A 121,205-nucleotide genomic window follows, 5' to 3' on the forward strand; every position below is an offset into this window, starting at 1 on the left:
TGGTATCTTTTTTAAACAGTGTAAAGAAGCGTATTTTAGTTTGTTTATTTATTTATATAGTGCTGGCAATCAGTAATTAGTTATAATGTAGTAGCGTGTGATGTCCAGATATAGACAGGCTTCTATCTATTTTTATTTCGTTTAAGTTTCGTGCATTTTTTTTTTTCGTTTAGGCTACATTTCATGTACTTGATGCAATGCTGTAGTGCACCGAATGACCCCTATGTGATAACTGAAATAAATAAACTGTTGAAGTATCCATATGTCCAGCGCTGCCACGAGGGAAAGATGAAACGTTCGGCATTAACCACATGGGGGCGGTGATGTACAGTGTCAGTGACTATAACAGTGATTTACAGTGATTTACAATTTTTAACAAACTACAGTGACATAAAATATGGACATGAAATTCACATTCCCTTCGCTTTTGATGTCGAATAGCCAAATTATACTGCAGTTGTAGCATAAAGGCTATACTAATAGCTACTGCCAAGTTGAGTGTTATCAAAATACTGCCAAAGCAGTATAATTGTGTTTGAAATAGGATACTGTTCTTATCTTATTTAAACTGAGGTTATAGCTGTTTCTCTCTAATTTTATTTACAGCTTAAAAACAGAACCACGTTTGTTTAGGCATCTCCAACTATATTTTGCTAATAGGAGAAACACCAAAATTATTGGTTTGGAAAACCATGTAAAAGCTTAAACTCTGAGCTAGAATACATCATATATTTTCAGATGAGCTGAAGTTTGCAAGATTAAAATGACCCTAATATGATGAACCAGACATTGCATCCAATCCTAAACTTATTTGTAATCCAAGAAGTACATTCAAACATGTGAACTGAAGATTTCAGATCTTTATATATTAAATAGTTACACATTAATATTGGAACTGGGATTCCCATAGTTACTTTAAGTTCAATTATTACATTTTAGTTAATTTACCAAATAGTTCATTGTCCCAATTTAGCCACATAGGCTATGAATTGCACACACTGACTTGTTTATGTGTTATTTACTGTAGAAATTTGAAGTTGTTGTTCATTTTGTATAAAATAGTGCAATTATAATAGAAAATCACTATAACAGACCCTGAATGTCATTTGAAGTTTCTTTCCATTGTAAAATATTTTATGTCCCATTTTAGACCATGCCAGGATAATCACAATAAAAAGTGATATCTAAGACCTTTTATAGTCACGTCAGAAACAGATTTAAGATGATGATAATATATTGCATAAATGGCAAATCTGTCTGTCATTCAGGGTTTCTATTTTTTTTCATATAATCCACGCTGCTGATGTATGACTGACGCACATGTTCACAATATACAAGAAATTTCCAGGGTTAATCTTACGATAAAACTGGATTTTTGACATACTTTTCTTTTTTCCTCTGATTGAAAAACCAAACAGGAATGCAAACAGTTTCATGTTTTTAAGTATTATTTATCAAAATGATCATAATTCTTTATTATTTCCTTATACGAAAAAAAGCAAAAGCTTTGCAACAAATCTGGAAATCATGAGCGTCAACAAGGCAACATTTTCACAGTCATATAAGGAAATCGATATATCCAGATCTGCCAGAGTCCAGTGTTTTCTGTGGTGTACATGCAGAGAAGCTTCTAGTTTGTGTGTCCCTGTAGACTGGCTCTGAGCACTACACGATGATGAAGGATTATTGTAGGTTAATCTGCTTGCCTGCCATCTGCCTGCTCCAAACAAATTAAACCTGAAAGCAAAGCCACATTCACAAATGTAGATGAAGGTAAATTGGCAGGTGTTTCTGATCTGCACAGCTGCTCATCTGAGCAAAAAGTAATACGAAAACAGTTTTCATTCTATATGGCAACTGGATTTTTAATTAGAATTTGCAGTCTGATCGATTTTGAAGTCAGTAATACATTTTCATCCATCCTTATTTGTTTAATAGAATTTTTTTACTTAAATTTTTGAACGCTATATTTATATGCATTTAAATATTTTTTCTTCATTTTTATGTTTTCTACTAAATCATCTACATTAGCTTTTGACCTAAAAAAAACTATAACCTGTTGAGCATTTAACTTCAATTTAATGTTAAAAATCTCTAATGATAAAGGTCGTGAAAGAGTGAGATCGAGGTATTTGCTAATGCTGATGATTATGAGATTACATAACTTTGTTTTAAATGTTACTTGAATGTGCTCTGTAATATAAACTGGACTGTCAAAGAGATTAAGACAATTCATCTGCTAAAAGACCTGTAAAATGTCTAATGAATGCTTACAAATGTGCTATTTATTTATTTATGTATTCATTCACAAAAAAAATAATTTTTTACTCTAAAAATTAGGTGACTATTTTCATACTATTCCTTCAGTAATCATTAGTGATTGTTCCTTTGTGACAGAGCTCCAACATTTTGAATGTGGGATTTCAGTAATACTAAGAAGAGTCTCTAACCTGTCATATCAGGTCAGGTGTGCTACAGTACATATGAACCCCTCTAGTGGCCATCAGTTGGTGTGCTGCAAAGATGGGCTTCTAAATATGTGCTCAAGGGTTAAGGCGTGTCATTGGATTAGGCTCTTAGTACCTGCCTTAGCTCTCCTCAATCTGAAATAAACACCAAGGACTCTGATGAAGATGTAACCACATCGAAACGTTAGTCATTTATTTTTTGTTATGCACCTTTAATAAATAATTTAATCAGTAGACATCTGTGCTGCACCGGCGATTCCTTTTGTTTGAAATAAACACCCTCAGAAGGACACTGCCGTAGCTCTCTTCACTAGTGCGCTGTCTGGTCTGCTGTAACTGCTTTGCTTTATTAGGATGAAGAATGATTTGGAAATGCAGTTTTCATCAGTTCTTCTGCTAGCACATTTCTGCTTTGGTATGTATTCATCAGCATCTTTGAATACGGATGTGGCTCAGGCGATTAAACAGTCCTTTACTTCAAGGGTGGGAAACGTTGATCCTGGAGGGCCACTGTCCTGCAGAGTTTAGCTTCAACCTTGAAAATAAAAACCTACCTGTATCCTGAAGACCTTGATTAGCGTGTTCAGGTGTGTTTGATTAGGGTTGGAGGTAAACTCTGCAGGGACACCGGACCTCCAGGATCAACGCTCCCCACCCCTGCGTTACCTGTTTTTGTTACACTGTTGACTAATGTAAATAATCTAGAAATCTACTTCTTTAGCCTTTCTGTCTCATTTGCATCACCTTTATTTCTGATTGACAGTAGGATGTGAGCAAATAGAGACTTCCCTGAAAGAAAACTAACTCTAAATCTACATTTAAATACAAATTCATTTAATAAATGAATTTATATAGTGACATACCTTTGCTAAACCAGGAGATATTGAAACATGTATGACGTAAGACAACTGTAATCCTAGTAGATAGAGACAGTCATTAGTATTATTACATTATGCCATGTGTGTTCAACCTTGTGACAGAAAAATGACAAATATTGTAATAGGTACCGTTGTTGAAGGCACATGATGTCTTGTCCTTATAAGTCTGGTTATGTTACACTGTTAATTGCAGAATTTTATTGTGATATCTCATTGTTGTTTACAGCACAGGCTGACTACGCACCCTATTTCTATGATAATGGGCCTAACAGTAACAACGGTAATATGGCACTCTTAAATCTCTCAGAGGATACACCAAAAGGTACGGTAACATTTTTGTACCATCTGATTATATTAATATCACTCTGGCTAGGTGTAAACCTCATTAACTGTGCTGTTTTCCAAAGAGATTGATGCGGGGTGGTGATTTTGCCCTTTGGTTGTTGATTGTGGTATTTTCAAAGGCCCAATGACCATCCAATAGTTTAAGGTTGTTTTAGATTATTTTACATCTTCCTGAGGCCTCTAATTGAGAACCACTGCTGTAGAGGTCGTTTTGACTGGTATGAATTATAAAAGCACATAAATATCTACTTACTGTACAAATGTTTATTACAGGAACACAGATATATGTTCTTAATGGAACCGACTCAGAAGGCCAGCCAGTAAAGTATGGAATGATCTTTGAACCTGGATCCAAAGAATATTTTCGTGTTCATCCCAAATCTGGAACAGTAACTCTAATAGAGGAACTCGACAGAGAGGTAAATTTCAAAATGTTTAATCTTTTAAATGTGCTGAGAATAATACAGTGATGTTACTGTATAGTACATCTTTTTTATTTTCACAGGCACAAGATGAGATTGAAGTCTTTGTCAGTATCTCAGATGGCCTTAATAAAGTAAGCATTGATGATTTATGAGTCTTATCCGGTGTATGTTATGAGTTTTGAATAGATCATTCTAATGCTCTTATGTGATGTCAGGTAACTGAAAAGGTTTCAGTTTTTGTCATGGACGCCAATGATGAGAGACCACAGTTTCAGAACATGCCTTCCATTTTAGATGTGCCAGAGGTGAGCAATTATGTCTCCTTTTTTTTTATTTTTCAGCTATACTTTATTGCATCATTTAGGTTCCATAAAATATGTTTTCGAAACTACCTGGCCATCAGAAATGGTTTTGATTTGAATGTGATCTTTGTTGAAAACTGTATATGTCTGTGTGCACAGAACACTACATCTGGGAGTAGCATCTATAAAGTGCAGGCAGTGGACAGAGACACCGGCTCAGGAGGATCAGTCACTTACTTCCTCCAGGTAACATCTGGCATCAGGGTGAGAAATCAAATCTGAAAAATATTTTTTCTTTTCCCTCTCTTATGCAGAGGTTCATTAGAATCTCTTTTTGTTCTTAAATCCAGAGCAGTGAACCAATCACAAAATTTTCCATTGACCACCATAGTGGCGTGCTGCGGATAAAACCAGGTGAAACCCTCGATTATGAGAAATCCCGCACACACTTCATCACTGTGGTGGCAAAGGTGAGACAGAGTGATGTTGTTCTGCTTATTTTACCAGTTTAAGCTTAGTTTTTCATTTACATTGCACCTTTCCAACTGATCTTCATTTTAATGCATAGGCTATTATTATTTCTTGTCTCCTAATGATATAGGAAATAATGGTAACTTTTGTTTTCAGGATGGAGGTGGCATTTACAAGGGCAAGCAACAAGTGATGTCATCATCTGCCACTTTAACAATAAATGTGATTGACATTCAAGACACCCCCCCTGTGTTTGTTGGGACTCTTTACTTTGGTTATGTCTATGAGGTCTCCTCACCTGTGAGTATCCATCATAACACACTTCAGAATGATTTAACGTGTTTAACTACTCAATCCTAAATGTTAATCTATGTGTCATTTACAAATACTGTAAAACAGGAATATTGTGTATTAAAATATCTATTTTAATATATTTTTAAATGTAATTTAATTTTGTTATGCAAAGCTGAATTTTAAGCAGCCATTACTCCATTCTTCAGAATTCTATATCTATGTCTTAATATTATTTGACAGGCTTTTATTTGAAATATAAATCTTATGTAACAAGTGTATTTACTGTCAGTTTTGATCAAATCTTGCTGAATAAAAGAAGAAGTAGAGGTTGTCCACATTACAGTTTGCTAACTTGCTAATATATTTGTGGAGCAGCACATGCATCTTAAATCAGCTGGAAAAGACTATTCTGAACTATTGCACACATGCTGTAAGAACATGATAGCTTATCCCCTACCAAATATCAAGAAGAATTACATATGTTTTCTAGAATACATGTTACCCTATCACTTCAGGTTTTACCAAAAATCAAACTATGCAAATGTTACTTCTCCTTGTCTAAGATTTCATTTTGTCTACAGGGATCTGAGATATTTACAGTTTTTGCCAAAGATGGAGACATGGATAATCCAAATCCAATCATATATTCAATAGAATCTGGTATGTATTATTGGTTTATATGAAAATGCATTTGTTTTGCACACTCTATGATGGCTGGAATTAAATTACAATTTGATGTTTCAATTCCACACCACTGGCCAAAATGTCAGCAAATTCTCAACCTATTTATGCAGGAGCAGATGGGGTTTTTGCCATCAATAAATCCAGTGGATGTATCACTCTGAAGGTGTACCCCACAGAATTGAGGAGAGAAATCTTTAATATTAAAGTCAAGGTAATATCTCCAGCTTCTGTTTTTATCTGGCATCAGATGTTTGTTACTAGACATTGCTGCCCCTCTGATCTCTGACTTGAGTCAGAGCGTAAGCCAGTTTCAGGAATAAGCCAATTACTAGAATCTATCTACAGTAAAACAGGCATCCTCATTACAAGAGTATGTCAAGCCAATTAATATAACAAGGCTTTTTGAAACTGCTGGATAGTATAAATGAATTTAGTATTATTATGTAATCAACAATGTCTTAATTTTTCAGGCTTTAGAGGTCAGTCCAGAAGGAAAACTCTTGGACTTTGCAGTCACCACAGTGACTATTCGGGTAGTGGATCTGAACAACCATCCACCCACATTCTTTGGAGAAAATGGACCACAGAACGTGTTTGAGTTAACTATGTATGAACATCCTCCAGTGGGAGAGTTCCTGAGGGGCTTGAAAATTACAGTTAATGACTCCGACCAGGTGTGTAGCATTTTTTTTCAGCAGTAGGTTACAGGCTTGTCATAGCTAAAATTAGTGCGTGCAGATTTATAAACTTCAGAAAGAAAATCTGGCTATCTGTTCCTTGTTTTAAAAGAATTTAATGAAAGGTTGATTGAGTTGCAGTAATTTTGTAGTACAGATCAACCATTATTTAAAAATCAACAAGGCGTCATTACTTTATTGTACTACTTTAATGAGTAGGGTTCAGTTGCAATAAACATTGTCATTTATGTTACATAAACGACATGATGGCACCCAAACAAGCAGTTGATCCCTTTTAATCTTTTGTCATATTATGCAATATTTTTAGTTATTCAGCATTTAGTCACATTGAGATGCAGAATTCATTACTCACAATTGCCGAAATGATGATGTTATCCCGATCATCCTTACAGTCATTGTTTGCCATTCATTTAAAATAGTTTTGACCCATGCCAACTCAGTATTCTTTACAGTTCTCTATATAAGCCCTGCATGAGAGTTTTGTGTTTATATTGTACGTTTTCAGGGATCAAATGCAAAATTTCACCTCAGACTGGTGGGCCCGGGTCACATGTTGCGAGTTGTCCCTCAAACCGTCCTGAATGAAGCCCAAGTCACCGTCCTGGTAGAGGATTCTGCTGCAATGGATTTTGAGAAATCACAGTTCTTGACATTTAAGGTAAATATAATTTTGAGTAGAATAGTACATGGACAAATAGTACACGGACAAATAATGAACTGAGAAATGTGTTTTATATTCTAGGTAACACAGACATACATATGTTTCATAAGAATTTCATAATGTCTTAGAAATCTTCTGCATCTACAAGTACATCTTATCTCTTTTTTTTTTTTTTTTTTTAAATGTAATGGTGGTATGAACATGAAAATTTGACTTAAATGATAACTGAAGTTTACCAAAATTAAATATTTCAATTAATTTCCTTAATCATGTATAGGGACACAGATAAGACGAAAATGGCCTGAGAATTACCCTAGACAGTTATAATACATTTAGAAGTACATTTAACCAGTGTTCAGTAATATGTTACCAGTAGCAGAAATGTATTATGCTTATTGTTTCCAGCTCCTCGCTGTAGAGATTGACACCCCTGAGAGATTCAGTGCCACGGCAGACATAATCATTCATCTTCTAGACACCAATGATAATGCTCCCAAATTCTCCTCTGATTTTTACATCGCCCGGATTCCAGAAAATTCACCCGGAGGATCCAGTGTTGTGTCTGTGACAGTGAGTACAGAACACTCTAGACAATATACGTGCAAAAAGCTTAAGCTTAACATGTTTGTCATCCTCTCCAGACTGTTTTCTGTTACGGAAAAAAGACCCATTATTAATCTAAATACAACATTTGAGGGGTTGGATCAGAATCCAAAATCATGCTCAGTATGTAAGTGCCTGCTAAACAGTCTATTACGTAGTAAGCTGCCAGATGGCTATCATTTTCATTCAGTTGTGTAACACTAAAATCCCAGATTTGAGCTTTAATAGACAAAAATATCATGATGTGGTCATATCATTATAGCATTCAGGTGGCAATAACATCACATCTCTTTTTGTGTCAAAATACTGAACAAAATTATAATAGTTCTTAAATTACTGTATGATACTTTTCATGCTCAAATGTCTTTTTTATTTTCATTTTATGTAAACCATCACATTAGTGAATGTATTTTTATCATCTATCTAAAAACAATAGGCCTTAATGGATAAAAAGCACTATGCTAAGCACTACACTAAGATTTAAGAAAAGATTAGTAAATTATATAAATTATTATACATTTATATTATTTTATACATATATCAAATTTATAATCATTTATATAATTTACTAATCTTTTCTTAAATCTTAGTATGTGTGTGTGTGTGTGTGTGTGTGTATACGTATATATATAAAATGGATGCTGTTCTTTTTTTATAATAAGAATAATAAACAACTGATAAAATTATCCACCCCTTTACTATAGAAAAGTTTTAACAAATTTTGATTCAATAAATAGGGTATGATTTAAGAATTATCATCCCTCCAAAACAGAGAAAACATCTTTCACAAACATCTACACATCTGTCACTTTTAAAGTGTTTATAGTGATAATGAGTTGTATTTGTAGGGGTTATTATAGCACAATTCTTTAACACCCCCACCCCACACCTCACTATTTTTCAAAGCCTGGCAATGGCAATGGTCAGATTAACAAATCCCACATTGCTCCTAATGTTCTGCCTTTTGGCTCAAAATGTCATCTGTTCTGTTACGTAGATGTTGGCATTACAGTTATATGTGGGAACAGATGCCAGTGGATGATGTTTGCTCTTTATTCTCTCTGCAGGCCACAGATCCTGATTCTGGTCTTTGGGGAGTGGTCAAATACTCCATCTATGGCTCAGGAGCGGATCTGTGAGTACCCTGCCCTCCTTTCACATTTACTTCCCTTTTGTTTTCAGAGTGTGTGTGGTCTTTTGGAAGGCTAGTATGCTGTAGAGACCCTACCGATGTAATTCCAGTAGACAGGAATAAACCACATAAAAAAAACAGTCTTTTATGCAACATCATTAACGCAAAAACTCTGCAAAGACCGTTTAGTGAGAGGGAGAACAGGAGGGATGTAAGCTCACCCCAATTCATCACACACAGCCTAAAGATACTAAAGCTAGACAGAATTCAACCTCCAATAACTTTTCATGTTGTTGTAAGACTAGCTGTAAGGACTTGCTGTACCCAAGAGGATCCCATTTTCTTTTCTTTTATTAGAGTCCATAGTCGCCGCACAAATACTGTAGTTAAAATAGTCTTGTCGTCTTAGAAGAGGGTTCAGTCCTCCTGCTGTTCTAGATTTCTAATTTAATAAACCCATTTCAAGCTTCCTAAACCCAGAGACAGATTAATAATCTCTGATAGTAGCATTCTTCTTGTTTTGTATAAACACATAAATACAAACCAAATGAATGTATAAATGATGGTTTGTTGGCACAACAGAAATGTCAAATGTTTCTCCTGCTGTTTGAATGTAATGTCTTGCACTCTTAAATAATGTCTTAATTGTCTCATTGGAAAGGCTGAATGAGTGTGGGATCTTTTCTGTTTGGGTTCTCACAGAAAGACCACACAGTCTGTTAATACCAGCTTGTGTTTCATTTTATTTAACTGACCCCTCACCCTCCCACACACACATGATTGTAAAGTGCTTTTGGTGTACAACAATACACAATCAAGTGCTATATAAATGCATAATTCATTCATTCATTCATTCTATTCATTCTAGTTTCTTTCAACCAATTTTATCTCATCTTCAGTATTTAAATAATATATAATAAACTTCAGCAAATGACACCAACATTTATCTATTCAGAATCAGCAGAAGAGCAACAAAACTAAATTTCTAAAGCACTGCAAACAAAGAGTTAACTGGCCCTCCATCTTGGTTAATCCTCTAATGGGATTTGTGCAGGAAATAGACTGTTCTCCTGCTCATGTAACAGCCTCACTTAAAGGTGCAGCATATTTTTTTGCCACCAAAATTAATTAAATATGAATGTAATACAAATTTTAACTAGACAGATCTTCCAAAAACTTTCATTTTGACAAAAAGGTAGTCCAAACTATTTTTGTCTAAGCTAATATTAGTTTCCATAATTGCGGTGTTGGGCTGGTGAAACAGAGCAGTATGTACATACACTATATATTGTTTGGGGTCAGTAAAATTCTATTCTATTCATTAATTCATTAATTCACTCACTCCCTCATTCACTTACTCACTCATTCACATATTCGCTCACTCACTCACTCACTCACTCACTCACTCACTCACTCACTCACTCACTCACTCACTCATGCACTCACTCTCATTCACTCTCACTCACTCACTCACTCACTCACTCATTCACTCACTCTCATTTACTTACTCACTCACTCACTCAGTCACTCTCTCACTCTCTCACTCAGTCACTCACTCACTCACTCTCTCATTCATTCACTCACTCACTCACTCACTCACTCACTCACTCACTCACTCACTCACTCACTCACTCACCCTCTCATTCACTCACTCTCATTTACTTACTCATTCACTCACTCAATCTCTCATTCACTCACTCACTCACTCACTCACTCACTCTCTCATTCATTCACTCACTCACTCACTCACTCACTCACTCACTCTTTCACTCACTCACCCTCTCATTCACTCACTCTCATTTACTTACTCATTCACTCACTCAATCTCTCATTCACTCACTCACTCACTCTCTCACTCACTCACTCACTCTCTCACTCACTCACTCACTCACTCACTCACTCACTCTCTCATTCACTCACTCACTCAATCACTCACTCACTCTTTCACTCACTCACCCTCTCATTCACTCACTCTCATTTACTTACTCATTCACTCACTCAATCTCTCATTCACTCACTCAATCTCTCATTCACTCACTCACTCACTCTCTCACTCACTCACTCTCTCACTCACTCACTCTCTCACTCACTCACTCACTCACTCACTCACTCACTCACTCACTCACTCACTTATTCACTCATTTACTCACTCATTCACTCATTCACTAATTTACTCATTGCATTGATGATTTTATTTAGCAAGGTTGCATTAAATTGATTAAAAGTTATTTACATTGTTAACAAAATATTTTTATTTAAAATAAATGCTGTTTTTTTTACAAAACTGATAATAAGAAATGTTTCTTGAGCACCAAATCAGTATATTAGAAGAATTTCTGAAGGATCATTTGATACTGAACACTAGCTGAAAATTCAGCCTTGACATTGCAAGAATAAATTACATTTAAAATAAATTCATATAGGAAATAGCTGTTTAAAATTACATGTTTCACAACAGTAGTTTTTACTGTACTTTTTTATCAAATAAATTCAGCCTTTCAAACACACATACAGTCTTACCATGTTTGAACAGTAGTGTATAAACAATTTCATTCCGTTGACAATAAGTATAAATTACAGTTTTCAAATAGAGAGAGTAACAGTGACTCATTTGTATTGTGTTCCGAAAGCTTTAAATCATGTTAACATCTCCCTGAACAACAAGCTCTGTGTAATCCTGGTTTTCCCTATAGAGCTCATTTCCTGTTTCATATTTTTCCACAGGTTTCTCATTCAGACTGATTCTGGAATCATCTACACTCAGCCCTGGGCCAGTCTGGATGCAGAGGTCAAATCCAAGTATAATTTTTATGTAAAAGCCGAAGACACTGACGGAAAATACAGCCTTGCAGAATTCTTTGTCACCATTATGGACCTCAATGACCATTCACCATCATTTAATGAAAACTCTTTAGAGAAGACAATGGTGATTGGTGCACCAGTGAAAATAGAGGTCAGATATATTTGTTGTATTGCATGTTCTGTTTGCTTTTCTAATAGAACACTTGTCAGTTGACTGTGTTTGATTATTTGTAGGCGATTGATGAAGATGCAGAAGAGCCCAATAATGTCATTGAATACTCCATCATGAAGTCTGACCCAGATGACATATTTGACATTGATGCAGACACAGGAGAAATAAAGTTGAAGCCGTACATAAAGTCAATGGACATAGTCCAGAATATCAGCAATCACAAAGACTGTACCTGGTCTGTGGTTGTTCAGGCCAAAGACAGAGGCTCACCATCCTTCAGCACCACCACGGTTGTAAAGATTGACATCACAGAAGCGGTAAGTGGGTCTTCATAAATGCTTTTTTTTCTCTGAATCCTATTAATTTCAAATATTAATGTATATATTGTTTATAAGAAAATATGATTGAGAGACCTTCTCATTTATGCATTTTGACAGTCACGTAATTGCACATGAAAACCAGAAAAGATACCAGATTCTAAATCTCTTAAATGCATACAAGAAAAATACAACTGAATCATGCTTGTATGCCAACCTCTTATCAAATCTAGTGTGCGTTTTGTGTTATTCTGTGCTTTACAGATCAAATCCAGAATGATTTCATACTTCTTGAGTCTGAGAACTCGGCCCTGGACTGTTTTCGGGATTTGTTTGAGCACTGTAGTCCTCGCCATCTGTCTGACCATTTTCATATCCACCATAATTTTCTGGAAATCTGTGAAAAAGTCCCGGGTCCAGGCAAGGGGCAAGATCAGAAAGATTAATAGGAGGCCCTGACCATCAGACAATTTGACACCGACACCAATACTTAGCGTTCTTCTTTATATTTTCCGTCCTTACATGATTTTACTGTTGTTTAAAATCAAGTAAAAAGTCTGTAAAAGAGTACACAAGCACAGTTAAAGCATTTTTCAGAATAATAGCTTTTACTTTGTTTTTATGTGGCTGCAAAACAAAATTCAGTCTACATCTTACAGGTGTTTTTTTTTTTTTTTTTTTTAGATGATAAAAATGAGGCTGCATGGTCGTAATTCTGGGTGCCTCATTCAACCCTTCTGATCTTGTCTTACTGTGCAACCAGACTCTGTTTTAACATTCAAATCCATTTAGTCTTTAACAGAATTTGTTATCAATCTGTTACAGCTACTGAGATGCCATGCAGTGCTTTCTAACCCATACAGTGTACTGAGTCTACGTACATTTGACTCAAGTATGCTGTGCTGATTGCTGTTGGCCTCTCTGGGAGTTGAGATGTTTATTTGCCTCACTTTTGCCATGTGTCTCTGACCAAACAGCAAGAAGCCTATAGTACATCATCCTTGGGTCCTATGGACTTGATTTCTTTTTGTGCTCTTTTACAGACTCAACTCAAGGGACCTTTGACGTCCTTTTTATTGAGAAGTAGGGGAAATCCCATGCAATTCCTAGGCTTGGTCAGTGGTGTAATTATAATCATGGTTTTTGTGACAGTCTTCATCTCTACTGTTATATACATGAGAAATGTCAAGTCCAATAAGATCCTACCCTCCCATCGCATCATACGAAGGAAGCGTAAACCCCGGAGACAAGACAACTTCCAGCAACCATTCAGAGAGGAATGTTGTGGAGGTAAGTTTAGAAATGAGGATCTGGAGATCCCTACAGGAGACAATATCAACTGTAACAATAATGTCAAAGGATGTTTTCATCAAGCCCCTCCGTCGCCTCCTAACGCCCCTGTCATGCCCCCGCCATTGCCAAGTCACTATAGACACGGTGACCGGGAGTGGACGGTGCCTACAGTTTCTGCCTCAGTGGCCTCCAAGACAAAGAAAAGATCCCATAGGGGTAAAGACAATCCTGTCAACACAGCACTGGTTTCTGAACTCAAACTTAGACTGGAGCAGAAAAACATGGCAAACCGATACTGATAGAATGCATGAAATACCAGTGTTCAATGGAGAGAAGTTGTGTCCCTCTGCCAATTCTCTGTCATGTTTCTTCTGACAAATGAGATTTCAGGCGAGATTTAAACAAGACCAGATCTGGTAGCTTCAAACTACAGTATCTTGTCTTATGCATGAAGAGTTTAGCTGGGATTGCAGGTTGAACCTAGTGGACTTGAGGGAAAGTGTCACTAGCCAAGACTAAAACCCTGCTAATACTATGACACTGTGTTCTGCCCTCTTCTGGATGTAAAATAATTGTTAAACATTTACTCTGGTTCTGATTTTTTTTTTTACTGTGGATAACTGGCAAGGAGTTTGAGTTTTCATTCTTCAAAATCGTGTAGTATGCGCTAAATGTTTTTATTTAAAAAAAAGGGAATAGTTTATTTTTTCTTTCAAAAATACATGTCACTGAGGCCAGTAAATATATGCATTCTAGGTCTCATATAATATCTTTTGGACCTTGAACGAACAATAACAATGCCAAATTCTATTGATTTCTATTGATTTCCTGGTTTATTTAGTAAATGATTTTGACTGATGGACCCCTGAAAATCACAAATGGTTGCAATATTATATAATGATTTGAGTAAATAGTCATCTTCCTGTCCTTCAGTATGGAAAAGCAGTGTTATGTTATCAGTTTGTGCAATGTTTCATCAATTTAATGTACCTTGTCAGTGTTCATGCAGTTCAGTATTAAATGTCAAATAATTGTTGGAGTGATCTCTGTTTATATTCATCCTTTTGTAAATAAACTGATATTTAATTCAAATGTGTTGTTTTATTGGTATTTATTTGTAGCTGTGTCTGTGATATGAAACTGCTTTGAATGTCATCTTACAGCTTTGTGTTTGTTGCATTTTCAGTGTAATATACGACTGAGAAAAATTATATTTTACTTTAATGCTGCATTTTGACATATGGGCTGATGGTGCAGTAACTGCAGTTGGTGACCTTAATCTTTTTTTCTCTTTATTTAAAACAGATCTTAAAACCCAGATGTTATTTTAGATACTTTTTTGTTTTGTTTTTAACAAATAATTTTTTTATGAGTAATGTGACTCAAACATTCCAGAAACTTACCATGTGCAGCTGTGGTTTGATGTGCTTGTTCTTTTTCAGATTTGGATACATTATTATTTAAAAGACATATTATGAGTTTTCATTTTTTGGCTTTCTGTGGCAAAACTGCTGTGATGAGGAAAGTCTGTTCTCAGATAGTAAAAGCAGCACTGGGGGTAAAAGCACAAATGACATGGAATTATACCATGTAGGAAGCAAGTAGGATTACTGGGTTTTTTAGAGAGGATTACAAACTTGCAAAGTGCGCTGATGGACTAGGATAAAAGAAAAATAGAACATTCCAACCAAGATGTGTATATTCTGACTAGCTGATTTTGGAGCTCTCTCTGGTTAAGGTCACACATACCTTTAAAGTGATGTAAAGTCAGAACACTCAAGTTTAACACTGAAATACATAACAAAGATCTGTTTTCTTGAAGCACTCTTCCAGTACCAAAAGCATATCAATTAAAACCATTTTCAAAAAGTTCCTCGCATACATCTATGAGCATGGGCATAAGTATACCATATGCAAAGAACTGTGCTCTGCTTTAGTGATGCAGCGAGTCTGATGACTCATGATTGGTCACGTACTGTATGTTTTAATCCTGGTTTAGCAGCAGCACAATGGAAAAAACTAAGCGTAACTGTCAACCATGCGCAGCCTGGATTGGTGCAGAGTGGTACGCTTCAGCAGCGCTAAACCTATGGCCTGATAGTTATTTCATGCATCTTAACAAATCTCTTGAATTAAATTTAAAGCCTTCAGTTGCACTGTCCACAATCTATCATACAAAAGCAACTACAAAAACACAAGTTCAGAAATATACTTTTTTTTTACATTTACTGACGGACAAATATTGCACCTATTACAAATTTTTTAAAAAGAAAAAAAATATAATACTTTAGGAGAAAAAACATTATTTTCCAAAACAGCAACTTGGAGTTACAGTATGTTCAAATTAAAATCAGTTTTAGTTCCTTTAAAGGTCATTGTATTTCAGTCATTGTTCAGTTTTCATTGTCTGTATATGACATTTTCAGTGTGCTCGTCAAAGTGCTTGCTGGCTGATGCCTGTGTCTATTTTAAGATAAGTATTTGGTCCACTGTTGGATCGAACTGACATGGAACAGGCATAAAAAATCCTAATCTGCTTTTTTACTCCTGTGTTCGCATTATGTGCATTAAAATAAATCTGTTACATAAAACATGCCAATGAATTTAACAATCATACAATTGTACATATAACAAACTGAAATTTTATATACAGTAATTGTATTATGAACGTTGTCTATGTTTTGAGCACTACTAATTGTCACGAGCTGTCAAAGTGCATTTGTTCTCTTCTGATAATAATTGTAATAGAGATTCAGTGTTTTAATGGTCTTTGCTTTTATTCTGTAGATTTTACCAGTTTGTTTGGAAAACCCTGTCCAGCAGCAGTTGATCCATGAGTTCATGACCAGTTGAGACTCTCTTCTGAAGACTGTTGCATCCATAATAAGCATATTAACTTTACTCGGATCTCCACTTAAGCTGGATAAATGTCACAATGTAATTAAAATGGAGGCTTGTCTGAATCCTTTCATGCGTATTAATGAGTCTATAGCTGTCTTTGAATGTGTGGTGTCAGTAAAGCTCAGCTGTTGGTCTTCGTTCATTCTTTAGTTTCTGTATCTTTTCAGCAGACCTTCGTCTGGCTTTCCGCTCTTTGCTGGACTCCTTGCAGAGGCCCTCATCACTGGCAGCTTGGAGACTGTCAAATGTGCCCTGTCTCTCGTCAGATGTGTGAGAGCGTTCAGATTGTCTCCTGTTTCTCCACATCTCCGTGCAACGCTCAAAGCAGTTGAACTTGGCATCGGTGGTGCAGGCGTACATTCCCGCGGGCACAGCCAGCACCATGGCAAGTACAATGATGATAATATGAATGAGCTTCTCTCTCTGTTCCATTTCATTGAAATCACTGCCTGTCACAAATACAATGCACTGGCCATTCCGAGGAGCCTGGTTTTTCAGAGTAACACAGATTTCATATTTAGTGGCTGGTAGCAGGTCTGTGACAGAGTATGTGTTGATACCTGGCCCAATATATATCTGCTCCTTCTTTGGTGTGTCATATCGGCCAAAATGGATGGTGAACCAGGTTTCAGCTGGATTGTCTGTCACTGCATGCCACTCGATTGTGATGCCATAGACTGTCTGCTTGGCAATACGGATATCAATGTAAACATTTTCCTCAGCGATGGCAGCAGGAAAGCCTGAGGAATGAGACACTGAGCCTTCCGGAGACTTCACATCCAGTAAAACACTGATGGAGGAATTGCCAATGAAGTTGTTGGCTGTGCAGGTGTAAAGCCCTCGATCGGCCGGATGGAGCGAAGGAATGATCAGCTGAGACTTGATGGTGTCCTCATCCACACGGCTCTGAATCTCTGAACACACATAATAAACTGTTTTTGAAACTAAGGACAATTTAACAACAACAACATTTTGTTTTTATTATAAAGAAATATATTTAAAATATATTGCTAATTATTTTATCAAATAAATATACAAAATATATTAATAATTTATAAAAAAAAATCATGTATTTATAATGTATTATTACTATTTATGATGATTGTTATATTGATAATTTATAAATGTATGATAAATATATGTGTGTGTGTGTGTTAATATTTGAATACAGTATAAAAAATATATATTAATATAAAAAAAATTTATTCATTACTACATCTCTGACATTGTCACAATGGAAGGTTGGATTTTTTTTGTTTATAATTTTGTTTATTAACAATAAATGCTACGAAAAACTATTTTGACACACTTTTTGAGTGATTTTTAGAAACTTAAAATTAAAAACAGTACACGTAGCAAGGGCTTTTAAATATTATAACAAATAAAAAGAAAACAGATAGAATAGAAAAAGAATAGAGCAAGTTAGTGTTAGAGGTCTTTTTTATAATTGTATAATAAATTAAAAGAAAATAGATTAGAAAGGTAGTTAGATTTTTTTTTTTAAGAATAGAATTAGAATAGTGAGTGATGAAGATGAGGTTCAAACATACAGTATATGTAATTTTGTAACATACAAAGTGTGTTTTATTTACACTTATCGCAAGTGTTATAATATCTGTGTGCACCAAGTGAGGGTTAAGCACCTAATTTTTAAATAAAGATATCTATTTAAGTGAAGATAAACGTGTAACTATGTAAACATGTTTTACGGGAATATCTCTTACCACGAAATCCTCTTAGTATCTTAAGACCATATATCCACCGAACAGCAGGTTCAGGTCTGGCCGTGGCAAAGCATGTTAGCGTGATGTTCCGTCCTAATGGCGCGGTGATGTTGGTGTCTGGGGAACTGACCTCAGGCTTCACACACGTCTTTAGATCGACCTCATGGAAAAATTTCCCTGCCTTGAATTCGGGGTTAGAGCATGTCAAATATGAGTTCATTAGAATGAATGGTGGACTCAGAGATTTGATGAACTCAATGAAGCCTCCCAGGCGACAGTCGCATAGCCACGGGTTGTCGTGAAGCGCCAGAACAACGTTGGACGCTATAGGTCGCTCGTGCTTGTTTTCTGTGTGATAGAGAGGCCAGTTCAGGAAGACGTCTTTAGAAATGACTGAGAGTTGATTGGAGGACAGATCTAAGTAGGTCAGGCCTGGTAGAAACTTTAGCGCGTGCTCCGGGAGGGCGTCGATGCGGTTGTGCTTCAGGTCCAGGATCTTGAGGTTGGGGGTTTCCTCAAACGCTGTCCATGGTACTGAACGCAGTTTGTTACCCTGCAACCGGAGCTCCGTCAAGTTGCCCAAACCTTCCAGACTTTTGATATTTATGATGGCGATGTCATTGAAGTTCAGCCAGAGATGCTTTAGCAACTTAATATGGGAAAACGCTGCCTTTGGTAGCTCACTTAGCAGTGATTTCTCTATTCGGATTTTAGTTAAATCTCCCGGTATATCCTTAGGAATGCCGGATAATGGCGCTTCCATACACGTGAGTGACCTAGAAAAAAAACATTCCATTCTTTCAATTGGATTTTTTTTTTTTAAGTTTGAATAACCCATAATTTTGGATTTATTAAAAATAATAATAAAAAAAATATTTCTAATTTCAAGCTGTCTAGGAGAGGTATTCCCTATGCTGGGCATGACAGTAATGGCAGTACTATCAGGCACAATAATTCTAAATAAGTAAATAAAATATAAAAGCATATATATATATATATATATAAACCATTATTTATTCCTTTCTTTAACAAAAGGGGCAAAAAAGTTCCTCTAATCATACATATATTCATATTTACAGACTATAACACATATATACTATAGTTCTCAACACAACAACAAGCATCTTTGCTCAATCCCACTGCTGACGTCTGTTAATACTGTGTGCTCGGAAAGGAGCTGCAACTAACCTCCCATAACGGTCAGTCCCACAGGAGCATCCTGGAAAACACTCTGAGCTGATAGCACTTAATAAAAGAAAGAAAACAATCAAACGAAATATAATTGAGGCATCCATAGTCTCCTTTAAACATACATCTGCTCCGTGTCTGCTCATGACATGACTGCAGGTAGAGTTGACTGCAGGTAGAGTTGAGCAAAGCCTATTATCAGTAATCCTTGACGTACCCCGTGAGAGACTGGTTGGAACTTAGATCTGACCTACTATTGTTGTTAATAAAAGAGAGTAAATGTAACACTTTATTGAAATATATATATATACAAAATGTATTTTGAAGCATAAATGGGTACTAAGCAACCTGGGACACAAAAAGTTCTGAATGGTTCAGGTGGCACAAGTTTCACATGGTAAACAGAAATAATGTCACATACACAATGATGACAATGTAGGTGCATACACTGTAAAACAAATTAGATATGAGAACATTTTATTTTTGTCTTTCTATCCCAAAATGTAATGTTCAATTCTATATGCTACTAGCTGCTTTAGAAACGTACTTACAATTTCTAAGTGAAAACTGTTTCTACACCGTGTTTTTTTTTTCTCCAGTGTATGAAAATCCCAACTGATATTTTTCCATTACAATGTTACACTAATGTGTAATATGAACAAACTGTGGAAATGAATCCCCAATTCTTTACATAATAATAGCATTGTTACATATTATTATATTTTTTCTACATATACAAATAAACAAGTCATATGAACATTTCCCGTAGAAACAGTTCCTCCTAGCGCTGTCTGAATGGGTAAAAGTCCATATATACATCTTCCTGGGATTGCTCAGCCACAACCCCACCACCAGCCAAAGGCTTAGTTTAGAACCAAGTCCAAAAGCACAGTAACAAAGAGAAAAGTCTTCATTTCTGAACTTTGTTACTTATGCTAAGTATCCTGAAGTTTCTTCATGGATGGCCAGTCATGTACTGCTGGTACAGATTATGTGCACTCAGGTACTGCGGCTGGGCCTGGATACTGTGATGGCTGCGTGGTGGAATTGTTGCTGAGGGATATTGTCAGCAGAAGTATTCGTTGGGCTGTCCCTCAATCTTAGCCGTGGACTCAGAGTCTAGGCTGGACCGGGCCGACAGCAGTCTGTTGGATTCCTCTGCATTCAGTCTGTTGAGATATTCCCCTTCCAAGCCTTTGGCCTTGGTGCTGGGAGACAGAGTCTCAAATGTTACATACGAGTCCTGAATGTCTTTGGACTTTTTTCCCAGAAACTTCTTAATTTTCCTCTTAAGTGCCCCACAGCACACGATCACAGTCAGAGGCACGGCAATCACACAGGCAACCGTGATTACTACAACATTAATAAGCTTTTGGGTTCCATTAGCGCTTGCTGCAGCATCTGTTGAGAAGATTACACACTGCTCCTTTTTGGGGATCAGCCCCTTGACGCACACGCAGGCAATGTATTTGGTTTTTGGAACCAGTCCCTCGATGACGATCCGGTTGTTGCCTGGATTGACGTTAATTCTGCGCATATCCCTCTCGCCAAACACAGCGTAGAGTACACTGAAAGCAGTCGTGTTCTTGGCAGTTGGTGCCCTCCAGTTCAGACACACAGTGTAGTCCGTATCGCCAATCACTTTCACAGAGCGCACAACCCTGTCTGGGTCTTGCTGCAGCAAAGATGTGTTCGCAGCCAGGTTGCTCAGATTGGTCTCTAGGAACCCGTCGGGACTGGCTGTTTGGGTATTCGTCCGACTGTTAGCGGCATTGTTGCTTTCCATACCTGGATATGGGCCTGTGTAGCTCACGGTGGCACCAAGTGGTAGCGCATTGTTGGAAGTTGGGGAAACATACGTGGCAATGTGTTTTTCTTGATAAGCTGCCTTGACTATTGGGTTCGGCTTTTTGGACTTCACTTTGGTTTTTGGATCCACAGTCAGATTCTCAGCTTTGGGTGCGTCACTTATGATCAAAGAAATTACGGCTTCTGCACTCCCTGCATAATTTGTTGCTTTGCAGATGTATTTTCCTGTGTCACGATAGGACACTGCTTGCACGCTTAAAATAGACCAAACGATTCCCTCCTTTGAATTCTCCAGTTGAGCTGCAAAATTTAAATGAAACATGTAGAACGCTTAAGTACATTCACTCAGAATGCAAGAACTAATTAGTATTGTGTAATTACAGTGCATTGTTGTGTCCATGCCAGCAGTGTAATCACTGTGCATTAGCACTTCTGGCTAATGCTGCTTACCCGGCCACTACTGTGCTGACTCACCTGTCCCATTCAGTTGCTTCCCATCTGCCCTTCTCCAGGCCAGCTCGGGGATGGGAACTCCAATGGTTCCACATCGCAACAACACATTGTTCCCCACTGCGCTTCTCACCCGGGCTACGGCCGTGTGGACACGAGGCCCCTGGCAGCGCCTGAGCTCAGCATCGGTAAACAGAACTCCAGAGAGGCTCTCTGGATCTGCACACCTCAGTCTCGTATCAATGAAAGCCACCGACAGACTGGGAGACTTTTGGAACTGGACCAGGTCATATAATCGACAATCGCACGACCAAGGGTTGTCATGAAGACCTGGGGAAAAACAAATGATCAATGGCAAGTTACCACTAAACTCTTAAATTAAAAAAACCTTTATGTTTGTAATAAAAAGTTATAATTCTGAGTGTCTTCTAAAAGTTTTCTTAAGAAATTAAGGGATGTTTTCTTTTTTTTATGTATTTTTAAAATGTATTTATATAAAAATATATACACTGAAAAAAATTATGCAGGATTTATTGGTTAGAAATTGCTTGTAAATTCACAAATAATTGCAAAGAAAAGAAAAGCAACACTGAATTAAACATATACATTTATATACATTTAGAGAAATAGAAAGTAGAAAAATATTAAATTAAGAAAAGAAAACAAAGGAAGAATTTACCAAGAATCATTTTTGAACTTTCTGCTCCCTGGATGGGTTTGACTGTCAACCAACTATTGAGGACCTCAGATGGCACTGTCAGCAGATTATTGCTAGATAAATCCAGGTAAGTTAAATTTTTCATGTAGGGAGCAGCCTCAGATGGTACTGAAGACAGCTGGTTGTTGTGCATATCGAGTAGCCTCAGACTGGGCATATCCATGAGGGATTCCCACGGAAACGAAGTTAGCGAATTTCCATCGAGCCTTAGTTCCTCTAAACTGTACAAACCCCGAAAACTGTCCGAGCTGAGAGAGGACAAAACGTTGAAAGACATCCAAAGGAATTCTAAGTTGGATAGGTAGCTAAAAGCCTCGCTAGGGATCCTCTTGATGGAAGTCTTTTCAATCCGAAGTTTCGAGGTGTCGCCTGGGAACGTGGCGGGCACCAGGGAAATCTCGGGATCATTGCAAATCACGCTCCTGCAAAACGCATTAGAAACAAGAATAAAGAGTGATAATCAGGGATTTTTAAGCAAGCGCACTCGGATCTTTAAAACCAGCGGTCTTTGACCGGCGCTACTAATGCTTGTAAAAAAAAAAAGAAAGAAAAAAGATCACAAATCAAAAGTTATTTGCGTGAAAATGACTATAAGTGAAAACTATTTAAATTAATAAATAAGTAAATCCCTTCAGTGTTTAAATATATCCTAAACTGTATTACACACAATATGTAGCCAGAATGTGAAATGCGCAAAAATCAAAAAGGCACAAGTGCACCACATTTCAAGTGGATAAAAATTCATAGCATGAATTAAATAGGCTACAGGCTCACCTGGCTCTTGATCCATCACTCAGGTTATGATAAAAGCAGCTGCATTGGGAAGGGCAGGTGCTCCGAACAAGTGGAAAGCCACCAGATGCCAGTAGAAGACTCAAAAAGACAGTAAGAGACATTTCGCTACTCGTGTCAACAAAACGCCGCCGAACGTAGTTTTAATGAAAAACCACCCACTTGCAATTGCAAAAATAACCAGCATGTAATCGTCGCTCTGCTCCGATGTCCCATAGTGATCTGACTGATACGAGTCCAGCAGATAAAAAGGACAGATGAGGATTAGCGAAAGCGCGCTTGTTATTTTCATTTAGATGCGGATGCGTCTTGGAATCTGATAGGTTACACAGAGATACAGCTGTTAATTATAGGGAGGAGATATTTCTGAATTGGCCATAATGTTGAATGCCCGTCCCCGATTCAGCTCTCTTTCAAACCATCCTCTCTCTACCTGACAGCCAAACTATGAAATAAGTTGCATCACTTCTAGATTGTGTAAGCGCTGATGATGCTTTTGGAAGCTGGTCTGTACTGGCTGTACCAGTCACTATATCGCCTATCTTGCACTGAACATAGGGGAGACCAGGGAGTATTGAAAGATTTTGTTTCAACATCTGATAAAAAAATATTAATAATTAATTTAATTAATAAAAAAATATTAATTTCTATGTAAATAATATTTCCTTATTTGCCTGCTATAAAATTAGTTTATCGACCTTCCTTGTAATAATTAATGTGCAATGTATCATCAGCATGAGAGTTGCCAGACTAAGGACATCCAAGGTCGGCACAGCTATCGTTGAGTGGCGTGTCCAACAGGATTTTTAAAATATTTTCCTTCATGTAATCCTGTTAGGCCTTGGTTGACAGGCAGCTTGCTCTTCGCCTGTTGTTAGGGTTTATAAATACTATGCTATTAATTGTTGTTAAAATTGTGTTCTTAGTCAGATAGAAGCCAGTGTAAGAAAATAAATAACGAAATATCTTAACATCATGAACTCAAAACAGAAAAAAACGAAAAGTGCAGGAATGATAATAAATATTTAAAAATCTTTCTTGAGTTTCTGGAGTAAGCCAAATGCAGAACAGTTAAATTTTCCACACATTTTCTTTCTGAAAGGGTTACATGTAAATCTTTCCTTGGTGTAAAACTGGTATGGCGTGTCCCTATTTAATGAGACTGTGTTCCAATAACTGTTGGACCACAAGAGTTATTTTTGCCAGAAGCCTATTTGCTTATGCTACTGTAGGTTTGTAAACACAACATGGGTTGAACCTTGGAATTAGGTCATCTGTTCTTTAGTGCCAAGTTGTAAATATAAAGCAGAATTTCTCTACTCATGAGCTTAAGGCAAGAAAAGAAAAGGTGCAAAGTCTTATTTGTAGTTTTAAATAATTCATTTTTAATTATTTGATTGTTTAGAAAAGTGTGCAATAAGTTATTGTAATATCAGTTCTGATGTTTTGTATATTACTAAATAAAATGCTTAACATTTAACTAAACCTCTCTCACACACTACTAAAGACCTTTGTATGTGGAAATGGTAGTGAAAAAAAAAAGGATTTTGTATGGTCATATGACCATAGGCATTTTTTTTACATGTAAATTATATTTCATAACCTAATAATCTTTACTGAACTACTTGACTGAACAATATAGGTCTTGTTTGGGACATGTATGGTATGATAAGCACTGAATTTGAATTTTGCCATTTCATTTGTTTCACTCAGAAATTATACATTGTATATGCAAGGCTCTGTATGTGGAAATGCACAGGACTTCTTGTAATAAAACACTGATGATTGTAGATCAGATTAAATCTATAGTCTACCTGATGAAATTAGGTTAGTGTATCAGTGTTACTCTTTGTACCTTATTATTATGCTTTCAGTCATGTATGAATAATGCAATTAGGAAACAAAAGGCCTTTTAATAAATGCAGTTTGGATTGGCTATTTTGTCTATAAATATTACAAATGTTTCTATTTCAGAAATGAACACATTTTAAATTGGGATTATATAGGATGTAAAGACTTGATTTTGTAAATGTACCTAAAATTATATCTCAGAACAACAACAGATCTGTTTTTGAATACAGTACAAGTGTCATTTTCTCTCTCTAATGTCTCTCTAAATTTTATTTCTCCAAACCACAGTATCTCATACAATTGAGAATGCACAGTTTATCTAATCATCCCTATGCAATCCGTCTGGTATACAGTGTCCGTTAGTGTCAGGAGTGACAGCTCGACAACACCTCGACAGAACACGACGCAATGGATTGGCACAGATTGGACTGATTCTCATCCACCTCGGTCTTATCATCAGAGCGCTCAAGCGTCCGACACACAAAGGCTTGTTGTGTAACTGAATGAGCGCTTTACAGTCGCCCTGTGTAAATACGTATTAGGGGTCAATGGTATTGAGTTGTTATATTCATTAAGACATTCTTGTGCGGATTGAGGCAGAGGGAGAGGGCTTTACATAATTACGTTCATGCTTTTTCACGTGAAATGCTCCTTTAAAAGAAGGCTTCGACTGAAAACACCGAGGCACATCGCAGGCGCTAGCAGACTGTCGTTCTGCATAGTTTGGTATCAACATTGCTTTCAAAATGGTGACGTCGTATCCATTACCAGAGGGATTCTCCGAGTTTGATGTGTTCTCCTTGGGATCTTGTCTGCTCGTGGAGGGTAAGAGTCATGTTCAGGTTAGAAAAAAAAATGGATCGCGTGGATCTTACTTTGTGGATATGCATAGCCTCAATAGGATGCGCTTTATCCAGGAACGATAGCAACACGGTTGAAAAAAAAACCCGCATGTTTTTGAACTGTCTATCTCAAGCCTGTCAATGAATGTATATTACTGTTGTGTTACCGATATCTCTGGGTTTCAGGAAGCTCTGAATGTTCACACGTTTTTTGTGTCTTCTGAAGGTCTCCTCGGGTTCTTCCTGAATGCTGTCACCGTTGTTGCTTTTCTTAAAATAAGAGAATTACGGACCCCAAGTAATTTTCTCGTGTTCAGTCTGGCCATGGCAGATATGGGTATTTCTATGAACGCCACAGTTGCTGCCTTCTCCAGTTTCCTGAGGTGAGCACGCGCACGTTTGTGTGTGGATGATGTTGTTGACAGAACCCCTAGGCGACGCTGCGTCACGGGTGTAGTGTGTAAATACAGCTGTGATGAAATGCTGGTTAAGAGGGGCCTTTTTTTCGTAATGAATGACTAAAGTGCAGCTCTTAAGTTAGAGTGATAGTTGGGGTAGCATCGTATTTTTAACTGTGTGACGAATTCGATTCGTAATTTAATCACATCCATGCAAAAGTAAATAGCATAATCCAGCCTAATGTGATTTTCTGGTTTTAGCTGGTCTCCCTGGTCTGGACAGACTGGTTTGTTGGCTTGTTTAAGAGACGTTTGGGGCATTTTCGGCTGCTGCTTCTGGCAACACCAGTTTGACCCGGCTGGGAAAATATAAATTATTACAGCATGATAGTTGGTTTCCAACTGTTGGTCATTAGTTTTCCAAGTTGGTCATTAGCTAGTGCAACAAATCAGAGTTTTTTTGGGGAAACTGTAGCCAGCTAATGAGCAGTTTGGGCCAGAAACCAGCTACCATGTTCCAAAACACCAATATGTTAGAATTCTATTTTTACTGATAAAAGCAATGATGTGATCAATTATTCAAGGAAACAAGTTAGCATAACACATGACTATTCATTTAAAAACTATTAATACAGATAAGCAACATAAGCTATGAACATAAACCAGCAAATTTATATCTTTTTAAATACTTTATCTTCTTGAAATGCCAGATACTGGCCTTATGGATCAGACGGATGCCAAACCCATGGATTCCAGGGCTTTATGACTGCTCTTGCCAGCATCCATTTTATTGCAGCCATTGCTTGGGACAGATACCACCAGTACTGCACAAGTGAGTAATAAAATAAAAGAAAGAAGGAGATGCTTCTTACCAAGTCAGCAGGATATTCGAAATGCTTTGTTCTAGTTCAGACCACCCATGTTTCCAAGACCACCTGCTAAAGGCACTAAAGTGCACATAGGCTTCACCAAAGGCCATTCTTTTCAGAATCTCAGTGAAGAGCCGTTTTAAATGTGAACGCAGAGCATGCGAATATGCTATGGTGTGTAAATGTGAATAACAAGAACATACACAGCCATTTAAAACTTTGACACTAAAGATTATATATATATATATATATATATATATATATATATATATATATATATATATATATATATAGCACCATATCAGATTATTACACTAATATTAAAAATATAGGTTAAAAATATAGGTTAAAAATATATATTAAAAGTAGGAAGAGGCAATTATAAAGATTCCATATAAGAACTTCTTTTCTGTGAACAGTTCTTAAAATAACCATTTTGTTTATGTTAGTATGAACATTTTTATAACCTCAAGATCCTTTTTCGTCTATAAAGAACCTTTTTTATATGTTAAAGGTTCTTCATGGAACTACAGATGCTAGTGAAGAATCTTGGTTTTTAAAAGTGTAGAATGATTTAAGTGGTTCTTAAAATATTCCTATTTCTTATTTAAACAATAAATACATTTAGTCTTTTTCTTTTGTCTTTGTTCATATGCATATGTATGAACGTGAATGTCTAAAGACTGTAAGCTAATGATCAGCTTTAAATGCTGTTATGATACCAGTACCACTGTAATAACTTGTATTATTGTAGTAATACCTTGTGTTATTAGGGACAAGGCTGCATTGGAGCAGTGCCATCACCCTGGTTATCTTCATCTGGCTCTTCACTGCCTTCTGGGCTGCCATGCCTCTGATTGGCTGGGGAGAGTATGATTACGAGCCCCTGAGGACCTGCTGCACACTGGACTACAGCAAGGGTGACAGGTACAGTATGATGCACAGTTAATTACTACGCTCATAATTCACGTCATTTTATATGATTATAACAAAAGACATTGCTCACCAGTGTCCATTTCAGTCACATTTTCACCCATATATTCAAATGTGTGTTCTGACCCACATAAAAATCAATATTAGGGTCATGGAGAGGTCACATGACTCTCATTTCCTTGTAAATCTGTTGACTGTGAAATAAGACCGATGATGTAATTGTCTGTCCTTTTACACAGGAACTATGTGTCTTACTTGATCCCCATGTCCATCTTCAACATGGGCATTCAGATGTTTGTTGTGCTGTCTTCCTATAAGTCCATTGATAGGAAATTCAAGAAGACTGGCCAAGCCAAGGTAAAGTATCCTCTGTATCATATTAGAATTTGACATGTGAGACCAAAGGGTACATGAAACGAACAGAGTATACATTTTCCCTCAAATTGCATAAGACTGTTATTCACAGGGTTTGAGTAGGTCAAAGAAATGTTTTGCCTCGGAGCACAAAGGCATCTCTGCAACAGTTACTGAACTCTTCTCTAGGACAGAACTATTATGTAACACCAAAAAATTGCATGCACACCAATACCAAAGTGATTGAAAAGGAAGAGGATTTCCTTACAGACAGTTAAGACTACCACAGAACTGGGTTATTATCCTTAACTGAAACTAAAACTATTAAAAACATTTTGTTAAATGGAATAAAGCTGAAATAATAATAATAATAATAATAATAGCACAGAATCACTTATAAGTTTGTTTTGATTTTCTCAGTAGTACACATAAAAGTACTACAGCCTGTAGTATGTAGGTCATTTTATTATGTCTTTGTTGAACCTTCATGCTTAATTGAGCTTATGACATTTGTTCTAATTAACTCTTTTGTGTGTGTGTGTGTGACTTTTGTTTGTTCACTCATCAGAACAGTACAATTTTTAATGGTGTATATGTTACATCAAAGTTAAATCTGCATCATGTGACTTAGAAATCCAACTAAGACCAAATCTTATGCTTGCTCTCTATGTGCAGTTCAACTGTGGCACTCCTTTGAAGACCATGCTGTTTTGCTGGGGCCCCTATGGTATCCTGGCTTACTATGCTGCTGTGGAGAATGCAACAATTGTCTCTCCTAAACTGAGAATGGTAAGCAAATCATGTTTGAAGCATAGCAGACAGCCAAAGAAGATAATTCCTCCCAACATGAATCATTTACCTACCTTTATGTCTTCTTGTAAAACACAAAAGAAGATACTGCAAAGTCTGGTTTTGTGTATACAATGAAAGTCAGTGGGTTCCAAAACACCTGATAAATTTATCCAATTTTCTTTTGTGTTCCACATACGAAAATAAAAAGTTATAAAGGTTACATTAAACCTCATATGAATTAAATTAATACATGACACATCCTATTCTGATTTTATATAAACAAGTCCATATATATTTGGACACTGACATAATTTTCATAATTTTGGCTTTGTATGTAACCAGAGCAGAATTAAAAATAAAACAATCAAGAGAAAATGATGTGCAGACTTTAAGCTTTAATTCAAGGGGTTGAACAAAAATATAAAATGCTTAGGAAATACAACCATTTTTATACAAAAATTTAAATTTTTTATATTTTGTTGAGAATTCTTTGCAGTCAATGACTGCCTTAAATCTGAAACTCATGGACATCACCAGAGACTGAGTTTCCTCCTTTGTGATGCTTTGCCAGGCCTTTACTGCAGCTGACTTCATTTGTTTGTTTGTGGGTCTTTCTGCCTTTAGTTTCTCCTGATTTCAACCTGATTGAGCAGGCATTTCACTTGCTGAACTCAGAATGTTCCTGCTCTCTCTCTCTCTCTCTGATGGATTTGTTCTGTTTTACTTGCATGGAGAGCTCCCATGACCACATGATGTGGGTTCACAGCAACAGCTTCCTAATGCAAATGGCACAGTCAACTCAAGACCATTTACCTGCGTAAACTGATGTTGAAATAACAAAGAAATATCCCACGCCTGTCCATGAAAAAGCTTTTGAGTCAGCTGTCCAATTACTTATGGTCTGTTGTAATTCCTTAACATTTCCTCCAATTTTGATGAGAATACCCTCAAATTAATGCTCAGAGTGTGTCAGCGTGCACTTAAACCCAAATTCATGATACAACCATAACTTGAATATGTTTTGGTCAGCAGCTAAAAAATACAAATTGTGCTTGTGTCCAAATATATATGAACCCAACTGTATGTATATATTAAAGAATCTTATATAACATTTTCCACAAATATATTTAGCAGCACAACACCTTATTTTTTTTTTTTTGGTTTTGTTATTTGTTTTTTGTTGTTGCTTGAGCACCAAATCAACATGAATGATTTCTGAAGGATCCGTGTGTGACACTGAAGAAGTAATGGCTGAAGAAAATTCAGCTTTGCCATGACATGAATACATTTAAAAACAAATTCAAATATAAACTAGTTGTTTTAAATTTTACTGGATTTTGAATCAAATAAATTTGGAGACTAGTGTAAACACAGTAACTGAAGCATAACATTTCTGTTAAACTATTTATTCAATATTGTGTGCATAAATTAATCTGTTCTGAACATATTCTTACAGATTGCACCCATTTTGGCTAAGACATCACCTACTTTCAACGTCTTTGTTTACTCCCTTGGAAATGAGAACTACAGAGGAGGAATCTGGCAGTTGCTCACTGGCCAAAAGATTGAGACTTCTGCTGTTGAGAACAAGACCAAATAAACTAATGTGATAACAGTTAATGTCCTGGTAGTTTCTAACAGGTATGACCCTTGTTTATTGGAACTGTGTGCTTATGTCATTCTTGCTGTATTTTGGTGGAGTGTTTGTGGACATGAGTGTGGAGTCTGTGTTTGTGGTAGTTTGTGGTCTTTTATATATAATATAGTTAATTTCAGCAACTAATAAAATGTATAAACTGATATTTTGACAAAGCTCCTAATGGAAATGTTACAGATCGGGGTCCATTTTCATCCGTATCAAAGAACATTTAAGCACATAATTTGTGGCCATCATTTAAAAATGGTTAAGCAGCTTCCATATATGCAGTTCTGGACGTACAGTAAACACAACCAAACATATAACCTATTTTTTAGGTTGTGGGTGAACTTTCAAGATATTTTATTGCCATATAAGTGCCATTACATTGTACATTAAAACTGTCCTTTTAAATGTCACAATTAGAGAAAAACACATTTATTTACTGCTAGTTTTAAGAGTGCAATACTTTTTACCGTCTCTACATTATATTAATTTATTTCATGTTAACCATAATGTACAATTTGGCACACCCAGGAAATAAAGTGTACATAATTTTGCACATAGGGAAATCATTTGCTATGAGATAAAGGTCTACATCAAGCTTATGAGACAGAATTAGGCAAGCAACATTTTCTAATCCCAGAAACAATGGTGCTTTTCATGAAAACACATTCCCTACTGCACAAGATTAGTCAAAAGAAAAAGATTATGCATGAGACTCACTGCGATTGGAAATGTTCAGACTGGTGGTCTTGTTTTCCATCTGCAGATTCTGTCTCTGTTTTAACATGAATCATTCTGGCAACTGAAAAATAATAAATGAATCACAAATTATTTTTATGTTGCTATTTTGTACACTGTATACACTGTACACTTCATGTTTCTAATTAAAAGTCTAAGAAATATTTGTAGTTTCACTTTGTTCATAACAGAAATATAATTTCCACATACATAGATGGTAATGTTCAATAAAAAGGCTGAAAATCACATACCAAAGAAGCATGTAATGCCAAGTAATTTAGCTAGAAATAGCATAAAATGTGCATATTTCTAGGTTCTTTTTTTTCCAGAATTTAATTTGATAACAGACTACTATGCATGCAAAGACAGACAAAAGGTCACTCTTTTTACACATTTGCACTAAAACACAAATACTAAATACTAAAATATACTTTTCTGTGACACAATGTTTGTGTATGTGACATGCTAATGAACAAATGATTGATACGTACAACTGTGTAGCCTGACGCATAATGTCTCTGCAGTGGCTCATGTGTCACTTATATGCTACAGCCTAATTAGTCTTTAAAAGCTCATGTCAACGTTTAGCTTGACTTCCTCAAGTGCACTTTCATTAACCTGTGAATAATGTTCAGTGGATGTCTTGTCAGCAACATCTCATATCTCTGTATCTCAGCCAAGATGCACAACAGTGAAATAAACATTGGTGGATAATTCATTATGTCTTAATTGAGTTCGCTGGACCACTGAACATTTTAGTGAACTGGCGAACTGCAAATCTTTGTAAGATGCAACTCTTACAATGGTCAGCATCTTTAAGCATTTTTAAATTAAAATATCTTTACATCATTTGTATTTTATATGGCCTCATTAGATTTTTTCCCTTCTTTCTTTGAGGTCACAAATAATTGCTGACATAAGAGATGGCTGTAGCTTCTGCGTATATTGATATTTATATTACATTACTTACATACGACTGGTTATTTCTTTAATTTTAATGATCCTGTATTCAGAAATCGACAAAACAACTCACACTAAGAAAAAACTAAAAGCTTAAAGCATACTTTACAAATTATTAATTTAGGCCACTTATTTGCATACCACTAAAAGATTCTGGTGCATGGAAAGAATGCTTATAAAAATTAAACAATATTTTTTAAAATAGCCAGATGTCATCTAAAAATGTGTCAAATTTGTGGAGGGCACCCAAGTCACAAAACTGGTTAGCAATTTTGAAACATACAGAGGTTTTACAGAGGTAAACCAATGCATAACTGACATAAATATGGAATTTCATTGTCCAGATTTTTGAAATCTATTTTTCTACTTGGAATACAAAAAGGAAAGATTCTTCAAAACATTTTCTGTATATTAACATGAATCGCCCACAGCTTTGTGCAATCCAAGTGAATTTGCTTTGAGGTCTAGACAAGTGAAATAATAAATCACACATGTGATGTCAGTATGTGATACAAACGGTTCTTTGGTATGTAGTCAGTTCATAACATGTAACACATTGTACTGACATCGAGAGTGTCTGATCCGCTGCCTTGCAATCCAGAGTAATCAGTCAAAAGCTTACGATCAGATGTCCGAAAGGTTCAAGAGCAGAGTGAAAGGTCAAAATGGCTGCCAGAAGTCATGTATTTTTTATTTGATTAAACAACATTTGAAGCAGATGTTCAGCAAATGTAAATGGGAAGAAAATGTCTCTCATAACAACAGACCTTGTTCATGCTGGCAGCATTTTCACAACAAGTGAAAGTCAACACAAATCCAGTGGAAAAATTTTAAAAGCAAGCTCCATTTGTTACATTGAGCACTAAACATATTGAGATTTTGGTAATCTGTGCTACCGTGTGTTCATAAACATAATGTTTGAACAATTAGACATAAAACAGTAAAAAAAATATTTCTGGTGTTTTTTTTTTTTTAAGAAATTGTACTGTAGAAGGATTATGGACATAATGTAATCTGGATTATTGATGTGTGCGTCATTGCTCTTTAGAGAGCGCTGTGTTCTCAGTCATTTAAAGTGCTAAAGTCATATTAATTATTGTGGAATGAAAAGGGATATATGCATATTGCCTACATGACTTTTGTTGTAATTTAACCTGACGTTAAAAAAAGACAGGAAAAACCTGGATATCAATAATTAATTAATCTATAAATAAAATAAATTAGTTGATTATTTAAATACTATCTATATCCTTTTGTAGTATTTATTAATGTTTTGAATTAGCTTTTGTTTATATTTTTCCTTTTAATTTACAATTTAGACATTCTTAGTGATTTTGTCATTTTTATTATTGAATTGTTTCAGTTTTTATATGTAGCTTTAATTTACTTATATTTTAGTTTTAGTATCTCAAATTATGTTCAAATTAATAACTCAATTTTTTTTTTTTTTTTAGGTTTTTAGTTTTCTCCATCCAATATTTATATTTTATTTTAGCTTTATTCAAATTACCAAAAATAATTTGTAATAGTTTTAGTTAATAATAACAATGTCCATTCATTCAAGAAAAAAAAAGGATACACAATAATTTTTGTCAGGCTATATGCCCAACAATTCGAGCAGCTGAGTGTTTAGCCATCTTCAAGAAACGTCGAAAGAAGCTCTCTTCCATCTACACAAGACCCTCTATGACTAGCACTGTTTATTTTATTTCTATTCTACCTACTTAATTTTTTATTATTATTATTATAACATATGCACTCTCTATTTGACTTCTTTTAGATCTGCTTGTGTTCTTATTTAAAAATAACAATAACACACCCTGCATGCATTAGACTAACCGATACTAGTCACAGAACTAACATAATATTGCTCTTTTGCTGGTTTGATTGCTTCTGTTGCCTCAATTTATGTCGCTTTGGATAAAAGCATCTGCTAACTGACTAAATGTAAATGCAAATATTAATTTCAGTAATAACTTGAGCCAATTTAATGTAATGGTGTAATAAAATCAAATCTTAAGCAGCCAGCCTGAGAAAAAAAATTGCAGAATTGAGTTTAATTTATTTAATAAACAATGAATTTACATTGTAATAGTACTTTAGCAAATTTGTGACTCCAGAATCAAAGCTAATTTTCACTACAAGTGGACAATGGGCGGCATAGATTCCCCAGTTGCTCTAAATTTTTATGTCACATACAATAGATCCCCAATCTGGAAACATGACTTTTAAATGTGAAACTGCCCGTCCATGTTTTTGCCTTTAATATAAAGAGAAATAGAGAGCTGATGATGTGTAACGATTTCTTATCTTGGGTTAATTTTACAAGTGACTAGCTTGGCTGCTGTCTGAGCCAGCCTCCATAAATGAAATTGTATTTTCTCAGCAAGGTTAGTTTAATCCTTCTGTTTATTATTTACTCAGGAACATGGATTAAACATTTTTAATAATACCCCACAGCCCCCCTGCATATTTAAATGTCCACATGTGCAGCAGGTCTGTGATTTGTTACTTGGCATGACAAGAACACATGGTTTGATGTCAAACACTGTATTCTCATATTATACAGTATGTGCATGTAAATGTGGCCTGTATGAAAAAAAATTATTAAAAGATCAACCACAAATGAAATCAGCTCAGAACATTCCCACCAGATAAGTACAAACGTTGAACAAGACTCAAGAAGAAGACTTTACGAGCTTGTAAAAATGTGTTTCTCAAGATTCCGTGATTTTTATATATATATAAAGAATGAATATAAAGAATATTTATATGTCAAAAGAAGAATACAATCAGAGCAAATATCTAAAAGTGTCAAAACACTGAAATAAAAGACAGACTTTAGCTTATTACAGCTTTTGAAGCCCATAAAATGGGAGTGTAACCATTGCTTCAACTTAAACACAGACATCATGAATTAATACTTTTTTACCACAGGAAATTACATGGTGAACTTGTTTTCCATGATTTCAGATCAGATCAGAATGGAGTTCAGGCTGGAACAGCACAAAAAAACTTTGATCCTCAGGCAACTAATCCAGTGAAGAAAAGGAGGAGGAGGGTTTGGGGATATGACGTATGTGCTTCACGCCAAGCCAATGCAAGGAATTAAAACCATATTATTTCCAGTGAATGAGTAGACAGCAAAGACAGGCTGTAGAGTGAGGGATTAAAAAAGAGAGTGAGAGGAAGACAGAAAGAGCACATGAAAACAACAGCTCCTAGGGGGGAAACAGACCATTTGAATGCATATTATGTAGTGCACTACAGTCCATGCCCTGAGTAAATGCACAACATCATGTGATGCAAAGGTTTATTATTATTCTATAACAAAGTCAATGATTGGTAGGAAGGAAGAGGACAGGGTCGGAGGGACTGCTTCTGTTGAACTTCATTCGCATTCAATAAACAAACAAAAACATCACGCTACCAGCGCTCAATATAGCACAATTTGTATACAACAATTTCACAGGGCTCTCCAGAGCAGGCACAGTCTTCCCACCAGATAGCAGTCATGTCTCTCTCTCTCCACCAGCTCACTCCCAGGCTCTTATGTGGTCTCTCCACACCAATTACTGGAATCAGACACAAGTGCTTGTCATTTGCATTTGACCCACTTAATCCCAACTTTCTCTCCCGCTGCAGACCTCGCTGAACCTTGCCCCCCTTCACACATATTCATTTTCTTTTCATTTTCTTTTTGTGTGGGTTTGTTTATGCTTAATTTAATACATTTTATCATAGTGGAATTATGTCACTTTGTCTATAAAGTAAAATCCAACATTTATATATATGTGGTAGGCTGTTGTATCATCGCTGCATCTGATGATGTGGCCATACCAGTGGAGTCAGGCTTCACGCATCGTGTTGACTATGATCCTGATACAGTAGAATCGTGTGAGACCGAGAGACCAACAAAGCATCTTCATCTCCATACCATGGAGGATCTGCTTGTGCTTAGTGGTGGCTGGCCAACATTCGGAACCTTATAGCCTGACTGGGCATATGACAGTTTTGTAGATCTTGCCCTTGAGTTTTATGGGCATTTGGTGGTCACAGAGGACACCTGTAACTTGTTGCCATTTGAGCCTCGACATGTTGATCCATGCACAAGCATCGAAGAGGGAGTCACTGTCACTCCTAATGAGCGAACCAAGATATTTAAATTCAGAAACCTTGTTCAGTGGCTGCCTGGTAACTCTAATTTTCCCATCAATCTTGATGTTGAGGTGCAATCTTTCACTTGACGCTCAAGCCCACAGTGGGTTTTGTCAGCTTGGAAGATATTGTCAGCGAATAGAACTGACCAGGGCTGAGGCACCTGAATATCCGCTGTGGCCGTGTTCATGAAAAGGACGAACAGAAGCAGCGAGAGGGCAGATCCCTGGTGCACACCGACGGTGATTGGGAATGGTTTGGACAGGCCGGCGGGGCATCTGACAATGCAAGTGGTGTTGGCATAGAGGAACTGAATTCACCATATGTACTCTCCGGGAGCACCGTGCGAGTGGACAGAATGTCAGATGAGGTCCTGGGGCATGCCATCAAATGCCTTCTCAATATTGAGGAAGGCCATGTGAACTGGCTGGTTCTTCTCTCTGTGTCTCTCTAGTAATAGCTTGATGGTACAGATTGCATCAGTAGTCCCGCTTCATCTAACAAATCCACACTGATTGGGGCTAATGAAGACGATCTTTCAGAGATGGGTGTCGATTACACGGTAAATATCTTCATGGCATGGCAAAGCAGGCAAATTGGGCACTAAGTAGTGCATTTGCTGACATCACCTTTGCCTTTCCAGATAAGGACTGTAACACTGGCAGCCCATGCTGAAGGATTGGCACCCTTGTCGATGATCTTGTTCTTGCACACATTCGAGTGAGGACTTTAACACCTCAGTGTCCAAGTAGCTTCCACGCCTCAGCAGGAAAGTCATCAGGTCTCGGGGCCTTTCCATTTTTCATCTTTTTGATAGCAAGCTTAACCTCAGCAGGGCTGATCAGTGATACCGGGCCAGAGACAGGGGCAGCACTTGTGATCGGTGGATGAAAGAATTCCTCATTGCATGTCGAGTTGCAGTACTCTTTCAAGTGCTGCAAAATAGTCGGGGGATTGAGGAGGACTCTGTGGTCGGCGTCTTTAATATTCATTACCTGACCAATTTCCAGGGTCAAGTGATGGTGAGAATTTGCAAGTTGGTTGGCTCCTTCGGGGGTATCAAGCTGGGCGTAGAGCTCAGCATAGTGCCAGGCTTTTGCGGTAGCCACTACCTTCTTTGCTTTCAACATTAGTCATTGGTATTCTTGCCAGTCGTTGGCCGCCCGCGAGACACACCACCACCTTTTTTGCCTTTGTGGCTTCTTAAACTTCGTTGGCCCACCATCATACCTGTTTGTCGATGAATGGTCATCCTGTCTTAGTCATAACTAGGCACTCTGCTGCCGCATCGCGGATCGTCTTGGTCACACTTGCCCAGAGTGTTTGAACAGGCTGGTCATCATCATCATACAAGCCAATAGTCAATCTGAGTCGAACGTCCGCCACTGGTGTAAGTGGCGAGATGGGAGTGACGTTTCTAAAAAATGTGTTGGCAACAACCAGATTGTGGGCCTCTGTGCAATCGAGAATTCAGCCACCCTCTTTATTTAGAGTTAAATAGCCTTGTCCACTGTGTACCTGCTCATACCCATCTCACGAAGCACCGGCATCTCCGTTGAGGTTGCCGCCAATCAGGAGATGCTCACTGATGTTGATTGATTGAAGGTGATCATCGACCTGGTGCAAGAATTCCTCCCTTTCAGCATCAGTACACCAGATCTGGGGGGCATAGCAGGATCACCGACCCGGTGATGATCTTAATTAACATGAGGCGATCCGAGATGCAGCTGACCTCAACTACGTTGTCGTGCAGCTTCTTACTGATGAGGATCACCAATCCATTTCGGATATTTGTTACTCCATAGTAGTAGAGCTTATACCCTTCCCCTATGTCTTTCGCCTTAGCGTATTTCCCCCTTTTTTTTTTTTTTTTTTTGTATGCGGGCGATATCGACGTTTTGAGTTCCCAATTAATCGGCCAGTTAGCGGGTTTTTCCAGTAAGTGTGCAGATGTTAAGGGTTGCAAGTCTGGATGTAGATTACTAAACATGGCATTAAAAGTATAAAAGTCAGTCATTATTATAAAGTGACACTGTCCAACAGCAACAATTTCAAGTTTAAAGTTACAGCAGAGGCTTGCCTCCCTTCGGTCCATAGACTTACAACAGAGACCCCCTAGTGTGCCGTGACTTTTCTGGGTTGTAATTGAGAATAAATGGGCAAAGTCACGTGAGAGGAGGAAATCCATCGCACTATTATTGGATATGATCGGTTATGACTGAATGTGATTGGTTTATTCAATAAATCCTGACTCTTGTTTTCGTGCAAGCTCTTGGTCTGAATGAAGAAAAATATGTCGTTATTGAATAATTATAAAGTAAACAACTCTCCCACTTAGATACCACTACTTTGTGTCACATCAAAATAAAACTTGAAATAGTCTGAAACGGGATGACTGCATCAGTTTTTAGTAAGCATTCGGCATGATGAAATGAAAAGATATATCTTTGTGTCTGTGGCAGTGTTTACAGAGCTTTTATGACGAAAACCTGAAATAAGTTGACTATTAAAAAGAACAGCTGAACATCAGTTTACAAATAAAAAGAATATTGGTAACATTTTACAATTAGGTGTTATTTAATGTAACTAACATGAACAAACAATGAACATTTATTACACTATTTATTAATCTTTGTTTAAATTAGTTAATAAAAATACTGTTGTTCATTGTTATTTCATGTTAGTTCACAGTGCATAAACTAATGTTAACAAACACAACTTCTGATTTCATTAGTAAATGCTGAAATTGAAATATTTACTAAGATTAATAAATGCTGTAGAAGTAGGCTTTTGTTTATTCTTAGTTCATGTTAATTAAAGTAGTTAACTAATGTTAATTAATGAAACATTATTGTAGATTGTTTCCAAAATACAGTTAAAATTGATACTGCTTTTAGTTATTATTTTGTAATAAATATAAAAATGCATAAAACACTATGAAATGTATAATTACTATTTAAAATATTAAATAAAAAATAATATTAATAAAATACAAAATAGGACTGTATTTGTTCTGAAGTTATATTTATGTAATATTTATTTAACCAGGAAAATGTGACAACATTAAGTGCAACAGGGACCTATATACACACACACACACACACACACACACACACATATATATATATGCGCCTCCTCATTTCAAATAACCACTGCACGCCATATAATATTAATATTATACACAGCATGTTGAGCATGTACGCCTTACAAGAGCCATCTTGTGGTAGGAGTTAATACAACATCATTAAATTAATTGCTGATTTCTATGCCAATAGACCTTAACCAGGATAGCGTTATTTATTTTTTGACAGGAATGGAAACGACGCTGTGAAGGATAAAATTATAGTGCACTCAATTTTTTTGCATTGTTGTAATACATATATATATATATATATATATATATATATATATATATATATATATATATATAACATAAAATCAATGGAATAAATCAGATCATGCAGTCAGAGATCAGAGAAGCAAGAAATGTAAATATATGTTTTAAGGTTGGTTTTGAAATCCTGTATTTAAGAAAGATCACAACTGTGTTTGGGAATAGATTTCCAGAGATACAAAAGACTTGTCCACCAAACGAATTAACTGTAGACCTGTATCTGAAGAGAGTAGTGTGCGAACTGGGGAGTAAGTATGAATGAGATCAGAAATATATATTTTTGGGGTAGAGGGGCAAGGCCATGAAGTGCTTTGAAGGTGATAAGGGAAAATGTTGTATTGAATATGAAAACAAACAGGTAGCCAATAAAGTCTGTGTAGGATGGGAGTAATGTGAGAAGATTTCTTTGAAAAAGTGAGAACCCTAGCTGCAGAGTTCTGGATATATTTAAGCTTATTTAATGTTGTGTTTGGTAGACCATAGAAAAAGAGAAGAACTGTAGTCGAGTTGAGAAGTAATGAAGGCATGAACCAGTGTCTCAGCATAATTGATATTTAAGAAGGGACGCAAGCGAGTGATATTACGAAGGTAAAAGAAGGCAGATTTAGTGAGTGAAGAAATAAATGTGAGGTAGGAAGGAGAGAGAGGAGTCGAAGATTATACCCAGGTTTTTAACGGTGGTGGAAGGTCGAACCAAGATCCTAGCAATGTTGACATAGTCAGCACAGAAAGGAGCGACATTTTTTGGTGAACCGACAAGTAGTAGATCTGTTTTATCAGTGTCAAATTTGAGAAAGGTTCTGGTCATCCAAGCATTTCTATAATTAATACAAGCTGATATGGAGTTGGTGGGAAAGGGTGAGTTGTGTTGAGAACTGATATAGAGCTGGGTGTCATCTGCATAGCAGTGGAAGTTGAGGCTGTGATGACGGATAATATTACCTTAAGGATATGAATATGAAGTTGAGGCTGTGATGACGGATAATATTACCTTAAGGATATGAATATGAAGTTGAGGCTGTGATGACGGATAATATTACCTTAAGGATATGAATATGAAAAAATATTAAGTAAATATATGAAAAATAATTTCCGAAATCCCTACATAACATGTAAATAACAAATAACATGATTGTATACATTTTAATGTGTTTGAAAGATAAAAGCCTTCCAAAAGGAAGGCTATGGGGCAGTTGTGGCCTAATAGTTAGGGAGCCAGAGGTGTCATCCGAAGGTTGCAGGTTTGATACTTGGTACTGACAGAAAATGTAGGTTGGGGTTCTCTTCTACTCTCAATACCCACAATTGAGGTGATCTTGATCAAGGCATGAACCTAACCCAGGCACTGCAGGAAAAATGGCACAGTGTTGGTCTTCACTACTCACTGCTGTGTGTGTGTGTGTGTGTGTGTGTGTGTGTGTGTGTGTGTGTGTGTGTGTGTGTGTGTGTGTGTGTGTGTGTGTGTGTGTGTGTGTGTGTGTGTGTGTGTGTGTGTGTGTACTTGGATGGGTTAAATGCATGGGTTACCATACTTGGCCTACATGTCATTTAACATTCAAAGATGTGTTTAAATAACCTATTGAGTGCTAATTCAAATACAAATGAATGTGTTCATCGGTAGCTGATGCAATGCTGAAATGCAATAAACTGGTATGGTTTTTGCAAATCCAGAGTTTGAATGTTGTATAGCCTCTAATTTTTTTTGTGTAATTATAGACACTTGACTAGTGAATGGTCTTTGAATGTTTTGTGGACATTCACACAAAGACCACTCACTAGTCTGGTGGCTATAATTACACAGAAAACTGAGATGCCACAAAACTGGAAGACTTTCTGGATGTATATAAGTGATATGCTATTTGAGAGAGGAACATTTAAAAGATGGAAATAAAGAAATAGGGAAAATAAATATATTTTGAATCATTTAATGCTATTGTGTGAATAATATGCAATCATCTAATCAATAAAAAAATTAAATGTAAAAGAATTTTAACATGTAAATCTAATTACAAGTACTTTGGAATTTGATTATTCTTTAACAAGAACACTAACAAGTATCAACCATAGCTCTAACAGGCTTTTTTCTGATTTCAGTAGGCTTTTAAGTTAAATTTGTATCACAAGCCATCAACCAACATCAACATTGTTTCTGTAATAAACTGGAAGACCTTATGTTCAGATTCACATTTGGCACAGGTTTGACCCGCTGCAGTATATCAAATAAACCACTAGATGTCATTAACCCCCAATTATTAATGTTGTTAAGAGAGCAGGAAATGCCAAACTGAGTTCGCTCCCGTGTTTGCACAGCAGATGGCGTTACACTATCACTAAAACCACTGATCATATAGCATAGAAGCGCAAACTATACATCCTGGCTGTCAGTCAACTGCAAGGAAAAAATAATTTAAAAAAATGACAATGCTTATTCCTGTCACTTCTACCTTGAAAGCTTCTGGATAAATCTTCACAGTTTACAGCTGATCAATCTTTGCTGCAAAGGATGAGGAGCTGTCCAACCAGCTGTGGTGCTGAAATTCAATGACCTGATTTTTAAACAATACATAAAATGTATCAAATGGAAAACTGCTTGCCTTTTTTTATATATAAAATGGCTTTTCTCTTATATCTTCTCTTATACATTTTATAGATGTAAAGATGCATATTAGAAATGCTCGTTTTGATTTTCTACACTATAGTCCCTCATCATAATAAACAATTTGATCAAACAAATTAAACCCATTTTAAACTTGCATGACATGATTACACATCAATTATTCCACTTCAGCTAAACTATGCAGTAGGTGTAAGGGGTAGATTACACATTGTGTGCGTAATTCTTCTTTTCGATTTTTTTCTTTCTCCCTTTCCGTCGGATTGAAACCTAAAACCATATTTTGAAATGTAATCAATAATACATAATACAACCTGTCTGGTTTATTAACATACAACTTTCGAGAGTATGTTTATTAAAACAAATGAAAGCGTATGGCTTCTTTTTCAAAAACAAATGGTGATCAGTAAACTTCTCAGTGAGTGAGTGAGTGAGTTCTTACAGAACTACTAAAATAGCACTCGAAGTCATCTTCCTCGCAGTCAGCATATCTGTCGAGCTCGTTGACTTAAGGTTTGTGGTCCTAAGCAGTTACAGAAGCTCGCTCAATATTAGAAAGTTATAAAGCACAGCACAGCCTGGCGTTACTGGGTAGTGGCTTGACGTGTTAAATGAGCATAAAAGACCCAGCTGGTTGGGGAACCACTTGAGGGGGTAGCAAACAGTGCGTCACATCCTTAGGAAAAAAAGAAGAGCGATTCCAAAGGAATCAACATGTAAGCGCATCTGCATTGGGTGGCATCAATAAGAAGACAGCTGAGGAGAAATGATGACATCGCGCTACAGGTGAATTCATCTATTCATGCGCATTCGCACTCCGTGCGTCCTGCTACAATGACAGCGTGAAGAAGGAGAAAACCAAGAAGGCGAATGTTTTGACCTGACTTTGAGTTTTTGACTCGGCTCCCTCACCCGAATACGATGAAACAACACTGCCTGACAGCAGTCGCGAGAGAGGAAATGCACGCGCAACGAAGGACTGCAAGGTAAAGCAGGAAAAGTTGGTCCGCGCGCCTAGGCTTCACTATTCAGGGAGTGCTGGACAACCCAATGTGCGCAGACTTTCTGTGGGAGAAAAGCACAGTGTATTAGAGAGTTAAGAGTCTTTTGCTTGAACTGACCAAAGTGTGGATCATGGCTACGGAGGAATCGGGTGGCTTGGCTCAAACCGCCGCCGTTAAACTATCAGAGATGGGGGAAAGAACTAAACAGTTAGGAACCGCGATCCAGGACCCCGAGCGACAAAGAAGGATTATTCTAGTCATAGTTTGTGTGGCACTTCTTTTAGACAATATGCTTTACATGGTCATCGTGCCAATTGTGCCCGATTATTTAGCGCGCTTAGAGAGCGAATCAGAGCAGGCGCATCATGTAACGGGTAATTCTTCAACCAACAGCACGCAAAACGAGAACTTTGACTTGCAGATCGGCGTGCTTTTCGCCTCAAAAGCCATTTTGCAGCTCATTGTCAATCCTTTGACCGGAACTTTCATAGATCGAGTCGGCTATGACATCCCACTTTTAATTGGACTCAGTATCATGTTCGTCTCGACGTGCATTTTTAGCTTCGCCGAGAACTACGCGACTCTGTTCGTGGCGCGCAGTCTGCAAGGGCTCGGCTCGGCGTTCGCAGACACTTCTGGGATTGCCATGATCGCAGACAAGTTCACGGAGGAGGCAGAGAGAAGCCGCGCGCTGGGCATTGCCCTCGCGTTCATCTCGTTCGGAAGCCTGGCGGCGCCCCCGTTTGGAGGGGTACTGTACGAGTTCGTGGGCAAACGTGTGCCGTTCCTTGTGCTCGCCTGTATATGTTTGGTAGACGGTATACTATGCATGACTGTCCTAAAGCCTTTTTCCAGTAGGACTAGAGAAAATATGCCGGTTGGTACCCCAATTTACAAACTAATGATTGATCCCTACATAGCAGTTGTGGCAGGAGCTTTGACCACATGTAACATCCCCCTTGCCTTCCTGGAGCCCACCATCGCCAACTGGATGGAGGAGACCATGGATTCATCCCAGTGGGAGATTGGGCTCACTTGGCTCCCGGCCTTTTTCCCTCACATATTAGGTGTTTATATCACTGTCAAGCTGGCAGCACAGTATCCACACTTGCAGTGGTTTTATGGGGCGCTTGGCATGGTCATCATTGGTGCCAGCTCTTGCATTGTGCCGGCTTGCAAAACCTTTGAGCAGCTGATAATCCCCCTGTGTGGTATTTGTTTCGGTATTGCACTGGTAGACACAGCTTTATTACCCACGCTCGCTTTTCTCGTAGACGTCCGTCACGTGTCTGTGTACGGTAGTGTGTATGCTATTGCAGACATCTCCTACTGTGTTGCCTACGCTCTGGGTCCCATCGTGGCCGGTAAAATAGTGCACGATCTCGGTTTTGTGCAGCTCAATCTGGGCATGGGTCTGGCGAACGTACTTTACGCACCTGCCCTGCTTCTCCTGCGCAACGTAAGCTTAATGAAACCATCTCACTCTGAGAGAAACATGTTACTGGAGGAGGGAGCCACGGGTCTGTACGACACCATCAGAATGGAAGAACGTCAAAGAAAGAAGCACGGCTACAGTTCATCCGGTAACTGCGTGCCCATCGACGAGAACGGGACATTTGCTGGACAATCAAAGTCATTCTCTGAAGAAGAGACGTCTGAGCCAGAATACATATAATCTGAGTAGTCCGTTCTACTTCATATGTTACAATCCTGTTAAAACCTCTGCTGAATATAAATGTTTTTCATCCACTCATTTACATGTTACTCATTGTCCCGAGGAAAACTGTTGGTGAACGGCATACAGTCTTACAATGATTTAATCTATTTACTGAAATGATGAGCTCAATATTTTTCTCCAATAGAAGAAGTGTATGAAAATAATTTCACTGTATAGTATTCCGCTGTATTAAATTGTATTCAGGGATATAAATATGGTGCAAACATATTAAATATGAAGATGCGTGTGTACGTATTAAATGGGCCTTCGTTGAAGTTATTCCGCCGATTTTGTGCTGTTACAAATAATATGCAAAATGTCACCTGACACCTTCTATGAAAAAATGATGGAACTGGTGTGAATCCTGCCTTTTCAGTGTCTGTTTCAAGTATTAAATGTTTAGGGTGTATTTCTGGAATGCATTACTGTATATTATGGGATATAATGGTGTACATATGTGCATATCAAATGTACATAATTAAAAGAAAATATGTGAAACGCCTTGTTGTGAGCTTTTTCTGTGACTAATAGCATCTACACGCTTTAAACAGATACATTCATATATTTATATGTATATATATATAAACACTGAAATTTCACTGAAATCGTTTTGAATGTAATTTTTCTTTTAAAAAGAAGGCAATGAGTAATCATTGATATTTATAAAATACAAGAACATGCAGAACTTTAGTTTTAGTGCATCAAAGAGCCAACAAACAAAAAAGAAACGAAATTATTCATAAAACGATATAACATGCATAAATAGGACATTGTTACAAATATAAATAGGCTACTACATGCATATTTATAAATATGCATAAAACTCACGGGAGATGAAATTTTTGTGTAACAGGGTCCTCTGTGGTGGGGAGCAAATATATAGCATATATACTGAACTGTTCTTAAAAAAACTTTTCTTTCCACTCCAAAGAAAGATTCATAAATATAAAGCGATTAACCAAAATGGTTAGTCTAAAAATGTACACGAGGCATTTCGTAAATCGAAGCTATTTATTTAAAAGAAGAAAAACTATTGCTTATGGTGCAAGAGGGTATAAATAAACCTCTCCACTTTTCGTTTTAATTAAATTATCGAGCGTGTTCGTGTACGGATATTTTTTCTTCTCTGAGACTTGGAAGGGTGCTCATAAATTTTGTCCAAGGACTCGACTTAAAGTATGAGGTGGGCTGGCAGATGCGGCATCGAGCGAATGGAGTTTAGTGGGTGGAGTCTGAGAAAGGTACCGCTCCTTCAGCATCTTTCCTAAGCAGCATCCTAAGGAGCTCCTGACTTGCAATGAATGGGATGCAAGTATGCAGCCTGAAACAAGTTAACGCACAACATTAACGGCACATTCCTCTTAATAAAAACACGACGGAACTATGAATCTGGATAAATCCTTGGAGACATCGGATGACTCCACAAAGAGTATGACATTTTGGTGAGTATTACTTAAGTAGAATTTTTATTTTTATTTTTTTTACAAAATATGCTTACAGCCTTCTTAAATAAGGACTTACTAAAAAGTTATAATAGACTTTCTGCTTAATTTAAATTCAAGAGGAAAACAATCTGGATTAGATGTCTTTATAGACTTCTAATTAATATTGACTAAATACAGGTTGGTCATAGCTCTGTCTAACTGATGTGGCTGATGAAAAAAAAAATCCAAATAGCATTTTTTTTTTGTGAAGTTTTATGTTGAAAACTATTTGCAATGCAAGCTTTCTCTCATACCTGTCTGTTTTAGAAGAAACTGGGAAAATTATCAGTGGATTTTCATCTTTCTTGCCTGAACCTCTACCACACTGAGGATGCCGGTTTTGAAAAGGGAGCAAACAAGAGATGTGGGAGATCCAAGTGTAAGCAAAATACTATTATATATTTGCATGTAAAATGTAAACAACCTTATGTTTCTAATAATGATTACAAACAACATTGTTAACCACAGTACTGCATTCAAAACATACATGATCTAGCTTTATGCCATTATAACAGAGATGATCTATATCCAGCCAGGTGAAACACAGGGCAAAATTATTTAAATATAATACTTGTCTGGGATCATCTGGAGCATGAAAGATTTATTAAGACTCTATAATTAGACAAGACACTCATTAACTTAAGAACAAATACCATAAGATCAAGGAAACAAATGCTACTTAAGTAGAAGCTGTCCCTGACACTGAAATACAAGTTAATAAATCACACTAAAGCTATAGTTATGATCTCGATTTAGGGCCTCCCAAAGCTCCCAGTGCCACCCTTGCAGCAAACACTGGACATGTACCTGAAGTGCATGAGTCACCTAATACCAGAGGAGCAGTTCAAAAAGACAAAGGTAATTGTAGAGAAATTTAAAGCACCTGGTGGGAATGGAGAATGTCTTCAGAAAAAGTTACTGGAGAGAAGTGAACATAAGGCCAATTGGGTAAGGACTGCATTAATTGCTAATACTTTTCTGTAAGCAACATTGCTTTTAATGTGCAGATACATTGTCTGTTAAATATTTTTTAAAAGTTGTCTGTTTTTGAACACTGTCCAAGGTGTATGACTACTGGCTTGAAGACATGTATTTGAGCAACAGATTAGCACTACCTGTCAACTCCAGTCCTGTGATGGTCTTTCCCAAGCAGAACTTCACGTGTCAAAGTGATACCCTCAGGTACTGGACTCTGGGGATACAGTCAGGACAATTTTTACTCCTATAAACTGAGATGACTGATACCACTGCATGTCTTCATTGATATAAATTTGTTTAAATGGAAGTGCAGATGTCTACATAAATTAAGGATACCGTATATTCATTAGGATTATGCAAACTGTCAGCTATGTACACTGCATGATTTCATCTAACAACTGTGTGTAGCTCCATATGGCAACGTAATTTAAGGGCCACATTAATTAAAACTTAATTTCTCATTTTGGAGAGTTTAATCTACAGATTAGTAAACATGTGCACAAAGTCTCCCTCCCATCATAAGCTGATGTTGATTTCAGCCCTAAAATGGAAACAATACATGCTAAGATGGACATTTCTGTTTTAGGCTTATTATAGAATAGGTTATGTTTCTCAAAATTATTACAATCTTTGTATTAAAGGAAGTAATAATGTTAAGCAGCTGTCTTGGATTAGCCTCTTTTGGTGAAATGTATTAGTTTCCACAAAAAATATTTAGCAGCACACCTGTTTTCAACACAGATAATAATAATAAATGTTTCTTGAGTGCCAAATCAGCATATTAGAATGATTGTGTGATACTGAAGACTGGAGTAATGATGCTGAAAATGCAGCTTTGCAACTTTATAACCGTTGTAATGCAAATTACAACCATTTTCACAATATTACAGTTTTGATCATATTTCTGATAAAAAAACAGCCTTTGTAAGCATAAAAGACTTGTTTCAAAAACAAACAAACAAACAAAAAAATTAAATACTAATGTGCATATGTTTTTCCTCTACAGATTTGCTGCTCATCTCATTTCTGGTGTATTAGAGTATAAATCTCTTATAGATGGGTAGGTTATACTCCTTGTTTTCCAACAAAACAAACTTCATTCATAATTAATTGCATAGCTTTCTAAACAGGGCTGTATGCTGCTCATTGCAGACGTGCCCTCCCTGTAGACTATGCTCGTGGGCAGCTGGCTGGGACGCCCCTGTGTATGGATCAGTACAATAAGGTCTTCACCTCCTACCGTCTGCCAGGGCCAAAAACTGACACTTTAGTGGCTCAGAAGAGCACAGTTATGCCCGAGCCCGAACATATAATAGTGGCTTGTAAGAATCAGGTAGGTATTACTTCATCTACGTAGTAGTGAACTATATCTGATGATTTTTTGTTTTGCTTGTTCTTAATCTTTATTTTAAAATTAGTCTTAAAAAGACATAATCAAACAGTGAAGACAAAGACTTAATGTGTTTTCTGCCATACCAGTTTTTTGTTCTCGACGTGGTGATAAACTTTCGTCGGTTGAATGAAAAAGACCTTTATACTCAACTGGAGCGAATCAGAAAGATGGCAGACATTGAAGAGGAGCGTCTGCCTCCAATCGGTCTGCTCACATCAGATGGCAGAACACAGTGGGCCGAGGCTCGCAGCGTGCTGATCAAAGGTCAGACTTCATTTATCCTCAACTATACAAGGTGTATCTGCTACTAGATCTGCAATTTGACATCAAAATATTAAGAAACAAAACAACTTGACTTCATCTGGAAAAGCAGCTCTTTCACAACTATAAATTCCCCTGATGAAACAAAAAGTTCTGCACAGGTTAATGGAATTCACACACATGAAAAGTAACACTTCTCAATCGGGTGCAGATTCTACCAACAGGGATTCTCTGGACATGATTGAGCGCTGTCTGTGTCTGGTGTGTTTGGACGAGCCGTCTGGCACTGAACTGACTGATACCAACCGAGCTTTACTGATGCTCCACGGAGGGGGGATGGACAAAAATGGGGGCAATCGCTGGTATGACAAGCCCATGCAGGTAGAAAAAAATAAACAAGGATGGATTCAAATTGCATTGATCAAATGACCCTGAAAAAATGTATTCTAAAATTAAATGACTGTAACGATTTCAGTTTGTAATAGGTGCAGATGGATGCTGTGGTGTTGTATGTGAACACTCACCTTTTGAAGGAATAGTGCTTGTGCAATGTTCAGAATATCTACTGAGATACATGTAAGCCAAATTATTATTTCATTCGTTGAAATTAATTTCAAAACAACTCTTGATTACCCAGAATGCACTGTTGGTCTGGCAAATGCAAAAAATACATTCACTTCTGAAAGAATCTGTAATATCTTTCTGCATGCTTAGTCTCACTAGCACATCACAGTTACATTTATGTATTTGCCAAAGAGGCTGAGATGGAAAACTCTAATGAGACGACTTGAGATATATGCCCACAGCCTGAGTATAGCAACTAAGCTAGCGAAGATACAATGAGATTGTTTCTCTCATAGGAGAGGAAGCCCTTCTAAGCTTGTGAGGGCAGCCAGCATGAGTGAGCTTCCTGCCCCCAGACGACTGCGCTGGAAATGCTCACCAGATATCCAAGCGTTCCTCACGGCCTCAGCAGACAAATTACAGGGGTATGTCAACATTCAGCTGATACAACAGGGTAGTAAGGTCTATAAAGCTCATTCTGATAGCATGCCATTTATTACACTAAACACTGCTCATCCTATTAAAGCATATCTTAGAAGCCATCAAAGTTAATTATTCAATTGTTCATATAAATAAATACAATTTGTACAAATAAATAGTGTAAAATACAATAAATGTTTTAGTATTTTTGGTTTCTCTTCAGGAACTCGAACTGCGTCGAAAACGCTTTGGGGAACGCGTTTAGCGTGAGCGACTCTGCATATCATATCTAATCTGTCTTATAGAAGAGCGTGACGTCACGGGCGGGGTGACGTAAGCGACCGGGAAGCTATAAAGGCACGAGCCGCGCAGCTGTCTTCAGCTTCGCGTATTTCAGCAAGCGCTCTGTGTGTGCATGTCATTCTGTCTTGTCAGTCTTATTTATTGATGTTTGTCACTATTAGCTCCTAAAAAGAGTAAGCAATAGTCAAAGAGCAAAGCTAAGACGAGACATCTGAAAGGCAGGTCCAGTTCGCGTTTCAGATTGTGTGTTCATCATGAGTGGGAATACACGGTCTGTGCGCGCTCTGCCTGGGATCGAGGCACGGTATTTCGGCTCTTGAGGGAGCCGACTGCTCGCACTGGTAAAAGCCAGTGTGGACGCTTCGATCCCGGAGGACTCTCTCGAGGGGGAGTCTTCGACAGCGTTCCTCGCGGTGTCGGCCCCGCTTTCGCCGAGGTGGAGCGGCGCCTGCACTCGCTGGGTTCGCAGATAAGATCTGCTGGAGGGTATGGAGACGGGCGCTTCCCTATCTCCTACCTCACCCGCCAGATCTGCCCGATCTCCGGGTTCGGACCCCGAGTGTTGCGGTCCTTCCCCCTGAGTGACGGCCGTGACGCACCGCCTTTTTTTTTTCTGCGAGGAGATTGAAACGGAGTGCGTCGATTAGCTCGCAGTTGCACAAACATAAGCTGCATAAACATTAGTTGCACAGACAAACAGTTACACAAGCATCAGTTTCACAAGCATATTATGCCTAACTGTATAAAGAGCAGCATTATTAAGGAGCGCAGCTCACACAGTCACAGTCACAGTCACACAGAAAATAAGGGGGCTGACTGTGCTTCTCGAATATATAAGGACGGAGTGAAGACGGCTCTGCCTATCTCCACCCGTATTCCCTAGATTTAGAGTTCATTCTCGAGGTTCGGAAGCACGCGCAGCGGTTCCTTCCCCCTCTGTGAACTCGCAGCTGCAGCTACTTATCTCCGAGGAGATTAATATTGTTTGTGTGACTAAGCGGCTCGCGTGTTGCCGAGGCAATGCGTGTATTACATCATTTTCAGTTTTGATGTGAATCTTTCCAAACCCAGACCCTCTTTACTCGTCTGATTGGTTAACTGCATTAATTCTGAGGAATTAAATTCAGTATCTATCTGACTATGAGAAGTTAGATATGAATTATACCAAGGCAGACCGTGTTTACTCGTCTGATTGTTTGTTTGCATTAAATTCTGAGGAATATAATGACATTTATCTCACTCTGAGAAATTATATATACTGGAGGGGCTGCTGGGTGGGAGCAGCCCTCTCAGTCTATCGTCAGAGCGTTGCCGCCCGCGCTCCCCCTGCGTCAGGACCGGAAGCTGAAGCAAAGCTCTGAACCAGGGTTTTCCCAGCCTAAGGCGGATCTGAGGGCCGTACTTCAGGCTGGGAGGCCCTCGGTTAAGAAGTCCTGACACGTTTCGGTCACGACTGCAGAGGGTGGCCCCTACTGGGGTAGAGCAGCGTACACCGCATTACACGGTGCCCGTCTCGCCTCAGCGCCCTCTGGGGGCCACTCTGCCAACCCTGCCAGAGTTCCAGGGCGCAGCGATGCAATGTTCTCAGTATTTTCCACCCGCTTGCGTAGCGGAGCTGAGATGCTCGCTGCCCCTTCGGGGCCTCTTACACCAGAGGTCTGTCTCGAGAGACTGATTCCCTTAGTAGATTATTTAGCAGCGTGGAAACTACAGCCAAATGTATCTCAATGGGTCCTGCATACAGTAGATAAAGGCTACCGTATTCAGCTCGGCTCTGCACCGCCGAGATTCAACGGGTCATTCCGCCGATAGTCGGCCCCAGGCAGGGTCTGGTTATGGAACAGGAAGTGAAAACCCTATTAGAGAAGGAGGCCATCGAGGTGGTCCCTCCTCAAGACAGGGAGTCCGGGTTCTACAGCCGGTATTTCATAGTTCCAAAAAAGGATGGGGGGTTGCGTCCGATTATAGACTTGAGGTTCTTAAATCGTTCAGTTATGAGATCGAAGTTCAAAATGCTCACAATCAAGCATGTTGTAGCTCAGATCAGGTCGGAGGACTGGTTTTGGCATAATAGATCTCAAAGATGCATACTTCCACATATCCATCCTTCCACAACACAGGAAGTTTCTGAGGTTCGCTTTCGGGGGCGAAGCTTACCAATATTGAGTACTTCCCTTAGGCCTTGCACTCTCACCCCGCACGTTCACAAAATGTGTAGACGCGGCTCTGGTTCCCCTGCGCATGCAGGGCATCCACATTCTCAACTATATCGATGATTGGTTGATTTTAGCTCAGTCAGAGCAGGTTTGCTGCTTGGCATCGAGATTTCGCACATATGGGGGAGCTGGGTTTGAGACTGAACGCCAAGAAGAGTGTACTTTCTCCGGTTCAGAGAACCACCTATCTAGGCGTAGTATGGGATTCGACCGCGATGCATGAAAGATTATCCCCTGCTCGTATCGAGTCGATCCTCATCTCAGTCGAGAGAGTCAGAGAAGGCCAGCCACTCACTGTAAAACAATTTCAAAGATTGAAACCTACAGTGGTGGCTCAAGACCAAGGGATTTTCCCCGAGGGGCAATCCACTTCGCACTATCAAGGTCACGCGGCGCTGCCTCCGTGCCTTAGACATGTGGAAGAAACCTTGGTTCTTGAATCGGGGCCCGGTGCTGGGAGCTCCTTGTCGCCGTGTAATACTAGCGACGGATGCATCCCTCACTGGCTGGGGTGCAGTCATGAGTGGCCACCCTGCCCGTGGTCTGTGGAGCGGTCGCCATCTGACATGGCATATCAATTTTCTAGAAATGCTAGCAGTTTATCGTGCACTGAAGCACTTCCTCCCAGACCTAAGGGGTCACCATGTGTTGGTGCGCACCGACAACACATCGGTGGTCTCTTACATCGACCACCAGGGAGGTCTGCGTTCGCGCCCCTTGTACAAGCTAGCGCACCAGATCCTTGTGTGGTCCCAGAGCAAACTCCTCTCATTAAGAGCAGTATATATTCCTGGGAAACTAATTAAGGGAGCAGACATACTGTCGAGGCAGGGGCCGAGGCCCGGGGAATGGAGGCTTCACCCTGAGGTGGTGAAGCAGATATGGAGAGTTTTTGGCAGGGCTCAAGTAAACCTTTTTGCGACTCAAGAGACATCTCAATGTCCCCTTTGGTTCTCTCTAGTTCATCCAGCTCCTCTGGGACTGGACGCTATGGTACAGACCTGGCAGATCCGTCTGTTATTAGTAGCCCTGTTCTGGCCGGGCCGAGTATGGTTCGCAGACCTGGTCTCGCTCCTCGACGGCTCTCCATGGGAGATACCGATCAGGACAGACCTACTCTCACAGGCGCAGGGCACGATAATTCACCCTCGCCCGGAGTTGTGGAAGCTGTGGGTGTGGCCCCTGAGGGGGCACAACTATTAGCAGCTGGTCTCTCAACCGAGGTTGTTGAGACCCTCCTCCAATCCAGAGCTCCCTCAACGAGGAAACTGTACGCCCTGAGGTGGAAACTCTTCACCTCATGGTGCAGAGACTGCCAGCTAGACCCAGCAAACTGCCCAGTTGGTACAGTTCTGGAGTTTCTACAGGCCAGGCTCTCTGCAGGGTTGACCCACTCCACGCTGAAGGTTTACGTGGCGGCCATTGCGGCCTACCAGGCCCTTCTCGATGGCCAGTCTTTGGGAAGACACCCCTTAGTTACATGTTTCCTCCGTGGTGCCCTGAGGCTGAGACCTCCAGTACGGTCCCGTGTTCCCCCCTGGGACTTGGGTGTGGTGTTAGAGGCTCTTTGCAAATCTCCATTCAAACCGATTCAAGGTATCTCAGACAGAATCTGACTCTTAAAACCGCCTTTCTGTTGGCCATTACCTCTCTGAGGAGAGTAGGAGATTTACAGGCCCTCTCAGTGGCCCCTACCTATCTTGATTTTGCACCTGGCATGACCAAAGTGTTCATATACCCTCGAGCGGGATATGTTCCTAAGGTGCCCTCTATCACACCACAACCTGTAGTGCTGCAGGCCTTCTATCCTCCTCCCTTTCGGGAGCCCGACCAAGAGAAGCTAAATTGTGTGTGTCCAGCTCGAGCGCTGGATGCATACGTCCACAGAGCTGCCCTGTGGAGAAAAACAGACCAATTTCTTGTATGCTGCGGTCCCCCCAAGAGGGGTTTTCCTGCTTCTAAGCAGACTATTAGTCGTTGGATAGTTGAGACTATCAACGCCACTTTGAGTCCTCTGGTCGTCCCCCGCTGTCGGGAGCCAAGGCTCACTCTACACGGGGTACAGCGGCCTCTAGATAGGGAGATAGGGAAAGGCCTTTCTAGCAGGTGTGTCCATGCTGGACATCTGCAATGCTGCGGGGTGGTCCACGCCTTCTACTTTTGCAAGATTCTATGGCTTAGACATGCCAGTCACTCCAGGCACTTCAGTCCTCTCGTCCTAAGCTGTGCTCTTCGGATACACACTAAGCAGGGATTTGGTAGTCTGGCAGCGTTGGTACTCGTTCCCCAAAGCGTTTTCGACGCAACTCGAGTTCCTGAAGAGGAACGTCTCTAGGTTACGTGTGTAACCCTAGTTCCTCGAGGGAACGAGACGCTGCGTCTCGAGGCCATACCCCCGGCACCCCTGCCGGCGCTTGCTGGTACTCGAAGCTGAAGCCAGCTGCGCGGCTCGTGCCTTTATAGCTTCCTGGTCGTTTACGTCACCCCGCCCGTGACGTCACGCTCTTCTATAAGACAGATTAGATATGATATTCAGAGTGGGTCACGCTAAACACATTCCCCAAAGTGTTTTCGACGCAGCGTCTCGTTCCCTCGAGGAACTAGGGTTACATACGTAACCTAGAGACGTTTCTTGCATGCAGTACTGTTAAAAGGTCTGGGGTCAATAAGATGTTTATTTTGAAAAGAAAAAAACTTTTATTCAGGATTCATTAAATTGTCAAAAAATGACAGAAAAGAATAAAAGTGAAAGACATTTCTAAATGTTATACAGAGGATTTCTATTGCAAATGCTGTTAATCAAAGAATCCTGAAATGCATCCCAGTTTCCAACTCTTTTCATTGATAATAATAAGAAACGTTTCTTGAGCAGCAAATTAGCATACTAGAATGATTTCTAACTTGACACACGGTAATGATGCTGAAATTTCAGCTTTGTTATCAAATAACATTTTAAAATATATCAGAATAGAAAACAGTTCTGTACATAAATTTAATAAAATTTCACAATATTAAATTTTGTTTTTATTAAAGTGAGCATAAGAGAATTTCAAAAACATAAAAAAAATATTACTGACACCAAACTCTATAGTGTATTAACTGTTAATTCCCACAGACTTGTGAAAAATCTGGACATGAATGTCAACAAATTCACTGGTTATGGCAAAGAGTTCATCAAGAAACAGAAAATGAGCCCTGATGCTTATATTCAAGTTGCCCTCCAGTTTACATTTTACAGGTCAGTCTTCGCTTTAATTTAAGATGTATTTGTAATACGGAGTGAAGACTTATGTCTTATTTGCACTCAGATGTCATGGACGTCTAGTGCCCACCTATGAAAGTGCATCAATACGCCGCTTTCAAGAAGGACGAGTTGACAACATTCGCTCCTCCACACCTGAGGCCTTAGCATTTGTGAAAGCTATGGCAAATAGCTCAAAAATCACTGTATGTAGTTAAGTCTGTTTTCATTTTATTCTATTCAAACTGCCCTGAATTTTGAAATGTCAGTCATCTGTAGTCGATGCCATGCATAGTGTCAAAACAGGAGTAGCTTAATAACCTGTCTTTTTTATTTAGGATGCTGAGAAAATGGAGTTGCTTTGGACTGCCATTAAAGCCCAAACCAATTACACAATTCTAGTAAGTGAAACAGACAACTGAATTTGAACTACAATTACACAATCTGCCAGTTACAGTGATGTTTGACTGTGATGATCAAACTGTGATTGTCGTATGTCATCTTGTGTGTCCACTCTACAATAAAATATTGCTTGTCCACTCTTTGGAAACAGGCAATCACTGGGATGGCAATAGACAATCACTTGCTGGGACTGCGAGAGATTGCCAAGGAACTGAAACTAGAAAAGCCAGAGCTGTTTTCTGATACAACTTATGCCACCAGCATCCACTTCATTCTCTCTACAAGCCAGGTTCACTTTAAACCCTAACTGAAATCATAAGAGATAGACCCAAATGGATTTGTAATTCATAGTGTGCATACATCTTTATTTTAATATAATATGTAGAAAAAATGTTCGAACTTGATCACCAATCTGTTTGTTTAAAAACGCTTTTCTTTGCATAGGTTCCTACCACTGAAGAGATGTTCTGCTGCTATGGTCCTGTTGTCCCTAATGGCTACGGAGCCTGCTACAATCCTCAGACGGACCACATCATCTTCTGCGTGTCAAGCTTCCGTGACAGTGCCGAGACCAGTTCAGATTTGTTTGTGAAGACTCTTGAAGGGTGCCTCAAGGAAATGCAAGATCTATGCCTAAAATGCAACAGTGAAGCTAAACCAACTGGCTCCACAGAAAAGATGGATGGAAATACCAAGGTAATGAAGAATGGAAGCAAGTCATAGCGAGAAGCTACATCATTTAATTATATGGAAGATGCAGAAACCACTGTGACTGTACAAATATGGACATTTTGGGAGAAAATAAGATTCTCAAAAACAAGGCCCATTTTATTACCAACAGCTGTGATATAAATATAGATAGTCACTTGACAAAAATAGATCTATTTAGTTATTTTGCATTATTCGGCCTATGAGAGCATATACAAGTTAAAAAGTAGTAGATGAAATTTAGCAGATATACTGTATAGTAAACTATGTCATCTTTAATATGACCTGAACTAGTTGAGGTCTGTCTCCAAGAAACCTACCCAGCTTTGCAGTCTGTCTAAGAGTATATTAATAGTTGACACTGTCAAAGGCAGCATTATAAGGATAGTTCACTCAAAAATATAAATTCAGTAATTACTTACTTACCAACATGCCGTTCCAAATCTGTATGACTCACTTTCATCTGTGGAACACAAAAGAAGATATTTTTAAGAATGTTTCAACAGTTTTATCAACAACACTGAAAAATTATTATGAGGGCCGCCTTGATGCTTGAAGCTGGAAACTGAATTGGAAATTGTACTAAAAAATTACATTCTCAATTATGCTGCCTTTGAAAAGCTGTACTAAATCTACTTGATTAATATGCACATGTGAACTATGATATGATAACCTATAGCTGTTTACAATCTACACCAGTTTTTTTTATGGTCATGTCATAGTTACCATAACTTATAGTTATAGATACCGGTCAAAATATAGTACTCTGAAAGACAACCCTGTGGAACTGGACCAGAAGCTGCTATTTAACTTTGTCATTTTAAAGTTTATTTAATGTATTTTTTTTAAACTATCTGTATATATAGCAAAGTCTATTTTAATTCTGCAGTATACGAACAAAATGTCAGGACCAGGCAATATAATTTATACTCTATGGTATTATAGCTTTAAAGTGTGCTGTGTTTTATGTGTTCTAAAAATTGAATTCTCACTAGGTCATATTCTGAAATGCACAGTCTAAGGTCCTAAAAACAAGCCAGTGTGCATAAATAATTAAAGAATATAGCAATAGCAGAAACATATGAAGCCAAGAAGAATGGTTTAATTATAGTGGCAAATTAATAAGCTTTTTTTAAAAGTACAATCATTGTTGTGTATGTGAAAATGTGCTAATATTACGTCTGAAAATGATACTGACATGTGTTGTGCACTAGGTCTATACAGTATATCTAAAAAAAAATTAACAATACTTGATGTCTGTCTAATGTACATAGATAAAGACTGAGTGAGAATATGCTTTATATTGTGAACACTGTAAACAAATGTGTCTAATTTGTATATCCTACATGTTGATCCAGTCATCATACTAATTGTCAAGTAGATCAAAAAACAGTGATGCCTTGAGAAATTCATTTTAGCACTTTATAACTAGATCAAATATGTACTGTAGCTTAGCTAAAATAGACTAATAAAGCACTCAATTATGTTACAAATACTAGAGTACATATAAAGTATATATAAAGAGAGAAAATATGGATACTAGAGAAATGATAGCCTTAGCCCAAGTTTTAGTAATAGAATATGTTTGTTGATTATCATGACATCATGTTAAGCATGAATACTTGCGAACAGGCAAAACAGAAAATTCATGTGAAAATGAGGATGTAACCGAATGTATGTAATGTCTAGTGGTGGAGTGCTGAAACTGTGATGTTATTTAACTCTGGGATATTTATTTTTTCAAAAAGAGTTTTCAAAAGATTAATGGTCTATTAATCAATATCACTGTATCCTAATGATGCCATAAAAAGTAGCTACTAATCAAAACCAATCATGTGTTCACTGAGTATTTACAGTACCACCAACAAACTATGAAATATCTGTATTCTGGGACTTTTTGTTACCACACTACAGCATAAAAATATTTTACATTTCACATCACATTAATTCATGCCAGCTGCAATGATTTAGGCCAAGTACATGGTAAAAAAATATTTAAAAAAAAGTTTTTTTTTCTCTCTCTATCTTCCTGTGACCTGTCTGCATTTTTTAGGTTACTATGGTCACTGGTTACTATGGAGAGAAGTATACACAAACGCAGTATGACAACAGCCTAGCCTTGGGGTGGATTATATATAGATTTATAAATATGCCTATTAATTCAGTAGTAACAGTCAGGTATGGTCCATATAAGTCGTGTGGTATTGTCGAGCACAGAACATTTCGCCTGGAAGGTTTACAAGGTAATCCTTAAAAATGTGTCCTAAAGTTTCAGTCATTTTGTTAAATGTTTACCCAGTTATCCGTTTGTAATAACAATACATGAAGCACTATTGTCATTTGGTGAAATGACCCTCACTTCTAGCGGTCCTAAAAGACAACGGCCACCAGTGTGTCCTCGAGAAAACAGATGACTGGAATATAGTAGAGCTTATTGTGAATGGAGAGTGCGTCTACACGTGCAACATTACTGACCTCGAGTTTGGTAATTTGCGTCAACATTTGAAAATCTCTGCTGTTTGGATGGATGTGTTGCTCACGAGGTGCCTGTCAAACTTCTGTTTGCTCATAGGGGGTGATGGACGACTTGATCCGCGGTGCCAAGAGGCCATTGACGCGGTGAGAGACGCATACTGAACGCCATGTCTATGACCGTGTGCTCAATGGAACACTAGCATACTACGTACAGAATACTACACATAACGTCTACTATTTTATTTCGGGGGGAAAGTGACTATGAGTGGAACTTTGGGCCTACACTATTCTTAAAGTATAAGTGAACCTGGTGGCGTTATTCCATTATAAATGGTAAACAAATATAATTCGCTACACAAACTCATTTTTTGTATTTTTTGTTTTGTTTAATCACAATGTATGCTGAACTCAGGAGAGTCTAGCTAACATGCTGGAAAATGCTGAATATTTTTAATTGTGTGTAAAATGTCTTACAGATTTTCTGATAATGAGTCAAGAAATCAAATACTGTAGGCCTATTACTTCCAGTTTATTCATCACACTGGAAATGGAAGGTCAAGTAAAGTGCACTACATTGTGGGATACAGTAGTCCAGTAAATAAATGTGCTGTTATACACTGCTCATTTCAGCAAATTGAGTAAGTCAGATTGTGCATAGTATACATAGGCTACTACATAAAGCAGCAATTAAAAGAGTTGTAAGGTACATCATACTATTCTAAACTTACCCAAGGTCTTAAAATCTAGTGTTGGCATACTACCTAGACAGCGTTTTCTGGCATGCTTTTAAGTCCACTAATGTTGTCTTGCTGTATAGGAAGGCAGCACACTGTTTGTAGAGACACCTCTTATGTATGTGCACAGGTATATGAAAAATGATATAACAAAGCAAACAGCAATCGTTTGTCAGTGACATGAGTTTATTGCTGAGAAACGTCTATCATTTATCACAGTCTATCACAGTGAATTATATTTATGATCACTTTTTTCTCCATGAGCAATGCCTGGTCTCTATACTATTCTACATCCAAATCTGAATAACCAAAAGCACAGATTATAGTTGCTAGTTATAGCTGTTTAGTCCAGCTTGAGTGACAATTAATGGTTTAACTATGTAGAGTATAAGCAGCCACAGAATATGTATGTATGTAAGTTTTAATGTTGCTAAAATCCACCATAAATCCAGTTTGCTGACAGAAAGATTACACAGAAAGATATTGCATCAGATACTTGTGCTTATCAGACTGGTGGTTAAAGTAATTGTTTAGTAATTTCTTTTTATTTCTTTCCCAGTGTGTATAGCATTTCAAAGTTGTCACAGACATGTTGATGCTGTAAATGTAATGATTCCCACAAGTCCTAAAAGCCACAAGAACCCTAAAACGGAAGCATATTTTGTGGAAGCTACAGAGAATATCACCACTGCCATAGAGAATATTGTTTCTTGTCTACATGCCATCTGTTTGATGTCTCAGGATGAAGCCAAGTGTGACAGTTATGGAAGACGAAAAAAAAAAACCCACGAAAATCAGATTACTTAAGACAGATAAGGAGTTTCTGGTGCAAATCTATGGATAAATGGGCTAAACAAATTAATATTTGCTGTTTTTTTAGCTCAATTGATCAATATATTTTGGCAACATGAAAGTGACCTTATTTAATAAATCGTGGTGTGTTGATAACTGTTATATTTAATTTTAAAATCTAACTTCCACATCTAACACAAAAGCATCAAAAACGCCTGCCCTTGAAAGCCTCTAGGTTAAACGCAGTGTCCAAGAACCTCTTCAGCTCAGCCAGATGAGTGAATTTGTTTCCTGTGGCAGGGGCTGCAGCAGGGTCACGGCCAACATACCTAAAATTAAATTTTAAAGTTTTTAGTTTGGTGTACTGTATATAAGTTTGATTAGGCTACATCAAACATTTAGCTCAAAAGAATAATTCACTCAAAAATGAAAATTTGCTTAAAAAACAGTACAGGCCATCCAAGATGTACTGTAGATAAGTTTTTTCAGCAAGTTTTTACTTTTGGGTGAACTATTCTTTTAAGAAGAGACTCACCAAATCGGATTCCTAGAGTGCACTGTGAGGAAACGTGGCCTTATATAATCATAGTAGCCCATATTCTTGTGCTCCTCTTGACACCATATGAGTTCAGCATTGCTGTACTTCTCAACCTCAGCCTTGATGAGGTCAAAAGGGAAGGGTGATATCTAAAGGGGAAGAATTTGATTGTGAAAACAGTCATTTTTGCAGTGTCATTACACTTTATACCACAGGAAACTATAATTGGCAACCTGCTCCAATCTGACAATTACAACATCCTCCTCCAACTTCAGCTGTTTTCTCTCTTTTGCCAGCTCATAGTACACTTTTCCGGTGCAGAAGATGACCCTTTTGACTTTTTCTGGGTGTTTGGATGCAGGACCACCATCTTGAATTATCCTTAGGAATTTTGTCCCTGCAACATAGATGAATTAGATAAGGCCAAATTCTATTCCCAAAAGCTGGACAGAATTTAAAGTCTACCAGAATTTTGTACCTGTGATCATCTCATCGAAACTGGAGCGTGCCTCGGGCAGCCTCAGTAAAGACTTTGGTGTGAAAATGATCAGCTGAATAAGAATATAAGAATATGAAAATGTGGTCAGTCAAACTATCTTTGATTTATAGTTGCTATCAGACACTTTTAAACTTTAAAACTTCAATCTACTGGAATACAGAAGAGTAGTTATAAAAACACAGCTGTGAAACCAAGCAAAACAGTAAATTAAGAGCACTTTCATACAAAACGAACAATATCATCCCGCTCAATTTAATTTGCTCAGGAAGAGATTTTCTCATGCTCCACAAACCTCTGCATTTCTCCACAACAGGGAATCACTTTAGACAATTGCAGTGGCACAGAAGCAAAAAATGTTAGGACATTCGTCAAACTTTCATATAAAATCTTAAAAAAAAAAAAGCTTAAGTTAATAAAGTCCATCAAACTACCTTGACAGCAGCTGTGACATTAAACTTAAGACTAAATTCATAACACCTATGTAGCACAAAGTACCACATCTTTCAGTGTACATTTTCTCTCAAATTTTGGGATCAGTAAGATTTTTAATGTTTTTTTTTAATGGAGTCTCTTATGTTCATCAAGGCTGTATTTATTTGATCCAAAATACAGAAAAAAACTGTAATATTCTGAAATATTATTACAATTTCTAATATTGGTTTCCTATTTTAATATACTTTAAAATATAATTTATTTCTGTGATGCAGCTTTTAATTTTCCTCAGCTATTACTCCAGTCTTCAGTGTCACATGATCCTTCAGAAATTTTTCTAATATACTGATATTTATTATCAGTGTTGAAACTGTTGGGCGGCTTAATATTTTTTGGAACTTTGATTATTTTTTATTTGATTCTTTGATGAATAAATAGTTAAAAGGGACAGCATTTATTCAAAATATAAATCTTTTCAAACAATATAAATCTTTACTTTTAACTATTTATCCATTTAATTAATTTCTTAAAAAAAAAAAAAAGAAAGAAAAAATTTACTGACCCCAAACTTTTGAATAGTAGTGTATATTGTAAAACAACATTTCTGTTTTAAATAAACATATTTTTTAACATTTTATTTATAAAAATTATTTAAAAGATTCACAGGTCCCAATAAATATTATCAGCACAGCTGTTTCCAATATTGATTTTAAATCAGCATATTACAAAGCCGATTCCAAAAAAGTTGGGACACTGTACAAAACAATGCAATGATGTGGAAATTTCAAATTTCAATATTTTATTCAGGATTTAACATATGACATATTAAATGTTTAAACTGAGAAAATGTATCATTTTAAGAAGAAAAAAAGTTGATTTTACATTTCATGGCATCAACACATCTCAAAAAGTTGGGACAAGGCCATGTTTACCACTGAGTGGCATCCCCTCTTCTTTTTATAACAGTCTGTAAACGTATGGGGACTGAGAAGACAAGCTGCTCAAGTTTAGGAATAGGAATGTTCTCCCATTCTTGTCTAATACTGGCTTCTAGTTGCTCAGCTGTCTGAGGTCTTCTTTGTCGCATCTTCCTCTTTATGATGCACCAAATGTTTCTGGGTGAAAGATCTGGACTGCAGGCTGGTCATTTCAGTACCCGAATCCTTCTTCTACACAGCCGTGATGGTGTAATTGATGCAGTATGTGGTCTGGCATTGTCATGTTGGAAAATGCAAGGGCTTCCTTGAAAGAGACGACGTCTGGATGGGAGCATATGTTGTTCTAGAACTTGGATATACCTTTCGGCATTGATGGTGCCTTTCCAGATGTGTAAGCTGCCCATGCCACACGCACTCATGCAACCCCATACCATCCAGAGATGCAGGCTTCTGAACTGAGTACTGATAACAACTTCGGTTGTCCTTGTCCTCTTTAGTCCGGATGACATGACGTCCCAGTTTTCCAAACAGAACTTCAAATTTTGATTCGTCTGACCATAGAACAATTTTCAACTTTGCCACAGTCCATTTTAAATGAGACTTGGCCCAGAAAAAACTTAATCATGTTTAGATATGGCTTCTTCTTTGAGTTTTAGCTGGCAACAGTGAATGGCACGGTGGATTGTGTTCACTGACAGTGTTTTGTGGAAGTATTCCTGAGCCGATGTTGTGATTTCCATTACAGTAGCATTCCTGTATGTGATTCATTGCCGTCTAAGGGCCCGAAGATCACGGGCATCCAGTATGGTTTTCCGGCCTTGACCCTTACACACAGAGATTTTTCCAGATTCTCTGAATCTTTGGATGATATTATGCACTGTAGATGATGATAACTTCAAACTCTTTGCAATTTTTCTCAGAGATACTCCTTTCTGATATTGCTTCACTATTTTTCGCTGCAGCATTGGGGGAATTGGTGATCCTCTGCCCATCTTGACTTCTGAGAGACACTGCCACTCTGAGAGGCTCTTTTTATACCCAATCATGTACCCAATCCAATTGACCTAATAAGTTGCAAATTGGTCTTCCAGCTGTTTCTTATATGTACATTTAACTTGTCCGGCCTCTTATTGCTACCAGTCCCAACTAGAATGTGTAGCTCTCATGAAATCCAAAATGAGCCAATTTTTGGCATGACATTTCAAAATGTCTCACTTTCAACATTTGATATGTTATCTATATTCTATTGTGAATAAAATATAAGTTTGAGATTTGTAAATTATTCCATTCCTTTTTTTACCCAAAATATGTACAGTGTCCCAACTTTTTTGGAATCGGGTTTGTAGAATGATTTCTGAAGGATCATGTGACACTGAAGACTGGAGTACTGATGCTGAAAATTCAGCTTCGCTTGACAGGAATACATCATATTTTAAAGTATATTAAAATAGAAAACTGTTATTTTAAATGTTTGTCTGTATTTTTGATCAAATAGATACAGGCTTGATGAGCATAAGAAAAACATTGAAAATCTTACTGATCCCAAACAAGGAAAAAGTTTTATCTTACTGGCTTTCTGAATGGCAATACGATTTGCCTTCTAAGCACATGGAAGTAGTTGGCAGGTGTTGAACAATTGACCACGATCCAGTTACAGTCATAGAGCTGCTGGACCTCAAAATCTCCAGTGAATTCCTTAAATGAGGCAAACAAAGCAAACCTATAATGTTTCAAAGTAAAAGTTGGTAAAAAAAAAACACACAAAAAAAACACAATTCTATCATATTTCAATAGATTTATAAATTCATATATTAAAATATATAAAAATCCAAAATAACACAAGGGTTTGATTTTACATTTCCACGAAAGACTTCCTTCGCATTAAGAGGAGATTCATGAATTGATTTAACTTCTGACTGTTTTTTTCAATAACCTGTTTAATGATCACGTCTTGTAAATACTGATCAGGCTTGTAATTAGAACCATTCTTGTCACCCCAGTGCCCTGCCACTGTAACTGACATACTGCTAGACTAAACAGGAAAGCAGTATTAACAAGAACTATATTAAGCATCAAACTAATTGGTAATCAGTGAAGTGTGTCCATTTCAAACTACCTGTGGCCATTCAGCATGAGGCATGGCAGGAAAGGGCCACTTACCGGATAGCGATCAGGGTCATCCTTGCTCATCTGCAGGAAGCGCTCAGGCCGTGCTGACGAGTGCTCTGGGCCCTGCTCATTAGTGCAAACACACCAGCACTAATGAGAGTAGGTCTATCAAACGCCACACTAAGCTAAAGAATTATAGCCTCATTTATTGGCTCAGACCAAACTTGAGTCATCATTATTGATCTTAGTACAGCTATTCTGCCTTTGAGTCAAGGAAAGGACTGAAAAAGATTTAACCCTGCAGTTTATCTCTGCAGGAAATTAGATTCAGTGGTCAATTTAGGATTGTTATGACCTACTGACTCTAAAAATAGCATTTGCTTTGATATGGTCTAATAGGGCAAAGGCAGAGTTAAATAATACAGCACATGATAATTATTCTACTGTCTTGTGTTTTTTCAATGACATATGCTACTGGAACAGATACTTCTGTATTAAGATACAACAAAGCTGATGAGGAAAAATATGCAAGAGTGTATATATACATTACCAATCTGCACATTTTTTAAAATGTTTTTAAACGAAGTCTTTTATGCTTGCCAAGGCTACTTTTATTTGATCAAAAATAGAGTAAAACACTAATACTGTCAAATATTATTACAATTAAAATATTTTTCTTCTATTTTTAATATATGTTAAGATTGCATTTATTACTGTGATGGCAAGGCTGAGTCTTGGCTTAGTCTTTCAAAAATGATTCTATTATGATGATTCGGTGCTCAATTATTATTAGTGTTCAATGATTCACATTTTTATTTATTGCTGATTTTCTGCTTAATAAACATATCTTATTATTTTTAATGTTGAAAACAGCTGCTGCATGCTGCTTCACATTGTTGTGGAAACCATGATATACTATTATTTAAAAGTATGATGTAAAAGACAAAGAAAAAGAAAATAAATTCATATTGATTTATTAATTATTGAACTAACAAAAAAGACATTCATAATGCTAAAAAATATTTCTATTTCAAATAAACTCTCTATTCATAAAATAATCCTAAAAAAAATATTACCATTTCGGCATTTCCTCTAAAATATTACGTGGCAAAAAAAAAAAAAAATTCAACATTGATAATAAGAAGAACTGTTAACTGAGAACCAATAATAAGTGAGTACCAAATCTGCATATTAGAATGACAATCTGAAGTATCGTGTGACATTGAAGACTGGAGTAATGATGCTAAAAAAATTCAGCTTTGCCACCACAGGAATAAACTACATTTGAAAACAAATTCAATTAGAAAACATTTATTTTTAATTATAATAATATTTCACAATGATTTTACTGTATTTTTGATCAAATAAATGCAGCCTTGTTGAGCATAAGAGCATAAGAAGAAGACTTCTTTCTAAAACATTGAAACAATCATAATTAGTCCAAACTTTTGAGTAGTAGTGTATAATATGTAAAATGCCATCAGCAGACTCACCATTCCCTCCATCCCATGAGGCAACAGTAAAACAATGCCATTGTGGCGGACCCACTTGGCCTGGCCTGGAGAGATGAACTGGTCTATGATGCACTGGGCTGTGTTTTGGAAGTCGCCAAACTGAGCCTCCCAGCACACCAGGGCATTAGGACTAGCCATGGCAAAACCCAGCTCAAACCCTAAGCAATATGAACATGTCAGAATACTTGGACAGAAAAATATTGTTACATAAAAGCTTCTTAGTATGGATTTTGCAAATAGATGTGCTGCTGAATATGCAGTTTGTTCTGTACAGGCTGGTCATTTCTGGAGGTAATTTACAGATATCAAAAACAAGGAATACCTTGGAAGTTTATTTATTTATTTATTTTTGTGCATGCTGATTGATAACCAGATGCAAATTGAGCACGTTAATTCTTACCCAAAACGCCATATTCAGACAAGGAGCTGTTGCACACTGTGTAGAGAGCCTGGTTCGGCCACAGGTGGTTCATCGGAATGCAGAAGCGCTTATCAACTTCCTGATCATGCAAGACGTGGTGACGGTGACTGCAAAAACATCACACACACACATTTATAATAAGAAGAAATGTTTCTTGAACACCAATTCAACATATAATGATCTCTGAAGGATCATAAGACACTGAAGACTGGAATAATGGAATACTTGTGTGTATATATATATGTGTGTGTGTGTGTGTGTTTAAATTTTAATATTTTAATAAAATAAAATAACACCTTAAGGATTTTCTTAGGAATCTTTTCTTAAGTTGTATTGTCAGAGGCACTCTAACTCTTTATGTCCTATCAGTGTGAGACATCATGGGCGGCAGTGGATTTCGGAGAGGAGATGTGATGCGTTTTGCTGGCTTACTCTGATGTGATGTTCAAACCAGCCATCAGACCCAGTGCGATTAGACAATCTTTAAACTCCTTTAAATATCACAGTAATGATGTCCTACGCTGGCCATCCCGATTTACAAGGAGTACATAGACATAACAATAATTTAAATACAGTATTAACACAAATATGTATATTTCCCAACAAGCTGGGTAATTCATATTTGACAAATATGGGCTCTTTCGAAAGATAATGTTGTGAAATGGAGAATGTAACCACAAGGAATGTGTTCAGGCTAATTGGGGTCTGTCTGCCATGCTCATTTAATCACAAATGTAAATCAAAAGTGGCTCTTTAAGCTAAAGTGTCCTGTCTCTGTGGGTTAGCTCTGGAAACACAGAGAATCTGGGGAGTAAACAGTTTCCACAGTGCATCAGCTGTGAGTTGGATTCATCAATCAAGGGACCAGAGCACAGTACTCAGTGCATACACAAACACAGTAGACTGAATCAATTACTCATAGCCATTAACTCCCTGAGTAACAAGCAGAACCAGCAGACTGGAGCACACCAATATGTTCACTCCCTGAGCCTTTGCATGCGAATAAAGATAGAACTGCATATACGCATTGGCAAACAATCTACTTTGATAAAAAGGCTCATATCACACAGAAGCTACTTTGCTGACGTCTTTTCACTTGCGTTTTACCTTCATTATGTTCTAAGCAAAGCATAAAACTGTCTAGTGTAGCTCATTGAAAGGAAACTCTAGAGTCAAAAACTGTAAAGGGAATCTGTAAATAATGCCATTTGTTGTGTGATAAATTCAGTTGCTCTGATGTCTATGAGTGTGTACTATTTCAAACAAACCTGACTGCCAAATTACCTTGCTCTTGACAGTAACAAACAGAAGTGGGAGTATGTGTCTGTACCGCTATGGGGTGACATAAAACGGGTTTTCTTCAGAAGAAGTACCATGACGGCACCATGTGGGTATCTCTCAGAGGACTCTGCGTGCGTGTGACAAGCTGACGTCATTTGTCAAGTGTTGACATTTTAGTTTTAATGGAGCCATAAGGTGGAAAATATATACTTGGTTATTTTTAGTTACAGAAATCTAGTCACTTAAGGAATGGAAAGTGGCCCAATACGTGAAATCACGCTGTTTAGAAAATATATGGCAATAACTGATGGTCTTCCATGACTGCAACTCTTTTTGCTCCATTCACACAACATAAAACAGAAAAAGGGAGCAGCCACAGTCATTTTCATGAAATGGATTGACTGTCTTACCTAAATGTTCCTCTTTCCACATCTTGTCCACTGAGTCTCACATGAATACCATCCTTCAGCAAAGAGCCAAAGGCCACGTACTCTGCCAGGGCCCAGTCCACAGTGCGCTTCGCAACCATATCTGCTCTGCCTCGAAGGATACGTGACAAGCCTGGAATAACACAGATACAGAACATACAGAAAATCACAAATTTGTATCTTTTGTTGAGTGATACTTTGAAAATAAATAAAATTTACTAGAAACCAAAAGTTGTAAAACTTCGATATTGGCTTGACAAAGCCCTGTTTGATAGATAAGCTAGATAGTAGACGTTTTCATTGGAAGTCTATGGGATATTTGTCTGTCGTGCAGCAAAAGTGTATAAGAGAAAACATACACTAGTAGAGTCAGAAAAGACCAAACGTCTGTGCTGAACTTGGTGGGTGTAGATTTAAAGTTTTAGGATGAGTTACATTAAAAAAAATTGTTTTAAAAAATGCATCAGAAGAAAAAGCTAAATGTCTTAAAACGTATAAAAGCTTTGTCAAGCCAACATAATTAACCTTGCTGTTTTTATTTACATACACACACACACACACACACACACACCAATACATATTTTTTGGCTTCATGAAAAAAAAAATGTTATGCATCTGGGACCATTTAAAAAAAGTTTTTCTTCACAAAAAGAGTATTTCTTGTTGGATGGCAATAAACTATAGTATTTTTGTTTTACTTGAGAGGTTATTATGTGAGTCTAGGAGAGCATAAGTCTAAGTGGACATCCATGACATGTGGAGTCCCACAAGGCTCCATTCTTGCATCGCTCTTTTTTAGCCTGTATATGCTCCCACTAAGTCAAATAATGAGAAAGAACCAAATTGCCTATCACAGGTATGCTGATGATACCCAGATTTACCTAGCCTTATCTCCAAATGACTACAGCCCCATTGACTCCGTCTGCCAGTGTATTGATGAAATTAATAGTTGGATGTGCCATAACTTTCTTCAGTTAAACAAGGAAAAAACTGAAGTCATTGCATTTGGAAACAAAGATGAAGTTTTCAAGGTGAATGCATACCTTGACTCTAGGGGTCAAACAACTAAAAATCAAGTCAGGAAACTGTGCATTTATTGAGTAAGTCGTTAAGCTGTGCATTTATTGAATGAGCACTGTGCGATGTCCGAACTGATTGCACTGTATTTTACATATTGACTGTATTTTATGTCAAATCATTTTATATTTTTAAATGTTTTAAATTCATTTTAAATAAGTATTTTTTTAATCATCTTCAAAGTTTTTAAATTGCTTGTTTTATTTTTGATGATTTTTACTTTCTTTTATGTAAAGCAGTTTGAATTACCATTGTGTACGAAATGTGCTATATAAATAAACTTACTGGCAATTGACCAATAACTTTATACTAATACCTACCAAATGTATCAGACAAAAAATCATCTGAAAGATCAATTTTAGTTCAAAGTTCTAAAATATGTTTTATGTCTATGCCTTCTACAGTTCGTGTTTATGAGAATCAACCCCATCAGGGTAGCCTGGTTTTTCATACATGATATCTCATTGGACTAAAGCACTGGTCTGTGTCAGAGAAATACGTTTGCCGGTGGGTTGATCTGATGCTTTGAGGTAGTTGTGCTCAGAGGCAGGCCATAAACAGAATTAAGCTGGAGGGCTACGGTGGTTAAGGTGATTTAGCAGAATTTAAGGCAGCCAGATTGGAGTCAGCTCTTTAAGTGCAATGGTCCCATAGTGCAACTCCATCAACCCACTATAGCTCCCCTGCGTCTGCTGCTCAGTGAAAGAAAATGATGACCCATGTGGAGCAATGAGACATTCCTATATCAGGAATGTCTGAGGATCATCTGTCAGGGTTTTTTGATGTTCCACACCATTACCACCATCATCCTGCAATGCTTTAATGTCAGTTTCCAGTGCTTTGTCCCTAGTGGTTAAAGCTTAACAGTACATAAGATATAATCTAGTTGATGAACTGACTGCTGGGAAAGGCCTCGGGGACTCCACAGCAATAATTAAAGTGATGATAGTTCAGGCAAAAGTGAAAATTAAGTCAACATTTACTCACTCTCATGTCTTTTTAAACATTGTATGACTTTCTGTCTTCCATGGAATGCACTTTTGCTCTTTTCCAAAAAAAAAAAAAAACAATAGTAATCAAAATTTTAAGCAAAAATGTTAAGGATCATTTTTCAGGAATTTTTATTTAACCCTCTGGAGTCTAAGGGTATTTTTGGGGCCTGGAGAAGTTTTGTCATGCCCTGACATTTGTGCTTTTTTCAGTTTCTTATAAATATCTAAATGGGTAAAATCTAATCTCACTGTAATCAGCACAAACTGGGCTATAATAATATGTGAAATGCATGATAGTACATGACTGTATTTTTGAGAAAAAAAATGTTATGCGTGGTTAGTGAAAAACTAAAAATGTTAAATCACTTGAATAAGGCCATAAAACACATAAAGAACAATGGTTCCCGGGATCTTTGAGAACTGGAGCTTGTAGCCTAGAACTTTTCTTTCTAAATGATGTGAAAATCATCTTGTTTACTCACTTACAGAAAACAATATATTGATTTAAATTTTCTAAGACACTTTTTGTTGGTAAAAGTCATATGCGAGTAGGCGTCATATGGCATCTGAAGATTTTAAAATATCAAAATATAACCAAAAAGTTGACTAGTTTTATGATACTTTTATAATGTGTATTTTGGTGATTAAGTTCAGGGATTAAGCTTTTCTAGTTTTTGAACCTACAACCTTTCAGTTACCAGCCTAGATTTCTGCCCACTGAGCTACAACACCCCAAGTTAAGGAACTCATATTTTTATAATTTAGGATAGAAATTGAGGCTTCAACACTGCAACAAACAAACATCTGAATTAAATGCTAAAATACATGAAACTCACCACTGTGAACTGCAAAATCTTTCAGAGGGACTGAGCTGGCTACCTCACCAATGTGCCTGAGCTCCTCTTCGTTTAGTCCAGTGAAAGGGCAGCTCATGCTCTTTGGCTCTCCATCTGGTTTGAAGAAGTCTTAAACACAAAACAGAGCACATATCACCATCAAAAGATCTAAATCAGTGGTGCTCAACCAGTGGGCCTTAGCAAACTTTAAAAGGAGTCTAAAAAGGACTTAAAATGCTTTCAAATAAGACAAAACAAGCATTAAATTCAATTTCCACAGTCTTGAAAACCCGAATATGCAAGGTAGTGTGATCTCTAGACCTGGAAAAGTCTTACTGTATAAATTCATCTTAAAATGCCATTGGCATTTTATAAAGAATATACATTTTGTTTGTTATTTTAAAATATTAAAATATTTTACTGACAATAAATTATGAGTAAAAAGATTTGGTTACACTTTATTTTAAGTTGTCCTTGTTACAGTGTAATTATGCTTCTAAGTTTTGAATAAGATTAATTAAATACATAATTTTTGCTTAGGGTTACTTGCATGTAATTATGTATAATTTATTGTTATCAAAATAGTAAGTGCATGTAATATGTGTAACAAAGACACCTTAAAATAACATGTTTACAAAGATTTTTATAAATCCTTACACTTTATCTAATAAATCACAAATGACACTAATAATTGTATTATTTTATTTTTAATTCTAATTATTTTAAACACTTTTTGGAATTTACAGAAACTAGGAGTGCCCATATATTAAAATCTGATTAAAAGTTAAAAGTTTTAAAAACAAAACTAGGACAAGGGAACCTTCAAAAATGGTTACGGACAAGAACAAAATAAGAACAAAACTTGACCTGAATCGAGCTGAATAATGACTAAATTATTTTCTCGAATTAGTAAATAATTCATGATTTTTGCAACCAAAACTATTATGAAGTTAATAAAGAGTGATGTTAATAAAGTAATAAGACTCCTGAACAAAAAAAAAGTAAGCTGAAAAAAGTGATGAATGCAAGAGAGATCACAAAAGATCAGTATGTTGAGGTGTGTGTGTGTGTGTGTGTGTATATATATATATATATATATATATATATATATATATATATATATATATGTGTGTGTGTGTGTTATTATTTAAAGCTTATTTTTGCAACAAAAATTATTATGAAGTTAATAAAGAGTGATATATATATATATATATAAACCTACACTGTTACTTAACTAACTGAATCAACACTGAATAATGACCCTACTGTCTTTGATAGCACTGTTAATGCTGAATTGAACTTTTTTCATAATGAATGAACACAATTATTAGACTGAACTGACTGGTGCTGAATAATGACACTATTGTCTCACTACAGCTACTTTAAAGAAAAAATTGGATTTGCCTAATTTTTGAAGCATGCATCATTGATTCTGTTATTTTCCTGTTCAATAATGTGAAGCTGCTTTGAAACAACCTTTACTGTATAAAAACCGCTATATAAAATCGAAGGTACAATGATTAAGTTGACAATGGGAGGAAAAAGTTCGAGAAATCCTGATCTTATATTTTCACTGAGACACCTAGCCTCTATAAAGTCTTCAATATGTACCTGGCCACGGAGAGTCAAGCCAGTGGCGGATGTGTAGGATCTTCTCATCTTTAGAGCTGGTATACGCCTCCTCACAGATCTTGTCATATTTAGCAACCTCCTCCTGAAAACAATTCACAGTACAGCGCTAGCCCGCCATCCACTATATTCATCAAAAAAACCCAGACACATGACACATTCGTGACAAATTATTAATTAATGATTCATGGCACCTATGTGCTACGGCGTAGAGAAAACAGCAAGATTCCAGTTACAATTTATTCTCTAAGTGAAATCCCCTGAGCTATGTCAGCAAGTGAAGAGTGACAGGGATGCAGTTGTAAATAAAACGAGCTGTCGCCGGGCGAGACAAGGTGTCAGCTATCGGCACTGGAGGGATGGTTTGGTCCGACGATTGTGGTTTCTACGGCGACACAAATCTGAGGGTGGTTGGGGGGGAAGGGGGGCTAGCTCTGAGCCCAGGGAACGAGAGCCCGGGTCAGCGGGTGAAGTATGAAACGTGTCATCACCAGAGCGAAAAGACATTGGCTGAGCATCTGAAGGCAGCCTCCATCAATTGTCAGGAAACAATACACAAACGGCACAGGAAACCCATCACTCCCTAATAGGCCAGGAAAACAACAGCTGTGGAAAAGATGCTTTAGATGAGTTAAAAAGGTCAGTTAGGATGACCTGTGGGAGGAACAACAGCAGGTGGACATTTTCACTTTACATAATGACACAGTAATGAGATTTCCATAGAGTGAGACGCAAACCTCAAACTCTTGCAGTGTTACAACTCCCTCAGAGATGAGCTTGTCGGCGTACTTCTTCAGCACATGTTCCTGTTTCCGGATCTGCTTGTACATGAGGGGTTGGGTGAACATGGGCTCATCCATCTCATTATGTCCAAACCGCCGGTAACACACCTATAAAATACACCAGAACGTCAATATATGTGTATAAATATGCAAATTCAGTATCATTAATCAACCAAATAATTTCTATTGTCTAAAATAACAGTATTTCCACTGTTTACCAAAGATTTAATGTCTATCTTAATTTTATGCAGCTATGACAGTCTTTTTTGTGCAAAAATAATGGCTTTATTCAACAATTTCATCTCTTCTGTCTCAGTCTTTGGTGAGTTTTCATGAGAATACCACAATGCATGCATGAGTATACCTCTGCTTGCAAACAAGGTGCAGCGCATCTCGATTCTACGTCAGAATACTGGCTCATGCGTCAGCAGCATCAGATGCATGCGTCATAGTACTCTTGTGAATACATATCGAAGACTGACAGGAAAAATAAGAAACTGATGAATAAAGTTTTTTTTTTTTTTTTATTGTACACAAAATGTATTCTCGTAGCTTCTTGAAATTAAGATTGAACCGCTTATGTCACATGGACTATTTTAAGAATGTCCTTACTACCTTTCTGGACCTAGAATGTGGTATTTGTTTTTTCAGAAGAAGAAACAAAGGTTTTATGGGTTTGGAAAAAAAATGAGGCTGCGTCATTTTTGGGTGAACTATCCTTTTAAAGGTGTGAACAGGCCTTTAGTAGTGAGGACACTTCAGTGAGCTTTTCTGCATGGTTACATTGTTATACCAGGTCGTGAGAAGAGAATCATTAACACAAATTTGTTCAACAACTCATTCACTGATTCATTCAGGAATGTTTTTGAGTCTTTGATTCATTCACTCCACCAATTCATTTAGAACCACTGATTCATTCACAGACAAAACATCACTACTGTACAGTATATTGCTCAGGGATGCACAACCAATGATAATGCTTTAGCTTTGCTTTGTAAAAGCTGCCCTAGTAACTGGCCATATTGTCTAAAATGTAGGTGGCCACTGAAGTAGAAAAAAAAAGTTAAAAGTTTTCAAATTGTGTTTAAAAATAATTAGGTTTTAAATATCTGTGGAGCCCGTGCAGTACCTTCACAAACTATTGTTTGAAATCACTTAGTTTAAGAGAAAACATAGTGATTCTTGAACCAGGATGATAGATCTTTAGTTGTGTAATCGAGCAGTCCTTTCCAGTAAGTGATTTACCGTAACATTCAGTGATATGTTCTGTGATATGTAGGAGGTGTCTTCACAGTATTTACCAGGTCTATCACCACATCCTTGTTGAAAGTGTTTCTCCATTCTGCAGCAACCTTACAAACATACATCACAGCCTCTGGGTCATCAGCGTTGACATGGAAGATGGGTGCATTGACTACGCGAGCCACATCCGTTGGGTAGTGAGAGGAACGTGCCATTCGGGGATCTGTGGTGAATCCAATCTGGCAACATCAGATAACACTCATCAATCTACAACATACTAAAAGGTCAAAGGTTAAGGTTTTATGTTAGTCGATTCTAATAGGAAAATCTGATGTTTGATGTTAACCTGATTATTGACCACAACATGGATGGTGCCATAAGTGGTATATGAAGGCAGTTCACTGAGATGGAAGGTTTCGTAGACGACTCCCTGACCCGCAAAAGCAGCGTCACCATGCATTAAAATAGACATCACCTGTAAAGAAAGGAATTGATGGCTTAAAAAAGTGTTGTTTGTTTATATTCATCCAACATTCCAAACAAATGAGCCACTATACAGCAGAAAATATGTGGTTATATTTAACAATGACTCATCCTAAAAGATAATCTGAAGATAAATGTAGCACCCTCCTTCCTTCAGTGTCTCCTCTGTAAAACTGCTCTGCCTTGGTCTTGCCCTGAACGACAGGATCTACTGCCTCTAGGTGAGAGGGGTTTGCCATCAGAGACAATGTGATATTCTTATCTGTTTCCCTGTTTATCCGTTCATGGTACATCCCCAAGTGATATTTCACATCTCCTGAACCCTGAAGAAAATTGAAGTGTGAAATGTACATCAGAAATGCAATAAGAGAACGAGAATGAAATGAAAATCATCTTTCATCAGGTGAAATTGCATTACCTCATCTGCAGCCTCAAGTTTGGGATCGAACTGACAGAATATCTGATCCAGGTCTTTGCGAACTACATTGGCCAGGACGTTCAGTCGGCCTCTGTGTGAATCAGACATTGTGTTATTATTGCTAGGGTGGATTCATAAGAGCAGAGTGAGATTGAATGGAGCAGGTTTTGGAGGTACCTGTGAGGCATTCCCATAATTACACTCTCTATACCGGCTTCACTGGACTTGTCAATGATCATCTTCAGGGCAGGGATGAGAACCTCACAGCCTTCCAAACCAAAGCGTTTCTCTGAAGACCATTTCCTAGCAAGAAAATCTTCAAACCTAGAACAATGAATCAAGTTCATCATAAAAATACTTTCATTGTCAGCTTTACTTTACTAAATTAAAAGGAAGAAATAAAATGCAGTTTGGTTCCAATATAAAAATGGGTTTAAGCATGGAAAAATAATACTCTAATAAGAAGACAAGAAAATAACACAAATGCTGTACTTTATTTTAAAGATATGCACCGTGTTGAGCGAACCAGCCTGGCCAGCAAAGTCCTCTTCTCTCTGTCAGAAAACGTCATGATTCCTGGAGTTTCAAACTTCTGTCTGATCCACTGGCACTGCTCCATATTGTTGATGAACATGAACTCCACTCCAGTATGACCACAGTATGATGTCTGGAACATTCCAAGCAAATTCTCTTTACTCTTTCATTCATTAATGCATTCATTTTAGAAGGATAATTAAATATCATAGCTTGTCATATTTGCCCAAATTACATCCTTTCAGAAAAGCTAGTCAATGCCGTATCTGAATCAATACAAGCACAAAACCAGCTAATGAGGAATGAGGAAAGAGTGTTTCTACCCAAATACTGGGTGATATCAGAGTAATCCAGCATCTACCCACCTCAAGTCTGTGTATGATTTCTCTCAGTGGGAGTGTGCTTTCATTTCCCCCGATAAATGTGGTTAGTGGCAACTGAAATGATTTATCCAGATCAGATTCTTCCAAGCCGTAGGACCCTAAAGATTAAAGAGGAGAAGCATATTAAAGCAAAAAAGCAACACAAAAATACTGTAATGAATGTTAATAAGATCCCTGCAATGTTCCTTTTTAAACCAAATATTATGCGTTACAGTGATGTAAAGATGTATTGATTATGGTTCCAAAAAATCTGTCAAACATTTAATATTAATGATACGCATACAGTTTATTATAAAGTACTAGTATTCATTTACACAACAAAAACTTTTTTTCTGAATTATACATGAATGGTTTCCAGTTTGTTTGTTTTTAAACAGCCATAACTGAGGAATGACTCACAGTCTCAAAAATGGATAGGAATGATTTATTGAATGAATCTGATTCAAACAGCTGCCTTACAAGACTCACTAAAAAGAAGCATTCACAAATCAGACATCATAGCTTGTGCTGTGTTAGATGATGCTTCCAGGAAACGCTGCCACAAGCGAAAGTGGCCTTTTTGACAGAATGGAAGTTATTGATTTGCAATGAAGAGTAGTATGGGAGCTGGTGGAATTCAGATCATGTTCGTATATGTATTGTTTGGATGCGATCTGAGCTCCGGATGCGTTGAAATATTTGAACTTTTGCATATTTAGGACTATACAATTAGTGATTAAAACAAAGCGAGTCATTGTTTTAAGACAAACTGGAGATTATTTGTGTTGTGCAGATGTAGTCAGACTTTAATAAGTCATTAATTTTACCATGGTGAATAAGCAGAGGGTAACGGCTGCTTCACGACCAATTTTAAAAAGAAGATATCCAAAGAAACCGCACAACGACAGACACTAAATTTTCTAGATTTGAAATTAATGTAGCACATTTTTATATTTTGCCACATTTTCAACCATTTAGTCACAGCCTAGAGCCCCGATATGTAAATCCTAACTAACATGATTACCAATTTCATGGTTAGTTACACCCCCAAACGGTGAAAGAAAACCAGGCAATCACAGTAGGTTGTAAATGCTTCCTGTAGATAACACTGGGGTCTATCAGTAAGACTGTGTCTCCTCAAGAGAGGAGCACACACAAGAGGAGACAGGTGCAAATTGAATTAAAGCCACAGTACAGATAAAGAGGAAAGATACATCATACCTAAATTAAGAGCCTCTGGTCCACTACAAGCCCTCATTAGCTGCACAGAGGCTATAGGAAAATCTGTAACAAAACCTGACCTGACCGACACAATGAGAGTGTATTGAGGTAAAAGAGGCATGTTTTGAGAGGTCTTCTCATCAGCTATTACTCTCTCTTTTTCGATCTGTTGTGAAAACATGTCCTACATCCTTCTACTCTGGCGACACTAAAGGCAATAGGACCCGACAGGAGCAAAGGGGAAGATTTATGGGCCTTTATCTCAGATAACATTAACCTGTGCTTGCGATTGAGTCTGGGGCATAGCTCTCCCTTCCAGCCCCTGTCGCTGTCTGAGACTGGGGAATCTGTAATGGCCGAATGAGGAATGGTTTGCTGACCACATACCACCTAAAAGCGGACACATACGCACTCTCTCTCCCCCTTTCCATTTATTGAGCACTATGAGTCACCAAATTACCAAAACGCAAGCAGCAGTGTTACTAAACTTCATTACAATAATCTTGATCCTTATATAATATGAAGTGCTATCAGCTCTGATTATGAGATTGGGAAAGCAACTTCCAATGATCTTCGGAAGCCCTGAGCTAAAATGAAAAGACTGATCTAAAAGATTAAACAGAGGAACATCTTAGAAGTAGCACGGCATTGGGTTTTATGTGCAGAGAATCCATATATTCTATACATTCAGCATATTTAATCGTTAGTATTTTGCATTTTAATGATATGGGGGTCACAATTTGTCATTTGATAAATGGTCTAATAACTGGAAGTCCTCACTTTGCAATGAAAGTGTTTTTTCCAGTCGGGTCCAACAATCTAATTTTCCTTTCATAATTAAAAAGGAGATGTATGCAGCGGAAGGGTGCAGCTTTGTTGCCACAGTGACGTATAAACACAGTGGCTGGGGTTGGCAAAGTCAGCCACCAATTACATTAGACACAGCTCCGGTAGCTTGAGCTTCCTTGTAAAGCAAGATAGAACTATAGCGCTGATGGTAGACAAAATAAACCACAAAGACAAGGATTTAAAATAAAAATGAAAAGACAAATATTGTTGTATATTTTTGGAAGCCTGAAATCTGTTGGTCAATGACATAAGAGTGTCTATGATAAAGAAAAGAATAATAATAATAATAGTCCATTTTAAACATTCATAGAAATATATTGTTTGTATTAATTTTGGTTTCATCTAAAAAATCTAAATGTAATGATATTAGACAAATACAGTATGTCATTGTCATGTCATTAAATCTGTAAGATGCAGTGTATTTAGCAATAAGAAGTTCCTTTTCAAAGAGAAGTGTATTACTCAGCAGCTGAGGTATTGAATGGTGCTGAGAGGGAGGCTAACAAAGAATAATAACAAAAGCGCTCTTAAGGATGAGCCCCAAGCAAGGAACTAAGTCAGCATTTACTGGATGTTTTCATAACAAAGATCCTTCTTAAAGTAGGACACTGAAAATAATTGAGTGTTTATTAGAGTCATCTTAAATATGCTAAATAGGTATCTCACCAAGCTTGTCAATTGATGTGATTAAATCTGAGGGAACGAAGGAATCCAGATCTGCAGTGAGGATGCCAAGAGGGTCCAGCCTGGCCACATGGTGACCACGTACCTAAAGTGAGCAAAATGCATATGATTGAATGTGACTCGCCATCTCCATAACCACAGAAAAACAAGAACCAGAAGCAAGACTGAGCCAGGAAGTGCATTCCCTCAAACTAGGGGATATCTGACCCAGACAAATATGAACCAGCGTGACACATGACTAACAAATCTCACAAGGATTCACAATAAATTGAACATACAATCCCATCAGGCTGGCAACAGGAGATGGAAAGAAAATGCTGGCTTTGCCAAAAGACGAAATTTAATAAATCCCTATGATACTTCATTTAATTAATTAGAGGAAGCAGGGAAAATGTTACCACCTGTTTTGATTCAAGCAATCTCTTTGATATTTTCATTTTCAAAAGGGAAAAAAAGCTAGCCTAATTAGGTTAGACTTAATCACGTGATTTGCATAACTACACAGGGACACTATAAAATGTACGGCTGTACAGGCCAGTCTTTGATTTGTTGCAGCCCAGTCCCAATGTTGGAGAATATGATTTGATTATTTGATCAAAATAATTTATTGTGTATCAGATTCTCTCAACTGAAAAAAATAAATAAATGAATAAAAAAACTACTCAGAAATTCTGCATTTCTGTCTCTAATCTTCAGTCTAAAGGCCTATTCACATCATAACACCCACACCAATAGATGGAAATGTTCTGTTAAAAATAACCACACTGCTGGAAAATAAAAATGTGATACCATCAATATTGTTCCTCTGTGCTGTTATTGTTAAAGCTGTGGTGTAGACTTTGCTATTGTTATACTTTATTATTTTTTAAAACTTAGTTATGGTTATCGTTAAAGTTATCATTGGTGGTTAAATGGAATAGTTCACCCAAAAGTAAAAAATTCACTGGAAATTAACCTTCAGGCCATCCAAGATGTAGACATGTTAATTTCTTTATCAGAACAGATTTGGATAAATTTGGCATTACACCAGATTAATGGGTGCCATCAAAATAAGAGTTCAAACAGCTGATGAAAACATCACAATAATCCAGTTCATCAAATAACACCTTGTGAAGTGGAAAGCTGCATGTTGAAAAACATTTCACTGCAGTGAGCAAGTGATGTAATAGGGAACTTCTCCAAAATCTGTTCAGATGGGGCGAAAAAACTCTATATCACTATATCTTGGATGGCCTGAGGGTGAGTACAATTTCAGCAAATGTTCATTCTTGAGAGAACTAGACCTAGACCTAGAGCTCCTCACTTTACCTGATATGCTCTGATAAGAGTGTGGACTGCCAAATGATCCTCCACCACCTTCTCTGACATGGCAGGTGTCTGGGACATGGTTCGTCCCTGGAGCAGCGTGGACAGACGCTTCTCTCCAGTCTCCTCTGAACCGCTGGCTTGGGCGTTACGAAAATATGCATCCCAAGACTGTTACAAATATAGCGAAGCATATTTCAAAAGGTCAAATTTTCTTATTAATTCAAAACAAAATGTTTCAGTGTCTTCTGACGTTGAAAACACCATTTACTCTCACTCTAATATCATTTCAATTCCATATGTCAAAAGGAGAGATTTAGCAAGATGTCCAAGCTGTTTATTTTCTCTAGTCCCCATCCACTTTTACTGTACAGTGGAGCTAACACTTTCTGCTAAATAATTCATCATGTGTTCCATGCAAGGAAAATTACATTAGGGTGATTGAATTATCACCAAAGCCATGGGTCTGAGTCTCAGGCAAAGCATGAACTGATCAAATGTTTACCCTGAAAGCAATGTAAGTTGCTTTGGATAAAAAAAAGTGTCTGCCAAATGCATACGGTCAAAGAAGACTTCAAATTTTTAAAGTGCCTCAATTGAAAAAAAATAAAACTTATTCCATTTCTATTCTTATTCTACTAAAAAAAATACATTTTATAAAAATATTATAAAAAATTACTAAAACAAAATTACTAAAACTTTCAGATTAAAATTAAAACGTCAAAGAAAGAAAAAGTAGAAATAAAATACTATGAAAATGACTAAAACAAAACAAAATTACTACAACTTTAACAACAAATAAAATGAAAGCATCAAAGAAAGAAATAATTAAAATAAAATGTAATTCAAAATATTAACAAAATATAATAGCATATCAATTTTACTACGATAACACTTTGTAACACTTATGTAAAGTGAGTGTAACGTGAGCAAAAGATGTTTACAGATTTTTTTTTTTTTAGCATTTTAGCATTTTAGCATTGCATTGCACTTATCAGCAAGCACACTAGGTTTCTGAACCATGATGGAGTTGGAGTGTCTTTAGTAGATGTTCACTGCACCTCATGAACATTTTTGTGATCCTCCAGCCAAGCGTAGTACATCTCCACGACATAGCTGGAGCTGCAGGCCGCCAATGAGGGCTCAGCAGCCCTGCTCGAACAGTTACGAAGTGGATCACAAACTCGCCTCTTTGACCCCAATTGCCCCCTCATCCATTGGCTACTGCTTCTTAGGGCACCAGCTAAGGACCTCAGCTGACTCATGTCTGAAAAACTTCATAAATAGGAAACACAAAGGTATTATGACTTAATTAATGAACAGATCTGTTCTTGGAAGGTCTTGAAAACAATGTTTTAAACATTTGTTTATATATATATATATATATATATATATATATATATATATATATATATATATATATATATATATATATATATATATATATATATGTATATAGGCTATAGAAAGAGCATCATTTTTATGCGTGATATGGTTATAGTAATCCATATATATATATATATATATATATATATATATATGGATTTCTATAACCATATCACTCATAAAAATGATGCTCTTTCTATAGCCTATAGCTTCAAGTACCTGCGATCGACCTTAATCTCCACCTATTCAATGACGAATTGATTTGAACAACGTAAATGCCCGTTTCCACAATCACTTCCAATACATTTATCTAATGTAAATATATAAGCAGACACTTGTAAAGATGCATCGATTTGCCGATTGGTTACAGCTTTTACGCATAGGTTATATGTTTCTATTCGCGCGACACACGTAACGGCGTCCACGTAGCTCTTCCTCTACGTCATAACAAATATATTTCACCTTGGCTGCGCGCAGATTAAGATGGTCCGCTTGAGTTCAAATGCGTTCTGTCGTTTGATTCAGGCTGGAGTTTGTTTTCTCTGTCCTATAATCTCTCCAATGTCAATCCGTCCCATAATCCGCACGCACGCGCTGCATGCGGTACTGCAGTCGGTCACTTTGCTCTGAACTGCAGCATCAAAAATAACACCTGGTTTAGAGTATCATTTCTTTGACTTGATTTTTTTTATAGTTTTGCTTTTATATAGCATTTTTACATTGCTACACCACTTCACACTTAAAGGCAAACATTCAGTTCACTACAATTCCTTTAATGGGCACAATTAATAATGCACGAGAATGCACCTGATCTGTGGTGCCTATATGGAAAGGATCAGATATAACCTACTTGCATTATTCATAGAGTTAGGTACCAATCAGAACTGAAATAAGTGGGAGTGCCTTAGAAATCACAAATTTTGAGATGAAATTGCATAACCCTGAACTTAATGAGTAAATGGGAAAATGAATGAACAAAATGGCATAATTATTAAACAAAAATATTCAAATGGTTACAAAACAGATCAAATGATTACAATTCATTATATATTATGCAATTATATCATATTTATTTTAAAAGAACTATAAACCAAAACCATTAACCATCATTATTACAGAGCTGGGTGACTCATCAAATTCATGCTAAAAATGGACACTGAAAAAAAAGCTTGGCTTTTCCGCTTCCTAACAAGCTTTTAATGCACTTTCCTTTTAATAAAAGGTTAAACGGTAATTAACAGACAAGCATAAACACCGGCAACCACAGCGTTTAAAATTCAATGCAATATTTATAAAAATGACTTCAAATTAAGTTGTGCCAGGGCTTAATGAGAACATTGAAATTTTCAGTAACCTCTGATTCTTAATCACGTTATTAGACAATTACGCTTTCCTAATTTTCTGAGGGATTGTGCAGAATTCACTTGACCATGTGGTTTCAGTCATCTAGATTGATGGTCTTTATGTTGGTGGATTTTACAGTTTGAGCTAATTGCCTTCCCTCCCCCTCAGTACCTCAAAACTAGTTTCATCACTCTTAGTTGCCAACAACCAGAAAAATAAAGTATTGTCATTAATCATCACTGGGCTGCTATCATGGTCGTTTCAAAAGTAAAACAGGCATGATTAAAATGCAGCATTAAGAAAATGCCAAATGCATGATTTTCAGGATCAAAGTGTTATGAGTGACCTTTTTATGTGTGGAAAAATATACTATCAATTCTGACTCTTCAACAGAGATATTAACATTAGTGATAGTCTGCACATTTGTACTATATGGAGCAGCATTCATGCTATAAGCACAAGAAGTGCTGCATAACAGCCGAATATTACAAGATGCCATATGTGGCACAGGTTCATATTGTGGTTCTGTTATACATGTCGTTATAATAAAACATCTACATTTGTCCCTCTCTGTTCTTGATCAGTGCCATAATCGAAACTCTAGATTGAAGGACTGTCAGAGCAAAAAGCGTCTTGTAACCAAGCATAAGTAAGGTCATGCAATTATAAGTGAAAATGCCATTTTGGTGCTCTCTGACTTCAGCTCTTGAAACAAACGTAGCTGAGAGCCTTCAGTAGCAGGGATCTTATTAAAGTCAGCTGTCATTTAAAAAAAAAAGAAAAAAAAAAGAAATATAATTTGATATTTCCATGCCCACATTTCCATTCTTCATGAAACAAATGTTGACAAGAATGTAATGCTTCTTAACTCATTTCATTGACATTTAAATTTCTATTAAAGTCTGGCCCTTTATTGACCCCAGTATTTGATAAAACAAAGGGATACTGCATCTGTTATAAAACAATAGAATGGTTATAAGGGACCATCTTTTGGTCACAAAGTGGCACTTGTGCTCTGGGCTGAACTGATGAAAACCTTCGAAAGCACTTGAGGTTGATTAGGAACAGTCTTGACAAAAGATGGGGATCAAAAGAGGTCAGTTGGATCAAACTAGAACTACAATTTATAACTCTAACATGGTCCAATTGAGCAGCATTATATACAATGCTGGACAACGACAAAGCCAAGCTACAATCTAGGTCTATAGGTCAGTTTTGCATAGAATCTGAGTGTTTATATATATGACATTTCAAAAAGAACAAATATTTAGCTCAACTGAAATGTGACTTAAAAGTGAATATACAAGATACAACGTAAAGATAAATCTTGAACCTTGCAATAATGCAGCATGGCAAAGACTGAAAGGATAATTTTTCGTTGCAATGACTTTGATAGACGGCATTGACTTTATTTATAAATCCTAAGTACTGTAAATAAGTTAAAGTCATTAAATACAGTGCATCCAGCTGTTGTTAAAAGCTGAGGTTTGCATCCACATGTTGAAAAAAACCGCTGACAAGTTTCTGAATCAACCATTTTAATTATCAAATCAGAATTAAATAAAGAGCAAAACATATGAAAATATTCACCACCTTTAAATACCAACCCCATTTCTTGAAGGTGCCTTTAATCAAAACAGTGAATGAAACTGTAAAAACCTTGAGCGTAATAAATCACTAAAAATGTCATGCAGATACTATATTTTTTCCCACAATCTGATTTGCAGCAGTTCCATTAGTGTTTCCACAAGTTTTTTCCAACAGGTAATATTTCCTTTTCACATCTTTCATTATCAAACCTTTTCATATTTGAGAAATAAAAAAAAGGATAAGTCTTGTGCAATACATTTCATAATCAAGTTTCAAAGGGGACTTAATTGTGTATTTAGAGGTTCTCATGCATATTTTGTTATTTATGTCTACACACTTTTTTTTTGAATCACTGTTAGTTCCTGAATGAGGAAAAAATAAAATAAATAAAGACTACACCTTGGATCATTTAATTTCCTAAGATCATGTAGTAAATTTGAACCTAGGGAAGCTTGGCTGGCATTCCAGAAAAACTATCCCAGGATCAAACCTAGATGATGTTCACAAGAAATAAGGATTTACAGTCTATTGCTATATTTTCTGTCCCCTTATTCATAATGACTTGAAACTTACTCAATGGTTCAAAAAAAAAAAAAAAAAAAAAGGAAAAGACAGGCGTAATGTGCTCTCTTTCTAAAGTAATAGAAAGCACTACGGCATTTGGACAAGGTTGAGTTATCTGTTGACCAGCATTAATGGCAGTCCGCAGGACAGGGGGAAGGCGCAGTGGTTAAGTTGCTGTCGCTGGGGCTGGGGCAGGGCTCGGGGTCCGTATTTGTATTGACCTTATCATAGATGTACCCATAGAGGCTGATGTTAGGCCTCTGGAGATGCTTAGACACCACATTAGAGTACTGCTTTAAGTAGAAGTACAGAGTGCCTGAGAGACAGAGAGAGTAAAAGAGAAAAAGAGGAAAAAAAATATATATATTTGAGGGATGGCGAGCATCATGGCGTCAGCCGACTCTAGAGCCATTCATAAATCACAGAGAGCACGAGTTTACTGCCGACTCCACTTTAGTACAATAGATGGCTGACAGCATTTTCTCAAAAAGGTTTCAATAAATGTCACAAAGAAAGAATGGGACAGAAACAGTGGGGTCAGTTGAAATTGAACTTCACAATACCAAAGAGCACTAATGGTATCATTTAATTATTCGAAACAAATGGTTTACTATTGCAGTCATTTCAAAACTGTATGTACTGTATGGTTTGTCATATTTATTTGATTTTTACACACACATATACAACCATTCAAAAGTTTAGACAGCAAGATATATATATATATATATATATAAGAAATTAACATTTATTCTGTAAGTTTATATTAATTTAATAAAAATGTCAGAAAACCCTTTTACATTGTTATAGGAAAAATATTTTCAATAAATACCATAATAGTAGAATAATTTCCACTAAAATATTAAACAGCAAATCAACATATTAGAATGATTTCTCACACACACACACACACACACACACACACACTAGGGGTGCGCGATAAATATCGTACGATAATTAATGCGCATCTCGTCAGTAAAGCCGCATTAATTATCGTACGATATATATCGCGCACCCCTAACACACACACACACACACACACACACACACACACACACACACACACTTTTTCATTTTCACATTCATTTTTAAAAATGTGCACGAGAAATCTGAAACAGACCTGTCCAAAAAAAATGCAAATGTAACAGGCCCCTTACCGACAGTGACACACTTGTCTTTAAGAAATTTGTACAAGGCATGCACGTCCCTCATGAGTTCCTCATCTCCAAAAGTGAAGTAGGCCACATCTCTCCCCGCCTCAGAAGCTGCCATCAACTGCAGCAGAGCTGGAAGGACAAATGGACACAACTGACAGTGAGCAAAAGTTTCACTGGGCCTTAAGCCATACACACCATTTAGGAAGCCTTACATATTTCACATTCATTTCTCTTTAAAGCATGCATCCCTGAACAGAAATGACATGTATGCATTCATGAATGGATTCCTGTCATGAATGCATGGGAATATAGAATACAAAAGAAGAAAAATGCTATGTAGATACCCCTCCCACCCCCATTAGCAAAATGAAGGGCCAATCAACCGCTGTATGTTCTATGTATGACTGATATTCTCGGGGGTTCCGGAGTAAATACTGACAGCTGCCCAACTCAAGTCACCAAACATGGTATAATACATCACTAAAGGCATAGTGGGGATAATTCTGTTTTGCTCCATGTTCCTAGCTGTAGAAAAAATAACTGACATCCAATTTTTTTAAAGGTAAATAATCCATGTCTAGCAACCCCTATTAAGAGACTCAATCTTAGTCACCCAGCTTCAAATTGAGTCTAAAGATTTTAAATATTTAAAGAGGTTGAATGTAGCCCACTGATGAATGAATGTTGTTCAAATGAGAGCAGCCAATTACAATGGGTAATCTGTAGTCAAACCAGCGCTAAACTAAACGGATTGGCCCCCAAAAAATCTCAGGCTCAAGATGAATTTACTGTGTGGCAAGTCATTGGGAGAAACTCCACACATACAGACGACTCATGGTTCAACAATGATGAACTATCAAAGATGGAATCATCTTATGAAACGGTTTCCAGCCTTAAAACAGAAAACGATCAGCTGGCACAAGCTTGCCATGAATTTATGGATGAGGCTGGAAAATCAGTTGCACTTTTAATGGAAAACATAAATGTGTGTCAGCTGATCAATAACAGGAAAGTGGAAAAACATGTCTTGGGTCAAAAAAACAAAGTGAGAGAGCTTCTCTGTATTGTCTGATTGCTAAAACACAACAAAATCAGATATGATTAAAACAAACAATGAAAATCTAGAAATAAATATGCGCTAATAAATAACTGACTATGAAGGCTTATTTATAATACTCCAAATTATAATGCTGTGATGTCTACCTTCATTTGTAGCATTTAAGATGCTGATTTAAGGTTTTATTTTATTAGACAGTATAGCAATATAGACTTTAAATATCAGTCATTAATGAGTTGGCCATAAAATGATAACAAACAGTTAGAATCTCAATAATGGTCATAATTGTAATATTGGTGCAGGGAAATTCAGGCTGAAATGTCATATAAGAGTCCATCTTTAAAACGGTTGATGATGGTTTTATTTTCCACTCCCCGATCTGCATGTACCTTTGAGTCGCGTGTCGCCTCCAAACGCACCACATCCCCAGTTTCCTGTGGCAACGGCGGAGAGGTTCTCAGGGTTCACAGCAGGTCGCATGAAACCACAATATGCCTGAAAATAGGAGACAGCCTAATATTGTAGAGAAACAAATACAAGCTAATCACAGAGAGTCACAAGAAGACTCATGTCATGCCTCATTAAATCCTCTAAGCAACGCAGACTGGCAAGGTTAAGGAAATCTATGGCCATTAGAGTTTGACAGAGGTCAAGGATTTGCTATTTCATGTCATTAGTGTGAAACACAGAACAATATTTGCTTGAAGACTTTGCTAACCTTATTTAGCTCCCGGATCATTTTCTCAGGCTGAAACTGTTCCATGAAATTCCTGTATTTCAGTGCATCCACAGCCACAATTTCGGTGCACCTCCGCTGCCACCCATCTCTGAAAATGGGAAAAGATGTTTATTTTATTCTGGGCTTTTTACCATCTGTAAACCATGGCATTTGTGTCTTGGTTGCTTGGTTATATTCGGGATAGCTAATTACATTTTTAAAGGTGCAGGAACCCATTTAAGAGGTGTTCACTAAAGTTGTTATAATAAGTAATCCTTTATTGCCATTACCTGGGAATCTCATCTTTGTGATTGGCTTTCCATCTGAAGCTCTCTGCATAGCCAGTGTACTTACTGTACTGCTCTGTGCCTAAAGGAAGACCAAATAAATAAAACAGAAATACATAATTTGAGGGTAATATCTGCTACAGTATCCATAACATCTTCTTGTCCCCAACATATTACAGAACGAAATAAGATAATCACAAAATCAAAATGATGTGAACATTAAAGGGATAGTTCACCCAAATAGCAAAATTATGTCATTAATAACTTACCCTCATGTTGTTCCAAACCCGTAAGACCTCCGTTTATCTTCGGAACACTGTTTAAGATATTTTAGATTTAGTCCGAGAGCTCTCAGTCCCTCCATTGAAACTGTGTGTACGGTCTACTGTCCATGTCCAGAAAGGTAAGAAAAACATCCTCAAAGTAGTCCATGTGACATCAGAGGGTCAGTTAGAATTTTTTGAAGCAGCGAAAATACATTTTGGTCCAAAAATAGCAAAAACTACGACTTTATTCAGCATTGTCTTCTCTTCCGTGTCTGTTGTGAGAGAGTTTAAAACAAAGCAGTTTGTGATATCCGGTTCGCGAACGAATCATTCGATGTAAGCGGATCTTTTTGAACCAGTTCACCAAATTGAACTGAATCGTTTTAAACGGTTCGCGTCTCCAATACGCATTAATCCACAAATGACTTAAGCTGTTAAATGGTTTAATGTGGCTGACACTCCCTCTGAGTTCAAACAAACCAATATCCTGGAGTAATTCATGTACTCAAACAGCACAAACAGTTTTGTCTAGTTTTTGCTATTTTTGGACCAAAATGTATTTTCGATGCTTCAAAAAATTCTAACTGACCCTCTGATGTCACATGGCCTACTTTGAAGATGTTTTTCTTAACTTTCTGGACATGGACAGTAGACCGTACACACAGTTTCAATGGAGGGACTGAGAGCTCTCGGACTAAATCTAAAATATCTTAAACTGTGTTCCAAAGATAAACGGAGGTCTTACGGGTTTGGAACAACATGAGGGTAAGTTATTAATGACATAATTTTGCTATTTGGGTGAACTATCCCTTTAAGGTAAGATTTATACATGCAATTATTTATAATAATTATTTATTACTTAATAATAAGTTAGGTGAGGATACATATATATATATATATATATATATATATATATTTTTTTTTAGGATTTTTACCCAAGCAAAGACTTCTACTTCACATTAATTCTTAATTCATGTGTCTTTTCTTCTCAACCTGTTTTTTTTTTTTTTACTGACCCTGCTGACCCGATGAGCATTTCGCTGTCCAATGGCCTTAAATCATGCCTTAAATTGGCAAATTTTAGTACTCCATACAGGACAGTATCCTGATGGATAAAAATGCTTCCAGACACTGCGCATCTCCCAACTATCATGAAGTCCTCTAGAATCCTCCACCCTCACCTTGATCTAATTAGCGTTTTCAGTGGCACTCTGACAAAGAGCAATTTCAAGATTAAAATCCAGCCCCTGTACCAATGCTTCAGCATTTCTGCCAAGTCTACTGACGCAGAAAGAGTGCATTAAGGAGCGCGTGTCATGATGCATTACTGGTGGGATATGATTTGCTGCAAAGGCGAGCTGCAGTGCAATAGAAACGGAGATGACGATGAATATTTAGTTTGTTGTAATAACCATGATGGAATGGCTGGACCCATTAGAGAAGGCCGTTCCCGCAGTCATTCATTGTGGCCAGAGGTAATACTGTTAAGTGGAAGGAGGGGGCATCAGGGTTGAGAGAGAGAGAGAACGTAAGTGAAAGAGAGAGAGAGGACTGATATCTGAGGGTATTTTGAGACTGGGGTGGAAAGCTCCAAGTTCACAGTGACTTTGAGGCTGATTTGCAGAATTATAACTCACTAACAAAGCTCTGAAAATGACTTCTCAGTGATGCATAACAACTTCTGTGCCTTAACTATCAAACCTTTCCAGACTTCCAGGAAATGAGTTTGAAAGCCTCAATATTTTGATTAACAGAACTTTGTGCATCTATGCCTTGTTTGGAAGACGACAGAGTGCATTGGTGGATGTGAAACGAGAGGGACAGCAGGTGTGTGAGTGGGCAACAGCCAATCACAGCGCAACATTTCTACATGGTTGTGACTGCAGTCATTACTTTAAAATAAGGAGAGCATTCAACTATGCAAACAGAAAGAATAGATTTGACTCTCTTGTTAACCATTTAAACCAACGTGGTTCTAGTTGATGTCTATCTGACTTTGAATGTAGGTTTTAAGTAAAGCTGGATGATACTGAGTGATGGAAAAGTAAGTCCATTTTAGTAAAAAATAAAATAAAAAATAAATAAATAAAGACAAGAGGAAATGCAAAGCTCACTTTGTATCCTGTCTGCATCACCAGATGGGAAAACAAAGACACATTGCACATCATGGTGTCAGCCTTGGAAGAACCTTTTTTATATAACAAGGTAGGTGGTCATACATTTCAGTTTCTCCAAGCCGTCATAGTTTTTCAGGCTCAAATTTCCCTTGAGAGATACTAATAATTTAGAGAAACATTTATGACACATCAGGGTTATTACAGCAACTAAAATTGTACAAAACAATTGTTACCTGAAATAAAATGTACATTATAAAATGAAATAAAAATGTCTAACCTTTATTTATTCATTATTATTTCAATTCATTATATAAGTGCATTAAGTTAAACTAAATTACAAAAAAAAACAAAAAAATATTAAAACTGAAACAAAAAAATTAAAGTGAAAATAAAAGATATAAAAATAAAACAAATAACAAAAACTGTAATATACTGTAGTATATATGATTCTAAAATAACACTGTTACATTTTGGATTGGCAGATAATTTACAAGCATTACAAGTAATTATTCTTTGTAATTATTTTTATATATATTATATATATATATAAAAGTACATGTATTGTTAAAAATGCCCGTTTTTATTTTTTTTGTTTTTTATACATTGTAAGTCAATGGTCACCAAAGAAATTCTTCAAAATATAAGAAAAGTCAATATTACTGTTTAACATAATGCAAAGTGGCAGCTCTTGTAGGATGTATTTACGTTGCCGTTTTTGACAAATAAATTTCCAATGACATTTCCATGATTATTTTAAAAAAATACTTTGAGCCAAATTCATTTTGATTCTTATCAATGAATCGCTTAAACTGCTTTACAAACTAATTCATTAGAAAACTTTACTCTCAAAACAGTTCTTAAGAATCCATAACTATTATTCAAAACCAATAGCCATCAGCAAACCTACTAATACTGAATTAATGAGTATTAAAGCGTCTACGTTTTTTTGTTTAGTTTTTTTCTTATTGATCAGCACTAAAACACCAATACTTTCTACTTTCCTCTATGTGTATCATTCTGTAGCAATAGATGAAGGAAAGGAGCAGCAGTGATCACATGCTACAAACAACAAGTGAGGAGGGAAAGAGACAACCTGTTTGAAATGTATCGGATGCAGGACATTTACTCATGACCTGGGCTCCTCTCCAACCCTGCCGCTCAGTCAAAAAAGCACAGTACATAAAGGATGAACAGAGTGATGGAAGAATAGCACAGAGACAGAGAAAGACACAGAGGAAGAGGGAGAGATTTGTAGTGTGAGGAAAGGGGGGTTGTCACTTAACGTGTTGACTCAAGCACAGTGAGTTGGAGGGTGAAAAATAGGGCAATTCAGCTAGAGAGAAATGAGGAATAACAGGGCTGCCCTGAGTCCAGCGTGAATCAATGTAATGGATTTACGTTCAAATTGGATGAGGAGGGAAGATGGGGGAGGGGCTGGTAAGAATGGAGCTGAACGTATACACAAGCTTCTGCGAGAAATGGCAAATTGCTAGCGGCAAAAACATGCGAGGTGCTATCCAGCTCACTGTAAGTAGTGTTAGAGAAGCGTGATTACAGTGACTGACTTCATTAACGGCTGAAATCAAACCCGATCCCTCCCGATTATTAGATCCGTCATCAAACATATATACCTAATAACATCTATGATTACTTTACTCTTATCTTGATTCAAACTCCACAAAATAAGCGGAGTAATTTTATGATGTTTGTTTCTATTAATGGTTTTTGAATGTCTACAATATTGCTTCGAACAATGTGCTAAAACACTGTGACAATATCATCTAGTGCCTTCCAAATTGTAAATGAGTCTTCTCAATGAACGAAGTGCAATCTAATTATTCAATGAACCACTGAATTACTTCTGGCCATCTCTGATGACTCAAAGTGAACCAAAATCTTCCGCTGTGTTGTGCAAAACTTGTGATGAATAGTTCACATTAAGTACAAAAGCCAAAACTAACTAGCTAAACTAATAAATAATAATAAACACATGTATAATGGTCTTGTTAAGGCAAAGGCTTTCACACTGGATTCACAAGGAGGAAAATATTTGTAAAAAATAAATAATACTAATTTGTTTTGTCAGTTGTTGTTTACGCAAATTACATTGTTTAGGCAATTTAACATGAAATGTTTTTACTAAGAATTTATTTCATTGCAATAACTGTAATATATATACATTAAAAATATTATGCTTTATAGTTTCATTATTAGTTTCTATGCTTTTTGGTGAAAAGTGCTACATAACTGAATTTTAACTGAATTTAAATGTCTCTTTTAATGTTTATACAAGATAACATTGTTGCCTTTGCTTTAGAAAAATGAAAATAAGCTAATCATTTTATTTAGGAAATAACACTCTTTATAACATCATGCTTTAATTTTCCTCACACAGTACAAATGCAGCTGAAAGACATCCCTTGCAGAAATATTGCCATAATTGGGGGTCCTTGGCATTTAAAAGTTTGAAAACCTCCATGTTAAGAAGAAAGAATTGTTAAATTCCATATGATTCCTAAGCCAACTTATTATATAATCAGCCATAGGTTCATCTAAGTACAAAAAGGTAATATTTTCACACATTTTAGATAACAGGTGTTCGAACAGCTAGGAGGGAGGAACAAGACACTTCAGTAGTGGCTGAGATCAATCAGACAGAGGTGCGTGTTGGTGTGCAGGACAGACGGGAGGGAGGAGCGGACCTCATGTGTGTGTGCTGACCTGTGATGATGAGGCACTCGTTGTGGTCCAAAGCTTCTGTGAAGAGGCGTGATACCATGAGCTCAGGGTTGATGATGAAGCGTATCTCCTCCTGGACCAACCCCATACCTGTCACCCCTCCACCCACGAGCCTGTTCGCAAAGTCCACCTGCAGCACAAATAAAATCACATATTCATCAAAATTGTTCAACTGGTCTAAAGGATAAAAAATATTATTTCATCCCTGGTGTGAAATGATGTTACGGTACAGAGATCTATGATACTTGTCTGAACATTCAAAGTGTCAGACTGTAAGCCAGGTTGTCTGTCCAGCTTGTCACCAGAGATTATTGGTTCTGGGTAGGGGACCGGGTGCTAAAATGCACAGGGGTGGAAAATAGAGTGCTCTACCCGACTGTGCGTAAAACTTCAAAATATGAGAAAAGTAAAAGGAGGACAGAATTTTCGGTGCATGTAGAAATCCAAAATGAACTTTTTGCTAGACCTGCTGATATTTCTCTTCTGCCATGAAATTGTAATTGTAATTAAAACAAACAAAAAAAAATCTTTGGGTATAAAAAACAGCAATGAGATAAATAATCAAATAATCAAAGCATGAAAACATTTTTTCCACTGATGTAGAACACATGCATAACAGACTTCTGTCCACTGTGACCCTGCAGGCTGCTGCCAAGGCCAATGTCCATTCCCTCTTTACGGTATAATGGATCTTTAAAGGACTGGCCATTAGCCATGAAGCTCAGATAATTCAAACTAATTAGTAAATATGTTCACAGCTTCTAGGCAGACCATTTAAGCTTCGGTCTTATGTAATAATCTTGTATTTTTATTTAGATAACTATTTTATACTACTACACATTATATGTGACCATGGACCACAAAACCAGTCATAAGGGTGAAATTTTTTTAATTGAGATTTATATATACACTTTTATTAGATTTATACATTTAACAGCTTTCTGTTGATGTATGGTTTGTTAGGATCGGACAATATTTGGCTGAAATACAACTATTTGAAAATCTGGAATCTAAAAGGTGCGAAAAAGATCAAAATATTGAGAAAATAGTATTTAAATTTGTCCAAATGAAGTCCTTAATAATGCTTATTATTAATCAAAATTAAGTTTTGATCTATTTATGGTAGGAAATTTACAAAATATCTTCATGGAACATAATCTTTACTTAATATCCTAATGATTTTTGGCATAAAAGAAAAATCTAAAATTTTGACCCATACAATGTATTTTTAGATATTGCTACAAATATACCCCAGCGACTTAAGAGTATATTATACATACTACTGGCATACAGTATATTAGTATTGATATACCATATCAGGGCTCAACAATAAGGGTGTTTTCCAGAAAAGTGCCTAAATTATATCATATCGCAGATTTTTAACAGAATTTTCTGACATAAAAATTGGTTTGCACTGCTATTTATCACATTTGTGGCACTAAAATATTGAAAGGGCAAAAATGACAACGTGCAGGAGAAAATTAATAAATGCATATAAAACACAAAAATACATAATTATATGAGTTACATGAGTGGCTGACTTGTGGCACCGCTAAATTCTGTTGTGGAAGCCATTTCCTCAGTGCCGTCTTCTTTGTTAGGCATTTTTATATTTCAAAGACTGGGAGTGTGAGCAGCAGTGCTAATACTGGCCCAGGACAGCTTTGAAAAGGTAAACAGGGGAAGTGTATGACCCCTTTGAGGCTGTGTTTTGCAGGCTGTCAGGCTGGACTCACTGGGCCACAGCCTCCTCAGTGAGATGGAGGAGAAAAGGGGAGGGAGGTTGGCAGGCTGCCAGATGATCTCGCTGATCAGGTCACTCAACTCCAGCTCCGACCGCCCCGCCTCTCCTCAGCACTACTGACAACCTGTCAGACCGTCCCACCCTTCCGGAAATATCCGTCAATCTGGCCGGCAGGACCCCAGGCTCCTGGGACCTCCCAGGGCTGTTCATGTGTGCCCATCAGCTGTCAGGGTGTGCCCTGCCCCAACTGGGGAGAGATGGGAAAAGGAGAGCAGGGCAGACAGACTCTGCAATGAACTCGAGAGGTGCAGGGAGGAATGTGATCGGGGCCAATGGATCTGCCGAACCTCAGTCAGCTGGGTCAACACTGAGATGTTTAAGTTGTTTTTTCATATTGCGTCACAGACTGAAATCTTTGACATGTTACGTCCAATATGAATATGATATGCTATAAAAAAAGGTGCCATTTGTACTCCATAAAAACAAAACAAGCAAATCTAGACATATCAACAAAAAGACTTGCTACAGTATATTTTAAAATATGCATATTTTGGATAGATATGCATACTAATGGTAATAAATCTACTCTTTGGGCCCATTCACACCAAAGAGGATAATATATAACTAGTGTTAAAAATCGCTCTGAATGTAAAAGAAAAGCAGAGTCCATATGACAATTTATGATATTTTTGGAATCACTTTCACATCATTTTTTTTTCAGCTGATGGAAGCTAAAAACACTGAAAGCCAATCAGAATAGATTCTGCTTTAAAGAGCTTAAGCACTTAAAGAGACAGATGACAAAACTGCACGTTTATAAGGCCATCCTTAAAAATATTTTGGTTTGCAGTAACAGTAATTTTTTTTTTAAAGGGTTGGGAGGTCGGTCTATTTTTTTTTTCTTCACGTTTCAATGTAAAAAAAAAAAAGTACATTTTGGTGATGGTGATGATAGGTATGAATTTAAACAAATTAGCATATCGTGACGTCATTGACTGGGTCTTCAACCCGAGCCTTCGGGCGCATTATTGCAAACCTCATTTTGATGCAGGCTATATAGACCACAAACAAATTTAAATCTTTGTCAAAAAAATGTTTATTGCATGAATTTCAGGTGAGAAGAAAAAAATTAGGCACTGTTATACTTTTTCACTTGCATCCACCGCTAGGTGTCAATGCAACCTACAAATGAGAGACCGTTTACTTTGCTTTCTTGGGTTGTCACTTTTGTGAAAAAAATCCTGTTTGATTTGAATGACAAGTGTTCATTGAATCGATTGAAAAATCGATTTTGCATGTCTAAATAAGTTTTATAAGGCAAATAACACCAAATATAGGTAAATCCACGGACAACAGGCAGGAGGAATGTAAAGATTTAATATATTGGTAAAGACCAATATTTCTGATGATTTATTGGCGTGAAGTTACATGCAATGACAAACAGGAGTGCAACATTTTCGAAAAACAATAAGCAGAATGGACTGCCATAACAATGCAAAACTATTTTACTGCAGGCTTCAGCATGGCTGTGTTTAAAAAAAAAAATCAAATCCACATTCGAATGCAAAAACGTTGCATTCGAATTTTAGGTGTGCATCAAGGAAGCTGCCTTATGAGCCCTGGTACTTCACAGTCCGTGTTCCATTCCATCTCACCGCACGCACAGCCGTGTCTACACAACTTTCAAAGGCGGATGAGCTCGACACCCAGTATCTGCTGTCTCATCTTTCACCTCGTGTACGCACACCGTCCGTGCGGTCTCAAAAAATGCCCGCACGCGGACGACGAAAAGGACATAATGCAGACAGTGTGCGGACGGCCGAAGTATACTTGATCTTTATCAGTGGCGCACGAGATGCGATGACGATGTATGTGGCATTGCATTATAAGGTTATGTTAGCCTATCCAGTTGAAGCCACTACAAAAAAAGAGAACATCAATGTGGAGAAGATCTTGTTTACATCAAAACTTAAACCAAGATGTTCACACAGAACGCATATTTCGTGCATTTTCTAGAGGGACATCGTTGGACTCGCGTCTCGCACAAGAGAGCCGCATGTTTAGAAAGACATGTAAAATTAATCTATTTAATTTCATTTTCTAAAAATATCTTGAGACTTTATGTTGGGTTTTTGATCCCCATCCCACTGCATCTCATGTTTTTGAATGAAAAAATTATTGAAATTAATGAATTAATGAAAAATTATTCTGTGTGACTGGTTTTCCGCCCTTTTTATTTATTTAACAATGCATGCATACATGATGCTGTTTTGTTTATAGTTCTTTAAGAAACTTAATAATAATTGGCTCCATGCGCTCTCTTGAGGCCTCAGAAGAGAAGCAAAAAGCTTTTCTTCACCCTAACTGAAATTATGCATTTTAAATTCGAATACAATTCGAAAATTTTCAGCTATTTTGACAGCCCTAGGCGATTCTCGCCCGAATCTTTATGAGACTGTCTGGCTACCGGCAGAATTCACATTTCTGTTGTAAAAAGAGAAACATTGTGCAGAAGTATTATTTGCTGTTATGCGTGTGTGTCCGAAGCTGCAGTTGCTGTGTGACGAGTGTTCAAAAAAAAAAAAAACAACTGAAAAAATGGTATCCTAAAAAAAAAAAACCTGGATGCGCTCCGAGAGAAGGTCGTTAAAATCAATTTCCTATTTTCGTTTTCGAAACTTGTGTTGGTTGATTCGTGCAATAGATTTTTGAACATAAAAGTGACAGTCGACACGGTCACGGTTTTAGACTAGAGAGAAGAAGGGATAGGAAAAGATCTGGGCACAGCTTTTCCAGAACTTCGTGCCAAGTTAAAGCAGTGTAGAGCTGTTTTAATGAATTTTTTTAGATGTATTATGGTGCCTGAACCCATATGACTTTGAACAGTGACCGCGAACATTTTGTTTACTGCAGCCACAGCCATCATTACTAAGCACGACCCGTTGACTCTGACAGTGCATGAGACGAAGCGAACGCACAGGCCATAGTGTGACATCCGTGTAAACATAGATGACGTCACAGGTTTTTTTTAAAGAAAGAACGTAGTCTTCATTTGTATGTAGGCCTAGGCAATATATATATTTACAATACTTAAATATAATTAATAATATTTTATTGCTTTTGTATTAATTGTTTGAAGAGTAAAAAAAAAATTGGTCGGTCTTAATGCAAATTTACAAGCAGCAAAAAAAAAGTTATTTTTTTCAAGTACAAGTTAAAGCCTCCTCTTCTGCAAAATAATGAAACTTCATTTGTCTTCAAAAAAAAATCATATGAAAAAAAAAAAAATGTCAAAAGTGTCAAAGTAATCTCCAATCTGACAGATATCACAGTCAAAACTACACATGCATGACATTCTCACCTGAAGCATCCCGAAGCCATCATCCTCTATGGTGCCCTTAAAGGTGATATGAAGATGGGTGAGCTGTTTCTTTGAACTAAAGGTCAAAAACAATTGAATCAAAACACAAATAGCAAAATAACCACCATTCACTTAAACGTTCATTTACAAGTACTGTTAAACAGATGCATCATAAATAGTGGCAAGCTAGAAATGCTATAGTGAACTAGGAGTGAAAGGTTACAATCGTGGCTTAAGCAATTTGAAATACAACCATCTCAGCGGTAAGAGTTTTCTAATAAGCAAAACAGAGAGGTGGTTTGGCCTCGTCTGCACTGCCAGAAGAAGCAATTGGGCAAAGTGACTACACATTGCCAAAGTTCATTTATCAAGCACAAAGCGTTGTGAAGGAGTGATCTCTGTGAACTACTTTAAATGTCAGAGAGCCCTCTAGCTGTAGCACAATCAGAAATAAATCTGAGATTTATATAATAGTATATACTTTTTTTTTTAATCACTACTGTTCTTGACATCATTAAATACAGCCAACAACACCACTGGACCAAGCACTATAAATAAGGTACCTTTCCCATTTTGGAAAACTGCTCAAGCTCTGTCGTGTGAATGTGACAAGACCAGTGGGCACTGAAAATAAACAAAAAAAAAAAAACAGAAATATAATAAACATCAATTACACCACTTTAATAACGTCTGAGCATTAAGTGGATATTCGTATGGTTTGGCAGGTCCAGACTTACTTGATTCTGTGACTCTCCTGAAATAGCACAGCAGAGTTTTGAGTTTCTCAATCTTGCGTGAGGAAGGACCTTCAAACAGTCTAGAGAATGAGAAAGACACACAAAAATGTTTATTAGGTACATACATTAGCAAAAGCAAATCTATGTTCACTTTCAGAGGATGTATTATCAACGCAGTCATAAATGACCATTAGAGGGAGATGTTTAGTTCTCAAAGTCAATGTGACGTCTATGAGCTTCAGCACCAACTTCTGCAGGTTAGTGCGTCATTCTTGGGAACACGTGAGGAAAAAGAGGCCTTCCGTGTGATCGGACTTTGCCGCTTCATCTCACAAAGTCCTGTTTGCTCAGCACGCCTGCCTGTGATGGCCTCTCTGTCGCGACAACAATGATACGGACTCACGCCTCCGGGCTCAGCGCTGCGCTCGTGTCCCATTTCACAAAAGACAACGAGGAGAGAAGAACACTTCTTCATTCCTCTAAAGACCATTAAAGAACTGCAGGCTTGCTTTTAAAAGTCCCAAATAACAAAAGCCTTACAGTGATCAGCCATGATGCCCCCCCCCCAACACCCCCCCCCCCAGCAAATGGCTTTCTCCATTAAAAATACTGCAGTCTTCAAGCTAACCATTTTCCACTTACATTCATCCATCCTCTTACTTGATGTAAATGGAATAAGCAGGGAAAAAAAGGGTGGAACAAATGAAATGACAGAGGAAAAACTGATGCACTAAAAGCCCTTTGGGAAGTTAGAAAAAGTTATTGAAGCCTCCTATATATAGCTTTCTTGATGGTGGAGATGATTTTATGTAATGTTACCCAGAATGTAACCTGTTATTGACAGAGAATAGCTGCTTTTTAGTTAGAAACTGACTGTTGACCTTTAATATGAGAAATATGTAAGAAAATGTGATGATTCAACAAGACAAGCACCTATTAAAAGATCTTATGACCCTGATTTCAATAACAAGACAAGCTAGAAATTGCTAGGATGATTTTTTTATTTTTTTTTTAATTAAATTTAAATATTAAACTTTTTCCACAGTACATGTCAGGCAAAATGAGTTTTGTGTACAGGTCAAAAATTTGACAAACATTCTGCCAATATATAAAATGCATGTTAATTATTTTTGCCATTAGTCATGAATTTTAAAATGTAGTGTTTTTCACTAAATGGTAGCTATGAGGGTAAATTGTGCCAGAAGATTTAGGGCAAGTCGTCCCATCGGCTCAATCACAGTGAGTCTTGCATTAAAATGCATGAAAATACTAATAACACATCTAATTACTAAACCATTCTAATATGCTGATTTGGTGCTCATGTAACATCTATTAGTAGTAAATGTTAAAAACCTAATACTTTTGTGATATTAAACGTGTATAAAAATTAGATACATTTTCAGGATTCTTTGATTCGAACGTTTATTTGGTAAGGAACATTTTTTATTAATTTAATGCTTAAATCTTAGGTACCCCCAAACTTTTGAAGGGTATTGTATGTGAACAAGGGCTTCCCCCGAACAGTTACCTACTATAAGTCAAAATGTTAAATTAGTTTTAAATTTAAGTTGATAGTGGACATCCAGAATTATAACTGATTTCTTCTTGACAAAAGGACAGTTAAGTAAACTGACACAGGTTTACCCCATTTACACACAAATGTAATTCAATAAATGCAGTCGATGTACAACACGATGTAAATCTCACATAATCGAAGGTGACGAACACGGCAACAGATGTCAATTTGGCGACTCCTAATCAATCTGAACCTTTACAAGAAACAATGACAGAGTTGTTCGCATCTCACTGGTGGATCTGTATTCATAGTTTTGCAGGTGTACCGTTGGAAAGCTTGCTTTGATGTGCACATTTTGAAACTAAAGTAAATATATCTTCAGCAAGCCTATATGTCATTTCCCAGAGGGCAGACTTTGACAGCTCTGCCAAACAAGCAATCTCTAAATTGCCTGGTGCTTGATAGCAGCAGTGCTCAAGCCAATGAGTAAACTGATGGACAGTCACTCAATTAAAGTGGGCTGCACCGTAACGATCCACATGTCTGGATCCTCTGCTTTTTTGCTGAAACTTGTTTTCTTCAGCATGGCTGAAGTCACGGCCCACAATGTCCTAACTAGTACTACTTTAAAAAAAATAATACAGTGGTACGTGTTTGTTAGTGTATGATGCTTGTGCACACTTTGTGTCCCCGTGTTCACCTAAATGACCAATTAGATTTAATGCTGATCTCGCTCAGAGCTTCATTATTTAGAGCACTTTAACTATGTCCAGCAGGGAAGAAAAGGGCAGAAACAAGACAATGGCTGCAAATGAAGTCAAATGTATTAAATTTAGCTCCTCTGTATGTCTTGGAGTTTGTATAAGTACTTGAAGTGCCTGGGGAATCAATAGCCATCTCAGCATGACAGAGTAAGACTGAGGGCTGCTGCTACGTTTTTCAGAAATTGTGCGGCACGATGAACCACAGGCAGTTGTCCTAAAAAGCTTTTAAAGGATAATTCTGTTACTCTGACTTGCATAAAAACAACTTCATTAAAGCAGAGAAAATCTATGACTGGCATTATTACAGGATAAGTGCTGTAACTAAAGTCATATTAAAGATGAAGTGTTTTATTTTATGCACCACTACCATCATCAAATTAAAATAATGCCTGTTTTCAAACAGGTTTCCTGATGACTTTGCTAAACTCCCATTTTCTATTAGTTAAATAAACACAGTGTCACTGTATTATTACTCTTCTTTGAATGGTGTACAGTTGTCAGTTTTCACTATGTTTTGCTGTGAAGAAAAACATAAGGAAAATTATATTTATTGTATTCAAAACGTGGGTGTAGTTTGATGACGCTGTGACTGAGAGTGGAATCATGGGAGTTGTGGTCTTCATCCCCACAGCTGATGTAATCCAAAGGGACTCGGGCAGAAATCATGTTCATTGATGAGCTAATGATTTATTAACATTGTAGTATGGAACAGGGTGAGGCTGAAAGCTGTCGAAGTGAAACGAGGCCGTTGAACGAGTGCTACACATGGCTCAAAAGCAGCGGAGCTTTTATGATGCTTTTATGATGCTTTTATGAGAGAGCTCACTCTCTCAAGAAAGTAACTCGTAGTCTTGAACGCAAATGGAGAAAAACTAACTTGGAAGTTTTTAAAATTGCATGGAAAAACAGTATGTCCAGCTATAGACAGGCTCTAAAAACTGCTAGGGCAGAGCATATCCACAAACTCATTGAAAATAACCAAAACAATCCAAGGTTTTTATTTAGCACAGTGGCTAAATTAACAAATTACCAGACGCCACCTGATTCAAATATTCCACCAACGTTAAATAGTAATGACTTTATGAATTTCTTCACTGATAAAATAGATAACATTAGAAATACAATAGCGAATGTAGATTCTACAGCGTCTAACACTTCAGTTTCATCCATCGCACCCAAAAATAAACTGCAGTGCTTTACAAATATAGGACAGGAAGAGCTAAATAAACTTATCACTGTATCTAAACCAACAACATGTTTATTAGATCCTGTACCCACTAAATTACTAAAAGAGCTGTTGCCTGTAGCCGAAGAACCGCTTCTCAATATCATTAACTCGTCGTTATCTTTAGGTCACGTCCCAAAACCATTCAAGCTGGCGGTTATCAAGCCTCTTATTAAGAAACCAAAACTAGATCCTAGTGTACTGGCAAATTATAGGCCTATTTCAAATCTTCCATTTATGTCTAAAATTTTAGAAAAAGTTGTGTCTGCTCAATTGAGCACCTTCCTGCATAAAAATGATCTGTATGAAGAATTTCAGTCAGGTTTTAGGCCCCACCATAGCACAGAAAATGCACTTGTTAAAATTACAAATGACCTGCTTCTTGCGTCAGATCAAGGCTGCATCTCATTTCTAGTCTTACTTGATCTTAGTGCTGCGTTCGACACCATAGATCATGACATACTCATAGATCGATTACAAAACTATACAGGTATTCAAGGGCAGGCTCTAAGATGGTTTAGATCCTACCTGTCCGATCGCTACCATTTTGTTTACTTAAATGGGGTGTCATCTCATTTATCATCAGTAAAATATGGAGTGCCACAAGGATCCGTCCTAGGTCCCCTTCTATTTTCAATATACATGTTGCCCCTTGGTAATATTATTAGAAAATACGGAATTAGCTTCCACTGTTATGCTGATGATACTCAGCTATATATTTCAACGAGACCAGATGAAACTTCCCAATTATCTAAGCTAACAGAGTGTGTTAAAAATGTAAAAGATTGGATGACAAATAATTTTCTCCAATTAAATTCGGATAAGACCAAAAAACACTACACAGAATCTTGTAGATTACAATCTGCAACTAGACGGATGTACTGTTACTTCCTCTACAGTCAGAAATCTGGGTGTTATATTAGACAGCAATTTGTCTTTTGAAAATCATATTTCCAATGTTACAAAAACCGCATTCTTCCATCTTAGAAACATTGCCAAGCTACGAAACATGTTATCTGTTTCTGATGCAGAAAAGCTAGTTCATGCTTTCATGACCTCTAGACTGGACTATTGTAATGCACTTCTAGGTGGTTGTCCTGCTTCGTCAATAAACAAGCTACAGGTAGTCCAAAATGCAGCAGCTAGAGTCCTTACCAGGTCAAGAAAATATGATCATATTACCCCAATTTTACAGTCTCTGCACTGGCTACCTATTAAGTTCCGTATCTGTTACAAATTATCATTACTTACCTATAAAGGCCCTAAATGGTTTAGCTCCTGCGTACCTAACTAGCCTTCTACCACGCTACAACCCATCACGCACCCTAAGGTCACAAAACGCTGGACTTTTGGTAGTTCCTAGGATAGCAAAGTCCACTAAAGGAGGTAGAGCTTTTTCACATTTGGCTCCCAAACTCTGGAATAGCCTTCCTGATAATGTTCGGGGTTCAGACGCACTCTCTCTGTTTAAATCTAGAAAACGCATCTCTTTCGCCAAGCATTCGAATAATGTATCTCTTAAATTGTGAGTGTAGTTGCATCTGCATTTTTATTCTTTAGCTTGGGTTAAACTAATTTTACTTTGTTGGATCAGCAGCTATGCTAATGATGTCTCTATTTTGTTTCTATGTTTTGCCACGGGATTTACATCCCGTGGTAACTAGGATTTACACAAGCTCCAGTCTGGATCCAGAACACCTGAGAAGAGATGATGCTGACCCTCAGAGGACCCCAGATGATGCTAACCTTGAATCAACAAACAGAACTAACAATTATTGCTACATGTGTGACTGCATCCTATAATTACTATTAATTAATAATATTGATAGTTCATCATCTAGCTGACTACGTCTTGTATTATTATTATTATTTTTATTTTTCTAAAATCCTGTCAAACGTGCACAAACTACTAGCTACTACTAAATATTGTAGAAACATAATTTTCTGTAAAGTTGCTTTGTAATGATTTGTATTGTAAAAAGCGCTATACAAATAAACTTGAATTGAATTGAATTGAATTGAATTGAATGATGCCACAGTCGACCGCTTCCGCTCCTTCTGGTCATGCGTATGTGGGGCGGGGGGAGCACTGTTTTATCACACTAGATAAATTTGAAAGTACTGTTACAATGCTACTCTGTGCTGTCATCAACTGTCTAATAAAATGCATAACATATTAAAGCGTCTTTGACGTTTCCATGTTTTCCACAATACAAAACCGGAAATCAAGGGAGTGTGATGTCATTTGCCAGGCAACACAATGACACCATGGACACGGTCCATGTCACTAGTTAAAATTGCTTATTTCTCCGGATTTGAACGTTCTTCGAAATATTTGGGATAATGTAAGTACACATGTCAGCAAAATATATATCACCTTTCTAGTGGTTTTTGGAGGTTTTAATAAAAAAAAAAAATATATATATATATATCTTACATATTGTGCCTTTAAGACATTTGACCATCTACAGCATAAACAAATATTGATTTTATCATGTGACGTGGAAAGCAAAGCCCACTGACACACTCTCCCCACAGCTAAATATACAACTATATACTATAGTATTTTAGTATTTACCATTTTTCATTTTAATGAATACATAAACATTGTAGAAAGTATGTATGTTTGTAAGGGATACTCAATGATATGCTGTGCATTATAGGATTGTAAATGCACGACGTGGAGGCAAAAAACCACATGATGTGAAGCGGCAAGCCATTGATTATCCTTTACATATATACCTACATACAATTAGGCTACTTCAAAAACAGTGATTTTACCACCTCGTTGGTGAGGAATATAATGTAGCAATCAAGTATTTAGGCTATTTTTATTTTTTTTAATATAAAAATTGCGGATAAGCGTTGACAAGAAGTTTATATGTGATCTGTGATCTCCGACTCTCTCTCTGTGTTTGTGTGCCATGCGAGTGATGTGTGTGGGTTTGTGTACATCAATTAAAGCAGCACATTATTATAGAATGGTGATTCAACTGACTTGGAACTCTCTGTGCATTAAACATACTTTTTTTTTTTTTTTTTTTTTACTGCATACCTGCCAGCCAATCAGAATCCAGAATTCAGACCATGTAAATATATATATATATATGCTAAAAATCTATGTACAGTTAACTAGATTAAAATCGTCTTACTGCTCTGTCAACAATATGTACTTCGATATACTGTTGTTGAATACCAACAACATCTCCATGTAGTGAGATGAGCTCTGGCTGCAGAGGGATCCTGCTCATCAGAGAAAGACATCTGAGTAGGCACGATGACAGATGAGAGATGGATGGCAACGCACTTCACATCAGTCTCCCTGGCATCTCATTCATTTGTTTTAATCAGCCTGTAAAGACTTGATTTAAGTATTGTACCACATGAGTGGCTTTGTTGTACAGCTGCAATTTAAGAGAGGAGTGAAACTCCTACATGTTGTCTCCTCTACACGCTGTATAATGGCAAAGACGATATTTATCAAACCAAACAACTGAACAAGGTGATGCACAGTCATCTGAGACCTTTTTTATAACATTAGCCATATAGGTCTTAAAACTCTAAAATTTTTAATTTGGTAACAATTTTGTTCACAACATATTTCTAAACCCATAATTGCAGTCCGAAGCATCATCACCCCCTTATGGGTGATTCAATATTAAAACATTTAAAGTCAGAACAGTGCAAATGGTCATTGTAAATGAAAATCACATTGTTGATTTGTGAATGTGGAGGAGTGTAATTTTGATAAAGAGGAACCTTCACTAAATTTGATACTTGAGGCCTCCACATTCCACATTAACAGGCCAAAATCCATTGTAAATGTAATAGAAACAGACTACTAGATAATGGGAAGCTAAATTAAATCATGTCGTGACTTACCTAACAGCCTAAAAATAAACCCTAATTTGGATGAAAATCTAAAAACCTCAGACAATCAATAACTAGACCGGCAAAATATGTAACGGGTGTCCAAAGCGACGCCACTGAAGTGGAGGTAGTACCTGCAAAAATTGATGTCGGGGTAGTTGCCATACTCGGACCTGCGCGAGTTGCGTCTGGGAAATGTACAGAAGAAGGCATTGGCAAGAAGGCAGGCAATTTGTTCCTGTGACATGGTCAAGGACTGATTCATCCTCGTCTTAAGCAGCGGGATTGGCTGAGGAAGAGGAGAGAGAGGAAAAGATAATTAGTTTAGCAACTGACCAAACAGGGAGACAGAATTACATTAAGCAAATGGCCAGCAGTAATTAGGGTGCCCTCCTGTATCCCACCATCAGCCAGCAGCATTTACACCGAACGTCATCCATCTCTACTGATCAGACTTAAAGACTCTTCAGGGCAGTATAGATGACTAATCAATGCAAACATTAATAAAAAGTACATAAATAAAGAGTGGATCTGAGCAAGAAGAGATTTTCCTTTTTAAGGGTAAAACCTCCTGAATTCTTAAAGGCTTCATATCTGTGCAAGATCTTACATAAACAGAGATTCAATGGCTAAGTAGAAACTAGCTTACTGAATAGTTTGCAGCCTTGCCTTGCCGATATTTAATCAGTTTAAAGCTGAATTGTTTATTTTCTCTATAATCTATTCTATCTTAATGTGCAATAAGTTAGTCTATCAAACAAAGTTTCTGAAAGTGTCAGAAAGTGCCAGTTTAAAAGCTGGAAGTAGCAGGTTTTAGCTGGTCTCCAATCCTGGCCAATCTGGTTTTAGCTGGTTGGTCAGCTGGTCTTCCAGCCTGAGCAGCTAAAGAATTGGTCAAACCCCCACTAAAACAACAGCAAACCATCTTAGCCTGGTTTTAGACGTTTTTTCTTCAAAAGGGAAATGAAAAAGGTCACACGAAGCTTAACATAGAAGTACATTTGTGAAAACTTAAAGCATTAAATTTAGATGAATTTAAAAACATATCCCTCAACAGTATTGCTCTGAAGTCAGAAATTGGGCTGATGGACGTCTACCATTGGCCTTCATTAGTTCAGATGATAATGAGGCAGTTGTGCTCATGTGGAAGTGCCCTTCACTAGCCACTGGTTTTACACTGCAGCACGCTGGGCCCATTGACCTTTACCAGCCACACATGATTATCACTACTGATCTATTTTTGCCCCAAAACCTGAGCGTCTCTCCAAGCCAATGTGAAGGGCAGCACATCATTTTGTGTATATTTACCTGGGTGCAAATCTTGGGCGTATTCAAAACCAGCTTCATCATCTTTGGCAATGTGATATTAAAGAGATGCTGTACTTCTTCATTTTCCATACCCTGCAATAGAAGGATTAAATATGTTTGATAGCATATTAGGATTAACAAACAAAGGAAATACAGGTCTGTTCACACTTTAAATAAACACAAATATTTAAATTGGTTTAAGGTCTGTAAGATGCATTTATTTAATCAAAACAGTAATATTGCTAAATATTAAAAACGTTAAATAACTGTTTTGTATTTGAATACATTTTAAATTGCAATTAATTCCTGTGGTGGCAAAGCTGAATTTCCAGCAGCTATTATACCAGATCCTACAAAAATCATTCTAATATGTTGATTTGCTATAGAAAAATTATTTATTAGTATTGTCAATGTTAAAAAGAGTTGAAACCATGATACATTCTTTCTTAATTCTTAGATTAATATAAAGTAAATAGTTTATTTGAAATAAATTATTTGTAACAATCTGAGTCTTTGTCACTTGAAAGAAGTCCATATTTGTCTATTAAATGAAATTAAAATCATACTTTTGACTATTATGGATTAAAGATTGACAACATTACCATGTTATATCCTCAATCTAATAAGAAAGAAAATAAATTAAAAAAAATGAATGTCAAGTGTCTGGTACAAAATAAGAATAAATAATGAAGCCTTTTCAGCTCTGTTCCTGAGGCTTTTTTCCCCCAAAACACCATTTAATGGAAAACAACTGTCAGAGAAAGAAGCCATGTTGTTGAATAAGACACTTGAACCCAGCTGTCGACTTGTCATAGGGAGTATTATTCATGTGTCAGAAAAAAAAAAAGAAAAAAAGAAAACACCGATAGGACGTATTGCTGTCAGGATGGCATCAATAGGTGAAGAAAAATTATTTGCATCCTGAGCTGCTGGCTTTTGGCAAAAAAAAAAAGAGGTTGCTTTCAACTTTAGCAAATAAAATGCATTAAAAGCTCAGAGAGCACTGGATAAACACATTAAATGCCATATTAACCATATTAGTGGAGTTCCTATGAGCAATCTCAGAAATCATTTTATCTCTCTATAGCCTGGAGCATACAAAAGATTGATTCAGAGAGTTAATAAATAAAACCCCTCGGTTTGTCAGTATAGCAAGAAATAAACTCACTCATATCCGAAAAGGCAGTAACAAAACTTGATCTATCACACAGAGGTCACAAAAACGTAATTTTGTGATATTAGCGGAGCCTCCACTGGAGAATGACATCACTGAGGTGGAAATAAAGACAAAGCCCTCTGTGCTCTTTTCATCTTGGGTAAAATACAGCTAAGCAACATCACCATAGATCTCTGATCAGGCAAACAGCACTACTTTGTGATATTACGATGTACGATGTTTGCGGAGGGTGTCAAACCAGCGCACGCTGGCTCAGCAACCTTGTATGATTTCGGGACAAATAAAGACGCTACTGTTTTATCATCACACAGATTTACAACACACTTAGTTACAAATATATTAGCTGCGACTGGCAGCAAGCTCAGTCATGGGCCCATTTCATCAAGGTTACTGGGCGTGCTCAACTGATTAAATGGGATTCCTGGAACAGATGCAAATGGGTTGAGGAAGGAGAGGCGGCGTGGTGCTCTTCTGGACGGGAAGCCTCGCCTGACAATTTAACCAAGGAGCATTTATACACTCGCAAAGGAGGCCTGACTAAATGCTGTCATAAGTAATGACCTGCTTGACATCGTAAAGTGCTCCTCTGGGTCTAATGAGTGAGGAGAGCTGACAGGCCGGATGGGCCTGAGCTGAGACTGCAGGAGTTAGACCTCACTAAATCAAACGGCCTCCTTCATTCCCCCTTATACTGCCAAACCAGAACCTGTTAGATAACATACTACAATCTCCATCCAATCCAACCAATAAAAATTTCAAAGGGTGGTCGGATGAAGTCATTATTTTCTTATTTTTTGATTTGTGAGTATATAAACTGAAAATAAATAGCACATTTTTCTTGGCAACTCTGCATTATGTGTACAAGACATATCATGCTTAGTATTTTACAAGCCATTTTGGGGGCTTTAAAAGGGCATATCACCCTTGAACATGGAAATTCAACCATCATTTAGAAACCCTTATGCTGCCTCAAACCTGTATGACTATTTTTTTTATTCCGCAAAACACAAAAATATATCCCTAATAATATTTTTTTTAAAAATTCTATTCAATAAAAGTCAGTGAAGTTCAAACAACATACTGTCGGTCATCTTTGACTTGCATTGTGCGGGGATGTGTGCAAAATCAACCAGTTCCATTCATTGCGTGATTTATATAATTAGCATTTTCCGGCGGGTCAGTATGTTTAGATAAATACTGTGTGTTGGCTGCAGGGAATCCCGTTATTCTGAGACACTGAAATAAGACGGTTGTGTAGGCGAAGGCGTTTGTGGAGGGCTAGAGGCTGAAGTGGAGTTCTGTGCACTGAGCCAGCAGTGTGAATTTATCAGAGCCCACTGCTCTGACACTTTCATTTCAGAGTAGGGCTGAGGCTCAACTACAATTTATGACAAGACAGGTCCTAATTTGTATTTTGCTTCTTTCCATAGCCATTACACCTCAGTTGTCAATCAAAATCCCAGCAGCCGCTCAACTTTGTGACAATTATTGGAGTCCAGCGGTAACAGACACAGTTTTAAGACCCCAGAGAGCCATTCTATTTGCACACCTTATAGGGCCGATAACAGCACGGGTAAATACAGAATAACACTGAATATACAGTAAATGTAGCTACAGAATGCATATGATCTGTTCAGTTAAAAACTGTGTTAAGAATTATTCTGTTATTCTTGAGTTTTAAATCAAATTGAAAATAATAATGACATTTTGTTTCATGACATTCTTATCGTCAAATGTTATTTAAAAACAATCACAGCCAATAGATTTAAAGGTCTTATTCATTATTCCACAAGTCTCCAATAACAAACATCCGTCCTGAAATTTAAATTCGCCTAGAAGGACAGAAAAGACCACTTTATGTCCCAGAGCAAACCGCTTTCAGATAGTAGGCCTGTTCACACCAAGGAGGATAACTATAAAAATAGTTTTAGAAATTGTTCTAAATTTAAAAGAATAACTGAGTCCTCTGCACAACTACAATGTTAATGGCACACAGAGAAAAAAATATCGTTGTAATCCCTTTTAAAGTTTTTTTTCAGCTGATGAACGATAAAAACATAGACAGCCAATCAAAATCCATCCTGCTTTAGAAGATCCATCATTTAAATCTGCAGATCACAAAACTGCAGTGTGCACTTATTATAAATGGAATGTTATTGTGCGTTAGTGTTGACACAAATATAGCTATCATTGTAGTCATCTTTTTAGTTACCGTTCTGCCCTGATGCTTCATTTCATTCACATAGAACCGAGGCGGAGAGTGGGAGCTGCCGTATTTTCCCTGTGGCCTGCAGCATTGCGTAAACATGGATTTCTTTTTTTTTTTTTTTTTGATGTGGTCTTGTTGCAATATATACTGCTTTAAAATGTTTGATTGACAGTCATAGTGCAAGCACACATTTGACATGCACGATTCAAAACTCTCTTACAGTTATTAACGGACTGTTGTTCAGTGATGTTTCATTTAATCTCTTAAATTGAAAATCAATCGCCAAACTCTCCAGGCTGACATACCAGTGCCCTCTGTTGATGATACAGGGAAATAAGACAGCTGAAATATTTCTGCACACAATGATATTATACCACAAAAGTCTATATAGTACCATATTATTCAATAACATTTTAGACAATTTAGAAAAAGGGCACTGGTAGGAATTCATAAAAAGCAATTACACAAGGAAAAGTATGCATTCGTAAGCACCGGCATACTTAATCACAACTGAAAGAGTGAGAACAACACTGAATTAATAGCTATATACAGACATACAGATAACAAGACTGTGTTCTTAAACATGACAGCACTTGCCATCTCATCAGTGAGGATAGGCCTTAGGATTGATGTATGATCACCAAAAGAGTGAAATGAGAGTAAAATGAGTATGGCAAAAGCAAACAGATGGAAAAACACTGAGGAACGTGAAGATGCATAGTGCCTGAGCCAAAGAGCAGAGGCACAGCTCAAGCTCTTAAGTGGACAGTTTAAGGAGCTGGTCCACTCAAGCATGCTTCATTAGAATGCGGTGCACTTTGCTAATGGCTTTGATTGGCTCCCTTATAGATTGAATGGCTGTGGTTAATTAAATTTGATACAGCCATAAAAAGTCACAGACAGCTATTGATTTACGCAGGTCTGAGATTATTCTATCAAACCATCTTAAGCAAGGAGGGGACGTTCTGATGTCTTGGCTGAAGCCATAACTATAAGAATAACACTGTAATACAGAAATGGCTTTTGACTATTAATCTAAGACATAGCATAGTTCAAAGTCTGCCATTTATTGCACACTGGAGAAAGACTAAAGGCAGTTAAAGACTTTCTTGAAACAGAATGACTATGTGTTCTCTGGAAAGGGAGAATCAGTACCATTGCCAAAACAGCGACTGTACAGGTATGGAATGTATTGTCACTTTGGATAAGAAAGAGTTTGCTAAATAAAAAATACCCACATAATCCTATTCCTCAAAAACATTGTGTCTCATGTAACAGTGATATAGCACAATAAAACCAATGCCTGGTGGGTTTATTCTCCACCTACAGTTGCAATCAGTGATCGAACTGGGCCAGTAATCACCAGTAAAAGAAATTCATGTGCGATGATGTTAGAAATACTTTGAAGTTATTATCTATAGTCAAATGTGCAGCAACCGCCTCACACAGATGTCACTTTCAAACAGTAGGTTCCTGTTAATCTACACAATCTGCGTGACCAAATGGAACCACTGTGAAATCTGCATGGGCAAATCTTCTGCCCTCATGAGAAATTCCTATTGAAATGTCTAGATCTTGTCTGCAGAATAACAGTAAATGTTTGCACAGCTTTAATCTTACATATAGGCAGTTTTCATGAATTGATAGGTGTTCTGAAAATTTGATCAGTGATCGGATCCTTTTTTTTTTTATACAGATATTAGGGCAGGTTTAATACATTAATGTTATTTTTTTTAAAAACATTCTTAAATGTACAGAATTTGATTATATTCATAATATAATTTAATTATATTTTAATTTGACGGTTACACTTTGGCATAGTTTTCTCACTATTAACTACTTGTTTATATAAAGCAGCACAAATTCTGCATGACCATATTCTACATCCCTAATCCTACCCGATACCTAAACTTAACAACTACATTACTAACTATGAATACGCAGCAAATTAGGAGTTTATTGAGGCAAAAGTCATAGTCGTAGTTTGTTAATAGCAAAAGAATTAGACCTTAAAATAAAATGTGACCAATTTGACTGTTTTGGCATGATTTTGTCTAAAGTAAGAAACCTTGACAAAATTGTATTACTATTTATTATGAAAAAAATTATAGTAATATCTTCCAGATCTGCGGTTTAGTTTAGCACGATAATTAAAAAAATAAATTATGTATAAACTTCTAATAATAATACCAGCACAAAAAGTACCAATGTAGCAGCTTTATATTTTAGAAAGTGGGTCCGCCACAAAGGAATCTTCATATTTAGGGATTCTTGGAATTAAAATGCATGAAAGTAACTTGTGTTGGCAAAACAAAAACTGAGCATAAGTTGTATGACTGCAGCGTGTACTGTAGAATCTTCTGTACCCATAGAGTTCAACAAAAGTTAGCTTAGTTAAGATCGAAAAGAACAAGTACTGTGGCACAAAACAGTAAACAAGCCCTCATTTAAGTCATGCTCTTGGTGGAATAGGAGCACTCAGCCTCAAGCTTTCTTATAAGTCATCTGCCTATCAGAGCCACCATCAAGACCAGCTTCTGGCTACGCTGAAGACCATGGCCCATCTGTTGAGTGTGTTTATTTGCAGTAAACGGGAGCCTCATCTCCCTGGCCTTCCTCTGCCAGCTGCTGCTCGTTATGCTGAGTGCCCACCTCTGTCTTAATTGACTACTGCTGGATGCAAAGGGATCCCCGGGGACGAGGTAGCAGAAGGGGCAGACGCGGACTGCTTGGTGCGTATTCACTCGGAGGCTAACCTGCTTCTTCTCTCTGACTGCAGAGCGTAATGCCTTTAGTGTGCCAGGAAATTCAAACCAGTCAGACTAAACAATGATGGAACATTTTTAGTATCATGGGGCCTTCTGGTCCCAACTGACACACCACAAGAAATCAGACTTTAGGATGCTCACTTCATTAACGCCACAACATTAGAGCTTCCTTTTTATGGCAGCTGCGGTTATGATATAGACAGTCAAAACTGCATCATGAAATGAAATGTAACCAACTGGGGCCACTTGACATACTCTTTAAGTAAAATGGTTTAATCTAGCATTGGCAGAGACGCCAATTAAAGGTTTTTTTTTTCTTCTTTTTTTCTGAAGTCAGTTTTACTGCGCAAGCATAATGTAATGCCGTTAAACTGAATTACTCATTATTTGTTCATGTACAGTTTGTTTAAACTCATTAGTGCTTTGCGCAAGTTGTAGATTTAATTTATTACTTTTCTGATTTCATTTCCACTAATGACACTATCAAATGCAAACCAACCATCTGCATGCACATTATTTGGGGTGCACTGAACTACATCCAGATGGGGTAAGTCAAATGCTTTGCACATTAACACATGATATCGACTCACGCAAATCCAATGGACAATTGAAAAGCAAGCTTGCTTTGGCCTACTCTGATTTATACAAAATAAAACATGCAATCTCTATTTTAGTTATTTTTCCTGAAGGAAAAAAAGTACTTCTTACCTCAGTGCAGAGATAATTCAAAGCTGTGAAGTCCCATCTTTTGGCATGTACGGTGTTGTAACTCAATATCGCATCCTGTAAGATTGTGAATGTTAAAACAACTCATTTTTAGAAGCCTTTCATATATAAGAAAAGGTAAACCAACAAATCACATTCAAATAAGTCAGTACTACAATTTGGTAAAACTATAACATTGATTAGATAACTAAAACCAAGAAAAGAAAAGGATGCCTCCCATCTTGGAGCAATTCTGCCACCCTCTGGTGGAATTCATTACTTATTCTTATAGCACAATTTTCTTAAGACATAAAACAAAACATACCCTAATGTCAAGTGAACTTTTGCATTCTCCTTCCAAAGCTGAACGAATCAACTCCCATCGACTTTGCACTTCTCTTCCATCCTGAAAAAACACATCATACTATACACATCAAATAGACACCATACACACGATATCATTCAACATTTTTTGAAAGATGCAAAGTGATAGTAAAGACATTTGTCATAAAATTATGGTTATTTTAAAAAAATGCTCTTTGAACTTCGTATCAGCAAAGAATACTGAAAAATGTATCATGGTGTACACAAAAATATTAAGCAGTAAGACCATTCTCATTAATGATAATATTTAAAAAACTAAAGTTTTTTGAGCACCAAATCAGCATATTAGAAGGGTTTATGAAAGATCACTAAAGAACAGAATAATGGCAAAGTGGTAAATTCACAGGAATAAATTACATTTTAAACAAAAGTTATTTTAAATTATATTTCAATAACATTCACAAAATCTCTGAATGATGCGGTATGATGTAACTATGTCAAACGATAATTTCATATTAAGCCTAATAAATGGTTTCAGCTATTCAATAGAAGTCCACTCTAAAAAAAAATGAAAGTCTATAAAATTTTAAAGGAAATTATTTTTTATTCTACATGGCACCACTTAACATAAAAGAAGACATTACCTCATTCTCCACAGGAAACAGGTTCTTTTCTGAACAAGGCATCTTTACTGTCATATCATCCCAGGAATCTCTGTATTTGTTGGGATATGGATGGGGGACTTGACCTTCTTTGAGCAGGTCTGTCTATAAACCAGAGCAGAGAGAGACTCTAGGTATTTACCAGCTCATTTTACCTTTGAATCAATACATACATTATGTAATCAGGTCAGTATGGCATATTTTAAAGGATATTTTTTTAAAGGTTGCCTGAAAAAAATCTATTTAAAAATGCCAGTGATGAAGTAACTACTTTCTGCAGGGACATTTAAGTACTATCCAACCACTATCCAACCAGTCCAAATCCTTTCAATGAAATATCAAAACACTGATAAAATATGAAGTAACTACTTTCTGCAGGGACATTTAAGTACTATCCAACCACTATCCAACCAGTCCAAATCCTTTCAATGAAATATCAAAACACTGATTTCTATGTTGTGCAGACTAAGCGTAGAGCTGCTTGGACATCCACAGCAGCATTAGACTCAAACTGACAGGAAGCCCTTAGGCACTGACAGAGAACATCACAATGTCGCTGTGGAGTGCTGTGGAGAGCTTGGCTTACCCTGATGAGTACTTTGTGATTGTCTGTTGCCCTGAGGTGTGGCAGGGACTGTCCACACTGAGGCATTCTTCTAAGCTCCTTTATTGGGGTCCCAAGCCATTCCTGTTCTTTCTGCTCTGCTGGCACTTGCTCACTGGAGAGATGGAACAAATAATTTGATCTGCATTACTATAGTTTATTGCATATTAATAACTATATATTATCACTGCATTATTATTATTGTGTATTTTTATAAGATTTCAGTGATATTCGTACAATATTGATTAATGGATTCATATCAGCCAGTATTGCATATTTAACTGCACAAGCTCATTTTGCCTACTTTTACATTTAGATTACCTCTGTCATCTTACATGTATTTTTTTTTATTTAGAAGAAGAAATGTTTTTTGAGCAGTAAATCAACACACTAGAATAATTTCTGAAGGATCATGTGACACTAAATACTGGACTAATGGCTACTGAAAAGTGGAATCACAGGAATAAATTACATTTTTAAGTCTATTAAAATAGAAACAATTATATTTGACAATAAAAATAAAACAGCCTTGGTGAGCATAAAAGACTTCTTTCAAAAAACGTTTTAAAAACCTTTAGCAAATCTCACAACTAGCTAACTTAATTTTTAGTGTTTGTAATGATCAATTTCAACAAAATACTATAGAATTTCAATCAGCCATATATAAAAGCAGTTATCAGTAAAAGCCAAACTTTTAATATCAGTGCATCTAAGTAGTCTTTGATAGTGTGGTAAAAACATGATCTACAGCAATATTTCCCAAAACAACAATACCTTTCTGAAGGAGAAACCTGTGTCTGGTCACTCTCAGGTTCAGTCTCAACAACATTTTCGGGAACAAAAGCATCAGCACCAGAGTTTTGCCCCTCTGTGTCATCTGTTTCCATGGGTGTCTCTTCAGGTTCCTCTTTGAAGCTGTCTACAGCTTCTGGATTGGGGACTAAGGGTTTGGGCTCCACCACCATCGGGTCAACACTGGAACAGGGGTCTTGTAAATCGTGGCAGACAGGAGAGTTGCTAGGCAGAGACTCTTTGCATGCTGGACTCTCTCTCATCTCCACATCTTCATAATGAGTGTTACTTGTATTTACAGAGGAACTTAGGTTTGTCCCTGGCATCTCTGTAGACATGCAAGTCATCTTGACCAGCTTGGCATCTGGTGAAGCTGATTCAATTGCCTTTTCTCCACTGCTTGGCTCCATTGGGATGTGTGCATCAATAATATCAGGAGTTTCTTTATAAGTGATGTCCTTTGTGTCCTCGCCACAGTTCGGCAAAGAGGTCTGGGTCTGGTCTTCTGGTTCTTCATTCTGCTCCTTACGTTTTCTTGTTGATTCACACAGATTTTCATTATCTTTCATGACTGCCTGACTACTTTTCTTGATTTCAAGAGTCTCATGAAGATCACACCCTGCATCCTCATGGCTGTCAAAGACAAGAATCGAAAAGTGCTTCAGTTTTTTTTTTTACCCATTTTAAAAACAACAACAACAACAACAACAACAAAACAACTTACCTATCTGTATCTGTGTTACAAGTTTCCATATTCATCGTAAGCACACTTCCTGCCATACTACTTGCTGTAAAAAGGAAAATGAAACTTAGAACTGAAAGTTAGATCTTAGAACTGAAAATAAAAGTTATAGTTACAGTCCCAACCCATTAGCCAGAGTAATCTAACGATAACAAAATGAGAAAACTAGCATTTCAAACGACATTTTACTGTAAAATGTGAAGCAAATTCTTTCAATGGTCCTCTGGTTCATAATTCCGCTCCTTACGTTTTCTTGTTGATTCACACAGCTTATCATTATCTTTCATGACTGCCTGGCTGCTTTTCTTGATTACAGGGGTCTCACAAAGATCACACCCTGCATCCTCATGGCTGTCAAAGACACACACAAAAAAAACGAAAAGTGCTTCAGTTTTTTTTTTACTCATTTAAAAACAACAACAACAACTTACCTATTTGTATCTGTGTTACACGTTTCCATATTCATCGTAAGCACACTTCCTTCCAAACTACTTGCTGTGAAAAGAAAAATTAAACTTACTGAAAATAAAAGTTAGTCATAACTCATTGGCCTGAGTAACGTAACGTAAGGATTACTGCCAAACAAAAAAGCTAGCATTTCAAATGACATTTTATTTAAAATGTGAAGCAAATTCTTTCAAATTATTCTCGAAATGTATCTTGCGCGCGCACACACACACACACACACATACTTATCCCTACTGAGGGTCCTTGGTTTGGCTGAGAATCTGACTTGATTCTAGTGATTGACACTAGAATGATTCTAACGGTTATATTGTTATTACATATAATTTTATATACTTCTAAGTGCATCTTTCAAATCCATATATGTATTATCATATAATAAGTATTAGAATAACTCTAATAAAAGCTAAAGCACACGTTCCTTTATCTTAGATGAAGCCTTTACATCTCAGTAAAAACCTACCGCATACATTTTAATACACAATAGGTATCCGGTATTTTTTGCTGCAAGAAAAACAACAATATTCCTTCAGTACTTCACGCTAATAGTTGTATATTAGACAGACTGCTTTACTGTCAGTCTATTCGCTTTTAAATCACGGATCAAATAATCATACTTGCTCTCTTTTTCTGCTTTGTCTTCGTATCGCTGTCAAGCTCACACACATATTCGAGCTCTTTTCCAGGAGACGGGAAACTACACCTATTTATGCAAAGGTTTCTTGCTTTTACCAATCGAAGACAACTACAAGTAGATCACAATGGAATAGAATTAAACACACAACAGAAAGGATAGCTGGTGGAGGAGTCATCAGTTCCGGGTCGCAAAGTCTGCTTCTGATTGGATGGATTCTTGTCACGTGTTTGAATGAAAGCCTCTTCAACATGAATCGGTTTCTTTCATCTCTTGCTATAGGTTTTTATTCACGCAAGCCACATATATATAATATTTTTTAGTACATAATGTATTTGTTGGGTCAGAAATTGTATTGCAACTTAGAGTGAAATTCCGTCAATCTGTTTCTTCGGGTTCTTCCGTTTAATGTTATTGGTTACGTTTTAGATTTTTATA

General features: G+C 37.2%; 9 protein-coding genes and 1 long non-coding RNA gene across 18 annotated transcripts in view; 5 read left to right on the plus strand and 5 right to left on the minus strand.

The window, feature by feature from the left end:
• Nucleotides 1-14,637, plus strand: part of cdhr1a (cadherin-related family member 1a) — a 35,439-nt gene extending 20,802 nt beyond the window's left edge. The window contains exons 1-17 of one of the 4 annotated variants that reach the window (XM_059566130.1): nucleotides 2,742-2,883; nucleotides 3,573-3,668; nucleotides 3,965-4,110; nucleotides 4,197-4,247; nucleotides 4,332-4,421; nucleotides 4,578-4,682; nucleotides 4,769-4,888; nucleotides 5,046-5,189; nucleotides 5,765-5,843; nucleotides 5,978-6,078; nucleotides 6,338-6,541; nucleotides 7,071-7,223; nucleotides 7,632-7,796; nucleotides 8,897-8,964; nucleotides 11,686-11,914; nucleotides 11,998-12,252; nucleotides 13,296-14,637. In XM_059566130.1, the coding sequence (XP_059422113.1) occupies nucleotides 2,823-2,883; nucleotides 3,573-3,668; nucleotides 3,965-4,110; nucleotides 4,197-4,247; nucleotides 4,332-4,421; nucleotides 4,578-4,682; nucleotides 4,769-4,888; nucleotides 5,046-5,189; nucleotides 5,765-5,843; nucleotides 5,978-6,078; nucleotides 6,338-6,541; nucleotides 7,071-7,223; nucleotides 7,632-7,796; nucleotides 8,897-8,964; nucleotides 11,686-11,914; nucleotides 11,998-12,252; nucleotides 13,296-13,844 (2,616 nt within the window). In that variant the 5' untranslated portion in view covers nucleotides 2,742-2,822 and the 3' untranslated portion in view covers nucleotides 13,845-14,637. Of the gene's footprint in view, nucleotides 1-2,741; nucleotides 2,884-3,572; nucleotides 3,669-3,964; nucleotides 4,111-4,196; nucleotides 4,248-4,331; nucleotides 4,422-4,577; nucleotides 4,683-4,768; nucleotides 4,889-5,045; nucleotides 5,190-5,764; nucleotides 5,844-5,977; nucleotides 6,079-6,337; nucleotides 6,542-7,070; nucleotides 7,224-7,631; nucleotides 7,797-8,896; nucleotides 8,965-11,685; nucleotides 11,915-11,997; nucleotides 12,253-12,516 lie in introns of those variants that run through there. The other 3 variants (XM_059566132.1, XM_059566131.1, XM_059566129.1) reach the window with 3 other exon arrangements.
• A 1,123-nt stretch (nucleotides 14,638-15,760) lies between these two features.
• lrit2 (leucine-rich repeat, immunoglobulin-like and transmembrane domains 2) lies at nucleotides 15,761-19,973 on the minus strand. The gene is made up of 3 exons (XM_059566133.1): nucleotides 19,359-19,973; nucleotides 18,171-18,946; nucleotides 15,761-17,360 (listed from the first exon to the last, which is right to left on the minus strand). Exons 1-3 carry the CDS (start codon nucleotides 19,502-19,504, stop codon nucleotides 16,558-16,560), a joined length of 1,725 nt encoding a protein of 574 aa, XP_059422116.1. The 5' UTR covers nucleotides 19,505-19,973; the 3' UTR covers nucleotides 15,761-16,557.
• Nucleotides 19,974-20,114: 141 nt separating this feature from the next.
• Nucleotides 20,115-23,414, minus strand: lrit1a (leucine-rich repeat, immunoglobulin-like and transmembrane domains 1a). The gene is made up of 4 exons (XM_059566134.1): nucleotides 23,110-23,414; nucleotides 22,297-22,757; nucleotides 21,642-21,947; nucleotides 20,115-21,467 (listed from the first exon to the last, which is right to left on the minus strand). Exons 1-4 carry the CDS (start codon nucleotides 23,229-23,231, stop codon nucleotides 20,425-20,427), a joined length of 1,932 nt encoding a protein of 643 aa, XP_059422117.1. The 5' UTR covers nucleotides 23,232-23,414; the 3' UTR covers nucleotides 20,115-20,424.
• Nucleotides 23,415-25,385: 1,971 nt separating this feature from the next.
• rgra (retinal G protein coupled receptor a) lies at nucleotides 25,386-31,639 on the plus strand. Its single transcript, XM_059566135.1, has 7 exons — nucleotides 25,386-25,803; nucleotides 26,047-26,203; nucleotides 26,929-27,050; nucleotides 27,861-28,014; nucleotides 28,260-28,377; nucleotides 29,050-29,163; nucleotides 30,623-31,639. Exons 1-7 carry the CDS (start codon nucleotides 25,725-25,727, stop codon nucleotides 30,764-30,766), a joined length of 888 nt encoding a protein of 295 aa, XP_059422118.1. The 5' UTR covers nucleotides 25,386-25,724; the 3' UTR covers nucleotides 30,767-31,639.
• Nucleotides 31,640-43,267: 11,628 nt separating this feature from the next.
• Nucleotides 43,268-45,891, plus strand: slc18a3a (solute carrier family 18 member 3a). The gene has a single exon (XM_059566136.1). It carries the CDS (start codon nucleotides 43,807-43,809, stop codon nucleotides 45,349-45,351), a length of 1,545 nt encoding a protein of 514 aa, XP_059422119.1. The 5' UTR covers nucleotides 43,268-43,806; the 3' UTR covers nucleotides 45,352-45,891.
• Nucleotides 45,892-46,626: 735 nt separating this feature from the next.
• Nucleotides 46,627-59,194, plus strand: chata (choline O-acetyltransferase a). 2 transcript variants are annotated; one of them, XM_059566137.1, is made up of 15 exons: nucleotides 46,627-46,835; nucleotides 47,145-47,256; nucleotides 47,634-47,825; nucleotides 47,941-48,059; nucleotides 48,862-48,915; nucleotides 49,008-49,188; nucleotides 49,335-49,512; nucleotides 49,721-49,890; nucleotides 49,985-50,085; nucleotides 50,370-50,498; nucleotides 56,128-56,250; nucleotides 56,321-56,459; nucleotides 56,592-56,654; nucleotides 56,807-56,944; nucleotides 57,100-59,194. In XM_059566137.1, the coding sequence occupies exons 2-15, from the start codon at nucleotides 47,209-47,211 to the stop codon at nucleotides 57,376-57,378; spliced, it is 1,914 nt and encodes a 637-aa protein (XP_059422120.1). In that variant the 5' UTR covers nucleotides 46,627-46,835; nucleotides 47,145-47,208; the 3' UTR covers nucleotides 57,379-59,194. The 2 variants fall into 2 exon arrangements, with proteins under 2 accessions (XP_059422120.1, XP_059422121.1); XM_059566138.1 differs by having other exon boundaries at nucleotides 47,148-47,256.
• Nucleotides 47,993-60,012, minus strand: LOC132157021 (uncharacterized). Its single transcript, XR_009437517.1, has 4 exons — nucleotides 59,839-60,012; nucleotides 57,790-57,826; nucleotides 49,399-49,561; nucleotides 47,993-48,069 (listed from the first exon to the last, which is right to left on the minus strand). It is a non-coding gene; the product is annotated as an uncharacterized LOC132157021 (long non-coding RNA).
• On the plus strand, nucleotides 59,448-60,180 carry c14h10orf53 (chromosome 14 C10orf53 homolog). Its single transcript, XM_059566139.1, has 3 exons — nucleotides 59,448-59,606; nucleotides 59,729-59,848; nucleotides 59,936-60,180. The coding sequence occupies exons 1-3, from the start codon at nucleotides 59,513-59,515 to the stop codon at nucleotides 59,998-60,000; spliced, it is 279 nt and encodes a 92-aa protein (XP_059422122.1). The 5' UTR covers nucleotides 59,448-59,512; the 3' UTR covers nucleotides 60,001-60,180.
• Nucleotides 60,181-60,987: 807 nt separating this feature from the next.
• Nucleotides 60,988-83,955, minus strand: ogdhl (oxoglutarate dehydrogenase L). 2 transcript variants are annotated; one of them, XM_059566140.1, is made up of 23 exons: nucleotides 83,787-83,951; nucleotides 83,000-83,213; nucleotides 81,942-82,109; nucleotides 80,616-80,718; nucleotides 77,883-77,998; nucleotides 77,496-77,650; nucleotides 77,161-77,307; nucleotides 76,984-77,074; nucleotides 76,709-76,888; nucleotides 76,429-76,557; nucleotides 76,142-76,321; nucleotides 74,796-74,948; nucleotides 74,041-74,143; nucleotides 72,430-72,558; nucleotides 69,507-69,657; nucleotides 67,795-67,922; nucleotides 67,374-67,552; nucleotides 65,932-66,003; nucleotides 65,341-65,466; nucleotides 62,381-62,453; nucleotides 62,136-62,299; nucleotides 61,900-62,051; nucleotides 60,988-61,693 (listed from the first exon to the last, which is right to left on the minus strand). In XM_059566140.1, exons 2-23 carry the CDS (start codon nucleotides 83,201-83,203, stop codon nucleotides 61,570-61,572), a joined length of 3,027 nt encoding a protein of 1,008 aa, XP_059422123.1. In that variant the 5' UTR covers nucleotides 83,204-83,213; nucleotides 83,787-83,951; the 3' UTR covers nucleotides 60,988-61,569. The 2 variants fall into 2 exon arrangements, 1 of the variants encoding a protein (XP_059422123.1); XR_009437518.1 differs by lacking the exons at nucleotides 60,988-61,693; nucleotides 61,900-62,051; nucleotides 62,136-62,299; ... (5 more) ...; nucleotides 69,507-69,657; nucleotides 72,430-72,558 and adding an exon at nucleotides 74,550-74,664 and having other exon boundaries at nucleotides 83,787-83,955.
• Nucleotides 83,956-86,189: 2,234 nt separating this feature from the next.
• Nucleotides 86,190-120,973, minus strand: parga (poly (ADP-ribose) glycohydrolase a). Of its 4 annotated transcripts, none has more exons than XM_059566142.1 (20): nucleotides 120,755-120,973; nucleotides 120,100-120,163; nucleotides 119,916-120,019; nucleotides 119,651-119,714; nucleotides 118,909-119,559; nucleotides 118,117-118,249; nucleotides 117,513-117,635; nucleotides 116,870-116,950; nucleotides 116,548-116,622; nucleotides 109,686-109,778; nucleotides 108,512-108,666; nucleotides 101,003-101,082; nucleotides 100,829-100,889; nucleotides 100,266-100,341; nucleotides 95,143-95,290; nucleotides 90,042-90,120; nucleotides 89,752-89,860; nucleotides 89,423-89,528; nucleotides 87,977-88,105; nucleotides 86,190-87,138 (listed from the first exon to the last, which is right to left on the minus strand). In XM_059566142.1, the coding sequence occupies exons 2-20, from the start codon at nucleotides 120,132-120,134 to the stop codon at nucleotides 86,951-86,953; spliced, it is 2,490 nt and encodes an 829-aa protein (XP_059422125.1). In that variant the 5' UTR covers nucleotides 120,135-120,163; nucleotides 120,755-120,973; the 3' UTR covers nucleotides 86,190-86,950. The 4 variants fall into 4 exon arrangements, with proteins under 4 accessions (XP_059422125.1, XP_059422124.1, XP_059422126.1 ...); XM_059566141.1 differs by having other exon boundaries at nucleotides 120,751-120,973; XM_059566143.1 differs by having other exon boundaries at nucleotides 119,858-120,019; nucleotides 120,751-120,973.
• Nucleotides 120,974-121,205: the final 232 nt, after the last annotated feature.

Source organism: Carassius carassius, chromosome 14 (assembly GCF_963082965.1).
Source record: "Carassius carassius chromosome 14, fCarCar2.1, whole genome shotgun sequence".
Lineage (NCBI taxonomy): Eukaryota > Metazoa > Chordata > Actinopteri > Cypriniformes > Cyprinidae > Carassius > Carassius carassius.

Excerpts from the sequence above, each read along its gene's own strand:
- lrit2 (XM_059566133.1), bottom strand. The coding sequence starts at position 19,504 with ATGAGCAGACACGGAGCAGATGTATGTTTAAAGGAGACTATGGATGCC. Across the intron at positions 18,947-19,358 it reads GGGACTGACCGTTATGGGAG|GTCACTCACGTGTATGGAAG; the intron begins GTTAGTTGCAGC and ends TTTTTTTTCTAG. Across the intron at positions 17,361-18,170 it reads GATACTAAGAGGATTTCGTG|AGATTCAGAGCCGTGTGGAT; the intron begins GTAAGAGATATT and ends ATGTGTGTTCAG.
- lrit1a (XM_059566134.1), bottom strand. The coding sequence starts at position 23,231 with ATGTCTCTTACTGTCTTTTTGAGTCTTCTACTGGCATCTGGTGGCTTT. Across the intron at positions 22,758-23,109 it reads AGTGATGGATCAAGAGCCAG|GAGCGTGATTTGCAATGATC; the intron begins GTGAGCCTGTAG and ends TGCGTTTTGCAG. Across the intron at positions 21,468-21,641 it reads GAAGCAACTGAATGGGACAG|CTCAACTGGAGAATTCAAAG; the intron begins GTGAGTCAGCAC and ends TAAATTTTGCAG.
- rgra (XM_059566135.1), top strand. The coding sequence starts at position 25,725 with ATGGTGACGTCGTATCCATTACCAGAGGGATTCTCCGAGTTTGATGTG. Across the intron at positions 27,051-27,860 it reads ATACCACCAGTACTGCACAA|GGACAAGGCTGCATTGGAGC; the intron begins GTGAGTAATAAA and ends TTGTGTTATTAG. Across the intron at positions 29,164-30,622 it reads TCTCTCCTAAACTGAGAATG|ATTGCACCCATTTTGGCTAA; the intron begins GTAAGCAAATCA and ends ATATTCTTACAG.
- slc18a3a (XM_059566136.1), top strand. The coding sequence starts at position 43,807 with ATGGCTACGGAGGAATCGGGTGGCTTGGCTCAAACCGCCGCCGTTAAA.
- chata (XM_059566137.1), top strand. The coding sequence starts at position 47,209 with ATGCCGGTTTTGAAAAGGGAGCAAACAAGAGATGTGGGAGATCCAAGT. Across the intron at positions 48,060-48,861 it reads TGTCAAAGTGATACCCTCAG|ATTTGCTGCTCATCTCATTT; the intron begins GTACTGGACTCT and ends TTTCCTCTACAG. Across the intron at positions 49,891-49,984 it reads GGTATGACAAGCCCATGCAG|TTTGTAATAGGTGCAGATGG; the intron begins GTAGAAAAAAAT and ends TAACGATTTCAG.
- c14h10orf53 (XM_059566139.1), top strand. The coding sequence starts at position 59,513 with ATGCCTATTAATTCAGTAGTAACAGTCAGGTATGGTCCATATAAGTCG. Across the intron at positions 59,607-59,728 it reads TCGCCTGGAAGGTTTACAAG|CGGTCCTAAAAGACAACGGC; the intron begins GTAATCCTTAAA and ends CCTCACTTCTAG. Across the intron at positions 59,849-59,935 it reads CATTACTGACCTCGAGTTTG|GGGGTGATGGACGACTTGAT; the intron begins GTAATTTGCGTC and ends GTTTGCTCATAG.
- ogdhl (XM_059566140.1), bottom strand. The coding sequence starts at position 83,203 with ATGAGTCAGCTGAGGTCCTTAGCTGGTGCCCTAAGAAGCAGTAGCCAA. Across the intron at positions 72,559-74,040 it reads GCTTGACTCTCCGTGGCCAG|ACTTCTTCAAACCAGATGGA; the intron begins GTACATATTGAA and ends TTTGTGTTTAAG. Across the intron at positions 62,454-65,340 it reads TATTGCCATTCAGAAAGCCA|CTGATCATTTTCACACCAAA; the intron begins GTAAGATAAAAC and ends ATTCTTATTCAG.
- parga (XM_059566142.1), bottom strand. The coding sequence starts at position 120,134 with ATGAATATGGAAACGTGTAACACAGATACAAATAG. Across the intron at positions 119,560-119,650 it reads TGTAACACAGATACAGATAG|CCATGAGGATGCAGGGTGTG; the intron begins GTAAGTTGTTTT and ends TGTCTTTGACAG. Across the intron at positions 118,250-118,908 it reads CAGGTTTCTCCTTCAGAAAG|TGAGCAAGTGCCAGCAGAGC; the intron begins GTATTGTTGTTT and ends CCATCTCTCCAG.